The following is a 144,179-nucleotide window of genomic DNA, read 5'->3' as shown; positions in this document are numbered from 1 at the left end:
TGTTTAAATATCCGGGAGGGCGGGAGGCGTCCTGCCACTGGACCGCCAACCCTTTCTCCCTCCAAGATGGCGCCTTTACCCCGCGTCGTCAGCCCCTAATCGGCCACGCCGGGAAGGAAAGGTGAGAGGAGCGCGCCTCGGTGTAAAGCAAATCTTGCACTCGAGAAGCGCAACTATGCAGTGGTATTAAAAGCGCAACAATTAAAATATTTACAAGGTTTTAAAAGTTAGCACAATTACACCGCAAAGGGATAGAGAGTAGAGCCCCCGGCTTCCGCCTCAAGGGAGAGTAAACAAGTTCACAGAACGATGGGCACTACTGTTTAAATATCCGGGAGGGCGGGAGGCGTCCTGCCACTGGACCGCCAACCCTTTCTCCCTCCAAGATGGCGCCTTTACCCCGCGTCGTCAGCCCCTAATCGGCCACGCCGGGAAGGAAAGGTGAGAGGAGCGCGCCTCGGTGTAAAGCAAATCTTGCACTCGAGAAGCGCAATTATGCAGTGGTATTAAAAGCGCAACAATTAAAATATTTACAAGGTTTAAAAAGTTAGCACAATTACACCGCTAAGGGATAGAGAGTAGAGCCCCCGGCTTCCGCCTCAGGGGAGAGTAAACAAGTACACAGAACGATGGGCACTACTGTTTAAATATCCGGGAGGGCGGGAGGCGTCCTGCCACTGGACCGCCAACCCTTTCTCCCTCCAAGATGGCACCTTTACCCCGCGTCGTCAGCCCCTAATCGGCCACGCCGGGAAGGAAAGGTGAGAGGAGCGCGCCTCGATGTAAAGCAAATCTTGCACTCGGTAAGCGCAATTATGCAGTGGTATTAAAAGCGCAACAATTAAAATATTTACAAGGTTTTAAAAGTTAGCACAATTACACTGCAAAGGGATAGAGAGTAGAGCCCCCGGCTTCCGCCTCAGGGGAGAGTAAACAAGTACACAGAACGATGGGCACTACTGTTTAAATATCCGGGAGGGCGGGAGGCGTCCTGCCACTGGACCGCCAACCCTTTCTCCCTCCAAGATGGCGCCTTTACCCCGCGTCGTCAGCCCCTAATCGGCCACGCCGGGAAGGAAAGGTGAGAGGAGCGCGCCTCGGTGTAAAGCAAATCTTGCACTCGAGAAGCGCAATTATGCAGTGGTATTAAAAGCGCAACAATTAAAATATTTACAAGGTTTTAAAAGTTAGCACAATTACACCGCAAAGGGATAGAGAGTAGAGCCCCCGGCTTCCGCCTCAGGGGAGAGTAAACAAGTTCACAGAACGATGGGCACTACTGTTTAAATATCCGGGAGGGCGGGAGGCGTCCTGCCACTGGACCGCCAACCCTTTCTCCCTCCAAGATGGCGCCTTTACCCCGCGTCGTCAGCCCCTAATCGGCCACGCCGGTAAGGAAAGGTGAGAGGAGCGCGCCTCGGTGTAAAGCAAATCTTGCACTCGAGAAGCGCAATTATGCAGTGGTATTAAAAGCGCAACAATTAAAATATTTACAAGGTTTTAAAAGTTAGCACAATTACACCGCAAAGGGATAGAGAGTAGAGCCCCCGGCTTCCGCCTCAGGGGAGAGTAAACAAGTACACAGAACGATGGGCACAACTGTTTAAATATCCGGGAGGGCGGGAGGCGTCCTGCCACTGGACCGCCAACCCTTTCTCCCTCCAAGATGGCACCTTTACCCCGCGTCGTCAGCCCCTAATCGGCCACGCCGGGAAGGAAAGGTGAGAGGAGCGCGCCTCGGTGTAAAGCAAATCTTGCACTCGAGAAGCGCAATTATGCAGTGGTATTAAAAGCGCAACAATTAAAATATTTACAAGGTTTTAAAAGTTAGCACAATTACACCGCAAAGGGATAGAGAGTAGAGCCCCCGGCTTCCGCCTCAGGGGAGAGTAAACAAGTACACAGAACGATGGGCACTACTGTTTAAATATCCGGGAGGGCGGGAGGCGTCCTGCCACTTGACCGCCAACCCTTTCTCCCTCCAAGATGGCGCCTTTACCCCGCGTCGTCAGCCCCTAATCGGCCACGCCGGGAAGGAAAGGTGAGAGGAGCGCGCCTCGGTGTAAAGCAAATCTTGCACTCGAAGCGCAATTATGCAGTGGTATTAAAAGCGCAACAATTAAAATATTTACAAGGTTTTAAAAGTTAGCACAATTACACCGCAAAGGGATAGAGAGTAGAGCCCCCGGCTTCCGCCTCAGGGGAGAGTAAACAAGTACACAGAACGATGGGCACTACTGTTTAAATATCCGGGAGGGCGGGAGGCGTCCTGCCACTGGACCGCCAACCCTTTCTCCCTCCAAGATGGCGCCTTTACCCCGCGTCATGAGCCCCTAATCGGCCACGCCGGGAAGGAAAGGTGAGAGGAGCGCGCCTCGGTGTAAAGCAAATCTTGCACTCGAGAAGCGCAATTATGCAGTGGTATTAAAAGCGCAACAATTAAAATATTTACAAGGTTTTAAAAGTTAGCACAATTACACCGCAAAGGGATAGAGAGTAGAGCCCCCGGCTTCCGCCTCAGGGGAGAGTAAACAAGTACACAGAACGATGGGCACTACTGTTTAAATATCCGGGAGGGCGGGAGGCGTCCTGCCACTGGACCGCCAACCCTTTCTCCCTCCAAGATGGCGCCTTTACCCCGCGTCGTCAGCCCCTAATCGGCCACGCCGGGAAGGAAAGGTGAGAGGAGCGCGCCTCGGTGTAAAGCAAATCTTGCACTCGAGAAGCGCAATTATGCAGTGGTATTAAAAGCGCAACAATTAAAATATTTACAAGGTTTTAAAAGTTAGCACAATTACACCGCAAAGGGATAGAGAGTAGAGCCCCCGGCTTCCGCCTCAGGGGAGAGTAAACAAGTACACAGAACGATGGGCACTACTGTTTAAATATCCGGGAGGGCGGGAGGCGTCCTGCCACTGGACCGCCAACCCTTTCTCCCTCCAAGATGGCGCCTTTACCCCGCGTCGTCAGCCCCTAATCGGCCACGCCGGGAAGGAAAGGTGAGAGGAGCGCGCCTCGGTGTAAAGCAAATCTTGCACTCGAGAAGCGCAATTATGCAGTGGTATTAAAAGCGCAACAATTAAAATATTTACAAGGTTTTAAAAGTTAGCACAATTACACTGCAAAGGGATAGAGAGTAGAGCCCCCGGCTTCCGCCTCAGGGGAGAGTAAACAAGTACACAGAACGATGGGCACTACTGTTTAAATATCCGGGAGGGCGGGAGGCGTCCTGCCACTGGACCGCCAACCCTTTCTCCCTCCAAGATGGCGCCTTTACCCCGTGTCGTCAGCCCCTAATCGGCCACGCCGGGAAGGAAAGGTGAGAGGAGCGCGCCTCGGTGTAAAGCAAATCTTGCACTCGAGAAGCGCAATTATGCAGTGGTATTAAAAGCGCAACAATTAAAATATTTACAAGGTTTTAAAAGTTAGCACAATTACACCGCAAAGGGATAGAGAGTAGAGCCCCCGGCTTCCGCCTCAGGGGAGAGTAAACAAGTTCACAGAACGATGGGCACTACTGTTTAAATATCCGGGAGGGCGGGAGGCGTCCTGCCACTGGACCGCCAACCCTTTCTCCCTCCAAGATGGCGCCTTTACCCCGCGTCGTCAGCCCCTAATCGGCCACGCCGGGAAGGAAAGGTGAGAGGAGCGCGCCTCGGTGTAAAGCAAATCTTGCACTCGAGAAGCGCAATTATGCAGTGGTATTAAAAGCGCAACAATTAAAATATTTACAAGGTTTAAAAAGTTAGCACAATTACACCGCAAAGGGATAGAGAGTAGAGCCCCCGGCTTCCGCCTCAGGGGAGAGTAAACAAGTACACAGAACGATGGGCACTACTGTTTGAATATCCGGGAGGGCGGGAGGCGTCCTGCCACTGGACCGCCAACCCTTTCTCCCTCCAAGATGGCGCCTTTACCCCGCGTCGTCAGCCCCTAATCGGCCACGCCGGGAAGGAAAGGTGAGAGGAGCGCGCCTCGGTGTAAAGCAAATCTTGCACTCGAGAAGCGCAATTATGCAGTGGTATTAAAAGCGCAACAATTAAAATATTTACAAGGTTTTAAAAGTTAGCACAATTACACTGCAAAGGGATAGAGAGTAGAGCCCCCGGCTTCCGCCTCAGGGGAGAGTAAACAAGTACACAGAACGATGGGCACTACTGTTTAAATATCCGGGAGGGCGGGAGGCGTCCTGCCACTGGACCGCCAACCCTTTCTCCCTCCAAGATGGCGCCTTTACCCCGCGTCGTCAGCCCCTAATCGGCCACGCCGGGACGGAAAGGTGAGAGGAGCGCGCCTCGGTGTAAAGCAAATCTTGCACTCGAGAAGCGCAATTATGCAGTGGTATTAAAAGCGCAACAATTAAAATATTTACAAGGTTTTAAAAGTTAGCACAATTACACCGCAAAGGGATAGAGAGTAGAGCCCCCGGCTTCCGCCTCAGGGGAGAGTAAACAAGTTCACAGAACGATGGGCACTACTGTTTAAATATCCGGGAGGGCGGGAGGCGTCCTGCCACTGGACCGCCAACCCTTTCTCCCTCCAAGATGGCGCCTTTACCCCGCGTCGTCAGCCCCTAATCGGCCACGCCGGGAAGGAAAGGTGAGAGGAGCGCGCCTCGGTGTAAAGCAAATCTTGCACTCGAGAAGCGCAATTATGCAGTGGTATTAAAAGCGCAACAATTAAAATATTTACAAGGTTTAAAAAGTTAGCACAATTACACCGCAAAGGGATAGAGAGTAGAGCCCCCGGCTTCCGCCTCAGGGGAGAGTAAACAAGTACACAGAACGATGGGCACTACTGTTTAAATATCCGGGAGGGCGGGAGGCGTCCTGCCACTGGACCGCCAACCCTTTTTCCCTCCAAGATGGCGCCTTTACCCCGCGTCGTCAGCCCCTAATCGGCCACGCCGGGAAGGAAAGGTGAGAGGAGCGCGCCTCGGTGTAAAGCAAATCTTGCACTCGAGAAGCGCAATTATGCAGTGGTATTAAAAGCGCAACAATTAAAATATTTACAAGGTTTTAAAAGTTAGCACAATTACACCGCAAAGGGATAGAGAGTAGAGCCCCTGGCTTCCGCCTCAGGGGAGAGTAAACAAGTAGGGGCAGATATACAAATATGTCTCTTAATGCGGCACACCAACCAGCGCTGCTTTGCTTGAAAGGTGGAGAGCAGGGCAGCGCCATATCTAAATTGATAATGCACTGTTTCTCTAACCCTGCCCGCTGGCGCTCTTTGAGACTGCCTTGCACCATGCAAACACACTTGTACCAAAGTGGAAGCGTGTTTGCATTATGCCTGGCATAGGTTTTGTACTGGAAGGGTCTGCTTGCAGGAGAAAATACAATTCTTGGACTAACTTTAAATCTTTTCCCACATTGGATGTGTGCTGTACAGTTCAGCATACACGCAATGTTTGCAAAGTTTTGGGAAATAAAAATATTCCTCCTTTTTAACGCCTTTTGGTGCAAAGCCCTGTCTACTATTTTAAGTAGGATTTTGCATTAAAAACAAACGGGTGGTTGCATGGGAACGCCCATGTACCACCTTAACAATGGCTCGTTAAAGCAAGGTTGTGCAAAGGGCTATTTGCATTATTTTTTGGCAACTTTCTAGCGCAAAACACGTTTTGCACTGGAAATCAAATATTTTATCAAGATTTATCGCCAGTTTGTGACTACACTGGCTCAAAGCCTTAATACCTGGTTCCTAGCATACAATATTGCCGTTGCGTATCTTGCAAAGCACTCCAGACATCTTGATCTTGTTCATGAGTATAACAAGACACCTTCTCAAACTTCCCTATAGAGAATGCAGCAGGTCTTCAATGAGATCAGATCAGAGCCTGAATGGCTGTTTTAAAGTATTGGCCTGACAAATAGTATTGGTCTTCTGTGTGAAGTCCATTCTAATGCCATCCATGCTATTCTTGTCCCATGTTAAAAGACCACATGGGAATTAAAAACTGGGCACTGGACGGGCTGGAATCCTGTCTCAGTAATTTCTCAGAAGTGATCAAAAGAAATAGTTATTTCTCTAAACTTGTTCCTGTACCACAGCGAGCTCTCCGATAATCTGCCCTCAACTTCACACTCTTCTCTCTTTATCTTAAATTAATGTGTGACATCATCAAACAGTACAACATATTTTATCCTCCATGCGCTGATGATACCCAGCTCTGCTGGAAGGTTTCCTTTTGTGCTGATATCTCCTTATTGGGGCTTCAACCATGGATAATATACAGTCTTGGATGATCGCTCATGACCCCAAATTCATTCCTTAGACAACTAAGTTCCTCCTTATTTTGTCTCTATCTTCCTCCAAACTATTGATAAACAGCCTGAACTCCACTGATAGGTTTGACTCCTCTCCGACCATCACTGAAAGCTCCATATCTCTTAGATGCATTCTGGATAACCAACCAAATAATCCCATACACACACATCAACACTATATCCTGAAAAGTTAATCATCAGTTCAAATTAATCCAGGGATCAAAAGCTTTCTTCCTGAAGAAGACTTCCGGGTAGTTGTCCAAGTAAATTCCATCACTTCGGCCTCCTGAAACTTGTCAGGAAAATCTTCCCCTTCATACCAAAGGACTTGCAGAAAATGGTAACTTCTTCTTTAGTGCTCTCAGGGATAGACTATGGCAATGCTCTCTTTGTCAATATTAGAAAGAAATGTCTTAACAAAATGCAGATTTTGCAGCCCGCTTACTTCTAGGCATTCCTAAAAAATAAGAATCTGTCTCTGCCTATCTTTCCCTTCTCAACTGGCTTCCTATCAATAAACACATCAATTTTAAGGCCCTTTGCATTTGTCTTTAGGCAGTGCTTAATTTACGGTGCTTAGCACTGGCACTTAATTGTCAGCACCGAAGCTTGCCAGAAATGCTACCGCAGGGTGGCCTTGTCTGGCTAATGTACAGAAGACCACAACAACAGTTAATTATTAATTCAATATCCATTAAAAATTACTTTTACCTGCCGCCAAAGCCATTCTTATAGCTTTGGGGGCCTGTATTAGTCCCAGTTGTCACACTTGTAGGGGTGTGATGGTCTGTAGTTGTGTGGTTATTATAATTGGCAGCATGGTAGGGGCCTTGTGTGGGGCATGCTGCAGTGGCCTCATGACGAGAGCCGTGGCACTTACTTTTTCACAAATTAAGCACTGTCTTCAGGGCACTCCACGGAGAAGACCAGTTTTCTTCAGGCAAACCTTTTGCTGGTACACCCCCCCTAGATCACTTCTTTAAGCAACAGCTTTCAACTGACTGTGCCTAAGTTAAAAAAATCACAATGGGGAGGAAGAAGCTTTGTTGGCAGCACCTCTCCGCTTTGGAACTACCTGCCACTTGCACTGAAAAAGTAAACTGAACTACATTCTTTCAAGAAGGCCCTTAAGATGTGGCTTTTCAAACAGTATCCTCGCTAAGCCCTCTCTGATGCAGTCGGCATCCTACCATTTGAGTCCCACGCCTACAACACCCCCGGGTATTAGTCTGCACTTATAAATTTACATTTCATTTCATTACACGCTTTTGTATTCTTCAGATTAGACTACAGGAACACCATCCTTTCTGGCATTCCCAAAACTCAGTTCACCTCTTTCAAAGTTATCCTTCATGCAGCAGCCTCTCTGATCTCTGGGATTAACAGCTGTGATCACATTACTCATGTACTGCACTTTTTGTGATAGCTCTATGTTGAAGGCAGGCAGGCCTACATATAAACAAACATACTTAGCACAAAATAACTTTACACTCCCGTTACCTGGCCAAGAAGGTAATCGATCAGAGTGAAGGTGAGAAATTAAGAGGTATATGTAAGCATAAAGAAATTAATCAATTTATTAACACTGCTAGTAGGTCTGGCACTTTACCTGTCTGTCTTTTTGCTTTGTCAATGTTTGTTTTCTTGTCATGACTTTTCTAAAACTTAATTTCTAAGGAGCTGCCCTTGCGAATATAAAAAATAAACATTGGCTAAAATCAAAACTATTGTTTTGGTCTCACAAAGAACACTTTGCCATAGAAATGTTTGCCACTAAAGCGAACAACTTTGGGGCCGATTCCGATCCATTAAAAATATTCCCCGTACGAATCGTATCCGGATTTTTTTACGTACGAATCGTACAAGTCCAGTACGATTCGTATGTTAAAAAATCCATACGAATCGCATTGGAAAAATTCCCCGACACGTCCTCGGGTCGGAAAAAGTGTCCGACACATCCCCGGACATGTTTACATACGAATCGGGAAAATGTAGTCCGAGCGCGCAAGTACGATCCGTCCCGTCCGTCCGAATGCACAACCGTATGGAAAAAACACCGTACGGAGCGAACTCCCATAGCAACCATGGAGACGTCCATACATGTGCCCGCATACGCGCCGAACACCCCCCCAGCCCACCCCCCCAAGTACGCGCTGTACCCCAGCCCCCCCGTATGTACGCGCCATACCCCCACCCCCGTATGTACAGTGCGTACCCCCACCCCACCCCGTAGGTACGGTGCGTACCCCCACCCCCGTATGTACGGTGCATAACCCCACCCCACCCCGTAGGTACGGTGCATACCCCCACCCCCCGTATGTACGGTGCGTACCCCCACCTCCGTATGTACGGTGCATACCCCCACCCCACCCTGTAGGTACGGTGCGTACCCCCACCCCCGTATGTATGGTTCGTACCCCTCGTATGTATGGTGCGTACCCCCACCTCCCGTATGTACGGTGCGTACCCCCACCCCCGTAGGTACGGTTCGTACCCCCACCCCACCCCGTAGGTACGGAGCGTACCCCCACCCCCGTATGTACGGTGCGTACCCCTCGTATGTACGGTGCGTACCCCCACCCCCGTATGTACGGTGCGTACCCCCACCCCCCGAATGTACGGTGCGTACCCCCAGCGCTACGCGCTGGGGGTACGCAACGTACATACGGGGGGGTGGGGGTACGCACCGTACATACGAGGGGTACACACCGTACATACGGGGGTGGGGGTACGCTCCGTACCTATGGGGTGGGGGTACGCACCGTACCTACGGGGTGGGGTGGGGGTACGCACCGTACATACAGGGGGTAGGGGTACGCACCGTACATACTGGGGGTGGGGGTACGCACCGTACATACGAGGGGTACGCACCGTACATATGGGGGGTGGGGGTAGAGCGTGGACATGGGGGGGGGTGCTGGGGTGCGGCGCAGACATGGGGGGGCTGGGGGTACGGTGCGGACGTGTAGGGATGGTGGTACGGTGCATACCGGGCCCCCTTTTCGCCATGCATCGTGGCGTACTTAGCTTTTCCGGCACTTTTTGGGTCCCGTAAAAATATTGCCGTGCGAAGTGCTGTGGGTACGAATCGTACTTGCTGGTCCGTAAAACGCTGCCTGACTCCGTGTGAATGTCGCTTACGCGGTGTCCCGGATCGGAATTGCGGGTATATTTTAGCCGGTCGGTGTTTTTTACGATTCGTACGGAAATGGTGTTTCCGTACGAATCGTACTTGCATGTTTGTAAGGTATTTTTCCCGGGTACGAGTCAGACGGAGAAAACGCTCCGTCCGACGATTCGTACCCGGTTTTTCCAGGATCGGAATCGGCCCCTTTGTGTGGATGTGCTCTTTGAGCAAAAGGAGAATGCTAACACTCACAGTGAAGATAGCCAATGGTTGGAGTGGGCAGACTCATTGCCTCGTGCTGTATGCTGTAGTGGGTGGAATTAAAATGTGAATGACACAACAGACCAATGAATAAAAAAAGCTGGCTGAAAGACCCTACACGTAAGTATGTTATATTTGTAATTTTTCTAAAATCAAAAGGTCTTGTTAACACCAGACCTAAAAAAGAAGAAATCTACCTAACATATGTATGTATTCATTTCTGCAACTGCCAGGCACCAGGACCAATGTATGATATTATTATTATTATTATTATTATTATTATTTATTTTAATAGAGCGCGTAGTCACCCGTAAGTATCCCAGCGCTAAGATCAGTACAACTGGGGGGTCAGCGGGGGCAGGGAGGGAGACAGGTTAAGGGAAGAGGTGGGTTTTCAATTGCTTCCTGAACCGTAGTAAGTTGGGTTCAGTTCTCAGGTGGTGAGGTAGGGCATTCCAGAGGCGTGCGGTATGGACCGAGAAGCGTCTTCCTCCTGTTCGGGCCTTCTTCACTCTGGGAGTGACGATAAGATGTTCCTGGTCGGAGCGGAGGGCTCTAGGAGCTTTGTAAGGTTTGATGAATTTTTCCAGGCTTGGGGGGCCATTGTTTTGAAGCAGTCTATGTGCCAGGCAGAGGGCCTTGAACATCACACGTTCTCTCACCGGAAGCCAATGGAGATGCTTCAGAGCTGGTTTGGCCGAGGCTCTGGCAGGGGTGTTAGTGATGATCCGGGCAGCTGCATTTTGGACCCTTTGTAGTTTGTTCAGGGTTACCTCTGGGGCCCCTAAGTAGATGGAATTACTAAAGTCAAGCCTGGAGAGTATCAGGCCTTGAATCAACAGTTTCTGGGATTTGTGGGGGAGCAGGGGCAGGATCTTTCGAATTGACCTGAGCAGCCCAAAGCACATCCCGGCTACCTTTTTTGCTTGTGTTGCGAATGAGAGGTCCTTATCAAGCCAAACACCCAGGCCTTTTACCTCTGGTTTGGAGTCTGGGAGCGGGCCTAGACAGGGTGGCCAGATGTTTTGTAGTGGAGAGGGTCCCTTCTGACCAAGGAGGAGAATGTCAGTCTTTGAACCGTTAAGTTTCAGAGACGATCGGTTCATCCATCCTTGTATCTGTGTCAGACAGTTGTAACGGTCCGCAGGTTGTTGTCTGGGATGTGATAGGGACACCACTAACTGTGTATCGTCAGCATAGCTGACGATGCTCACTCCGAACGGAGTAACAACCTCCTCCAATGGGGACATGTAGATGTTAAATAATGTGGGGCTCAGGGAAGAGCCCTGAGGCACGCCACATTGGAGGGGAGTGTCGGAGGAGCGGGTGTTATTCTCCCAGATTTGAAAGGAGCGTTGACTCAGGAAGGACGATAGCCAGGACAGAGCAGTTCCTTCAACACCGACACTCCTGAGTCGTTGGAGAAGGAGCTGGTGATTGACGGTGTCGAAGGCCGCACTCAGGTCGAGGAGGATCACTGCCACTGATCCTCCTTCGTCTAAGAGTGCTCTGGCTTCCTCCACTGCCATGAGGAGGGCGATGTCGGTGCCCTGCTCGGGGCGGAATCCCGTCTGCGAACTTTTTAGGCGGTTGTTATTCTCCAGAAATTGTGAGAGTTTTCCGTTCACGAGCTTTTCCGCGATCTTGCTAGTTCCCGGGAGGAGGGAGATTGGTCTATAGTTTGCTAGGTCGGCAGAGTCAAGGGAGGGTTTTTTTAAAAGTGCCTTGACGACTGCCGCCTTCCAACTGGGGGGGACGACTCCTTGTTGGAGGGAGGCGTTAATAAGGTGGGTGAGGGGGGAGCGATCGTGGGTACTACCTTTTTGAGAATACGTAAGGGGGCAGGATCCCTGGGAGACCCGCTTTTGATGATATTCAGCGTATCTTCAACCTCTTCTGCCGTCACTTGTCCCCAGGAAGTAAGACATGGGGGGGTAGGACAGTTGTTGGCTTCTTTTTCCTCGCTTGAACTTGTGGATGGAATGGAGTCGAGGATTTTTTGGATTTTCTCCTTGAAGAAATTCGCTAAGTTGTAGCACTTTTCCTCATCAGCTTTGGGGTCCGGGGGGTCTCTCGGTCTCGGGTCCGGGATTTTGAGGAGTTCGTTTAAGATGGTGAAAGATTCCTTACTGGAACTAACGGAGTGTTCTATTCTTTCTTGGAAGAATAGACGTTTGGTGTTACGGAGGGCGGTTTTATAGTTTTGTAATGCGGTATGATAGGCTTCCTTCTTTTCGTTAGATTTATCCTTTCTCCAATCCAAAGGAGTAAACAACGCACAAGATTATTGTGCTACTGTCATACTGCAACAGGTACTTCATGTTCGGTATTGTAAAACCAGTGGAAGAAGACTGGTGCGCAAATTATCATAGTAAGTAACTAAGCAACAAATTTATAGAGCACACGAATGCTGAAGCGTATTGGCGCTAGGGTTTGCATAGAACGCGAGCGAGACCAGGAGGTGCTAAATCATTCTTGTGTAAGGAATAGCCAGGTTTTGAACATTTTCCTAAACAGGGGTCTTGTGGATTGAAGCCTAATATGGGTCGGGAGCTCATTCCCGAGCTTCGAGGTTCGTTATGCGAGGCATCTGCCTCCCCATCTTGTCTTATTGATTTTAGGAACCCGAACCAATGCTTTACTAGCCAATCTAAGATTCAAACGGGGGTGTACCACTGAAAGAGTTTCTGAAGGTCCAAAGACCCTCCACCATAGAGTGTTTTATGCACCAGGCATAGCACCTTAAACTCGATGCGTTGCCTGACTGGAAGCCAATGGAGCTACCTGATGCTGCTAGACATGTGGTGGTATTTAGGCATGTTGAAAAGAATTTGCGCTGCAGCGTTTTTCAGTGATTGCAGTTTTAGCAGTCGACGTTTGTCAATGCCTAAATAAAGTGTGTTACAATAGTCGATTTGAGAGAGAATTAGAGCGACTACAGCAGTTTTCCTGAGGTCTGAAGAAATTAAAGGCAGGATTTTACGCATAATTTTTAGTAGAATGAAGCAGGAGGATGTCACCAGGTTAATCTGCCCTGAAACGGTTAACTGGGCATCACACAGAAAGCCCAAGTTCCTAATTTTTGCCACTGGGTGCGGGTAAGCCACCGCCAGCCGCCAAGAATGATTCCAAATAGGAGGTCCATTTCCAAACTCCATGACCTCCGTTTTGTCCGTGTTTAATTTGAGGTAATTCTTATTCATCCATTCCATGATGTCCTCAAGACAAATGTGGAATCTCCCCACCACGGTAGCTACACTTGAGGAAATGGAAATAACAATCTGTGTGTCGTCGGCATATGATACCAGTGAAAAGCTGTGAGCCCTGATTAGTTTGGCCAGAGGCGTCACATATTTGTCGAATAAGGTTGGTGACAGTGCTGAGCCTTGGTGGACTCTACAGGGGAGGGTAAACCTCTCGGATGTAAAGTTGTCCCAGCACACACTCCGTTCTCTCGCAGTCAGGAACAAGGTGAGAAGGGTTAGAGCGGCCTCTTTAATTCCTATTGTCTTCAGCCGTTGCAGAAGTACCGTATGATTCACAGTATCAAACTTGGCTGATAGGTCAAGTAGGATTAGGACGGCTCTACCTCCACCATTAATCAGCAAACGAATTTCATCAGTGGCCATGATTAGCTCTGACTCTGTGGAGTGGCGTGGTCAAAAGCCATGTTCAGTGGAATCTAGGTGGTTATTGGTTTCAAGATAACCAGTTAAGTCTTGGTTAATGGCTTTCTCCAGAATTTTGGCCGCTAGGGGTAGACAGGAAATCAGATGGTAGTTCTTTACTTCAGATGGATCAAGGGAAGGTTTCTTTAGGATGGGTCTAATACAGACTTTCTTGTAGGAAGCTGGGACGTTTCCTGTCCCAAAGACATTGTTCAGAAGTGGGGTTAGTAGGGTACTAATCTTACCTGAGGCCAGATGTATTATGTCAGGGGGACAGGGATCTGTCGGGGACGCTGATTTTGTGGCTAGTAGCAGGTTGTTGACTGTGTCCACCGATAAAAGTGAGAAACTGGTCAACTGGCCATCACTAGAAGAGGAGGAAAGGTCCTACATAGATTGTAAGAAAGAGATAGTGCGGGCACCGTTCCTCCCGGCCAGTTTGTCATAAATCGTTTGAACTTTTGACGGGAAGAAGTTGGCCATTTTATCACAGAGAGCTTGATCGAGGCAAATTGATTCACCTGTTGCAACTTGGACAAGGTTAGAACTTTTGGCTTCCTTATATTCGGTTAGTACAAGGTTATAGGTAGCTTTACCCTGCTCACTGTATTCAGTCCTCAATGCACGCTTTGAGCATCAACACTTAGATTTTAGGAGTTTGAGCTCAGAGTTATACCAAGGGGCAGAGAGTTTGTTCCTTCGCTGTTTAACTATTCTTTCTGGGGCCAACTGGTTCATAGCTGACCTTATCCAATTGTCATAATTGTCAGCCGCCATATTGGTGTCTGTCGCTAGGACAGGCATACTGTTGTCAAGCCTCTCTATTAAGGCGCCTTTCCTAATTTTAAGCCACGATCTTACTTTGGTGGGGCAGGTTTTTTACCTGAGCGAGTTGATTATTCAGACCGAGTAGGTTGAAGAGAATTGCCATTTGATCAGTCCAGGTTAAAGGCAGTACTTTATTCACCATATTAGAAGGATAATTTGTGAAAATCCCATCCAGTGCATGATAAGCCTTATGTGTGGTCTCCAAGACTATCTGTGTCAGTCCAAAACCCTCCAGATTGTCTAGTAAAGTGGAAGTATCTGCATTCTTGTCACACTCTAAATGAGAATTAAAATCTCCCAGTATCATAAAAGTTGGGGAGTCCAGACAAGATTCCATAAAGGTCTGTAGACCTTGGATAAAAAAAGCATTTTGGACCTGGTTGTCTATAAAGAAGTAGCCAGGGGAAGGATACTGTGTTGCTCATTTTAATGTTAAAAGTCATGGCTTCTGCCCCTGGCAACACGATGGTCTCAAAGGTAGCTTTAAGCCCAAACCTGTATATAATAGCTATACCGCCACCCTTTTGCCTCAACCTGGTAGACTGGATAAGATATATCCAGCTAGCAACGCTGTAATCCAATCTGGTTCGGAAGCAGTGGTGGCCCTGGTTTCCGTGAGGAAGATCATATCTGGGTTTAATGTCTGCATCAAGCATTCAAAGTCGTACTTATGTTTAATCACTGATCTAGTATTGAGCAGGATAGCAGTTAATGATCTGCTGTTGGATTCAGGCTCGTTAGTTTTCCCTATTGAGATATAAGGTGAGGGAGCAGAACTTCCATGGCTTTGTTAGATAGGTTGTTATCCTTTTTTTAAAAAGCTATAGGCAAGGATAGTAGGAGGAAGGTTGATGGATGAGAATGAGTAATTACAGTGAGTGCAGTGCCCTGGGTCATAGTTCTTTTCCCCAACTCCAATAGTGGTGGTGCCACAAGATCACTGACATAATATCGACGACAACAATATCGACCTACCAGAATATCGTGTCAAGAATATCGATGTCCAGACTATCGACATCCTATCTACAACATAGTAAGTAGAAAAATATCAGGAAAAAAATATCGTTGTTTAAAATAGCAAAGTTAAATATATTGGGTTTTTTTTGTTTAAAAAATATTGTTAAATAAAAAAATACTATTAACTTAAAAATACATTATTTTAATATATTTGTAAATGTAAAAAATTAGAAACATTAAATTGAATTTTAAAAAAATGAACATACATATTTACATTTTAATATATATGTAATTTAAATTAATTAATAAATATTTTTTTTTATTTAATTATAACATATTAGAAATGTATCAAAAAATACAATTACATATATATATATATATATATATATACACTAACACCTGTGACATAAATATTTAAATTAAAAATATATATATATATATATATATTATATTTTAATATATAAATATTAATTACATTTTAAATAATTTAGTGCAATAGTAGGGGAAGTGTTGGATAGCGGGGAGGTAAAAATTACTATTCCCACTCCAGTGAGTGCAACAGTAGGGAAAGTGTTGGATAGGGGGTGGGTAAAAATTACTATTCCCACTCCAGTAAGTGCAACAGTAGGGAAAGTGTTGGATAGCGAGGGGTAAAAATTACTATTCCCACTCCAGTGAGTGCAACAGTAGGGAAAGTGTTGGATAGCGGGTAGGTAAAAATTACTATTCCCACTCCAGCGAGTGCAACAGTAGGGAAAGTGTTGGATAGCGGGTGGGTACAAATTACTATTCTCACTCCAGTGAGTGCAACAGTAGGGAAAGTGTTGGATAGCGGAGGGGAATAATTTACTATTTCCATTCCAGCAAATGAAACAGTAGGGAAAGTGTTGGATAGCAGAGGGGAATAGTTTAGTATTCCCACTCCAGCAAAATAATTACCATTAATTAACAAATAAATTAATTATTCAAAATAATTTACCTCCCACCATATTCCCCTATACACGACACCACCAATATTGTAAAACATGACAAAATTATTATAATGAATTGACAATTAATTAATTAACTAATAAAAATTAATAAGCAAATTAAAAAAAATCACTAATAAATTAGTTCACACAATTAACACTATAAAATAACTTTAAATAAATATTCTAGAAAAAAATTATACATTTATTAAAATTAAATTACTTCCAACCCTACTTCCCTATCAACGCACAACTAACTCTTAAAAAAGACACAATTAACATAATTATTAATTAATTAATAATTATGAATATCCAAATAATAAATAATAAATTAATAACCACACAATAGAACATATGAAAACCATAAATATTAATTAATAAAAAACATGAATTAATTATAATTACATTACTTTCTACCCACTCCCCTATAAACCCACAACACACTCCTAAAAAATAAGACAATTAACATATTTAACAATTAATTAATATTTTTTAATAACCAAGTAATAAATCATTAATATTAAATTAATTACCACAATTAACAATATAAATTATTAAATACATAAATATTAATTATTACAAATTATTAATTGATTAATAATAATTAAATTACTTCCCACCCTATTCCCCTATAAACCCACAACCCGCTATGGAACTAAAACGCAAAATTGAATTAAAAAATAATTAATAACTTCTAAAAATTAAGAATAAATGTATTATAATTAAATTACTTCCCACCCTATTCCCCTATAAACCCACAACCCGTTATGGAACTAAAATGCTAAATTTTGTTTAAAAATAACTTAACAAAATTTAACACATATATTAAAATACAAAAGCAATACTTACACAAACATATAGAACACATACATTTAAATTGAATACTAACATACATAACACTAACTAATATTTAAAAAAACAATATTACTTACCTTCAACTCAATATGCTTGTCGACGATATTCTGACTGTCGATATTCTGGCATGACGATATTTCAACATCGATATTCTAGTAGGTCGATAATTAAAACTCGAAATTTGGTCTGTTTACCGTTGCCACACTTACCCTTAATGAGTAGCAGTAACTGTATCCTAGTGTAAGTTTGGCTAGAAAAACGGGCAGGGGTCCTGGCACAAGGCGCAATCCGGGCACAGGTGGGCTTGCCTTTGGTGTGCCTATGTGTTTGAAGAGAACAATAATTCAGGGTTGGCCTCAATAGGTCCAGAGCAAAAAACCTGGGGGGGGGGCAATGCACAATCAATTTAAACTAGACAATTAGGGGCCGATTCCGATCCGGGTCGGAAGGGCACCGAACGCGATCCGGACGGAAAAACTACAAGCCGTACGTGTGTTTTCCGGCCGACTCATACAGCTGTACGAGCGAGCCAGTACGATGCAAGCTACATGAAATTCACCGACCGAGTCGTTCCCGGGTCCGAACCGCTCCGTACGTCTCGGTCATAAGCTAACCGTGGCGTGCAATGGATGCGATTCACGACCGAGCCAGTACGATGCACGCGTCGGACAGCCTGTGCGAGCCGGAGTGTCCGGCTCGCAAATCGTCCGGGTGGTTGCCTTTGGGGGTCCGTGTCGGACCCCCTGTCACCCGCAGCCCTACGACTCGGGCACAGCCCCAACACAGGCATGTACGGTGCGGATGGCACCGACGCGTACCCGCTGTAGGGGGCGCACTTTTCCACAACATACCCATTCAGTCAATGAGAGCCCATGTACGCGTCATACGCCCAGCTCCCATTGACTTCTATGGGAGTCCGACCAAACCGAGTCCTGCAGCATACGCCACATCGTATTCGCTTGGTCGGACTGCAGGACTCCGGCTCGGTCGGGAAACACTCCGGATCCGGCTCGGTTAGAGAGCTTTCCGTCCCGGATCGGAATCGGCCCCTCAATCGTTAAGGGAGAAAGATTGTAGGGAAACATATATGGTTTATTTTCCATTGGTTTGCATAGGTACTTCAAAGTATTTGTCAGGTGCTCACATAAGTGAAAAAGTGCATATTGAGTGAGGGTGAACTAAAAACATAACATCACATTGACAACAAAAAAGGAACTCCACATGAATATGTACAATGGAAGCGGTTCCTGTTGTAAGGGTCGACGGCGTTTTGATCTTTTAGTTCATTAAGATCATCTTCAGGACATATAGGTGCCGATTCGGATCCTGGAAAAATTTCCCCCGTCCGAATTGAATCTGGACTTTTTTCCGTCCGAATCGTACAAGTAGCGTACAAACTGCCAAGTACGATTCGCATGGGAAAAACTCCATACGAATCACATCGGGAAAATTTCCCCACACGTCCTCGGGTCGGAAATTGTGTCCAACACATCCCCGGACGATTTACCGTACGAATCGGAAAAATGAAGTCCGACCGCGCAAGTACGATCACTCCCCTCCTTACGATTAACAACTGTATGGAAATAACACCGTACGAACCGAACTCCCATAACAAGCATGGAGACACGTGCCCGCACACGCGCCGAACACCCCACCACAGACCCCGCATGTACACGCAAAACGCCCCCCGGCCGCGGATGCACGCAGTGTATGCATGGAGCGTACCCCCACCCATGTATGCATGGAGCGTACCAACTCCCCACCCGTGTATGTACGGACCGTACCCCCACCCCACCAGTGTATGTACGGACCGTACCCCCACCCCACCAGTGTATGTACGGACCGTACCCCCACCCGTGTATGTACGGACCGTACCCCCACCCGTGTATGCATGCAGCGTACCAACTCCCCACCCGTGTATGTACGGACCGTACCCCCACCCGTGTATGCATGCAGCGTACCAACTCCCCACCCGTGTATGTACGGACCGTACTCCCACCCCACCGGTGTATGTACGGACCGTACCCCCACCCGTGTATGCATGGAGCGTACCAACTCCCACCCGTGTATGTAAGGACCCTACACCCAGCCCCCCCTGTATGTACGGTGCGAAACACCACCACCGATGGACGGTGCGGACCAACACCCTGCCCGTGTTCATACGCACCCTACCCCAGGCCCACACACCAGCACCCTCACCCAACATTGGGCATGTACGAGTCGTACTAAGCCATAGCAAAGGACAGCACTGTACAACAACATGGCCCATGTACGCACCGTACAGCGGCCAAAAACACTCCTACTGAACCAGGACAAACCAAAAAAACACAAGGACAGTCAATCCAAGGCACACAACACCACAAAACATATCCAACAAGGCCAAATACATCCTATACACTGACCTGCAACTGACAAACAGATAAACAGAAGCCCAAACCACTACCACTCCTTATAACACACCCACCCAAAGTTCAAACACAGCCACACCCACAAATGGACTAATAAAAAGGCCCAACACACACAAACCATGATCCTTTGCAACAGATCCACTGCTGCCAGACCCCAGAGACAACGCACTGCACCATACTTCAACCATCAATACACCTTGCACTCCTTCACACAACCACCATCACAAACACACCCTCATCACATTCACACACACACACCTGCACACCCACAACCATCCATACCCACACCCATCCACCCCCCCACCCCCAAAAACATCCACACCCACACCCCACACCATGCCCACCAACAAGAATCCAAAGTTCACAAAGGACGAGCTGGAGTCCCTAGTCGACGAAATCATCAGAGTCGAGCCACAGCTCTTTGGAACATTGGTCAGACGGACCAGCATATCAGAAAAAACTGCCATGTGGGAGAGGATAGTCAATTCCGTGAATGCTGTTGGGGCCACCAGAAGGACCAGGCATGAGTGCCAAGCCAGGTGGTACGATCTGCGGAGGACGGTCCGCCGCAAAATGACAGACGAGCACAACCAGGCCAACATCACTGGAGGAGGGCCGGCCCGCAGACCGGTACACTACCATCCCTGGGAGGAGAAGGTGATGGCCACGCTGCCGCCGTTGGTAGTAGACGGACTAGAAGGAGTCCGAGAGCCTGGTGAGTACACAAACAACTCACCTCACATGGGGGGAACACCATATACAACCCAAATACCAATCATGCACGCAACCCCCCAAAGCCAGCACCGGACACAACCACACTCCAAAAACACACACATGCCACGAGCGCCTCCATGCCCCATGCCCCAAGCAAGGCCATGCCAAGTCACAGGCCACACAAAACACCAACACAAGACAGGATGTCCCTGATGCCGGGAGGGTGGGCCTCAAAACTAACATAGAGCAACTCTGAAGCACACAACAATGCCCTCAGCCCATATGGCTTAGGGCACAGCCATACCAACAGTGTGTCCCCACACAGTACTGTTTTGCCTGCTAATGGTGGGCGCGTTGCAGGACGACATGGGTATGAAGGCACAATTTGCACATAACAGCAGCCAATGAAGACGCAGCACACTGAAAGAGTGTCAGCACACACCGCCACAGCAGCAGCGCAGACTCAGACACTCCGCCCAATGGGTGCCCGCAGAGAAGAAACAAACCCACATGAACAAGCCAATGGCCTTTGCAAGACCTGCAAACTGTGTGTGCCCAGGAAGCTGGGCTGAGGTGACAGAAGGTGACACACAGAGGGAGGGAGAGGGGCAGAGAGAGGGACAGAGACAGAGGTGGACACAGGGAGACAGACAGAGGGAGGGAGGAGGCTGACAGAGGGAGGGAGAAGGGGAGACAGAGGGAGACGGACAGAGGGAGGAGGCTGACAGAGGGAGGGAGAAAGGGAGACGGACAGAGGGAGGAGGCTGATAGAGGGAGGGAGAAAGGGAGACAGAGGGAGACGGACAGAGGGAGGAGGCTGATAGAGGGGGGGATAAAGGGAGACGGACAGAGGGAGGAGGCTGATAGAGGGAGGGAGAAAGGGAGACAGAGGGAGACGGACAGAGGGAGGAGGCTGATAGAGGGAGGGAGAAAGGGAGGTAGAGGGAGATGGACAGAGGGAGGAGGCTGATAGAGGGAGGGAGAAAGGGAGATGGACAGAGGGAGGAGGCTGATAGAGGGAGGGAGAAAGGGAGACAGAGGGAGACGGACAGAGGGAGGAGGCTGATAGAGGGAGGGAGAAAGGGAGATAGAGGGAGACGGACAGAGGGAGGAGGCTGATAGAGGGAGGGAGAAAGGGAGACGGACAGAGGGAGGAGGCTGATAGAGGGAGGGAGAAAGGGAGACGGACAGAGGGAGGAGGCTGATAGAGGGAGGGAGAAAGAGAGACAGAGGGAGACGGACAGAGGGAGGAGGCTGATAGAGGGAGGGAGAAAGGGTGATGGACAGAGGGAGGAGGCTGACAGAGGGAGGGAGAAAGGGAGACAGAGGAAGACGGACAGTGGGAGGAGGCTGACAGAGGGAGGGAGAAAGGGAGACAGAGGGAGACCAAATCACCCTTGGGTGGTGTTGCCATGTCCGCTCGTCAGCAGGTGGACTGTGTGCATGTAGACAAGGTTTGGCAGTGCCTTAACCCCCCCTTCAACCTTTGATAAACACTAGGCCATGTGTCAATCTGTGCACGAGTACATCCGTGCTGCAGGCACAAACAGAACCTTACACCCAGTATACCTACCCACTGTGTTCGTCAGAACCCTGTCACAAATTGTTAAGTTACCTACCTGCATTCTCAAATAGCATGGAATAAACACCATTTGGCCACGTACAGTGCAACACGTAAGGCGGCTCTGCATGGCTTGCTACGCCCGCTTACTACACTGCTGACTGCGTTCCCAAAATATGCATCAACCAAGATTGTGTCACACATAGGTAAAGTGTCGAAAGCTGTGGCCAAGGGACATACCCATGCACAAGTGCACTGTGTGAGGAATGCTAGCCAAATCCAACCACCCAGAGGAACTGTGCCAAATCAAAAAAGAATGAAACATGGATGTCGCATGTAACACAATTAACACTGTCTCTCTCACACACAGGTCAACGTCATCGATCTCCCCCCAACACTGGGGGGGAAGACTCACAGGACCAGGCTCTGCGTGAAGAGGACCCCACCAGCAGCGACGACTCTCACCACTCCGTGGATGACCCAGACCAACCTGGCCCCTCTGGTGTCCAACCACCTGCAGCACCTGCGTCAGGCACAACTGTGCCAACCACCACCCCCATTCCTGCCACATCCCAGGAGACACCCAGGAACCCTGCCCGCACACAACAACACAGCCAGTCTGTCCAGGAGGGACAAGGTTCTCCGGGCACCCAGGAGGAGGCAGGCGACACCGCAAATGCCATCCCTCAGGGGTCCCGGAGACCCGATGTGCCCACAACGGCAGGCCAGGCGCAAGTGGGCAGGGGTGGTGGGAGTGGAGGACGGCGGAGGCGCGATCCTGCCCAGTTGGCTCAGGACCCGGCTATGGCACACGTCAGAACCATCCTGGACGCATACCGGCGTGACTCCAGAGGCATCGCCCAGGTAGTGGGGACCCTCAATGAGATGAAGACCCTGCAGGTTGAACATCATGCCAGGATGGAGGCAAGACTGGCAGAGCTCTTGGCGGTGCACAGGGACGTGAGCCAATCCCTCCGTCAGATCGCCCAAAGCTTGGCAAACCCTCCCTGTGCCACCAGGCGTAGAGCAGCACCAGACACAGGGAGGGAGGAGGAGGAGGATTCATCTGACGGAGCGTCCCTTTCATCGTCAAGGCAGGCGTTTGAGGGTCCCCGCAGTAAGGTGGGTCGTCCACGAAAAAGACCGTGAGAGTCAGCGGAACATCACCATCTCCCAGGTCACCTGGCCTGGCACCTGGCCCTCTGGCCCAACAGCAGCACAGCAGCAAAGGACATTCTCTACCACATGGCCTTGTTGGTCACTGTCTGACCAATGTTGACAAAGACTGTGGCACAGACTCTGATGACTGTCAATGGCAAGGACACCAACTCCCCCTGTGAACTTTGGATTCTACACTCCCGCCAAGCACCTCTTGTCACCCTCCCAAACACGTACCCCAGCACTAATAAAATTCATCACAATCACAAGATGATGCCGTCATTTTGCATTATTCAACACCATATGTGTGTTCTAAAGTCAAACCATGCCTGATTTCTGAATTAACTCCAAACATCCATACCCTGGGGTCTGAGTCTGGCACAGGACACACATGGGTCACAACGTACCATCCAAGACAGACATGGAGCACCATACTCACCAGTGATGGGCCCAACCAGCTGAGGGGGTGCCCGCACAACTGTGCCTACAGACCTATTTAGAAGAGCAACAGTCATGCGCAGAGGTCAGGGATCATGTGGAGTGTCCTGGGGTGGGAGTCCCAGGTATGTGTAGACACGTGGCAGAACCAATTCCTGCATGCTTGAGTCAGGTGGATGTGGAGAATGGTGGGCCAGCCAAGGTTGGATGCATGGAGATGGCACAATTGGGTGTTGGATCACAGTGCCACAAGGTTGTGTTGTGGTTGTGGGCTGCCTCTGAGTGTGTGCGTGGATTGAGAAGGTCATCCTGCAGCTGGCAGTGATCCACTCCCCCCATCTCTGTTGGACGTTGATGTGGCCTGGTCGCCGGATGTAGTAGCAGAGCTGTGCAGATGCACCCTGGATGTGGACAAGTATCATGGGATTTCTAACGCACAGGTCCGTAGAGTGCAGGGTAGGATTAGACACGGATGTCGTAATTGACCTGGGGGATGGTCTCCCTCTTGCCTTGAGGTGGATGGAACTGGGGATCTTGTGCATAATGCAGAGTGTGCTGCCGCATGAGGCACAGATGCTGCTGATCAGCATAGCACATGTCAGCAAGCAATCCATGATGAACACCAGCTCGTTTGCGTGGACACTGGGTGCCCTTGCAGCAGGGCCTGCAGCAGCATGCGCCATGTCAAGGAAACAATGCCACAAGTAGCACACAAAGACAAGGATCTCAGGAAGGAACCATGCAAAAGGTGTATGTCAAGGAAGGAATGTCTGGTTCAACATGGCACACATACACACAATGGATTCACATGCAGCACAGTGGCCGTCCTGGAGACTGACATGCCACAATACCTACACAGCCATGGACATCATGCACAATACAGAATCTAATCCCTGACAAACAGCTTGCATCTTGCTATTCTACACATAGACTCATATGCACCATCTCTGAGAACAATGCCAGACATGCCGCATGCACAGTGGCAACAGACCACCATTGACAGAGATGAGGCACCTTGGAGGCAGAGGGACACCTTTATTACTCATGTGTGTCGGAATGCTAATGCAACTCTGTCAACACATACACAGGTCATGTGGATGAACACGTGGGACCAACACTGGCACCCCCCTTACCACCACAGATGCTGGAAATCCATGGCACTGGCACACAAGTGACGGGTTACAGCTAAACACCCCCTGCTGCGCACGGAGAGCCTGCTATACACCATTGAGCCCCTAATGGGGAATTCACACACCATGTCAACCCGGTGCAACCCGTATGTTTCCGAGGCCAGTGTTACACACATTGATGGCTCCATCACAATCCCATTACAGATGACTGTCACCAAGTCTGACCATCAATTCAGGTGAATTCTGCTCCAGGTCATGTGCCCCATGGTGAATCTACATGTATGTAAAGTATCCAAACATGAACAGGAGCAGTGCACACACATTCAAAACAAATACCACTCCCAAAAAGCCGTGCTGCATCCCTTACCCAAAGGAGATTTTCGAACTTGTCCGTGCATGTAACGCTGATTCAGCACATGTTGCTGTGTTCATGAGGAATAGCAGGAGCACAACAATGCCACCAGCAGACAGCATGCGCAAGTACCTGTGGATGGGAGACACACCAGAAGTCAGCCAAAAGAAGCACATCCGCATGCATGTGCATGTACTCGACACGTATTAGGTTGTCAACATGCGAGGTGACAATGATGACTCTGGAAAAACATTCTTCTATTGCACCATCACTCGAGTGACACATCCAAACACACCTCTGACTCACTTGGAAGACATGCAGATGGACACACACATTGCAACACATGCCACACACAGCCAAATGCGTGCACACTCAGACACTGGAACTCACCACTAAGCAAAGAAGTCGCGTATGAGCCGACTCCGCATGTCCTCTACCGCCTCCTCCTCCTCCACATCACTTGCCTCGTGCCCAAGCCCTTCATCCTCCACGGGTGGATGGTCCTGCTCATCTGGATCCAGGATGAGTGGCACAGCTTTCTCCACTGCCATGTTGTGCAGCATGCAGCACACGAGGAATATCTTGCAGACCTTCACCGGTGCATATGGGAGTGCGCCACCGGTCTTGTGGAGGCAACGGAATCGGCTCTTCAGGAGGACAAACTTCCTCTCTATCACTCGCCTGATCCGCCCATGGGCGTTGTTGTAGCGGTGATCGGCAGCCGTGCTGGGGTTGCGGAGAGGCGTGATCAGCCATGGCATGTTGGGATAGCCAGCGTCCCCTACATGGAAACATCATGGACAAGAGTGGGTCAGGAGAAGCAGTAAGACAGGAAGATGACGTTAAATACAGGACTGCCAGAGTATACCCACCAACAATATATGCTCGTTCGTTGCGCAGCTGCAGCATCATTTCAGGCACCCTGCTACGCCTCATGATGTACGCATCGTGTGCTGATCCTGGAAAACGAGCACAGACATGTGAAATCACCATATTGGCAAGACACACCGCAAGGGCATTAATGGAGTGGTAATGCTTGCGGTTACGGAAGGCTACCTCCTGTGCCTGTGATGGTACCAAAGCCACATGTGTCCCATCTATGGACCCAATGACATGGGGCATCCCTCCCAGGGCATAGAACGCACGCTTGACAGCTGTCAACTGCTCAGGAGTTGGGAATTTAATGAACTCATCAAGGTGCTCCAACATGGCCTCTAAAAAATCATGCAGAACACGGCTGAACATGGTTTGGGACATCCCACCGACATGGGCAATGGTATGTTGAAAGGTACCCGTGGCCAAGAAATGTAGGGCTGCCATCACCTTCATCTTGGGTGTCAGTGCACCAGGATACCTGTGTAGCGGTTGGAGGTGTGCTGCCAGCCGTGTCGTCAAGTCCTCAATCAAACGTTGGGGGAAATGGTAGCGGCGTATGCAGTCATTTTCCCGCATGTCAGCCAAGTCCGGAATTGGTCGAAGGAGAGGCGGAGCCCTGCAGTGAATTAGAAGGGACAACGAAGAGTGAGTACAGTACACCACCAATGTCAATGTACAGAGCACATGCTCAACAGGCAATACACATATGCTACATACAGAATCAGGTCTGTGCAATATGCCCTGGACACGTATGCCAGGCATGTGACACTCCTACCAAGAGCCAGCTACAAACGTTGATTCTCAACCTCATTATGCCATGCCATGAAACTAGCTGTGGGCCAGTGTAAGTGAGCAGGCAGACGCATTACAGGAGTTACAGACATCCAAATATGTGCAGAAGAAGGATGTTTATTGTACAGACAGGTTGCGGAACACTAGAGGCACAGGTCACATGTCATAGAAAAAGGACAGACCACACACCTTGCCATGAAGGATTACATGTCAAGACTGATCACACATACATTGAGAGTATGCAGATATGTCCTTGTTTTGAAACTCCGTGTCGATGCATACATACACACCTTACGTCGGATTACACATGTGTGCTGGTGTGCGTAACAGTGTGCCATGCCCATCTACACACAGACACATGTTGGTTGCAGCAACAGCAGATGCATTTGACCAAACACCTACAGCAAACCTATGGGAACACATGACACACACATGACATAGCTACAGCGTGCAACGCAGGCATTCACTTGTCAGGGGTAACATTCCGTGTACCTGGCATCAGGGGACATTTGCGGGTGTCGGTGACTGTGCCATGCCAGTGACGCATGGCCCACCAAGTCAGTACTACATGCACACATGTCAAAGGAGTGAAGGGGATGTGTGGCACATAGGGCACCATCACACATGACATGTGTACACAGCCCATCATACTGTAATTAGCTTCACACCTCAGGAGTATAGTGCCACATCACAGCCTGACCCACCTGTGCCCGACACATGTAGTACTGCACAGACGATGCTTTGATGTCCAGCCTTGGCCATGTATGACAGCTCAATTCATTCCTGTGTGCCGCCTGTCACCACTGTCAGGTGTGAATCCCACCGTACATACGCTCCGAGGGCGTGTGTGGGGTCCCTATCACTATGGTGGTGCTGGCGTATGCGTACGCCATAGTGATATGGACCGTACACACGCGTGTGTACGTCCGGACTACTATGGGGGTGCTCGCATACGTGTATGCCATAGTAGTCCGGACCGTACACACGCGTGTGTACAGTCCCTATCACTATGGTGGTGCTGGCGTATGCGTACGCCATAGTGATAGGGACCGTACACACGTGTGTACGGTCCGGACTACTATGGGGGTGCTCGCGTACGTGTACGCCATAGTAGTCCGGACCGTACACACGCATGTATGGTCCCTATCACTATGGGGGTGCTCGCGTACGTGTACGCCATAGTAGTCCGGACCGTACACACGCGTGTACGGTCCCTATCACTATGGGGGTGCTCGCGTACGTGTACGCCATAGTAGTCCGGACCGTACACACGCGTGTACGGTCCCTATCACTATGGCGTACGCATACGCCAGCACCACCATAGTGATAGGGACCGTACACACGCGTGTACGGTCCGGACTACTATGGCGTACACGTACGCGAGCACCCCCATAGTGATAGGGACCGTACACGCGTGTGTACGGTCTGGACTACTATGGCGTACACGTACGCGAGCACCACCATAGTAGTCTGGACCGTACACACGCGTGTACGGTCCCTATCACTATGGCGTACGCATACGCCAGCACCACCATAGTGATAGGGACCGTACACAAGCGTGTACGGTCCGTTGCAATGCATTTGGGGTGCCCTAGGGCTGTGGGACGCACCGTACCTGTGTTGTGACATAGGATTGCCATAGGGGACACATGAGGGACAAGTATAGGGGCCTAAATGCATGCTGGTTGTCATGGAGACCGAGTTTCAGGTTTGAATTTTGCATCATGTGGCCAGCAGAAGTCGGTTGGAGACAATTTACTTTGTTGCAATGTGGTTGTTGACATTACATCATGCTCAATTTTAAAACCATGCATAGCCTGTCACTGGGGTAGTTTTAAATTGATTGGAGGACACGTAGGATGCAAATGTGACTGAGCCAATCACTCTGTACTCCTGTAAATGAAACAGGCCAGCAAGGAAGATATAAGGCAGCCAGGTCCCTTGAGAGAGCACTTGCCTGCACATCCCTTCATTCCACAACACTGCTGCTGCTTGTCATTCCTCTGGCACCATGTCCAGGTCTGTGGACAGGGCCCAGCCATTCACCATGGAGGAGAATATGGCGTTGCTGGATGTGATCCTCCCACAGTACACCATGCTGTATGGTCGACCAGGGGAGCAGGTGAGTGCAGACCCCACTAGCTTAAACTGTGCCCCTCATTTTTACTGTGACTTCTGGCATTGTGTCCAGGTGTGACAGACATGCAGGGTTCTTCATAGTGGTTCCCAGGGGGGGGGGGGGAGGGCTCATGTCTCCCATGCAGAGCATGCTGTAGTTCCTGTGTGCACAATGCTCTAGCATGGTGCCTACTGTGACGATCACTGCATGGTGCATACCGCTTTCGGACTGCCTAATCCTCCTGGAAATGTTGTTCCTACAGTCCTGATGTGAGTCTGTGCTCCCCCCAGGGTGACAGGTGCCAGGACCCACAGATGTGTTTCTGTTCAGTGTACCTGTGGTGAGAGTGTCCAAATGATGTGTCCGTCCCCTGGACATTGGTGTGTGTGTGTGAGTCCCCTGTCATGTGTGTGTGTGCATATGTGGAGTGTTGCACCCCAGCTGCATGTGGGATGGATACACCCTGGCCATTTGATGTGAGCAGGGAGCTGTGCTGGATGTCTGCCATGCTGAGACAGCCCCACATCTGTGACACCCCCAGTCTAGTGGCACATGTGCAGAGTGAGGTTTGTAGCGGCAGTTGCCAATGCCAGGTGATTGTTCAGTGCCTGTGTGTGTCTGTGTACTCCGCTGAGGTGGCGTAAGTGGGCTCGGGCATGTGACTGCTTAGGGGTACTGTTCAGATTCCTGTTGTTGCTTGGGATGCACAGTGTGAGCCTGCATCATTGATTGTGTTGCACCCCTCATGCCACCTGTGTACTTTCAATGGCACCTACTGCATTTGCCCATTCCCAGGAGGATGATGTCACTATGACAAAGGTGCAATGAGTTGGCTGCATACTGTGGCCAGTTCAAACATGCATGATTTGTAATATGTGTGTCTCTGTATCATTGATAAGGTGGATTGATGTATTGTCACTTTTGCATCCTCACAGGTAGGCGTCTGTGCCAAGGGGGAGATCTGGAAGCAAGCCGTCAGTGCCGTGAGGAGGACGGATGGTCGGAAGCGGCGCCTAGCCCAGGTGAGGAAACGCTGGCAGGACATCCGGTGCTGGACGCGGAGGATCGCACGGGTCCTGCTGGGGGACTCACCTGAGAGCCACAAAAACCGTGGGCGCCGCCGTCTGACCCACATCCATAAGCGTGTGCTGGCGGTGGTCTTCCCTGACTTGGATAGGCGCCTAGCGGAGAAGCAGCGGCAGGAAGGGGGTAGGTACATGTGTGTTTGTTGTGTGTGACCAGCTTTTGGAAGTGCGCAGTTGCATGGATACACTGCCAGGGTTTAAATGTGCAGTGCATATCCTGTTCCCCAAAGTAAAGCGGTGCTGTTCTTCCTCCCTTCCCCTCCTTGCCATGTGTTCCCTGGTCTGTGTGTAGTCACTCTTGCACAGGGTCATCTAGGCTGGCAGTAACTCCAAGTGCCCAATGCTTGCAGCATCATGTGTGGGGGTGGTGTGTAACAGGTTTTTGCACGTTGCCTGTGCCCTGGCCAGTTCAGTCATTGTGGGGTCCATGTTAGTTGGCACTGATGCTGAGTCCCGACATGGGAGTATGTGTTTCATGTGTACTGCCTTACTGCCTGCATGTCGAATTTTGTGCCCTCTGACATGATGTGTTTGAGTGTGAGATGTGCATAGTGCAGGGATGGTGGCTTGTGTTCCAGTCATATCCATCCAGGGCCATGGAGTAGTGTGGCCACTACAGTCCCCTGGGGCACCTTTTCCTAGGTATCATGTGTGTCATCAGACAATGTGGACATTCTCTGTGTCTTCAGCATAGTTTGGGCCCTGTGGCATAGTACCATGGCCTCATTTGTATTCACGTATACTGTGCTACATGTGTCCACTGTACAGGGTGACCTAAATTAGCTGGTGCATACTCACAGGGGCCAGTGCCTGTGTGTCTTGGTACAACTATCTGATGATGGTTGTTTGTCAGTGATATGTGTGGACAGGCGCACCAGGGGTAGTTTGTGTGCGATCAGGATTAATTGCAGGCCATGTGTTTTCATCCCAGTCTAAGAGGTGTAAGTACTTCCTCTGTCTCAATCACATTGTCTCAGGTAGGGGGGGGGGTTGGTGCGGGCAAGGCCTACATGTCCAAACCTGAAGTCTCCTTGCTCGGTCTGGCCAGTGTGTGATGTTTGTGTGGCCAAACACTCAAGGTGCAGTGCCCCAGTCATGTTGGCCATGGTTTTCAGTATTACCTTTGCAGCATGTCCCAAGAGTTGCTAGACATGGTTCCTGCTCATCCCTTTCTTGGCTACGCTGTGTGTCGCTGATGCTGTGCTAGATTGTCCCCAGAGCCTGGCTCCTCTGTACAATTTGATATCAAGTTATTTGCTATTGTGTCATGCTCTCCATATTTTAACAGTGGCATGGTGGGTCAACAAACGTTGTGTTGCAGGGACTACATATGTACCTTGCATTGTAGATGTTACTCTTGTAGCTTTTCAGGCTATGCACTGTGACCTATGTAGAGTTGACTCATGTGACATATGTATACAGGTGTCTGATTTCTCCTGTCTCTTCACCTTACCCACAGCATCGTCGGGGGACTACGAGGGAGACACTGGCATGGACCGTGAGGAGGGAGCGGGCACCAGTGCCAGCAGTGCAGAGTTGTCTGGCACATCGAGTGGCACGGAGGCCGACGGGAGTGCAGCGGAGGACCTGTCCAGTCAAACCACCACCGACTATGACGCAGACGGGTCCGAGGCTGAGCACTCCGAGGGGGCGGCGGCTGCTCCCACAGCTGACACCAGCACTCCATCGCTACCCGCCCCCTCCATTCTGCTCACCGGCCTCCCACTTGCTCGTGTCCCTTCCTGCCGTTCTAGGTCACCACGTGTCTCCTTCTTGCCAGGCACCGCACCCCCTGCCCCTGTCTCCACTGCTGCCACCAATGCCGAGTCTGTGGACATCCTGCGGCAGTTGCAGGTTGGTCAGACTGCGATGCTTAATGTCCTCCATGGCCACAGCCAAGTGCTCAACCAGATGGAGGCATACATGGAGGGCATTTCAGCTGCGCAGTCTGACCAACGCAACTTGCTGAGATCCATAGACTCGACACTGACTGCAGCATTGGGTCTCCTGCAGCGCTATGTCCCCCCCCTACCCCTGCAGCATCCACACTTCCCACTCCCATGCCTGTCTACAGCACACCCAGACGTAGCCATGAACGCACACCACCAGACACAGGCACCACACCACCAGGGAAGGCAAGCGTACACCTCCTGGCACGCACACACAGGGTGAAGTAGGCACACCCACTGGGTCGGGAGGGAAACGGAAGACACGCAGCCAGAGTGAGAGTCCACATTCCTCACGACCACCACCCTCCAAATCCACTCCCCTCAGCTCTCCTGGCCAGGATTCCACCAAAGACTCCTTCATGGCCGCTCTGTCCCTGAGCCCCACAGTGACACCACCCCGCAAGCTGTCAAAGGAGTCCCCGGTCAGGGTGGTTGAGTCCCCCCCTGTCAATACCCTCCCCGGGTAGCGCTGCGACCCATCCCTGCGACCCCCCCTCTTTGGGGCCTGTGGTTCCTTTGGATGCAAGGGAGACGCTGGGCGACCCGGCAGTAGTGTGCAGCGCCGTGCTCCAATCCACCTTTGGCGCTGCCCCACCCCCTATGTTGGAGTCATCCGTCCCTGCACCCACAACACCTACCCTTGCCCCTCCTGTCCCTGCGGTGCCTGGTCCTTCCCCCCCACATGATGCCCCCACCCCTGTGGATGACAAGGTAGCCTAAACTGTGCAGGCAAGCTAGGGGACACGCATCCCAATGTGTCCCCCACCTGGATTGGAACTATGGACTGCCCTATGGGACTTGTGCATTTTGAACTCTTCGTACAATTCATTTTACAACATTGCTGAATAAAGCTATTTTATTTTCCTTGGGACACTACTGCTTTTCTGACATTGCTGTTGGTGGTGCTGCTCCATGATTTGGGGTGGCGATAATGTGTTGGGTGTCTGGGATATGTTGTAGTGTGCTGTTCGTGGGGTGGACCCTGTTATCTGTGTGCCATCACACGGTATTTGCTATCAAACTTTGCTCATGTTAGCTGTTACTGCATGGTGACATTGTCCCAAGGTGTGTACCTTCCTCTGTGGACCCTGACATCTTCCCTGCAGGGTGTTGTGAAGACATTTGTGCAGTGCTGTGTCTACATTTGCTGGGTGTGTGACGGACCCCTTCAACTTTGGCCATGCATGCTGGCCAAGGTCTCCACCTGCATCATTTGTGTCATCCTTGGGGGTCACTGTACTTGTGAGTGGAGTATATTGACAGGACTTCATGTGTACATGTTCCCTTTTCCGCACTATGCATGTGTGTACTCCCAGCCTCGCACACATGTGTTTCGTGTTCTGCTGGGTCTTTGAGCACCTGACTGACAATTGTGGGCATTGTATCTGTGTGTACTCAACCCCTTCTTTCCATGGGCACAGCTGGGGGGACTCTGCACCCACCCCTCCTGTGTCTGGGCACTGCTGGGAGGACTCTGCACACACCCCTCCTGCGTCTGGGCACTGCTGGGAGGACTCTGCACACACCCCTCCTATGTCTGGGCACTGCTGGGAGGACTCTGCACACACCCCTCTTATGTCTGGGCACTGCTGGGAGTGATAGGCACCCACCCCTCCTATGTCTGGGCACTGCTGGGAGGACTCTGCACCCACCCCTCCTGTGTCTGGGCACTGCTGGGAGGACTCTGCACACACCCCTCCTGCGTCTGGGCACTGCTGGGAGGACTCTGCACACACCCCTCCTGTGTCTGGGCACTGCTGGGAGGACTCTGCCAACACCCCTCCTATGTCTGGGCACTGCTGGGGGGACTCTGCACCCACCCCTCCTGTGTCTGGGCACTGCTGGGAGGACTCTGCACCCACCCCTCCTGTGTCTGGGCACTGCTGGGAGGACTCTGCACACACCCCTCCTATGTCTGGGCACTGCTGGGAGTGATGGGCACACACCCCTCCTATGTCTGGGCATGTACGGTCGGGACATACACGGGTGTGGGTACGCTCCATTCATACACGGGTGTGGGTACGCTCCATTCATACACGGGTGTGGGTACGCTCCGTACATACACTGGTGGGGTGGGGGTACGGTCCGTACATACACGGGTGGGGAGTTGGTACGCTGCATGCATACACGGGTGGGGGTACGCTCCATTCATACACGGGTGTGGGTACGCTCCGTACATACACTGGTGGGGTGGGGGTACGGTCCGTACATACACAGGTGGGGTGGGGGTACGCTCCATTCATACACGGGTGGGGGTACGCTCCATTCATACACGGGTGTGGGTATGCTCCGTACATACACTGGTGGTGTGTGGGTACGCTCCATTCATACACGGGTGTGAGTACGCTCCGTACATACACTGGTGGTGTGTGGGTACGCTCCATTCATACACGGGTGTGGGTACGCTCCGTACATACACTGGTGGGGTGGGGGTACGCTCCATTCATACACAGGTGTGGGTACGCTCTGTACATACACTGGTGGGGTGGGAGTACGGTCCGTACATACACTGGTGGGGTGGGGGTACGCTCCATTCATACACGGGTGTGGGTACGGTCCGTACATACACGGGTGGGGGTACGGTCAGTACATACACGGGTGGGGAGTTGGTACGCTGCATGCATACACGGGTGGGGGTACGGTCCGTACATACACTGGTGGGGTGGGGGTACGGTCCGTACATACACGGGTGGGGAGTTGGTACGCAGCATGCATACACGGGTGGGGGTACGGTCCGTACATACACTGGTGGGGTGGGGGTACGGTCCGTACATACACTGGTGGGGTGGGAGTACGCTCCATTCATACACGGGTGGGAGTACGCTCCGTACATTCCCGTACCCACGGTTTGCAGGCCTGGGTACGTACCGTCCCCAGGCCTTAAGAGCGTGGGTACGGGCCGTACCACGCCCACCACTACGTCACCCTGACAATGGCGGTACGGCCTGTACCCACGTTCGAATGGCCTGGGTACGGGCCGTACCAGCATTGTTGGGGTGATGTGGGGGTGTGCGTGGTACGACCCGTACCAACGCTCTGAGGGCCTGGGTATGGTGCAGACCCCCAATGGGGTGCCGTAGGGGTACGCACCGTCCCCAGCCCTTCAGAGCGTGGGTACGGGTCGTACCACGCGTACCCCTACATCACCCCAACAATGTTGGTACGGCCCTTCCCCAGGCCTTTAGTATGTGGGTATGGGCCGTACCGCCATTGTTGGGGTGACGTAGTGGTGGGCGTGGTACGGCCCGTACCCACGCTCTTAAGGCCTGGGGACGGTACGTACCGGTATTGTTGTGTTGCCGGTTCGCGTCAACATCCACTTCCGTTGTGGCGGACGCTTGCGTTGCTGGACACGCCCCCACCCCCTCGCGGTGACCAGGTCCTACAGGTCAGGTATGTCCAGGGCATGTGTGATTTGTGACTTGTGTGGGGGTTATGTGTCCTGCCCCTGCCCCCCCCTTTGCCCCTGGGTGTTATTCTGACCTTCTGCGGCGTCTGTGTCGGTGCCTGTAGAGCAGGTGTACTGCTATGAGGGCTGGGATGACACGTAGGTTCGGGTCCATGGCTGTCCATCGCGTACAGGTGCTCCTTGTGCGCGTCGTCCTGATTTCCCGGCAGTTTTTGGCAGCCGAAAATATAATCCGTGCGGGGTGACGACGGTGCGGATCGTACTTCCTGGTTCGTGAACCGCAGCCTGCATGCGTCCCGACGTCACGTCGGAGCATTCCCGGATCACATTCGTATGTATATTTTCGTCGGTCGATGTTTTTTACGATTCGTACGGAAATGGTGTTTCCGTGGGAATCGTACTTCCATGTTTGTAATGTTTATTTCCCGGGTACGAGTCGGACGGAGAAAATGCTCCGACCGACGGTTCGTACCCGGTTTCTCCAGGATCCGAATCGGCACCATAGTGAGCAATCTGAAATCTCAATAGGGGGGAGTTGAACCTTAGTCACTTAAGCGGTGTCATTCAGCCTCATGCATGGGGATGTGATGTAGAGCTGTCGTGTAACATCTGAAGAGGCGACACGGCGGTGCTGCTTCCAGTCAGGCAGCGGGAGTTCTATTAGCGTACATTGAATCGAGTTGAGGTATTCAAATTGTCTGGATCAATGGGGTGATCTCCAAAAGGCGTCACGGTGATGCTACTACCACCTAGCGTGAGTTCTGTGGGCAGACTGAGATTCGGGTTTTGGATTGTCTCGCCCCGGAAGAGATCAAGGTTGGTTCCTACCATCCGCTGGGCATGGAACGTAGTCTGAGTTGAGGGAATTAAAGGTGCTTTCCTCGGGGTCAGTAAACAGTCCTCGTTGATTCCAGTACTGCACTCGGATAAATCCGCGCAAAAATCCTGGACGTGGATCAATTTGGCGTAGTGAGTGTGTGACAGGTTAAGTAGCTTGGCTGGTTCCGAAACTGATTCATGGAGTACGGGGCGATTAAAATACCATCCTGGTCAGCACGCTGCAGTCAATGCGCCCGTGGCGGCGGAGTAGCATTGACTGGTGGTGTGCCTTTGGCATGCCGGTGGTGCACCCAATGAGCCCGTCCGCTGCGCGGTCGCGTCAGCATGCTGTTTTTATCCCCCACTTGTGCGTAAACTACTAGCACACTGACCTTTCTGAGGGCGGGCCCGCTCTTACAGACGGGCACCACAGGTCAGGAGGGAAACAACACCAAGGCAGTCAGTAAGTCTGAGACTCCTTTGGTACAGTGCAAACTGTAAATGCAATTTTTTAAATAGTTAAAAAGAAAGCTCTACGCAGCGTAACAAACTACTGGCGGTTCCTGATTAATTCACGATTCTACATTGCTAATTGTTATTTTGTGTGCTTTGGCAAGATGATAACAGGCTGGAATCCTCCATGAGAGGCCCACTTTCACAGTAAACCCTCCCCCTGCCCCAGCAGCAAAGCATGGGATGCCAGCTCTCGGGCAAGGCAAGTATCCTTCCAAACTTCTTTTAAAAATTTGTACCCCTAAAACTGCCCCTAGGAATTTTGCGCCCGGGGCAACAGCCCCTGTGGCCCTGCTCATGCTACGCCACTGCCAGGCTCCCTTCCAGGAGTCCTGTGAGGACCTTGTAAGCATTGTCCATTTCTTATGCAGCAGTGGGTTTAGCTAAGTACCTCCCCCATGACACCTAGGTACCTCTCAGTGAGATCACTGTCACTGACTCTGTGACACGAAGACGATGACATGGAGACACAAACTCTGGTACGTGACACAGGGACAAATGAGACACAGACATGATGAAAGAGGGGCATGGATACAGATGCTGAAACAGGAAAAAACTGCAACAAACAAACAGTCCCTGGCACAAGGAGACACAACCTTGATGCAAGAAATCATTAAAACTAGGAAAGTGAAATGCAAACTCTTAGGTAGATTGGGCATGGACAGAGGGGCAAGAAGTCAATGATACTGGATCATGGACATACATATGCAGGGACAGGATGACTCAATTCCTGGTGTTGGGAGAGAAGGACACTAATAGTAGTGCTGAGTTAGAAACACACTGATACAGGACAGTGAGACACAGATACGGGGAGAGGGAGACACTTTCATGGGGACAGAGAGAGACAGACTTTGGGGACAATGAGACCTGCACATGAGCATGACACATGGAAACACAAAGACGGATACTTTGATGAGGTGATTCACAAACTCAAATATTAGTAAAGGAAACACTCAAACCAGGCTATGGAAACACATCAGTGATAATGGACAGAGAGATACCATCACTGACAATTGGACAGAGAAGTAAAAATACTAGTTTGTGAACAAGGAAGCACCATCTTTGAGACAGGAGGACACAAATATCAATATAGAAGCAGGGAGACACACCCACCAGCACTTGGACAATCACTGAGATAGGACCAGCCAGTGAAATGTGGACATTACGAGCCTGAGTCACAAAGGGACTTGCAGCTCGTAAAGTTACGAGTGTGGAGTCTCTGCACTCAAAGCGGATTCTCCGAACTCGTGGCGAAACTCCGCACTGACCACTGCAGTCTGAAGATTCCACCCTGAGTGCGGAGATTCTACTATGATGCGGAGACTCTGCACTCGCAACGTTATGAGTCGTAAGTTCCTTTGTGAATTAGGCCCTGAGTCAGTGAGACATGGACACTGCCAGAGAGGCACAGGTCTAAGGAGACACAAGCACAGAGCCAAGAAGATATGGAATCATTCCAGGTGCACAGAGATATGGGTATAAGGAGACATTGGGTATATATACGCAAGTACAGACTACTCTTAAACACTAATATTGAAAAAGGGAAAACACCAAATGATTGGGTATAAAGGACACACAGACACTGAAACAGGAAAAAACAAACATTTAAACTTGGGCAGGGAGGAAGACACAGACACTTGGACTAAGTGACAAACATACATTGGCAGGAATACATGAACCTCGACTCAGGATTCTGATATAGGGACTATAAATATCCAAATAAACTGATCCTGCTTATTGTATAAAGGGACAATAACAATCTTATAAGATCTATCCAATTAAATACATTTACAAATGAAAGATCATCTAGTTGTGGGTTTGTACAGCACTAGAAAGTCATGCTACTTTCTTACAGGACCTCTTACATGAATCTTGAAGCAATTGTCTGACAGTTCAGAGGTTAAGTTTGGCAATGACAAAGCATTCACCTAAAGCCAGGACTTACAACTAGCTTGAGGATCCTGCAGGCATGGAATTCACATGTACATCAAGATGAGGTGCTAAGCACAGGTATGAATTCTACACATTTACAGCAAGGAGTGGAGCAGTCACAAGTTTAATTTCAGTGGAGATTTGAATTCTCGTAGAGAGGGAGGAGCCTGAATTCCTGGAGACATGGGATTCTAACACAGATACAGAGGGCCCCATTAGTATGGCGGGCGGACTTTGTCCGCCCGCCATACCCTCGGAAAACGGGACCACCCGCCATAGTTGAGGCGGTCCCACCATACGAATTATGATGCATTCTGTATATTTTACATTGCGGCGGGCGGTGCTGCAAGCAGCACCCACCGCAATGTAAAAAATACATATTGTGCTTTTACATGCACAATGTGACAGGCACCGCTTGGTGCCTGCCACATTGTACATGCAAACGCCATGTGCACCACCCACCCCCCCCAACACCCTGAGGGTCCGCAACGGGCCCCCAACAGCAGGAACCGCCAGCCTTTCCATCGCGGCAATGCAGCCATGGAAAGACTTATCACAGCCTGCATCGTAATATGGATGGCGGTGTCTTCCAGACACCGCCACCATATTAAACCCGTTTTCCGCCGGTCGACGAGTCGAGTGGCGGAAAAGCGGCGGACGGTCTTTCAGTCTGCCGCAGACCCCCCAGCCATCATAATATGGCGGGGGGTCTTTGCAGTCAGGATGGCGGGCGGATCGCCCCTGTAGGGCCGGCGGTGACCACCGCTGGCCCGGCGGGGGCGATTTGGCCGCCATCGTAATCGGTCCCAGAGAGTCTAGAAGATGGAAAGATCTGAGCTTGGAGATGGTTTACGATGTACACGAATCCTGACAAAGGTCGACATGCAGAGACCACATAGGAGGTACTAAAAACGCAATTTACAGGTGCCTAAAAACATAGCTAATGCTAATGCTAAGACATTTATCATTATTTCACACAACAAGCAAGATACTTTGCTGCACTGGGCTGCGTGGAAGAGAGAGGGCAGGAATGTGCCATGTCTATCAAGATGTGGCACATTGCTGCTCTCTGACTGCGCTGGCACACAAGTTGCTGCCTAGTCCCAACGCAAGCCCCCTTGCACTGTGGAAACCTTCCTGCACAAAAACAATCCTCTGAGGCATTTTCCTCTTTCGATGCTGCTGAATGCAGCACACATAGGAAGAGGCACAAACAAGGAGAGATTAAGATATTTCTCCTTGCTACGCCTCCCTTGGAAAGGAGTAGCTCCGACGCATTCCTATGTTTACCAGTAGTGGTTAATCTAGGAATGCTTCAGAATCCATTGGTGGATGCGTCAGAAACCCCCGCTCCACCTAGGGAATGCCTCCCTGGGGCAGGGAAAGCAAGGCTGCGATTTGCACTGCCTTGCATTTCTCCAGCTTGACCAAGCTACGCAGGGCCACGCAAGGTAGCCTTGGATGGCTTGGTAAATCCCATTATAGGTTTTGCGTCGCCTTGCACTCTCTTATGTGGCGCATAGGCAACGCAAAACCCTTGATGAATATGACCCCAAGGACTTTGTGGCCATCTTTCTTGTCTCTGAGTTTACAAGTGAGAACTTATATACTGATCTAGCCCAATAAAAGTTTCTGCATTCAGAAGACAAAGAAATCTCATAACAGAAGGACCACTCAAAATAGCCTATTGTTCGCGGACTTGGGACAGTTTCCGCTATTTTCTGCAGGACTGTTTATCATTTCTGTGCACTTTACAGTTCATTACACTGAAGAGGAAGTGGCGGAAGCAGGAAGGTTCACCAGTTTCCTCTGTTTGACGTTGGCTTTTAAAGATACAGCTCCTTCCTTTTCAGTTGTGGTTGAAGGCCTCGAGTGTCGTTACGGATGCCTGGGGCAATTAGGATATTGCGCATAGCAAAATGCAGATCTGATTCAGGGTAAATCATTTATGTAAGATGCATCACAAACTGAATTTTCTCTGCAAGTTCACATAGAGCACCTCATAACAACTCTCTCAATGGTACTCATTTTCTCAAACTCAAAAGTATGAAAGGAAGCTTGTCTGGCATCTCTCCTAGACAGGTCTTTTTCTTTATATAGTGGCACTTTTCCTCCAAGATAGTATGTGAATTTTATTGCATACATTTCATCTAAACCACCTTTCACTATACCAATTTTATATACAAATTTATCTTAAAGTGCGCATGCCAGTGAGTGATTACGCCCATTGTAGTTTCATCTTATTAAAAACATCTAGAATGCAAGGTCTGGCCACTCATTCATTTTAAAATTCACCAAACTGTTCCAAAATGTGAACGCTCACTTTACTCTAAGTGACAAATGCAAAAAGAAATAGATGTGGCAGTAGCGAGCGAAATTATATGGAAGGATTGTCTAAATTGTGCAGCAAGAAACTGTAAAATATGCGGCATAATGTGGTACATTATGTGATGGTATCACTCTTTATTTTGTCATTTTTACACGTTAACACTATCTTGTCAAACGTTTCAACTCATTAGAACCAGTCTGATACTCAAATACAGCAATAAGCAACAGAAAGGGGACTAGGCAACCTTTGTGAAGGGCCTTACCCTGCGCAGCAACATGTGTTGCCACGTTTTTCATAACTTTTGATGCATTTGAGCTAGAAACCTTTTTTGCTAAATTTTACAGATTATGCAGAAAATGAAGAGTAATGTGGCTATTGAGGTAAATCCATAAATATGTGGAAAACGCTGCAAATGTGCATAATGCCAGTCGCCCTGGCAATAGTATACTATTTGTATGCAGCTGGGCACTTTATCAAGCGCTTTGCAGATGTGCACATATTCGCCTTTACAAGGTAGCGTGATCCCTGGCATGATTCCGTGCACTGCTACACATTCTAATTTTTCCAGAAATCTTCAAAACTCTGCTTCCCCCCTCAAAATTGATTGTAACGTTCCCCAGATCCCTGAATATTTTAGACTGGTTTGCATCTGCTAACAGCCATACTTTCTGTGTAATAGTCTTTCTCAATGTGTGTATGTTTTATTTGTATAGGGGAATCCTAGCCAAAAGACAGTGGAATGCTGTACAGGGTTAAAAGCAAAAATGCAGTGATTGGAGCGATAGCTGGGTTCTTGGAAAAGAAGTGATTAGGTGACTCAGTTTGTACACCCACACTGTATACATATATTTATTCATGCAGCCATTAATTGGTGCAGAACGCAGATGCTCAAAGCTGATATGCATTTACTTATTTGACGTATATAAAGGGAAGTGAGTGATTTTGAGTGTAGGAACAATGGCGCAACTTAAGGAGAGTACCATCCAAGGAGTACCCTGAGCAGTCTGTATTGGTAACGGTGCTGAAAGGTGAGGAGCATCACTATTCTCCCCAGATAATCGGCATATGCCAATTGGCTAAACAAGAAAATGCCCTCAGCACACTCCGAGTACGGAATGAAAGGAGAGGCGACTGCGTTTTCACGGACTACAACAAATCGGGATAGTGGATTTTGAATATTGGGACATATTGGGATCTCCGTGACTTTAACAGCACGAATGTCGCCTTTACGCTAGAACCCCCTTTTGCTGGTTGGAATTATCACCGTAAATAAAACTCAACTAAAGAAGAACATAGCCTTGATAAAGTCGCGGGTGTAATACCCTGTGCGACGAAACACGTGTTGGCAGTTGGATGAACAAAGGAATAAAAGAAAGAAAATCTCAAGAATCATCGTACTTTGTTCTACTTGATGCTTACAGCGTGCTAAATTAACCTATTTAACTGTTGTTTACGTGTGCTGGGGACATTTTCTTGTTTACTTATTTGACCTTGCAATCTGCATTTGGGACGGTCTGCAGTGGCTTTTAGACAGGTTGTTTATCCACGCCACGATGAGCATGACGGAATTTAAAGCTCTCCACAGCACTGGATCCCACTTTTCAGAGACCCGGATATCTGGCAAAACCATATGGAAATTAGGATTTTCTTTTTGGGGGAGTTTTATATAGCACAAACTAGACCTGAACATATCAGAGCGCTTTACATGAGCACCAGTTGCGTTACAGACCAACACATTCATTTTTTTGTTAGGCATGGGGAGATTGAGGGCCACATGCAGCAACCTAATAACCGGTCGCAAACGGGCAGATTCGCAGAATCTGCCCCTTTCCGACCGGTATTTTTACATTTGGGATGCATCATCCCAAATGCAAAAATCTGAATTTAAGTAATCGCAAAAAATTGTGATTTCTCAAATTGCGATGGCATTTAAGGAATCGCAAATTGCGATTCCTTAAATGCAATGCATTAACCTAAAAAAAATTGCGATTTCGCAAATAGGGATCGCAAATTGTCAAGTTGATGGTAATTTATGATTTCTTTGAAAAATGCACTAAAGTGCATTTTTAAAGGTCCCATGTTACACACACACATGCCCTTGGGGCTTTTGTGTGCGCAACATGTGGTAAGTTTCAGTTGTGCAACAGGGTATCCTTTTGGCACCCTTGCACCCTTGAAATTGCATGTGCAATTTGCGAGTACCTATTGGGTACTCGCAAATTGCGCATGCAATTCCCATTCATTCCTAGGCCCATATGAATGAATAGGAAGCCATTCCTTAATTGCGACTCGCAATTTGCGAGTCGCAATTAAGTAATGTGTAGGAATCGCAATTTTCTTTTGCAATTCCTACATGCATAGGCAATTACAATTGTATAATTGCGATTCCTTAAAAACCGCAAGTATAGATTCGCAATTGCCTATTTTGATGCATGTGCACCTAAGTGATTTGCCCAGAATGACAGGATTCTTGCTTTCCCCCACCTGCACCTTTTCTCCCATCACCTCTTGTACCTGACATAGGGCCTGATTTAGATTACGGCAGATGGCCTGCCATACCACCGTGGGAATGGAGTTGGCAGGGTATGCTCAGACGTGAATCCCTTGCTCACTTTGCCACTGGATTCAAGCAAGCCTGGCTGAAGACGGCTGAAATGCCAGAAACCGGTCCTAGGAAGCTTGTTTCCGGTCCAGGGAAGACATGGCTTGGCAGTTCGGGCTGGACTGTTGCAATGAGGCACAGGGTCAGACTGATTTGCATATGGCCATGTCTGAACTGGGGTGGCAGAGTGGGCTAAAGAATGGTGGTGGATTAAACCCAGATCAGTTGACTGGGGGTGAGTGCTTGCAATGTTCAACACTCCGTCCATCATTTCCTTTGGTTTTGCTTTGTTCGCCATAAGTTGGCAGGGTATGCTCAGACGTGAGTCCCTTGCTCACTTTGCCACTGGATTCAAGCAAGCCTGGCTGAAGACTGCTGAAATGCCAGAAACCGGTCCTAGGAAGCTTGTTTCCGGTCCAGGGAAGACATGGCTTGGCAGTTCGGGCTGGACTGTTCCCATGAGGCACAGGGTCAGACTGATTTGCATATGGCCATGTCTGAACTGGGGTGGCAGAGTGGGCTAAAGAATGGTGGTGGATTAAACCCAGATCAGTTGACTGGGGGTGAGTGCTTGCAATGTTCAACACTCCGTCCATCATTTCCTTTGGTTTTGCTTTGTTCGCCATAAGTTGGCAGGGTATGCTCAGACGTGAGTCCCTTGCTCACTTTGCCACTGGATTCAAGCAAGCCTGGCTGAAGACGGCTGAAATGCCAGAAACCGGTCCTAGGAAGCTTGTTTCCGGTCCAGGGAAGACATGGCTTGGCAGTTCGGGCTGGACTGTTCCCATGAGGCACAGGGTCAGACTGATTTGCATATGGCCATGTCTGAACTGGGGTGGCAGAGTGGGCTAAAGAATGGTGGTGGATTAAACCCAGATCAGTTGACTGGGGGTGAGTGCTTGCAATGTTCAACACTCCGTCCATCATTTCCTTTGGTTTTGCTTTGTTTGCCATAAGTTGGCAGGGTATGCTCAGACGTGAGTCCCTTGCTCACTTTGCCACTGGATTCAAGCAAGCCTGGCTGAAGACGGCTGAAATGCCAGAAACCGGTCCTAGGAAGCTTGTTTCCGGTCCAGGGAAGACATGGCTTGGCAGTTCGGGCTGGACTGTTCCCATGAGGCACAGGGTCAGACTGATTTGCATATGGCCATGTCTGAACTGGGGTGGCAGAGTGGGCTAAAGAATGGTGGTGGATTAAACCCAGATCAGTTGACTGGGGGTGAGTGCTTGCAATGTTCAACACTCCGTCCATCATTTCCTTTGGTTTTGCTTTGTTCGCCATAAGTTGGCAGGGTATGCTCAGAAGTGAGTCCCTTGCTCACTTTGCCACTGGATTCAAGCAAGCCTGGCTGAAGACGGCTGAAATGCCAGAAACCGGTCCTAGGAAGCTTGTTTCCGGTCCAGGGAAGACATGGCTTGGCAGTTCGGGCTGGACTGTTCCCATGAGGCACAGGGTCAGACTGATTTGCATATGGCCATGTCTGAACTGGGGTGGCAGAGTGGGCTAAAGAATGGTGGTGGATTAAACCCAGATCAGTTGACTGGGGGTGAGTGCTTGCAATGTTCAACACTCCGTCCATCATTTCCTTTGGTTTTGCAATGGAGTGAATTCCTCAGTCCACATGACAGACTGGCTACCTGACTCATTTGTAAATGACCGTCATATAGGTGGTCATCTATAAAAGCATTGACAGGAGCCTCCATCTCAGTGGCTCATGCCAATGCATTTTACTCTGTGCAACGGGGCTGCACCAGCAGGATGGAGCCCTGCAGTATTTTATTTTTACTTTACAACATGAAATTCCCAAAACAGGACTTTTTTTTCTGCAAAGAAAAAAAATAATGCTCCCCTCACTATGGGAGTCTTCTCCCATGTCGGGGATGAGCATTATTACAATTCTACTGTCTCTTACTGCCATGTTGTGCCTGGTGGTAAGAAACGGTAAAAAAGAATGGCTACATATCTGCCCATCTAAATTGGGCAGATGGACATGGAGTTATTTCTCTGATGGCCATTACTCCTTAGGGCCATTGGAGAAGTTTGGCTATGGCAGAGACAAAGTCTTTGCCGTGGCCAAACTTAAGGTCCGACCGAAATTAAACAAGGCAGGAGGACCACTATGTTGGCGGGGAGGGACCTCTGTCACCGCCGCAACGGAGTTCACTTCCCGCCAACATATAAATCAGGCTCATAGTCCTTTGTTTAGGTTCTCTGACTTCAACCTTTCTGCGTGATGCACAACCTTTTTCCTGACCGATGTGTCAAAACAATGGGTAGCACACTGTACCCGATTGGTAGATAGCTGGTTGAGCCAAATGCAGCCACCACACTCACAAAGCTCAACCACCAGAAAGGCTTTTCTCCTCCTTACCACATGACGTTACCAGGAGCAGATGTAATTAGGTCAATAAAAGGTAATCTGTCTTCAGGGGAAAAGGAGCCTGGCAGTAACCATTAATACTTACAGTCCTTAAATAGACAGGTTAAGAAGTAGCCAAAATGCATAAAAACAGCTTCAGTACATCTCAGTTCCCACTACAAGATGACGTCATGCATAGCCTGGCAGTAAACATTAACATTCTTTAATAGGATAGGTTAAGGAGTAACCATGATACACAAAAACAGCTTCAGTACACCTCAGTTCCAAATACAAGATAACATTACATAAGAATCATTGGTCTCCTCATGTAGGTTTCACCCAATAGCACCTACAAAATGTTAACTTGCTAATGCCCTCCTGGCTCAGAAAAAAGCCTTCTTCAAACAATTCCCAACACTTCTATTAGATAATTTCCACCTGCCGCCTCCTTCTTGCAGGTAACCTAATTTTCTGGCTAGAAACTGATTCAAGACTTTAAAAATATATTGGTATATGTGACAGCCTCAAGCCGGAAGTCCTCTCCAAACTCACAATAAAGGCCACTGTCTTTAAAATGCACCACATTGTGACTTACAGCTCAGCAACCTTTTACCAACATTGACTTACTGATCTAAGCATCCAATTAAGATGATACTACGATCATGCCATCATCAACTCAGTTAACAGAAAATTCACAAAACAAACCCACCCCCTTCCAATCCAGTAAGAAATAGACCTTAGGTGCTTTAAAAACCAGGTTGACCAAGTTGTGGTCAAACTCAGTACTCCACCTGCTCTCCCCATGGATGTATCAGCCATGTCCAAGGAAGAAGACCAATGTTCTCCCTTCCAGAAGGGCAGACTCTGGCCTAGCAACAACATGTGCCACACAGAAACCTTTAACAAACAGAAAGGAGAATGTTGCACCATAAAATCAGCTTCTAGCTAGCAAAACTCAAATAGGATTTGCTCCCTAGCACTTAAGAACCACACATCAAGGCAATCCACCTAGCAAAACAGAATACTTTTCTTGAAAATACCCCCAAGCATTAAATGGCCCAAGCAAACTTCTCAAAGAAGTTGAAAGAGTAAAAAAAATCCCAATACATCTTAAGCTACCCCTGAAAAACAAGTACTATGCCATATGTAGGGTATCCTACTTTGCAGAAATGCTGGGAATAACACCTGTCATTGGCCCCAACAAACCGTCCTGTTTCCTTTGACATTGTGGACCACAACATAAACATTGATTGTATCCAATCAATTGCACAATTTTGACCTTGCCTTGAATTAGTTCAGAATCTAAGGATTTTAACCCTGTTATAAGTGAAGTCCCTCAAGGTCCATCTCCCACCACACTTTTCCTCTCCCCTTTAATATGCCATACCAATCAGGGACGGTCTAGGATCAAACAATCACATGCAATATATTGTATTGGAGGGGCGAGGATGTGACAAAACGGATGGAGCGGTCAACCTCGCAGCTGGATAACCGGGTTCGAGTCTCAGCAGGGACGCTCAACATCCAGTGATTCTGAACAAATCACTTAATCTCCCCTTGCCTTACAAAAACAAATGTGTCCGTCTGTAACGCAACTGGTGCTCATATAATGCACTCTGATACCTTCGGGTCTAGTTTGCGCTATATGAAACTCCCCCCAAAAAAAAATATATTGCATCTACTAAATTACCTAACCACTACATCGTGTTAAGCAGGAGTGGAGTTCTAAAAAAAAAATTCTACAAGGACAATGTCGTGGTAGATGTTGTAGCGGATGCGATATTTTTGTCGGTCGATATTGTCAACATCGATATAGTGACATATAACCTGACACAGAATTATATCTGTGGCTAAAGGGACAAAATGACCAACTCAACATATTGACAGAAGAACTCAAAGCAACTGAAATATTGAGCCACAACTAACTGAGCAGCATCACAACCCATATAGTGGGCTTAGGACCCACATACCTCCTTTCACTTCACTGTGCCCACCACCAGATTCCTTGAGGGGGGGGGGGGTGACTGTCCCAATAAAAACCAAAGTTAGAAACCTAGGCCGAGTGTAGGGTAGTAAACTTAGTCTCAACACTCAAATAGGAGAGTAGTCAATTCTATAGACTTATTCGTAATGAAACACCTAAAAGAAATCTCATGTTTTATTCCAGTAGAAAGACACCCAATAGTGAAATCATGCCTGGACTATGGAAACACCCCACACACCGGTCTGCCTGTACAATATTCAAAAAGACACAAAACCGTTCAAAATGCAGCAGCATGTCTAACTTTTAGATGTCGAAAAAAACACCAGTAGCACCTAAAACCAGGTACCTCTACTAGTTACTGGTACTGACCAGGATTGCCTATAGAACACAATGCTTTACCTACAACAGCGAAGAAGGCGGTGCTCCAGCACAAAAACAACCCCAGAAAAAAACAAATGCTACCAATCGGAACACCCACTACGCTCTGAACAAGCCAACCTCTTGGTTATTCCCAGAGCCAAATATAAAAGAGAGACATGCAGATCTTGGTACCTGGCCAACACCATCGTATACTGCACCTGCCCTCATAGACATCACGGTGAAACTAATCCTCTCCCTACCAGTATCTCCTCTCCTTCTGCACAACTACAATGGCTTTGGATAACACAAACATCCACAATTCAAGATTAACCCCTTCGATGCTCATGACGGAACGGTTCCGTCATGAGCATCGGTTGGGCTGTGCTCATGACGGAACCGTTCCGTCATGAGGACAGCCCCTGGGGGAAGCGCTGGCGCTCCCCCCCTTGTGCATCGATCGTGCTCCCACTTACGGGGGTGGCAGCGGAAGAGCTTCCGCTGCCACCCCCGAGCCCCCCCACGCTTTCTGATGACGTCAGCGCGCACAGCGCGCGCCGGCGTCATCAGGAAGCGTTGGACGCGCTGGAATCCATTTCTTCCAGCGCGTCCAAGGCAGCAACAGGTAGGTTCCCTTGTCCGGTGGGGGCCGCGGGGGTGATTTCTTTTGTATTGAGGCATCGGGGGAGAGGAAAGAGTATTTCCTCTCCCCCGATGTCTCAATACAGGGCATTCCTGCTCCACGATCGCGCACAGCGTCGCGATCGTGGAGTAGGGATGCCCCACTAGACACCAGGGATTCGTTTCTTTGAATTTGGGAAGCGACCCCTTAGGCAAGGGTCGCTTCCTTGGGGTGCAACATTTTTCGAAGTCTTTTCTGCCCCCCCTGGGGGCAGATCGGTCCGCTTTCTGCCCGTTTCTGCCCCCAGGGGGGGCAGAAAAGCCCACTAGACACCAGGGATGTCGTTTATGTTATGTAGGAAGTGACCCCTTAGGCAAGGGTCGCTTCCTTGGGGGGCCAAATAATTCGAAGACTTTTCTGCCCCCCCTGGGGGCAGATCGGTCTTCTTTCTGCCCGTTTCTGCCCCCAGGGGGGCAGAAAAGCCCACTAGACACCAGGGATGTCTATTTCGTTATGTAGGAAGCGACCCCTTGGGCAAGGGTCGCTTCCTTGGGGGGCAAAATAATTCGAAGACTTTTCTGCCCCCCCTGGGGGCATATCGGTCTTCTTTCTGCCCGTTTATGCCCCCAGGGGGGGCAGAAAAGCCCACTAGACACCAGGGATGTCTTTTATGTTATGTAGGAAGTGACCCCTTGGGCAAGGGTCACTTCCTAGGGTGGCAAAATAATTAGAAGACTTTTCTGCCCCCCCTGGGGGCAGATCGGTCGTCTTTCTGCCCGTTTCTGCCCCCAGGGGGGGCAGAAAAGCCCACTAGACACCAGGGATGTCTTTTTCTTTATGTAGGAAGCGACCCCTTGGGCAAGGGTCGCTTCCTTTGCGGCCTAATTATTTAGAAGACTTTTCTGCCCCCCCTGGGGGCAGATTGGTCGTCTTTCTGTCCGTTTCTGCTCCTAGGGGGGGGGGCAGAAAAGCCCACTAGACACCAGGGATATAAATATTATTGTAGGAAGCGACCCCTTGGGCAAGGGTCGCTTCCTTGGGCCCCTAAATTTTTTGAAGACTTTTCTGCCCCCTCTGGGGGCAGATCGGTTTTATTTTTTTGCCGTTTCTGCTCCCATTGGGGGCAGAAAAGCCCACTAGACACCAGGGAATTAGTTCAATTAGAAATAGAAGTGACCCCTCGCTTCCAGGGTGCAATTTGTTATATGTATTTGGCTCACCCGCCCCGGGACTGAGTAGCCTTTTTTTTCCTGCTGTTTTCTGCCCCACCTGGCACACAACCCGATTGACCATTTGGGTAGTGACATGGCATGTTATAATGTTTATTGTTATATTTTTTGTGATTTCCAATTGTAATGTTTTTTTTTTGTTTACTTTTTTGTTCCAGGTGAAGGCTTTTCTTCTTTTCACGTTGACGTTTTGTTACTGGTGGTTCTGCTGTTTGTGTAGTTTGGTAAGAGACTGTTTTTTTGTACAATGTAAATGTGTTTGATTTCTCTGCCTGTTTTTTTTTTGCAAATGGTGTAATAATAGCAGTGTGTTTGGTTTTTGAGTGTCAAAAACTTTTTGCATTGGTGCTCGATGTGTATTTTGTTGTCTTGTGAGTAATTTGTTTTTTTTTCTTCTTTCTAGTTTGATATCGTTGGTCTTTGCTGTGTCACTGCAGAGTTTGTTTCTGGTGAGTGCAGCTGTCTCTTGTAATTGGATTGTATAGTTTTTGAGTACATTGATCTTTGTGATAAAAGGTACACATTTCTTTACTTACTTGGTTTGCACATTGTTGGTTGTTGTTGACTTGTTTGTGCAGTCTTCTATCTTAGTAAGTATAATGGCTAGCCGCAGGATGACTGCTCAGCAGGTTGTTGGTTTGCTGTTTGAGTCTTCCTCTGATATTGGGTCAGAGACTGACTCTGCTTCTGAGGGAGAGGAGGCAGGGGACGATTCTGGCAGTGAGTTTTCTCTCCGTATGGGGTCATCGGATGATGAAGATACTCTTAGTGCGGATGAAGTGCCTGTGTTAGAGGAGGAGACTGATGTGCCGATAGTGCGGCAAGAGGCATCTGGGCTGCAGCCTGCGGCTGCAAGGCTTCCCGTTGGTGTAGTGCGGCAAGAGACATCTGGGCTGCAGGCTGGGGCTGCAAGGCTTCCCGTTGGTGTAGTGCGGCAAGAGGCATCTGGGCTGCAGGCTGGGGCTGCAAGGCTTCCCGTTGGTGTAGTGCGGCAAGAGGCATCTGGGCTGCAGGCTGGGGCTGCAAGTCTTCCCGTTGAAAGTGATGACCTCTGGGTTGCCCCTGGCATGGTGCAGCCGGAATTTCCAGAGTTTACTGGTGTTCCAGGGTCTAGAGTGAATACTGAGAACTTTTTGCCTGTAAATTTTTTTCAGTTGTTTATGGACGATGTGTTTTTGGCAGAGATTGTTGAGCAGACTAATTTGTATGCCGAACAGTTTTTGAGGGACAACAGTGCCAGTCTTAAGCCACACTCTAGAGCTACCCGGTGGACTCCCACAAATGTTGAAGAGATGAAGAAGTTCTTGGGTTTAACTTTTTTGATGGGCTTGCTAAGGAAGCCATCATTGGCTTCATATTGGTCTAGCAGTCCCTTGATGGCAACGTCTATTTTTCCGGCAGTCATGAGTCGTGACAGGTATTTGCTTCTGCTTCGGATGATGCACTTTGTTGATAATGGTTTAGCGTTGCCACGAGATCACCCTGATTGTGACCGTCTTTTTAAGATTAGGCCTGTCCTTGATCACTTTGTTGATCGATTTTCTGAGATTTATGCCCCTGGTAGAGAAATTGCAGTGGATGAGTCTTTGGTGTTGTTCAAGGGCCGCTTGGTTTTTAGGCAATACATTCCTAGTAAGAGGGCACGCTATGGAATAAAGCTGTATATGCTGTGTGACAGTAGGACTGGATATGTCTCTAATTTCAGGGTGTACACCGGTAAGGAATCTAGGTTTACCCTCCCTGGTTGTCCGTCCACTTTTGGAGTGACTGAGAAAATTGTTTGGGAACTTGGTAGAGGATTTTTTAACAAAGGCCACCATTTATATGTAGATAACTTCTACACTGGTGTGCGGTTGTTCAGGGAATTGGCCAAAGTGGACACTTTTGCTTGTGGCAGAATCCGCTGTAACCGTAAAGGTTTTCCGAAAGAACTTGTTTGTCAAAAGCTTGTGCGGGGACAGTGCAGTGCGTTGCGTTGCCAGGAGCTTCTTGCTGTGAAGTTTACAGACAGGAGAGATGTCTACATGCTGACTTCCATCCATGATGAAAGCACTGCACCTGTGACTGTTTGGGGTCAGGTCGCTGAAGTGCGCAAACCTGTGTGCATTTTAGACTATAATAGGCACATGGGTGGTGTTGACAGAGTAGATCAGAGGTTGGAACCTTACGCTGCTCTTCGTAAGGCTTACATTTGGTACAAGAAGTTGGCTATCCATCTTTTCCACTTGGCAATGTTTAATGCTTTTGTTGTGTTCCAGGATTCTTGCCCTGAGTCAAAGATGAGTTTTGCTAAGTTTCAGGAGTCTGTAATAGGCAGCCTTGTTGTAGTGGAACAGGCAAGTGTTCCTAGAGTTGGATTGGTGGAGGATGTTGCTAGATTGAAAGAACGCCACTTTCCAGATCACATTCCTCCCACACCCGCAAAAGATTTTCCCAGTAGGAGATGTAGAGTCTGTTGGCGAAGAGGTTTGCGGAAGGAGAGTCGTATGTACTGCCCCGATTGTCCCTCTCATCCTGCACTGTGTCTCCCTGCTTGTTTCAGAGCGTACCACACGCGTAAAAATTTCTGGGAACATTCATGAGTGGTAAAGTGAACTGCCTGGTCTGTATTCTTTGGAAAATATGATTCTGTTTCAAGGTTGGTGTTAGTGCAATGTATTTAGTTGCTGATTTTCTGTTAGAAGATTTGTATCTATTTGCAATTTGTTTGTGTTTTTTTTTTTTTCTAAAAAAATCCAAAATGTGATGGCGGTGTGTGTAGGCTTGCGCTTGGCTGTTGGTGTGTGTGGACTGGCACTTGGTTGGTGGTGTGCGTGGAATGGTGCTTGGCTGACGGTGTGCGTGGACTGGCGGTGTGCATGGACTGGCGGTGTGCGTGGACTGGTGCGTGGCTGGTGGTGTGCGTGGAATGGTGCTTGGCTGGCGGTGTGCGTGGAATGGTGCTTGGCTGGCGGTGTGCGTGGAATGGTGCTTGGCTGACGGTGTGCATGGACTGGCGGTGTGCATGGACTGGCGGTGTGCGTGGACTGGTGCGTGGCTGATGGTGTGCGTGGAATGGTGCTTGGCTGGCGGTGTGCGTGGAATGGTGCTTGGCTGGCGGTGTGCGTGGAATGGTGCTTGGCTGGCGGTGTGCGTGGACTGGTACTTGGCTGGCGGTGTGTGTGGACTGGTGGTGTGTGCGGACTGGTGTTTGGCTGGTGGTGTCCGTGGACTGGAGCTTGGCTGGTGGTGTCCGTGGACTGGAGCTTGTCTGGTGGTGTGCGTGGACTGGAGCTTGGCTGGCGGTGTGCATGGAATGGTGCTTGGCTGGCGGTGTGCGTGGACTGGTACTTGGCTGGCGGTGTGCGTGGACTGGTGGTGTGTGCAGACTGGTGCTTGGCTGGTGGTGTCCGTGGACTGGAGCTTGGCTGGCGGTGTAGGTGGATTGGCGATTGGCTGCCGGTGTGCCTGGACTGGCGATTGGATGGCGGTGTGCCTGGACTGGCGCTTGGCTAGCGGTGTGCGTGGACTGGCGTTTGGCTAGCGGTGTGTGTCGACTGGTGCTTGGCTGGCTGTGTGTGAGTAGTGACTTTCTGCTGGTCACTACACACAATGCTAGCTGAGTGCCACTCCACGCAATCCTTCAGCCTGTGTAGTTGCTGTGTCTGGATTGTGGGCGTGTGAAAGTGATGGGCCCTTGAATGGCGCTGTGTGCTGGTGTGAGTTTTGTTATGTGATGGGCCCGCGGCTGGCGGTGTGAATGGTTTTGTCTGTCTCACACGTATGAAAGGTGTATGAATGGCCTGTAAAGAGGTTGGTGCCTTGTCGTGGCTTTACAGCTCACGAGCTGTGAGTCAATGGTTCAGTTTCTCGCCCTTTCAATTATTACCAGTGCATTTCAAGTTTTGTGAAATCACTTGCTAATACAATTTTATCTACTGAACCATCACTCACCCTCGTGCCAAATCCAACCAGTATGTGTGTGTGCTTGCGGGTTAGATGGCTGTGCAGTAATATTTGTCTTTCTGAAGCAGGGTGTACCTTGTCCCTTTTTGGTGATTTTTGTACTGTGTTGCTTTTGTACCTGGTGGTGCGAATGGTCTTGTTTGTATCACGTATGAAAGGTGTGTGAATGGCCTGTAAAGTGGTTGGTGCCTTGACGTGGCTTTACAGCTCACGAGCTGCGAGTCATTGGTTTGGTTTTTTGTGAATTTAATTATTGACAGTGCATTTCATTTTTGTGAAATCTCTTGTTAATAAAATTTAATACACTGAACCATGACTCGCCCTCGTGCCAAATCCAACCAGTATGTGTGTGTGTTTGAGGAATAGATGGTTGTGCAGGAATCTTTGTCTTTAGTTTCTCTGCCAAGGTACACTTTCCATGTAAGAATAACCCACCAACTGTAGATATTGTCGAAAACCCTTGGGAGTTCATGGTGATGTCTCTCTAGTGAATTGAAAAATATTTTTTATCCCCATTGTCCTGTAAACCTCAAACTGTCTGCCACATTTTCTTTGCAGTATTATTCCTAAATTCTCACGCTGTAGTAACAATAGTTAATCTGGTTTTCCAAGGGGGGTTACTTTGGTTTTTTGCCCAGGGCTCGGCGGCCATCTAGGGAAACCTTCCAAACCCACGCATTTCTGAAAACTAGACACCCGGCGGCTTCCAGGGAGGTATGGCTTGCGTGGATCCCCCAACGTTTCCTTACCCAGAATTCCCTGCAAACCTCAATTTTTGCTCAAAAAATCACTTTTTTCACACATTTTGGGGTGGGAAAGTAGTGGCATCACCGGGCTCACACAAATTTACCACCACCCAGCGTTCCCCCAGGTCTCCCGGTAAAAATGGTGCCTCACTTGTGTGGGAGGCCCAAGTACCCGCGGCAGGCAAGGGCCCAAAACGTAGTGAGGCGACATCAAAATGGCCTATCGCCAAACCACCTGGTTTTGCAAGGGGGGTCACTTTGGTTTTTGGCCCGGTGCGCGGCGGCCATCTAGGGAAACCTACCAAACCCACGCATTTCTGAAAACTAGACACCCGGCGGCTTCCAGGGACGTATGGCTTGCGTGGATCCCCCAACGTTTCCTTACCCAGAATCCCCTGTAAACCTCAATTTTTGCTCAAAAAATCACTTTTTTCACACATATTGGGGTGGGAAAGTAGTGGCATCACCGGGCTCACACAAATTTACCACCACCCAGCGTTCCCCCAGGTCTCCTGGTAAAAATGGTGCCTCACTTGTGTGGGAGGCCCAAGTACCCGCGGCAGGCAAGGGCCCAAAACGTAGTGAGGCGACATCAAAATGGCCTATCGCCAAACCACCTGGTTTTGCAAGGGGGGTCACTTTCGTTTTTGGCCCGGTGCGCGGCGGCCATCAAGGGAAACCTACCAAACCCACGCATTTCTGAAAACTAGACACCCGGCGGCTTCCAGGGAGGTATGGCTTGCGTGGATCCCCCAACGTTTCCTTACCCAGAATCCCCTGTAAACCTCAATTTTTGCTCAAAAAATCACTTTTTTCACACATTTTGGGGTGGGAAAGTAGTGGCATCACCGGGCTCACACAAATTTACCACCACCCAGCGTTCCCCCAGGTCTCACGGTAAAAATGGTGCCTCACTTGTGTGGGAGGCCCAAGTACCCGCGGCAGGCAAGGGCCCAAAACGTAGTGAGGCGACATCAAAATGGCCTATCGCCAAACCACCTGGTTTTGCAAGGGGGGTCACTTTGGTTTTTGGCCCGGTGCGCGGCGGCCATCTAGGGAAATCTACCAAACCCATGCATTTCTGAAAACTAGACACCCGGCGGCTTCCAGGGAGGTATGGCTTGCGTGGATCCCCCAACGTTTCCTTACCCAGAATCCCCTGCAAACCTCAATTTTTGCTCAAAAAATCACTTTTTTCACACATTTTGGGGTGGGAAAGTAGTGGCATCACCGGGCTCACACAAATTTACCACCACCCAGCGTTCCCCCAGGTCTCCCGGTAAAAATGGTGCCTCACTTGTGTGGGAGGCCCAAGTACCCGCGGCAGGCAAGGACAACAAACGTAGTGAGGCGACATCAAAATGGCCTATCGCCAAACCACCTGGTTTTGCAAGGGGGGTCACTTTGGTTTTTGGCCCGGTGCGCGGCGGCCATCTAGGGAAACCTACCAAACCCACGCATTTCTGAAAACTAGACACCCGGCGGCTTCCAGGGAGGTATGGCTTGCGTGGATCCCCCAACGTTTCCTTACCCAGAATCCCCTGCAAACCTCAATTTTTGCTCAAAAAATCACTTTTTTCACACATTTTGGGGTGGGAAAGTAGTGGCATCACCGGGCTCACACAAATTTACCACCACCCAGCGTTCCCCCAGGTCTCCCGGAAAAATGGTGCCTCACTTGTGTGGGAGGCCCAAGTACCCGCGGCAGGCAAGGACAACAAACGTAGTGAGGCGACATCAAAATGGCCTATCGCCAAACCACCTGGTTTTGCAAGGGGGGTCACTTTGGTTTTTGGCCCGGTGCATGGCGGTCATCTAGGGAAACCTAGCAATCCCATGCATTTCTGAAAACTAGACACCCGGCGGCTTCCAGGGAGGTATGGCTTGCGTGGATCCCCCAACGTTTCCTTACCCAGAATCCCCTGCAAACCTCAATTTTTGCCCAAAAAATCACTTTTTTCACACATTTTGGGGTGGGAAAGTAGTGGCATCACCGGGCTCACACAAATTTACCACCACCCAGCGTTCCCCCAAGTCTCCCGGTAAAAATAGTGCCTCACTTGTGTGGGAGGCCCAAGTACCCGCGGCAGGCAAGGACAACAAACGTAGTGAGGCGACATCAAAATGGCCTATCGCCAAACTACCTGGTTTTGCAAGGGGGGTCACTTTGGTTTTTGGCCCGGTGCGCGGCGGCCATCTAGGGAAACCTAGCAAACCCACGCATTTCTGAAAACTAGACACCCGGCGGCTTCCAGGGAGGTATGGCTTGCGTGGATCCCCCAACGTTTCCTTACCCAGAATCCCCTGCAAACCTCAATTTTTGCTCAAAAAATCACTTTTTTCACACATTTTGGGGTGGGAAAGTAGTGGCATCACCGGGCTCACACAAATTTACCACCACCCAGCGTTCCCCCAGGTCTCCCGGTAAAAATGGTGCCTCACTTGTGTGGGTGGCCCAAGTACCCGCAGCAGGCAAGGGCCCAAAACGTAGTGAGGCGACATCAAAATGGCCTATCGCCAAACCACCTGGTTTTGCAAGGGGGGTCACTTTGGTTTTTGGCCCGGTGCGCGGCGGCCATCTAGGGAAACCTACCAAACCCACGCATTTCTGAAAACTAGACACCCGGCGGCTTCCAGGGAGGTATGGCTTGCGTAGATCCCCCAACGTTTCCTTACCCAGAATCCCCTGCAAACCTCAATGTTTGCTCAAAAAATCACTTTTTTCACACATTTTGGGGTGGGAAAGTAGTGGCATCACTGGGCTCACACAAATTTACCACCACCCAGCGTTTCCCCAGGTCTCCCGGTAAAAATGGTGCCTCACTTGTGTGGGAGGCCCAAGTACCCGCGGCAGGCAAGGACAACAAACGTAGTGAGGCGACATCAAAATGGCCTATCGCCAAACCACCTGGTTTTGCAATGGGGGTCACTTTGGTTTTTGCCCGGTGCGCGGCGGCCATCTAGGGAAACCTAGCAAACCCACACATTTCTGAAAACTAGACACCCGGCGGCTTCCAGGGAGGTTTGGCTTGCGTGGATCCCCCAACGTTTCCTTACCCAGAATCCCCTGCAAACCTCAATTTTTGCTCAAAAAATCACTTTTTTCACACATTTTGGGGTGGGAAAGTAGTGGCATCACCGGGCTCACACAAATTTACCACCACCCAGCGTTCCCCCAGGTCTCCCGGTAAAAATGGTGCCTCACTTGTGTGGGAGGCCCAAGTACCCGCAGCAGGCAAGGACAACAAACGTAGTGAGGCGACATTTGGGATAGGCAATGTTGATGTCGCCTCACTACGTTTGTTGTCCTTGCCTACCGCGGGTACTTGGGCCTCCCACACAAGTGAGGCACCATTTTTACCGGGAGACCTGGGGGAACGCTGGGTGGTGGTAAATTTGTGTGAGCCCGGTGATGCCACTACTTTCCCACCCCAAAATGTGTGAAAAAAGTGATTTTTTGAGCAAAAATTGAGGTTTGCAGGGGTTTCTGGGTAAGGAAACGTTGGGGGATCCACGCAAGCCATACCTCCCTGGAAGCCGCCAGGTGTCTAGTTTTCAGAAATGCATGGGTTTGGTAGATTTCCCTAGATGGCCGCCGCGCACCGGGCCAAAAACCAAAGTTACCCCCCTTGCAAAACCAGGTGGTTTGGCGATAGGCCATTTTGATGTCGCCTCACTACGTTTTGGGCCCTTGCCTGCCGCGGGTACTTGGGCCTCCCACACAAGTGAGGCACCATTTTTACCGTGAGACCTGGGGGAACGCTGGGTGGTGGTAAATTTGTGTGAGCCCGGTGATGCCACTACTTTCCCACCCCAAAATGTGTGAAAAAAGTGATTTTTTGAGCAAAAATTGAGGTTTGCAGGGGATTCTGGGTAAGGAAACGTTGGGGGATCCACGCAAGCCATACCTCCCTGGAAGCCGCCGGGTGTCTAGTTTTCAGAAATGCGTGGGTTTGCTAGGTTTCCCTAGATGGCCGCCGCGCACCGGGCCAAAAACCAAAGTGACCCCCCTTGCAAAACCAGGTGGTTTGGCGATAGGCCATTTTGATGTCGCCTCACTACGTTTGTTGTCCTTGCCTGCCGCGGGTACTTGGGCCTCCCACACAAGTGAGGCACCATTTTTACCGGGAGACCTGGGGGAACGCTGGGTGGTGGTAAATTTGTGTGAGCCCGGTGATGCCACTACTTTCCCACCCCAAAATGTGTGAAAAAAGTGATTTTTTGAGCAAACATTGAGGTTTGCAGGGGATTCTGGGTAAGGAAACGTTGGGGGATCCACGCAAGCCATACCTCCCTGGAAGCCGCCGGGTGTCTAGTTTTCAGAAATGCGTGGGTTTGGTAGGTTTCCCTAGATGGCCGCCGCGCACCGGGCCAAAAACCAAAGTGACCCCCCTTGCAAAACAAGGTGGTTTGGCGATAGGCCATTTTGATGTCGCCTCACTACGTTTGTTGTCCTTGCCTGCCGCGGGTACTTGGGCCTCCCACACAAGTGAGGCACCATTTTTACCGGGAGACCTGGGGGAACGCTGGGTGGTGGTAAATTTGTGTGAGCCCGGTGATGCCACTACTTTCCCACCCCAAAATGTGTGAAAAAAGTGATTTTTTGAGCAAAAATTGAGGTTTGCAGGGGATTCTGGGTAAGGAACCGTTGGGGGATCCACGCAAGCCATACCTCCCTGGAAGCCGCCGGGTGTCTAGTTTTCAGAAATGCGTGGGTTTGGTAGGTTTCCCTAGATGGCCGCCGCGCACCGGGCCAAAAACAAAAGTGACCCCCCTTGCAAAACCAGGTGGTTTGGCGATAGGCCATTTTGATGTCGCCTCACTACGTTTGTTGTCCTTGCCTGCCGCGGGTACTTGGGCCTCCCACACAAGTGAGGCACCATTTTTACCGGGAGACCTGGGGGAACGCTGGGTGGTGGTAAATTTGTGTGAGCCCGGTGATGCCACTACTTTCCCACCCCAAAATGTGTGAAAAAAGTGATTTTTTGAGCAAAAATTGAGGTTTGCAGGGGATTCTGGGTAAGGAAACGTTGGGGGATCCACGCAAGCCATACCTCCCTGGAAGCCGCCGGGTGTCTAGTTTTCAGAAATGCGTGGGTTTGCTAGGTTTCCCTAGATGGCCGCCGCGCACCGGGCCAAAAACCAAAGTGACCCCCCTTGCAAAACCAGGTGGTTTGGCGATAGGCCATTTTGATGTCGCCTCACTACGTTTGTTGTCCTTGCCTGCCGCGGGTACTTGGGCCTCCCACACAAGTGAGGCACCATTTTTACCGGGAGACCTGGGGGAACGCTAGGTGGTGGTAAATTTGTGTGAGCCCGGTGATGCCACTACTTTCCCACCCCAAAATGTGTGAAAAAAGTGATTTTTTGAGCAAAAATTGAGGTTTGCAGAGGATTCTGGGTAAAGAAACGTTGGGGGATCCACGCAAGCCATACCTCCCTGGAAGCCGCCGGGTGTCTAGTTTTCAGAAATGCGTGGGTTTGCTAGGTTTCCCTAGATGGCCGCCGCGCACCGGGCCAAAAACCAAAGTGACCCCCCTTGCAAAACCAGGTGGTTTGGCGATAGGCCATTTTGATGTCGCCTCACTACGTTTTGGGCCCTTGCCTGCCGTGGGTACTTGGGCCTCCCACACAAGTGAGGCACCATTTTTACCGGGAGACCTGGGGGAATGCTGGGTGGTGGTAAATTTGTGTGAGCCCGGTGATGCCACTACTTTCCCACCCCAAAATGTGTGAAAAAAGTGATTTTTTTTAGCAAAAATTGAGGTTTGCAGGGGATTCTGGGTAAGGAAACGTTGGGGGATCCACGCAAGCCATACCTCCCTGGAAGCCGCCAGGTGTCTAGTTTTCAGAAATGCGTGGGTTTGGTAGGTTTCCCTAGATGGCCGCCGCGCACCGGGCCAAAAACCAAAGTGACCCCCCTTGCAAAACCAGGTGGTTTGGCGATAGGCCATTTTGATGTCGCCTCACTACGTTTTGGGCCCTTGCCTGCAGCGGGTACTTGGGCCTCCCACACAAGTGAGGCACCATTTTTACCGGGAGACCTGGGGGAATGCTGGGTGGTGGTAAATTTGTGTGAGCCCGGTGATGCCACTACTTTCCCACCCCAAAATGTGTGAAAAAAGTGATTTTTTTTAGCAAAAATTGAGGTTTGCAGGGGATTCTGGGTAAGGAAACGTTGGGGGATCCACGCAAGCCATACCTCCCTGGAAGCCGCCAGGTGTCTAGTTTTCAGAAATGCGTGGGTTTGGTAGGTTTCCCTAGATGGCCGCCGCGCACCGGGCCAAAAACCAAAGTGACCCCCCTTGCAAAACCAGGTGGTTTGGCGATAGGCCATTTTGATGTCGCCTCACTACGTTTTGGGCCCTTGCCTGCAGCGGGTACTTGGGCCTCCCACACAAGTGAGGCACCATTTTTACCGGGAGACCTGGGGGGAACGCTGGGTGGTGGTAAATTTGTGTGAGCCCGGTGATGCCACTACTTTCCCACCCCAAAATGTGTGAAAAAAGTGATTTTTTGAGCAAAAATTGAGGTTTGCAGGGGATTCTGGGTAAGGAAACGTTGGGGGATCCATGCAAGCCATACCTCCCTGGAAGCCGCCGGGTGTCTAGTTTTCAGAAATGCGTGGGTTTGCTAGGTTTCCCTAGATGGCCGCCGCGCACCGGGCCAAAAACCAAAGTGATCCCCCTTGCAAAACCAGGTGGTTTGGCGATAGGCCATTTTGATGTCGCCTCACTACGTTTTGGGCCCTTGCCTGCCGCGGGTACTTGGGCCTCCCACACAAGTGAGGCACCATTTTTACCGGGAGACCTGGGGGAACGCTGGGTGGTGGTAAATTTGTGTGAGCCCGGTGATGCCACTACTTTCCCACCCCAAAATGTGTGAAAAAAGTGATTTTTTGAGCAAAAATTGAGGTTTGCAGGGGATTCTGGGTAAGGAAACGTTGGGGGATCCACGCAAGCCATACCTCCCTGGAAGTCGCCGGGTGTCTAGTTTTCAGAAATGCGTGGGTTTGGTAGGTTTCCCTAGGTGCCGGCAGGGCTAGGGTTCAAAATCTACAGCTAGTCACTTTGCCAAAAAAAGGGTCATTTTTCACTGCAAAACCACGTTGCGTTTTGCGCCATTTCCTGTCGCGGGCACTAGGCCGACCCGCACAAGTGAGGTACCATTTTTCTCGTAGGACTTTGGGGAACGCGGGGTGGGTGGAAATTTGTGGATCCACGCAGATTCCAGAACTTTCCATCACAGAAATGTGGGGAAAATGTGTTTTTTTTGTCAATTTTTTATGTTTGCAAGGGATTCTGGGTAACAGACCATGGTGGGAGGCAGTCAAGTCACCCCATCCTGGATTCCCCCGGGTGTCTAGTTTTCAAAAATGTATAGGTTTGCTAGGTTTCCCTAGGTGCCGGCAGGGCTAGGGTTCAAAATCTACAGCTAGTTACTTTGCCAAAAAAAGGGTCATTTTTCACTGCAAAACCACGTTGCGTTTTGCGCCGTTTCCTGTCGCGGGCACTAGGCCGACCCGCACAAGTGAGGTACCATTTTTCTCGTAGGACTTTGGGGAACGCGGGGTGGGTGGAAATTTGTGGATCGACGCAGATTCCAGAACTTTCCATCACAGAAATGTGGGGAAAATGTGTTTTTTTTGTCAATTTTTTACGTTTGCAAGGGATTCTGGGTAACAGACCATGGTGGGAGGCAGTCAAGTCACCCCATCCTGGATTCCCCTGGGTGTCTAGTTTTCAAAAATGTATAGGTTTGCTAGGTTTCCCTAGGTGCCGGCAGGGCTAGGGTTCAAAATCTACAGCTAGTCACTTTGCCAAAAAAAGGGTCATTTTTCACTGCAAAACCACGTTGCGTTTTGCGCCGTTTCCTGTCGCGGGCACTAGGCCGACCCGCACAAGTGAGGTACCATTTTTCTCGTAGGACTTTGGGGAACGCGGGGTGGGTGGAAATTTGTGGATCCACGCAGATTCCAGAACTTTCCATCACAGAAATGTGGGGAAAATGTGTTTTTTTTGTCAATTTTTTACGTTTGCAAGGGATTCTGGGTAACAGACCATGGTGGGAGGCAGTCAAGTCACCCCATCCTGGATTCCCCTGGGTGTCTAGTTTTCAAAAATGTATAGGTTTGCTAGGTTTCCCTAGGTGCCGGCAGGGCTAGGGTTCAAACTCCACAGCTAGTCACTTTGCCAAAAAAAGGGTCATTTTTCACTGCAAAACCATGTTGCGTTTTGCGCCGTTTCCTGTCGCGGGCACTAGGCCGACCCGCACAAGTGAGGTACCATTTTTCTCGTAGGACTTTGGGGAACGCGGGGTGGGTGGAAATTTGTGGATCCACGCAGATTCCAGAACTTTCCATCACAGAAATGTGGGGAAAATGTGTTTTTTTTGTCAATTTTTTACGTTTGCAAGGGATTCTGGGTAACAGACCATGGTGGGAGGCAGTCAATTCACCCCATCCTGGATTCCCCTGGGTGTCTAGTTTTCAAAAATGTATAGGTTTGCTAGGTTTCCCTAGGTGCCGGCAGGGCTAGGGTTCAAAATCTACAGCTAGTCACTTTGCCAAAAAAGGGTCATTTTTCACTGCAAAACCATGATGCGTTTTGCGCCGTTTCCTGTCGCGGGCACCATGCCCACCCGCACAAGTGAGGTACCATTTTTCTCGTAGGACTTTGGGGAACGCGGGGTGGGTGGAAATTTGTGGATCCACGCAGATTCCAGAACTTTCCATCACAGAAATGTGGGGAAAATGTGTTTTTTTTGTCAATTTTTTACGTTTGCAAGGGATTCTGGGTAACAGACCATGGTGGGAGGCAGTCAAGTCACCCCATCCTGGATTCCCCTGTGTGTCTAGTTTTCAAAAATGTATAGGTTTGCTAGGTTTCCCTAGGTGCCGGCAGGGCTAGGGTTCAAAATCTACAGCTAGTCACTTTGCCAAAAAAAGGGTCATTTTTCAGTGCAAAACCACGTTGCGTTTTGCGCCGTTTCCTGTCGCGGGCACTAGGCCGACCCGCACAAGTGAGGTACCATTTTTCTCGTAGGACTTTGGGGAACGCGGGGTGGGTGGAAATTTGTGGATCGACGCAGATTCCAGAACTTTCAATCACAGAAATGTGGGGAAAATGTGTTTTTTTTGTCACTTTTTTACGTTTGCAAGGGATTCTGGGTAACAGACCATGGTGGGAGGCAGTCAAGTCACCCCATCCTGGATTCCCTTGGGTGTCTAGTTTTCAAAAATGTATAGGTTTGCTAGGTTTCCCTAGGTGCCGGCAGGGCTAGGGTTCAAAATCTACAGCTAGTCACTTTGCCAAAAAAAGGGTCATTTTTCACTGCAAAACCACGTTGCGTTTTGCGCCGTTTCCTGTCGCGGGCACTAGGCCGACCCGCACAAGTGAGGTACCATTTTTCTCGTAGGACTTTGGGGAACGCGGGGTGGGTGGAAATTTGTGGATCCACGCAGATTCCAGAACTTTCCATCACAGAAATGTGGGGAAAATGTGTTTTTTCTGTCAATTTTTTCCGTTTGCAAGGGATTCTGGGTAACAGACCATGGTGGGAGGCAGTCAAGTCACCCCATCCTGGATTCCCCTGGGTGTCTAGTTTTCAAAAATGTATAGGTTTGCTAGGTTTCCCTAGGTGCCGGCAGGGCTAGGGTTCAAAATCTACAGCTAGTCACTTTGCCAAAAAAAGGGTCATTTTTCACTGCAAAACCACGTTGCGTTTTGCGCCGTTTCCTGTCGCGGGCCCTAGGCCGACCCGCACAAGTGAGGTACCATTTTTCTCGTAGGACTTTGGGGAACGCGGGGTGGGTGGAAATTTGTGGATCCACGCAGATTCCAGAACTTTCCATCACAGAAATGTGGGGAAAATGTGTTTTTTTTGTCAATTTTTTCCGTTTGCAAGGGATTCTGGGTAACAGACCATGGTGGGAGGCAGTCAAGTCACCCCATCCTGGATTCCCCTGGGTGTCTAGTTTTCAAAAATGTATAGGTTTGCTAGGTTTCCCTAGGTGCCGGCAGGGCTAAGGTTCAAAAACTACAGCTAGACTCTTCGCAAATAAAGTGTAAATTTTCAGTGTGAAAATGTGGTGCGTTCACCCTAGGTTTTGAGCCACTTCCTGTCGTGGGCACTATGCCTACCCACACAAGTGAGGTACCATTTTTATCGGGAGACTTAGGGTAGTTCAGATTTGTAAAGCAACTGTTATTACCTATTGATTTTTGATGCATTTCTCCCTTCCAAATGAAAGACATTGTGTAAAAAAAAATCATTTTGAAAAATGACCAATAATTGTCATGCAAATATGAGTATTCCCAATTTCGAAAATGTACAAATATGCACTGTTTCTAAACTCTGTAATTTGTTCCCATTTCAGAAATACATAGGTGTCTTTCATACCGATTTTTCCATGTATACATTTCCCCACAATAATTGCTATATACCCGGAACAAAAAAAAAAAAACATTACAAAATGCTGCGCAGTTTTCTACTCTGGGTTCGTTGGGCTCTTGGTGAACCTACAAGTCCTATATGTCCCCACAACCAGGAAGGTCCACCGGATGTAACGGTACATTGCTGTCAAAGAGATGTCATAATTCGAAGAAGTTACAGGTGAAAACGTTGACTCAAAATGCTGCTTTTTTCAACAAATTTTTAATTTTTCCTATATTTACCTGTAAGTTTCTATAAAGAAACCTTGATGGATCTACACAAATGACCCCTTGCTGAATTCAGAATTTTGTCTACTTTTCAAAAATGTATAGCTTTCCAGGATCCATTATTGTTTTTGTACCCATTTCTACCGTTAACTGGAAGGAGGTTGAAAGCACAAAAAATAGCAAAAATAGGGTATGTCCCAGAAAAATGCCAAAACTGTGTACAAAATGTTGGTTTTCTAACAAAATTCTGTCATTCCCTAAAAGCTAGAGAAATGGTGATTTCAGCCCCACAAACCCTTTTTTGATACCATTTGCAGAGAAAAACCCAGAAGCTTTCATTTGCAGTCCGTTTTTCCAATTTTTCACAAAAAAAACAAAATTTTGCTGTATTTTGACTAATTTCTGGGAACCCTGTAGGAGAATCCACAAACCCTGGGTACCTTTAGAATCCCCAAGATGTTGGAAGAAAAGGACGCAAATTTGGCATGGATACCTAATGTGGTCAAAAAGTTACAGGGGCCTAAGCGCGCACTACCCCAAATAGCCCAAAAAAGGCTTAGCACAGGAGGGGAAAAGGCCTAGCAGCGAAGGGGTTAATGTATTACATACACATACTATGATGACTGTGACATACTGTGAAATAAGATGATGTGATAAATAGTAACTGTATGTTGTTGCTGACAGATGATCATGTAATCCAGACTGCAGGACACTAACGATGAATTCCTTATTTTCTTTATTTTCCATATTCCTGTTGCTGATGTCGAAGCATTCCGAATGTGAAGTGAAGACATTAACACCCAAAGCACTCTACTGAAGACACACCCTTCACAAGTGAGGGTGTCAATTAAGAGGAACCCTCTTAATTGCACGGAAACAATAGACCGAATTCCTAAAAAGCTCACAACTGACACCCTCCCCCCTTCCCTGGATGCACATCAGGGCTCCCTAGTCTTTCTTTTCCATTCTGTGAGTACATTAAAACCGCAATCTCTGGATCTTTCCTTCCCTGAAGACACTTTAAAACTCCTAATCTGTCTCTAACCTTCTTTCAGATAACGTTTGGTTCCCCAGTCTGCCTCTCCCTTTCCCTGTATAAACATTATGACTCACTAGTCTCTCTTTTCTTTGTGCATACACATTAAGACTCCCTAGTCTGTCTCTCCCAACCCCTGAAGATTCATTATGAATCTCTCTTCTGTCTGTTTTCCTTTATGAAGACATATTAAGACTCCACTGTCTGTCTCTTTTCTTTTTTAAAGATACGTTATGACTCCCTCGCCTGTCTCTTTTCTTTAGTGAAGACACAATAAGACCCGTAGTCTGTCTATTTCCTTTTTTGAAGACACTTTAAGAATCCCTAGTCTGTCCCTTACCTTTATTGAAGACACATTAAAAATCCCACCTGTCTCTTTTCTGAAGACTCATTAAGACTCTCCAGTCTGTCTATTCCCTTCCATGAAAACATATTAAGAATCCCTATTCTGTCTTTCCCCTTCCTTGAAGACACAATAAGGCTCCCTGGTTTGTCTCTTCACTTCTGTGAAGACCCATTAAGACTCTCTCCCTTTGTTGGAGACCTATTAAGACTGCGTAGTCTGTCTCTTCCCTTTGACGAAGACACATTATGACTCCCTAATCTGTTTCGCTCTATCCCTGAAGACACATTAAGTCTCCATAGTCTATCTCTTCCCATCTGTGAAGACACATTAAGACTGTCTCTGCCTTTGCTTGAAGACACATTAAGGCAAAAAGGTAAATTTACCATAAGGAAGCAGGTCACTCTCAAGCGGTGGAAACTGGTGTCCCCACTTGAGCGTGTAAGAGCCTCCTCCCTGGAGCTTTGACATGGTATAGAACATTGCTACTAAAGTCACCAGCACAGACACAGTCTACCTTGCCACAAAAGACTTGCAAAAACGAGTCTCTCTATGTTGGCATTTGCACTCTGTCTGGGCTGACATCACATCAATGCACAATGTTATTCCCTTTTTTCAATTTTTTAAATTGATTATGTGGGAGAACTTGGAAACTCCAACCAGGTGTAATAGGGGGTGCCTATGTCTAATGCAGGTTGTTTTTCCCCTTTTTCTCTCTCCTTGCTTCTGAATTAAGTGCAGACTAAAATCCATCAACCGCTCTAAAACATCATGAGATAAGGTTTAAAAAACTTTTAATTTCTGCTCAGAAATATCTACATAATATAGTGCCCAACCATAATCACTTCAACTGGCTTCTCATGAGTTATCCTAAACAGAAAGAAGGAACAAGGTGACACTCAGTTGCAAGACCAGCAAGCAAGCTTCTGCAAAGATGGATCCTATACAGATTAGATTTCAACTCTGCGCAGACGGTGGAAGGGAACTCTCCCCCCTATCTCAACTACATCGACTATCAGAAGGTATTCAACAGCATGGACAGAGAAACCCTTTGGAAACTCCTCCGCCACTACGTTGTGCCAGATAAACTCGTAAGAATCATCACAAACTCTCACGAGGAAATGACCTGCAAGATATTCCATGGAGGACAACTCATGGAAGCCATCCAAGTGGGGACTGGAGCCCAGCAGGGTTATTTTGCCTCGTCTTTTTTCTTCCCACTGGCCATAGACTGGAGCATGAAGACATCCACAGCAAGGAGAAGAAATGGGATCCAGTGGATACCATGGATGCAGCTCGATGACCGGGACTTTGCAGATGACCTGGCCCTACTTTCTTATACCCATCTGCAAATGCAAGAGAAAACCGACAAGGTGGCAGCCACATCACAGGGGAAAAACCTTAATCATGAAAGTTAACATGGCCAGCACAACTGCATTCGCTCTTGCAGGCAATGCAGTGGAAGAAAATGAGGCCTTCGCCTACCTGGGCAGTGTCATAGACAAGCAGGGCAGCACAGATGCCGACGTCAAGGCAAGAATCAGCAAAGCAAGGGGTGCCTTCATTCAGGTAAAGAAGATATGGAGCTCCAAGCACCTAATGCTGCTAACCATGATCAGGCTTTTTTCAACGCAAAATCGGTCCTTCTGCATGAAGCAGAAACTTGGAGGATAACAGTGATCACCACCAACAAAGTCCAGCCCTTCATCAACACGTGCCTGAGAGAAAATTATCCAAATCAGCTGGCCAAACACCATCAGCAACAATGACAGATGGCAGCAGACTTTTCAACTCCCTGCTCGTGAAAAAAAAACATTAAAAGAAGCTGTGGGCTGGTTAGGTCACACCTTCTGCAAGCTGCCTGGAAAGCCCTGACCTGGAACCCTCAAGGGAATAGGAAGAGAGAAAGACCAAGAAATACCTGGCGCCGAGGCCTCAAGGCTTACTGCAAGGAGATGGGTTACACCTGGAGTCAGATTGAAAGAAGAACACATGACAGAGATGGCTGGAGAGTCCTGGTTGATGGCCTGTACCCGGGGGGCAGGGTAGTAGGCACATGTAAGTGGCTTCTCATTCTGTCATAATATGAAAATAATTGTCTGGTGTGCCTTATCAGACTGGTGTAGTTTTAAATTATTCAGATTATGTACCCTGGAATGGGTGATAAAAGTTTGATATTGTTCAGGACCTTCTAGACATGTGCATTATATCTATTCTCAATTCCTACTGCACCACTCCCACTGGGGTGCAGAGTTGATGTCAGCTCCCCTTGAAATTATTTATTCTACGGCAGTTGTTGGACCTGGCCCTCTCTGCAATGTCACCCACAAACATTTTGCCTTCACCCCTTCCGTTTTGCTGAATTCAGTTTCTGTTGGCTTTAGGACTATGTGCACTTTAACACTGCTAACCAGTGCTAAAGTGCTTTTGTTCTCTCCCTAAAACATGGTAGAATTGCCCTACACTGATTGACACATTTAATTTACTTGTAAGTCCTTACTATATGGTACTACAAATGTCCAGAGCCTGTAAACTAAATGCTACTAGTCGGCCTGCAGTGCTCATTGTGCCTCCCACCAAAGTAGGCCTTTAAAATGTGCCTCAGGCCTGCCACTGCAGCTTGTATTGCAGTTTTAAACTGTCAATTTGACCTGGAAAAATAAACGTTTTGCCAGGTCTAAACCTTCCTTTCTAATACTTATAAGTCAACTCTAAGAAAGTCCCTAATGTTCTTAGGTAAGTGTGCATGGTATTTAAAAAGTAGGTCGTAAGGTAAAATTTTACATGTCCTAGTAGTGAAAAACTCCTAAATTCGTTTTTCACTACTGCATCTCTAATCTCTCCCATAGGCTAACACCTGATTACCTTATTTCAATTACTATGTACTAACTTTGGATTGGGAGCAAAGAGCAATATACTGTTTAGACAAAAATGAATTGCAATTTAAAATTATCTTTAATGGTAAAGTCAGTTTTTAAGTCACAATTCTGAATATCTTACTTTTAGAAAGTTGGCATTTTGTTGTCCCAACCATTTGTGCCTTCTGTCAGTGTCCTCTGCCACATTACTGTGAATGGCTCTGCTGTTGGGGCTTGTGCATTCCTCCGACAGTGACAAAAGGGGGATTAGATGTCGACAGGATGGGCCATCCTGGCAGGATGGCTGGAAATGGAGCTGTTCCCTGCCCTACTTACACTTCAAAGGGGCTTGCTTTCCAGCACACACAAAGGAACCTGACACTAATCTTTTTTCACCTCAGACTTCTTGGAGTCTTGACATGGGAAGGGAAGAACTTTCCAGAACCAGATATGGGAGTAGGACAGGGTGTCCCCCCTCATACAAAGGCTGGCTTCAGGTATAAATAAATAATCCTCTGAACTAATCTTCAGTACACTCCTGGAACTGTGGAAGATTCAGGACTACCCTGCTGCCAGAATGACTGCTCTGCTGCTGGAAGGACTGCATTGCTGCTTGAAGGACTGCCTCGCTGCTTGAAGGAGAGATGGACCATCTCCTTGAACCCAGGACCACCAGAAGTGGCTCAAAGAGCTAGTTGCTTGGCCTCTTGTGTGAGCTAAAGGAACACACCAAGCTCCTTAGGCCATCAACCCTGATGTTAGCCTCTGCTGGAGTGAGTACTAACTCCCCAAGTAGTGTCCCCCAGGTGCTACCTAGGTCCTAGATATTGGTGTTGGTCGTTGTTAGACCTGTCAGCCCTAGGGTGGTCTTACCCCGCATTTTTTTTCCCTTTCTGCATCCGTTTTTACCACCATTTTTTGTTGGACATAGGACTCTGGGCGCCTTACCGCTGCTGAACAGTGCTGAGGTGCAGGTGCTCTCTCCTAACAATATGGTTGCCATAGGCCCCTGCTACTGCGGAGTGGCCACTGTCCTTCTGCGCGCTAGTAGTTGGGATCAGGCTGTGACATAATGCTACTGTAACCCTGAGCGTCCCACCTCTTGTCACCAGAGAAGCCACCACAGAGTCCCCAGAGCCTTCTAGAATCTTCCCACGCCCCAGGCTGGTGCCAGAACTTGCCGCCATTTTGTAGGGTCACCTGACCTAGGGGTATAAAGGTAAAGGAGGGAAACCTGACAGTCAGTTGGAGCACTACTGGACCTGGGGACCCTCCGCTGAAGTATAGGCTGCTGAGCTAGGGAGAGGCTACACTACTGGGGCTGATTGACCTTAGGCCTGCTGCCACAAGATAGCTGAGTGATCCTGCTGACCTTACCCAGTGTGAGGGGAACCCAGGGTGCAAACTCCAGGTTGCCTGCATAGGACTACCATCTTTCCTCCCACTGCAACTAATTTCTGCAACTAAACCCTGCAACCAACTCCTGTAAACCCTTCCTGTCATCTGCTGCCAGCGCCAAGACTGGGAAGCACTGGGAACCCCTGAGGTAAGCGCTGTGCCAATTGAGCGCTGTCCTGCAAGAATCTGCTGCCTTCTGCTAGCGCTGTGCCAACTAAGCGCTGCCTTCCAAGAACTGGCCCTTTCCTACAAGCACTGTGCCCGGAGCCTGTCCCGATCTTCACCGAAGGGGCTCCGCTGCATGTGGGAGCCCCCAGATCAGCTCCCCTGCCTCAGAGAGCCCTGCGGAGATCGGGGTATCTAAATGTGCCCTAATAGCACATGTACTAATAATAAATAGTCTTCACTGTGATTATACTATACTGCTCATATTTACCCCCTGCACCCTGGGTTGAGTTAATTACATTTTGTTAAAACAAGTACACATAAAAAAATACCATGGCATAACCCATACATGCCGAAGAGCTGAGTATAATATTCTATTTATTATCATTGTTGAGGAATGGGAGTGGCAGCATGTCTCACACTGAACAGTGGTATAAATTGCATATTACACTCTGCGCATCTGTACATATACTATTTTTCATGTTGCTCAAGGTGTCATTAGGTGCCATAACCAAATATTAGGAGTACTGAAGAATAAGTGCGTGAAGGGGCTATCATTAACTGGCCTGATTCCACAATGTGGCTATGTTAGACATAGTATCCAGGCAATCCCGCCAATAAGCACCTAATTTGATCTGCAACCTTTTAAATGGTTTAAGAAGACCACTGAGAGCCTACTCTATCTCACCTGGCAGCATTTTATGAGGTCTTTGCAAAGTGCGAGCTTGCAAGAGTTCAAATTCCAAGAGAAGGTACCAACGCCACACTTACAAAACGGAAGTGCCACAGGTGAGAAAGCCTGCTAAAGATGAGTCCAGAACAGTGGGGGCACAAACAAAAACTGAACCCCTGCCAATGAAACAAAAGGTCTCCATGCTTCGGAGCTAGTTCTCCCTGTATCAAATACCTATACACACATACGTACAAAATGATAAATTAATAGCAAAAGTCCACACCCTGCCGGTACCTGATAAAAGTTGTGGTAACAAAGCATTCAGGCTCATCACGAGGTTAATCCAAAGTACTCAAACCCGGTGCCCACTCTGGAACATAAAGGAGCATCTCTGGAACTGGAGTATCCCAAGAAATGGGAAAGCAAAATGCCATAGTGAGGCAATGTTCTAATTCAATGGCAAAGTTGCCTTTATTTTCAGTGGGGTCTCTATATCTGTCTCCGGAAACAAGTCTCTATGTGCCATTGACCCTTGAGGGTCATTTGCTAACCTTTGTCAGTGACAGTCCTAATTCTAACTCGTCTCCCCTCTTGCTTACCATTGGCTGGCCTTATTGTCACTTTCATTTTCTTGCTTCTTATTCAGTGACTTACATCCATTTTTTGTTTTTTACCCTCCCCAGGCTCATAGTCTCTTTAAGATCATTTTAGTTTGCTAACCAATATCCTTTCACTGCTGACATTAAGTGATGTTTTTCTTTTTCATTAAGCACTCCATGAAAGCGCATGTGTTTTTCAGGGTGTTGCTTCCCCCCCCTTTAAATACCTCTGCTCTGTGTTGGTCAGCATCCCTCCCAGCTTGCCTATAAAACCATAACAACATGGATAGTTTTGCTGGAGTATGGTTGAAGTGCAAACTTAAGGTTTGTTTATGCTTTATCTCGTATAGTCCATGAAAACACAAGCTTTGGCACACAAATGCTTATATGGTGATACACTCACTCATCTGGGGTCTGGCGCAGACAGTGTTCTTAGCATGACACTTCTGCTGGCGGCCCAAAACTCTCCTACATGAGCTACTACCGAGGACCAAATGGCTTGATCCTGTGGAAAGTAAACTAGGCCTTGGCTTGTGTTTCCCTTTACATTCTGACGCTTACACCTTTTAAATTCTGTTCAGAGTTTTAACATTTGAAAAACAATCCATGCCATTTATACAGATCGCACATATTGAATTTAATGCACATACCATAGGATAAGTGTTTGGTTTTCCTCCAGTATATTGGCATCTATTTTTTTCTTTTACTTACTTTGTACAAACACTGGCAAAGCCGACAGCTCGGCACTCACATTGTAAAGGTGAGATCTATTGGCTTGGTCAACGCTGTCTTAAAAGACTTTACATTTGCCACAAGTGGGTGCCCTGAATGTATCAAGTGCGCACTCCATATCGGCCTTCCCGGACCTTTCGATCTGCCTCCTTCTTCCAACTTTCTGGTTCTTCCCAGATCATCAGGGAACCTCGTCTGGGCGCTGCTTCGTTTGCTGTGTAGTAACTAAGGGGCATATCAACAACAACCGGCGATAATTATCACTCAGCGCTCTTAGCGTGAGGATAATTATCGCCGGCTAGCGTGAATTTTTATCGCTGAGATAGCGTGCTATTAGCAACGCTTATCTCAATAGCGATAAAAATCTACACGCTAACAGGCTAACGTGAGATTATCGCTGGAAACCCAGCGATAATCACACGTTACCTTGTTGATAGGGACAGGCAAACTTAGCCATGATATCCTCCTTCCATAGGATATCATGGCTAAGTCAGAAAAATACCAGACGTAAAAAAGCAGCGTTAACCGCGGTTAGCGCTGCTTTTTTTGTCTCTAACAGGGTTAGCGACATTCTTGATAATAGGAGAAATGTCGCTTAGCGACATTTCTCCTATTATTTTACTCTGGAACGCCCCCTTTGCATCTCATTAGAGATGCAAGGGGAAGCGTAGAGTAAAAGGGTGCTAACATGCAAATTTGCGTGTTAGCACCCTGTTGTTGATAGGGCGCTAGTTTTATCTCTGCTTTTTTGGCTTTTAAAGCCAAAAAAGCAGAGATAAAGCCCTTGTTGATATGCCCCTAAAACCTGGAATTCTTTGCCTTCTGAAATTCGCATGCTACTGTTCAGGAAAAGTGTCAAAACATTACTGCTCTCTTAGTAATATTTTACTAATCACATTCCGCTCTTTTGTCTTTGCCTGTTTTCCCAGCGCCTGGACACCCTTGCGAGTAGCCGCTCTATCTCTAAAGTCTACTGAGATGGATGAAAAGTAAATAAAACGAAGCGAAAAGTCGTGCAACTCTTGCAGCCGAGGAGAAAGAGTCAGCTGCGAGGGAACAGCCTGTCTTCGCGGGAGATGCCAGTCGCTCTGCCCCGTGGGCATCCTTCGGAGCTGATTAGCCCAGGCTCTTCTGTGTTAAACAAATTAGCGAGGGGGCGTGCTTTGTTTTCGTGCCTCTGATTGCGCCCGGCAGGCCCATAAACTGTCAATTCACGGGGCTAATTAGCAGCAGTCTGGAGGTAATGACTCCCTCCGAAGGTATTTGGCATTTCCTCCCTTTTTGTTGAAAAACTGCAAGGAGAGCGTCAGGGCGCACTGGAACGGGCCCAGTGTTTCCGGGTCAATATTTACTTCTTGGCTCAATCAATCCTCATGTTCGTCTGGAATTATTTAATGTCTGTGGTTCACCCATAAACTGAGACCAGACAGCCTTTTAACTCGCACGTCGTTAAGTGGCCTCAAGCATTTGCAGAAGAGGTTCCCAGAGACCATTTTTATCCAGTCCAGGCCTTAAGGATCGATCTAGATAAATAACACCACTGCTGGGAATTGTAGTTCTGTGTTCTTCAAAAGTATGAGCCTACATGCCCTGGACCTCTATGGGCAGGAACTGGTTTCTTTCCACTTTCCATTACAAGTATATGCCTACAAGACCCAGAATGCAAAGTTCTGGTGACTAAAATCCTGGACTGGATAAAGATGCCTCTGATGGGGCCAGTTGGCATTGCTGCTAGTGTGTGCAGAATAGGGTGGCTTTGGGTAATTGATGCGGACTGGTCTGTGGCACTGCACAACAGGACAGTTCCCCCAGACTGATAGGACTTTGGAAAAGTCAGTTAATGCCAGAATAGTCCGACTCTCTTGATCACCTCTTCTGATCGCTGACGCTATTGCTCCAATTGTGCACTTTGGCCATTTCATGGAGGGAGAAGTTCTATACCTTTTGTCACAGGTAGTTTCCAAAGCAGCCAGGTTTCCCGATATCATATTTGACCCTTTTACTAAGACCTGCTTTTACCATTACACATGGTCTGCAAAACCCGAACATGATTAGTGTCGTTGGGTAACATTTCAGTACTGGATCAAAGTGCCAGACTTCACTTGGGGCAAGATAGAAGATGGTCTTGGCGAATTGTACTCTGTGGAGCCTGGAAACACATGTTTTTGGAAATCCCCAGCTACACTGTTTGATCTTTGGCAAATCACATATCTTCATATTTTTGATATCCTTTGTTTTGAAATTGAGAGAGGTTCTTTCACATGATGTGCTTTGTTAATCAGGAAATATATTGGCATTTATCCATGCGTGGTCAACCCGCCTGGGACTCTCAATCACTCATGTACGACTTAATAAAACAGACTCATTCACCTAACATAGGAAAAGATCCATTAAGTGCTACTGTTCTACTGGTAAAGCTAATTTACACAAGGATGTCCTAGGTGATGCTTCTATTTGCCACCTGCTCCGAGCATGTGGTAATGTAAGCATATGTTTGGGTGCAGGACTTGGGTAAACGGTGAGGGAGGGCTATTGGCTGAGGGAGGTGGAAAATGTTGACAGTCGGGGGCCACCTTCCTTAGATGGGAACGATAGAGGTCGGAAGCCAGGGACGTGGGCTGGGCTGAACTTGCAGCCCAATCCCAAAGTGATTTCACCAGATGTATTTTCCAGCAGAAAAAAATGGCTCCAGGAACACAAGATCATTTTTAATTGAGGGAAGAGGTATCACACGTGAGGATACCACTCTACTCAACTCACAAATAGGGCCTAAGTGGACAGGTACTACTGGGTACAATGCATACTCACATCTCTAAGCCTCCTACGCCTCTAGATGTGACAAATGATGCCCATCCACTCCTATCTTATTTTATTGGTGCTTGGTAATGCGCTGCTTGCTATTAGTATACCTCTTTTGCTTTGTTGGCGGTTGCAATTGCTGGTTGTGAGGTGGTTCTGGGCTGTATAGATGGTGTGTTGCAAGTTAGCTGTAGGATGTAGAGAAGGTGTATTGACACAAAGCTCTTGGTTGTCTGAAATGTGTGCTCCTGCCTGAGTTGTTGTAATGGTGCATGGATATGAAAGTTCCACAGACACATGCCCGAGGTTGTGAACAGTTAGTTTGTCTTAGATTTGATATAGTGGAGATGCTATAAACATTGTATGAATGATTTGTGTTTCTTTTCTGTTCAGGATAGTTGATTATGGTTTGGATCAAGGAGAGATACCAATGTCCAGTGGTGGATTCATGGGCACGAGGAGCCAGGTGCTTGCGATGTTTGTTGCTTGCTTGTTTGGTTGATTGCAGTGGTGGATTTGTGCTGTTATATTGCATGGAATAAGAGGCAGACCAAAGGTTATAGATGGAGCAAAGGGCGTGCTGGGGCAAAACAATGGAGTATGGATATGTGGGAGAGTTGTAGACTTACAGAAGGGATATTTATGCACTGTTAAAAGGGATATATTGAAAGCTGGTTGGCATTTAGCATTGTAATTGTTAATGTTCATACAGAGCAGGCTTGTTTAAGGCATGTAAGGTTAATCAGTGGAGAGCATGGTGTGAACGTTAAGTTGGCACATTGTAGGGGTGAGGTGTGGTCTGAATGTTGTGCTGAAATTGCACATTGCTAGTGGGTTGGCCTTGAGGATTGTAGTTGCTGCTTAGAAATACAAAATCGACATGAATGGAAGGCAGAGTACATGCATCTGGTCATTCCCCCATCCAAGCAAAGAGTATGTGCTGCTCGGCTATTTGAGTAGGTGGGTGATGAGGCAAAGAGTGCATCAGAGAGGAAAGCACCGAAAACAATAGTGGGGATGAGACCTCGGGAAGAAAAGAACTTGATGGTATATCAGGCATGTTTGTTGGTGTCGTTATTAATGCCACCATCAGTCTTCTAATGAAGTGCTGAGGAGGAGCGGACTAGCTGGTCTAGTGCATATTGCCTGCCATTGACTGCTTCTGAGTGATATGAGATACAGCCGAAAGGAATGGACATTGGGGATAGGAAGGAAGAATTGTGGCCTGATAGGATACAACAGATGAGAGACAAAAGATGACATCAGGAGGCACAAGATGAGCTCTGTGAACGTACTCTGCGTGCGCCCTTAATCAATAAAGTGCGCCTCCTGCTTGTTGTGTTGCTTAATGCATTGGAAAGCAACTTATTTCATTTTATTCTTAATTTGTTGGATACATGATCTAATAATATGATTTGTCACCAATAATTAACAACATAATGTTCTCACAAAATGGCACTCATTAATATACACTTTCTCGTAAGTGGATGGTTTATTAGATACGTTTCTCCATGCGTAGAAGGAGATCTTTGCCACCACAGCAGAAATCTTCTTGTGGCAATGTGCAAATATAAGGGGAAATTATTAAAATTGATTATTCTTTAAAGAAAAATAGAACTGATTAAATAATATGTTACAGCACATTAACTCATCAAATGAATTGTGTTTTCATTGATTAATACAATTTATTTAATATATAAATATTTCTTAAAAATTAATTTCCAAAATCCCACCCAATATGGCGCATTCCTGCCCTCTCCCTGTTACACAATGCAGCGTAGCAAGGTGTCTTGCTGCGTGGCATTTTGATAAATATACCCCTTGGTTTTTAAAGCACTTGAGGTCAATTTCTTATTGGATCAGAAGGGGGTGGGTTTGTTTTGTGTTTTTTCTGTTCACTGAGTTGAGCATGGCATGACCTTAGTATCTTCTCAATCCATGGATTAGACCAGTAAGTTAATGTTGGTAAAAGGTTGATGAGCTGTAAGTCACTCTGTGGTGCATTTTAAAGACAGTGGCCTTTATTGTGAGTTTAGAGAGGACTTCCGGCTTGAGGCTGTCACATATACCAATATATTTTTATAGTCTTGAATCAGTTTCTAGCCAGAAAATTAGGTTACCTGCAAGAAGGAGGCGGCAGGTGGAAATTATCTATTAGATGTGTTGGGAATTGTTTGAAGAAGGCTTTTTTCTAAGCCAGGAGGGCATTAGCAAGTTAAAATATTATTATGAGTGTTGATTTTGGAGAGGACTTCTAGCTTGTGGTTGTCACATATATTAATGCATTTTAGAGCACAGTCTTGAATCAGTTTCTAGCCAGAAATTGAGGTTGCCTGAAGAAAGGAGGCTGATAGAAGTGTTGGAAGCCGTTTCAGCTTTTTCGTAATGATCCAGGAAGGCATTAGCAAGTTCTAATGTTGTAGGTGCTACTGGGTGAAACCTACATGAGGACAACAATGAGTCTATGCATGACGTCATCTTGTAGTGGGAACTGAGATGTACTGAAGCTGTTTTTATGCATTTTGGCTACTTCTTAACCTGTCCATTTAAGGACAGTAAGTATTAATGGTTACTGCCAGGCTCCTTTTCCCCTGAAGACGGATTACCTTTTATTGACCTAATTACATCTGCTCCTGGTAATGCCACGTGGAAAGGAGGAGGAAAGCCTTTCTGGTGATTGAGCTTTGTGAGTATGGTGGCTGCATTTGACTCTACCAATTGGGTACAGTGTGTTACGCATAGCTCTGACACGCACACCCGTCAGGACACAGGCCATGCATCCCATTGAAAGGTTCAACTCAGAGTGCCTAAACAAAGTACTATGTCAGGTACAAGAAGTAAAGGAAGAAAAAAGGTGCAGGTAGGGGAAGGCAAGAATTCCAATTTCCATATGGTTTTGCCAGATATCTGGGTCTCTAAATAATGGGATCCAGTGCTGTGGGAGCTTTAAGGTGCACCCTGGTCATCAACAGCCTGTCTGAGAGCCACTGCAGGCCGTGCCAGATACAGATTGCATGGTCAAATAAGTAAATGCATCTCTGCATTTGAGCATCTGTGTTTTGCACTAATTAAAGGCTGCATGAATAAATATGTGTATACAGTGTGGTTATGTATACAAACTGAGTCACATAATCACTTCTGTTCCAAGAACACACCTAGCTCTCCAATGTCTGTTTTTTTGCTTTTGACCCTGTACAGCATTCCACTGCCTTTTAGTTGGGATTCATAAAAATGGTTTACTATTGCCAAAGCTGCTTGAACTGTGCAAATCTGCAGCTGCAATGTTTTCTACATAGTTATGGATTCGCCTCATGAGCCACATTTCCCATCATCTGTTGCATAATCTGCAGAAATTTAAAGAAATTTAACACAAAAAAATGTTTCTAGCTCCAGTGCATCAAAAGTTACTTAAAACGTGGTTACACAAGCTGCTGCTTAGTGGAAGGCCCTTCACAAAAGTTGACTGGTCACTTTCCTGTTGCTTATAGCTGTATTTGGATGTCAAATTAGTACTAATCAGTTGAAACATTTGCCAAGATTAACGAGAGAATAATGTCAAAATAAAAAGTGATACAATCACAAAATGAGCCACATTATGCCACATATTTTACCTTTCCTTGCCGCATACTTTAGACAACCCTTCAACTTAATTTAGTGTTCCCCTGGCTTATATTTCCCGTGGCCCTGACTACACTTACATCACTTAGAGTAAAGTGAGTGTTTCTTTTTGGAACAGTTTAGTGAATTTTAAAAGTTAATAAGTAGTGAGAGCTTGCCTTTTAGATGTTTTTAATAAGCTGAAACTACAAATATAGTTGAAATAAACCAATGGCAAGTGCACTTGAGATGAATTTGAAAATAAAATTGGTACAGTGAAAGGTGATTTAGATGAAATGTATGCAATTAAATCATATTATATCTTGGAGGAAAAGTGCCACTCTGTAAAGAACAAGACCAGTCGAGGGGAAATGAGGTGTGCCAGACAAGCTTCCTTTCACACTTTTGAGTTTGAAAAAATGAGTACCATCGAGCTGGTTTTTATGAGATGTATGTAAACTTGAAGAGACAACTGTTTGGGATGTACTTTACATAAGTGATTTACCCTGAATCATATCTGCATTTTGCGCAATATCGTAATTGCCCCAGCCAATAGGAATGACACTGCCTACTCCAAGCCTCCAATCACAACTGATTTGGAAAGGAAGCAGGCCTGCTGCCTCAAACACCCAGAATCCTGTGAGTCACTTGATGGGAGTGGGCATGTTGCCTTTGCTTGGGACATGCGTTAGAACTTAAATCAATTGAAGAAGGTGGGAGACGACTTAATATGATGCCCATGCTTATTGCCCAGTTCAGCAGGGTAAAAGTAGCCAGAGCTAGAAAAACCCCTTCAAGGTGACAACAAAGTCCACTGTGACCCTTATAATAAAGTAAACTGCAAGGCAGTGTCAATACATAAACAAAACATCTGCAGATTGTGTGTACAAGCTTGGCTGATGGACATGTGTGTCCCAGACAATGAAGACTACAAGGCGTGTGACTATCCTAGGAAAAGGAATTTCATTTGAGCCATGTGCAGGTGAAAAGATCTCTCCCCTGGCCCTGCCCATAGGCGTCCAATGAGAAAGGCATGCTTTCAAATAAAAGTATTGTTTTGCTCTTAGCACAGATTAAGTCTTGTTTGCCCAACAAGTTGTTTTGTAAGCAGTAAGGAATACAAAGATTGTAATGTCTGGTGTCCTGAGGTAGGCCTGGTTTAATCCCCCATTCTTGTAGAAACAGTGTATTGTTCCAATTTCATGGAGCACTCTGTGAACAAAGCCAGGACTTTCAAATGCCAGCTTGTCTGATGGGGGGAGTCCTCATTTGCAGTTGAAAGCGAATGATAAGGTCCAGGCACAGGTGCATGTACTAGCCACAGGCCTAGGATGGATAGCCAGTGAGGGACTCCCAGTACTGTAGTGGGTGAGAGTAGGAGCACCATTGCAGAGTTTGGCACCTTCTCCCTTGTCTGGTATATGTTCGTGTACAACCATCCTGCACCACATTTGATGGTTATTTTGGGTTACTAGATACTTATACTCTGCTGTGCTGGATAATAAGCATGGGGCTCATTTGGAGTTTTCTTCCATCGTCTTCAATTGACTTAAGGTCTAAAGCATGTCCAAAACAAAGGCAACATGCCCACTCCCATCAACCGACTCACAGGATATTGGGGGTTGGAGGCAACAGGCCTGCTTCCATTTTAAAACCATTAAAGACCCACAAGGTGCAGATATCAGTGTTATATGCTACCCTTAATTCTTCCATGAACATTGTATGCCTCTCAGTAAATAGGTAGCAGACCGGGTTTGCACCTTTTATGCATCTGTAGAAATAGGAAATAGGTACCAGGCAGGGATTGGACCTATTATGCATCTGTAGAAATATGTACCAGGCAGGGGTTGCACCGTTTATGCATCTGTAGAAATAGGTACCAGCCAGGGTTTGCACCTTTTATGCATCTGTAGAAATAGGTACCGGGCAGGGTTCGCACCTTTTATGCATGTGTAGAAATAGATACCAGGCAGGGTACGCACCTTTTATTCATGTGTAGAAATAGGTACCAGGCAGGGTTTGTGTTGCCATAGAGCTAGCTGTCACCCTTCCCCTGCATGCCCACCTGTGTTGCTCACTCCTCTCTCCTACCCAGTACGAGCCAATGTAAGCCAGTGTTGTGTGTCTGAATTCAAACAGTGGAACAGGGATGCTACTTTGTATTCACCCTCCCTGGCTCTGAATTCTGGGAGTGTGGACAGTAAAAAGCAACACCTCAACTAATATAGTGGCCAATGGCAGGAGACTGACAAATGATTTATCATCTCCTCATCTTGTGTCAAGCTCGAGACACCCTCTGACATAGAATTGAAATGCAGCACACTGGTCCTAAATACTGCCCCACACAGCTGCAGGATGGGCAAGATTCCCCTGCATGAGCTAGTGCTGCAGATCTGCTTACCAGAAGGAAAGCGAGACAGACCCAAATTATTTATGTACAAGTGTTTCAATGGAGTGCTGTCATATATTTACTAAACAATTAGACCCATAATGAATACCAGTCTTTTTTCTTTATTTTGCCATCATTAGTCATGTTTATCTTCCAGGCATAATTAGCACAGCATCATCATTCCATAACAGTCATTCTGCTGTAGGCGAGCCGCTGTCCTGCCTAGTGTCACCACTGGGGTCAGGATCCTACCCACTCACACTATCTACCAATCCTCAAGCATAGAGTGACAACACACCCAAAATTAGCATGGAATATGTAGGCAAAAGTGCCTCTTCAGCTGGGAAGCTGAAAGGCTGCGGCCCAAGGGATCAGAATATTCTATGCGGTGCTTGGCATCACAAGTGACATATGTCCAGTATTTGTAGAACTCATGCATAAAGGCATCTGCTGCCACCTGCATCACTTAGATGCTGTATTGTATCAATGTAATAATTTAAACTATTAAAAGACTCTTAAAGCTGAAGCATGATTGGAATTAGACTAAACAAAAAATATAAACAGTGCTATTTTTCTGCTCAAGGTGACTGGGTAGAGGTCAGCTTCAGGCCACATCCTCAATTCTTTACTTTTGAATAAGGTGATTGAGGTAAAAGGGCCATTTCGTGAACGATTCTGTCTGTATGTATCTGTAAAAAGCAATTAAAACGGAAAACTGGGAACCTTATTTATAATGCACCAATGTGTCTCCAAGGTAAGTGAGTCAAGTGGATTTAGTTAAATTGAGACCCACTGGTCAAAAGTTTCGAATGGTAGCAGGGCCAGGGCTGCTCAGACGTTCATCCTTCTGGGCATGTAAAATGCCTGCGACTCAGTTGGCAATAACACCTGTTAGTGAGAGTGCACGAGGCAATGCAGACAGTGGGGTCAGCTGTAAATGAAATTATTTATAATTGTCCTACTCGCTGTACCCTAAATAATCGTCAGTCAAGTTGCCTTGACACCCTGTTTAATTAGTTACTCAGGCCCCGTGTCAGCAGAGCCCCAGATGGCACAACACACGCTCGTGAGGAATGGGCATGTGCCCCAGATCTCCCGCCTGCAAACACAAAATAACAGTGGTGTCTGAGAAGGAAACCACATGTCCCCGGCGACCGGCTGGGATGAATGTCCCGGGCTTTAATGGGCATTCCATGCCCCCTGTGCAAACCATGGGCTTGTTTTCACGGTTGCGGTAACTCAGTGCCTCGAAATAACGCGCGGTACTATTTGTCCTTTCATTTAGATCTCCTCCCCCTCCCAGACCAACACGTGTTGTTTCTTTTCGCACGAGAGTGAGCGTGTTAGTAAACAAGTTGTCGTTTTATTACGTCACACTTATTTAAGGAGCAGGGGTGTTCATATGGGTTACTTGTAGGGTGACCGGGCGTCACAGATTTTACGGGTTTTACACCATCTGTCCTGGAAGATTTCAGTAAATTGAGCACATGCGCCGGTTTTCAGAGATGGGTGGCTGGAAACAGAGGGAGGCACGTGTTCCCTTGTTTCAATGCACGAGAGTTCAAGCTATTTACTTAACACAGATAATACGGTGTGTAAAAGTTGCATTCGATTACCCTTATTGCCTGCGTTTCTATGTTGGTGAACATCCTCTATTAGGCCAGTATGTGCCCCTCGGTCAATGCACATGTATTGTCCTACCTCGATATTTGTGGAATGTCCCAGTTTTTGATTTTCACAGTCTGCTCAACTATTACTTTCCCCCCTTCCTGCATGCCCGTCACAGTTTGAGCTAACCCGGTGACTGTTAAAGGGTGCTCCAAGGGGTTGACCATCACCCCAGGTTGGGTTTCATTCGGCTGAAGACAAACATGGCGCGACCCTCATTTGACAGACATACCGGCTGTCAGTCAACGTGTTCTGCACACCCGCCCTGTGTCCACATTAAGAGACATGATTGAAAACATGTTCTGACCTCGCCAGCTGCTGCTCAACTCAGCTGTTAGGACACTTGGTGCCAGGCTGGGCTGTCCTGCTCAAGCACCTGGTAGATGAGCTGTGGGAATGCAAGCTTCTACAGTTTCAAATCCTTAACGTGCTGCCCTAGACTTTCATCATTTCCAGGATGATACATGCAAGACGCCTCTTAATAGGGCGATGAAATGTTCTATTCAAAGCTCATTTGTGCAGTTCACGCTGTAGAGATGGGCGAGCCAGCAAATTAAAGGGAGAGTTCAGCCAGAGCTGGGCCAAGGTGGTCTTGCTTGGTTTTCAGAGCCATAACACGAGCCGAGCTATCAACATAGCATCAGTCGTGCAATAAACATCATGTAGAAATATAATGATTATCCCAAAATGTTTGTAAAGTGTCTTTTTTTCAAACGGATAGGCATTTCATTTTAGTAAATTTCATGGTATCACTCCATTGAGAGGCATTGATTAAAAGCGATCATTTCTAAACATGAACTTAAAAACATTCATGACCTCACCCCACCCCCCTGATGGCAATGCCATGAATGAACCAAGAGCAGTGCTTAATTTGTAAAATATTAAGTGCCAGGGCTCTGATCAGGAGGCCACTGCAGCTTGCACCACCCATCGCCCTGGTAATCGCTGCCAAAACAACTACTAACCATCTCTTTTGGATGTAAATGCGACAGTTCAGATTATTTCAGGTCCCCAAAGTTAAAGGAATGGCTGGGGAGTCAGGTATTAGTAATTTTTTAATGTATATTGCTTTCCTTAACAACTGAAATACTTCTCATCTCTAAATTACATGAGCAGCGCCACCTTGTGGCAGACTGCCCTAAGTGTGGTATTGACAATTAGGTGCCGGTGTTGAGCACCGGAAACCAATTAAGTGTCGGGGCTCAGCGCCGGAAAACTCCGGCTCAAATTAAGCACTGACCAAGAGGCAAGTCAATGATCGTGTGTACCCTATATGGGTTATTGGAGCAACATTATATAACCCATTCAAATATCTACAAGGGAAAGTTTTGTACAGACGACATCGTGGACTGATATATACCAAAGAGCTCTTGAAGGTGATGATAAAAGAAAAGTAGACAATGACAAAGGTGATTGTATAGGATCTCACACTTTTGTCAACAATGAGAGCCAGGAAATAACCCAGGTTTCACCTTGCACAAGCCAGCCAGTAGATGGGCATCTCTCTCTCTCTCATCATACATCTTTAATTGTTTGAGGACTCGCTAGAGACAAATTACAAAGCTGTGTTAAGGGATAGCAGACCAATTTTTTTTCATGTAGATATCACCTGTTTCTTCTGACTTAACAAAGAGACCAATTTCAGGATATTTTGGAAGAGTTTTAATGTCTTCAGTGAAGGGAAATGAATGGATTAATCAAACACAAAGGTCTGGAGGAGCCCTTAGAGTTTGCATGACACAAGTGAATTGTTGAACTCCGCTTTCAGAAAACTTTCACCAAGAGACCAACCCCACACCATTGGGACTTCTGCATTTTTCATTGCCCACTGTGTTAGAGGTGCCATCTCCTGAAAATACTCAGAGAATAATCTTTGAAGGATTATCACCATCAGCCATCTCCAAAACAAATAGCGGAGGGCTGGCGACACATCCTCTGTTGGACGCGTGGTGGGGTTGATTGGGTTGCTACATGAAGGCTCATCTCGTTATTAGGCTGTGGATGTACACGGAAGGACCTCGATCTGAGCAAGAGCCAGGCATGTGGCTCACGCTTTCAGTGGTTTGCGTCCCTCTAGCACTATTCCTGTCTACCAAAAGACGGGCAGGTGTGTACAAGAGCATTGAAGGTAAAATGTGAAACAAGTGCTCGAGGCAACTCGTCACATGACATTCAATGTTTCTGTGTAAGATGGGGTCCACGTTGAGCAGCGCGCTGCCTCGGTGCACACAACACTCAAGTTCAACTTTGTGTATACTTGTTTACTGTGTGGCTCAACCTTTCCTTGGTGGTCCTTGTATAAGGCCTGTAGTGTAGGGTCTTGAAATGTGCAGCATGTGCTCTGTGAGAGGTGGAGAAGACCAAGCAGTTGCGGAAAAAGATGGTGCCCTGAATTTATTCATGCGTTTTTATATAGCGCCTACTTTACTCGAGGGTGTCAGAGCGCTTTATAATAGAACCAGTTACATTACATAAGGACTTCAGAGTATTTACTTACATCGTCAAGGGTAGTAAGTGCTATATAAATGCAATTACAATACAATATAAGATATGAAACATATACATGCGTCTAAACACAAAAAGAAAATGTTACAATGGTGTGTGCGAAAGATGTGCAAGTTAAACTAACGGTGTAGATATAATCTGCCAATATTGGTGGGAAGTGAGCACAAAGAATATAGAAGAAGCATAATGCTGCTATAGAGCATAGCATTATGATTTCGAATGGCTGGTAAGTTAAAAAATACATCCCAAATGGATCCAAAGGCCCCGGCCACCAGCCCTGACCCATTGATCAGTCCACAGTCACCCAGGCCCCAGCCTCTCACCTTTCCCCCGGTACTCGCCTTGCTGGCCCACGATCTCGGTGACGTGCTCGGAGCTGTGCACTGGCAAGCTCTAAGCCATGTTGACGCTCTTCTTGCGGCTGCTGATGATGCCCATCTGCTCGGCCAGCAGCGAGTAGCTTAGGTGCGGGAAGGCGCCACCAGGGAAGAGGGGTGTTTATGATGGCTAGGACGGGGGCTAAGCAGTGGCGTAGCAAGGTCAGGTGGTACCCGGTGTGGAAAATTTCTTGTCACCCCCGGCTTGACAAAATGGCAAAAATATGTGTTCAAAACACATATTTTTGCCATTTTGTCACCCCCCTCAGTGATGACACCTGGGGAGGCCCGCACCCCCCTTCCTACGCCACTGGGGCTAAGATAAAGCCTGACACCCGCCTGAGGGAACTGGAGAGCAGCTTTCTGTTCAGCAATGACAATCCCCTGAATTTCCTCATCAGGCAGGCCATCCCCATGGACTTTGACCTAAAAATTCAGGCATGCTTGTAGGGTGCATTCTTACCATGAGATGACCTTTTGCCATTATTCATAGATAATGGAGGTTTATTATTCCCCAAAGTAATGGTACTCCTTTTAGTACCCTCGGAGGACTGAAAAACAGAGTGGACCCCTTGTGATTTGAACATGTGGTCATTGGGTCGAACACTGGTGCTTTGCATGGGTGTGTAGCATGATACTCTGTCTGTTTTGGACCCTACCTGAGGGCTCACTGGGATGACTATAGCTTTGGTTTCTCTGCTCTAGTTAGATTTAAAAAAGAAGGTTCCTAGACGGTTACTGTTTAGCCTATGTTAAACAACTAAAGGCTCAATCTGCCCCCTCACCCCCGTTCATTCCTTGAAAAAAAGAAGTAAACCACAAGGTAGCCAGGTCTGCAGGACTGTGGGAGGATGTGCCGTGCTCCTATGCCTGCTGAAGTACTTAGCCCTTTCATTTGTTGATCCTTTAGCAATACCTTGGTACCACCACTAGGTGGCACCCTGAGGATGCTGCGCTGCTTTGCCTTGCTGAAGCACACACCCTGCAGGCAGCTGCTCATCTAGTCAGACAATGAAGAAATGTCAACATTCGCACGCTGATACTTGGGCCACCACAAACTCTAGTGTTGCATTGTGGGAGTCACATTTTCCTTCAGTCTTTTTAAAAAGTGCATCGTGTCCTGAACATCGTATACAGAACTATCTCCCCAGTGAGTGTTTATTTTCTTGTGTTACCTCATATGGGACAATATTTCAGTATATAAAAATTTAGGACACACTATTCACGTCAGACGACATTCTGACAACCATATTTTTTGTACAGCGCCCCTGAGGTTCATCTACAGGTGTCTGCCAGGACCAAGGGTGCCTTTCGCTAGTCAGGTAATCGAGGGGAGGCATTAACTAGTACCCACCCAGGTGTACTAGTGGCAGGAGGCCCCGCGACAGAAGCCTTTAACAAGACGCGAATCGTCACAACATCGACTGCACAGATGACGTGAAGAGAAGCATCTGTGAGCATGCATCCAAAACACGGAAAGGTTACTTCTCCTGAGGGAGGGGGAGGGAGGGCAAACTGCATGAAAACAGGGTATAAAACATTTTAATGAGACCTTGAGGCCTTGTTTCGAGTGCAACACGAGTATAATCCCACTAGAAGAACTCTTCCCGTCCGGAGGTAGGAGGGGTGAGAGGCGGCCAGGAGACGAAGGAGCTTTCACACAACAGTGAGGGGAAGGCCCGGGGCAGAACCGGGAACCATTCACCACTGTAAACCACAGCCCTCGCGCCTCCTTTACCGGAAGCACCGCACCGCCACTACCAAAAGTCTGCCGACCTTGGTGCAGCAAACTAGGGTCCGAGCCTCGAGGTCGCGTCCACATCCTGTGATTCTGGGCAAATCACTTAATCTCCCCGTGCCTGAATGTGTAATGTAAATATGGTGCTCATGTAAAGCGCTCCAATACCTTCGGGTCGAGTTCGCGCTATATAAATATGCAAAAAAAAAAAAAAAGGAGGTGCCGGTAAAACCAAAAAGCCCCGCACCTTTTCCTTCTCCTTTAGTTTGAGAAAAATGTTCCTCGTTTTCTCAAAATACTAGTCCCTCATATTACCTTGGGACACTGGTGTTGATAGTGGGGCGTGAGAACACCAATCATTTTGCAAAAAATAAAGACGTGTATTCCCATTTATAGAAGGCGGAAAAAAAATACACGAACAATTCACAATAACTTGTGAACCCTGCGCGCAGGCTGCCCTCTGCACAAGCAGGTTGAATCTGACAAGCCCCCTCTGCCCAGTTTGCCACATTTGCTCCAGTTTAGTGTAATGGATTTTAATTCAACTAACCATGAGGGGTGGAGGAGCGACCCAATCATTTGACTCTCCAATTACATCTCAAGGTTGTACTTTTAGTCAATTAAAAGCCTCTAACTTCTGAGGGGACTGATTGCAGTTTAGTGATTTGGGGTGTAAGGCCTTCATTTTCCCGGCAGATTCTGCAGATATTTTAGCCGTACTGTTGGAATGGCCCAACTCTCATAATCTTCTATTGATTAACATCTATGCTAGGCCAGTGAACATTGCACAGGAATCGTCTACAATTGCGGAGCTAGTGACGGTCCTGGAAGCAATCCCGGAGGGCACCCCCTTTATAATTGGTGGCGATTTAAATTGCCAGTATGAGCCCCTCCCAGGTATATTGGAGGGGTTGACCTCGGAAGAAGATCTCCTGTGGTCCATCCCTCCCCCACAGGCCCCGGCTGCTAGAACATGCTCCCCCCTAGCCTTACAAATCACTTCCCTGTCCCTCCAATTTGGTCTCAGGGCCTGCAATGGAAGGTTCAAGTCAGACATCCCTTCCAGATGTACTTTTAATCGAAGGGGCAGTGAATCACGTTTAGATTATGTTATGGTTCACCTGTCTTTATGGACTCACATAAGGGATTTTAGTGTTTTAGCCAGGGAGGACAGCGACCACAATCGACCACAATGCCCTTCAACTAGTCTATGATCACCCTGGGTTGGAGGTTAGAGACATTCCAAGGACCAATGCGGAGAATTCCTTGGATCTCGCTAATAATAGGCGCAGAATAAGATGGGAGCACCTAGCCTCACACCATGGGAAGATACCTTTACTATACGCCCAGGTTGTTCCCATATTCGAAAAGCTTGAGGCACTTAAAATGGAAGAAACTTCCAAGAACATTTGTATGCAATTGGGGCAGATTCATGAGGATTTGATTAAACATCTTTCCAAATGTCTAACTCAAAACATAAATAGGCTTGGCAGGAAAATTTCCCTCCCCTCCTGGTTTAATAATGCTTGTCGGAAGGCAAAAACCAAACTTTTGCTCCTCATCAAAGAGGGAAAGGGTAAAGACGAAATCAGGGCAAGTAGAGTAGCCTATAAATCCCTGATCACTAATGCTAAAAGTGAATGGGAGCATGACAAATGGGCAAGATTGACTTCCTTCCTGGCCAATGGAGACTCACGCAAATTCTGGTGTTGTGTCAACTCTGGCCTGGAGGAGCTGACCCCGGCCACACTATCTAACATATCACCAAAGGTCTGGCAGGAACACTTCCAGTCTCTTTATAAACTACCGCAGGACGCCCCGACTAGTACCACCTCTATTTTACAGCAAGGAGGGACGGGGGAACTCTTCAAGGTGGGTGAGGTGTGCGCGGCTGTAGCCGGCCTGGCATCTGGAAAGGCACCAGGGTTGGATGGTATGCCTGGTGATTTATTTAAACAGGAGCCGGATGTTTGGGCGCCCTATTTTACGATCCTCTTTAATGCTATCCTTGAAGGCATGGCTATTCCGGGTACTTGGCTGGGCGCAGAGATTGTCCCAATCTTTAAGAAGGGCTCTCCTCTGCTCCCAGCCAACTACAGACCTATTAGCCTCATTGATGTCCCACAAAAGATCTTTGGTAGACTCATGTTAAATCGCCTCCAGGATTGGATCGAAACAAATGAGATCCTGAGCCCATATCAGGCAGGTTTCCAACGGGGCATCTCGACTACTGATCAAATCTTCCGCTTGCACCTCATCTACTGGAAGACGGTTCTCTCCGAGGGCGGCAGTCTATACACGGTTTTCGTGGATTTACGTGCCGCCTTCGATTTGGTCCCAAGGGACAAACTGTGGGCAGTCGTTTTGGACCTGGGGGTCCCGTCTGACATCCTAACGATTCTAAGGAGACTGCACCAGGGGAACTTCGCCAGGGTAAGGTGTGGCAGGGATGGTTCCCTCTCTGATGCTTTCCCCGTTGACAGGGGGGTCAGACAGGGGTGCGTTCTTGCACCTACCCTCTTCTGCCTCCTTGTCAACGGGGTCATAAGCTTTCTTCAAGAGCTGAGTAACATCGACACCCCTAAGCTTAACGCCAGCAGGGTTCCCGCAATTATGTTTGCGGATGATACCCTGCTGCTTTCTAAATCCCCCATGGGTTTGCAGAGGGTCTTGGACGGGTTCGCGTGTTTTTGTGCGGACCGGGGATTGGAGATCAATGCCGCTAAAACAAAATACATGATCTTCAATCCCCCCCCCCAGGACCCGAGCACCCCCCTTTATAGGGACATCAAGTTTAGAACGGGTGTACACATTTGAATACTTGGGGTTGGTATTAAATCAGTCCATGTCATGGGACCCTCACTTAACTAAGATGAATATGAAACTCTCCCAGCTTGTGGGGGGCATTGCAAGGATGGCGAAAGGATTAACGTATAGGCCATTCGCGCCCCGCTTGCAGATTTACAAAACCCAAGCCAGAGCATCAGCGACATATGGAGCTGAATTATGGGGCCATACTTTGGGACTGAAGCTCCAGACCACGGAAAACAATTTCCTCAGACAACTGACAGTCTTACCAATTAGCACCCGACTTTTGCCGCTAAGATTGGATCTGGGTTTAAGACCGATTTCAGAGGTCCTGGGTCTCAAACCCCTGACCTTCTGGTGTAAAATCTGGTCTTCCCCGGATCTTTTGAAATATAGAGCTGAGCTGGTGGAGATTCTGCGTTTGTGTAAAAGTATTCCAATCCCATGGCTCAGCTACATTAAACGCATCTGTGAAGCACTTGGCAGACCAGAATTGTGGTCTGATCCGGCATCGGCCTGCCCTAAGGTCTCCCGAAGGTTCATATCCAAAGTTTATTAGGAGTATCATCTGAGTCTGGCTATTACGAGCGCACGAGTGGGCTCACAAACAGCACATTTTTTAGGATTCAAAGACTTTTTCCGTCTCGAGCTCACTTATGATGATATGGGCCCGCCCTTAACGAGGAAACTCTTTATGCAATGGCGTTATAACACACTGCCCCTAAGGGCCTACACGGCTCGGTGGGCACACTCAAACCACACTGCTCAATGCCCCATATGTTCACTCCCTGAGGAAACGGATCTACACATTATATTTTTCTGCCCGGCCTACCGCAGAGCAAGGAACTACTGGCTCTGCCCCCTTCTGACTAACATGGGTTTTAGATATTTTGACCCCGCTTTTAGAATACTGAAATCAGACCTCTCCCCTCCAATAGTATTCGCGGTGGCAAAATTTTTAACTTCAATGTGGTTTACTCGCATGCGCTACCTCAAGTCTTTCCCACCGAGTCCAATACCCTGATGAGCTCAATTTATTGCTTATGAATTGTTTTTATTGTCTTTTATTTTGTCTAAGTAATGATGTATACTTGTACTCTTTTATGGCCCTGGTGGCCGAAATAAAGACTTGATGATTGCAGTTTACAGGAGAAAAAAACACCAGACTTGATGGTCTCTCCACTTTTTGCAGCACCTGGAAACCCTAGGGCTCATGTACCAGAGGCCGGCGCTGTCGGAGCATCGCTTTTTTTGACCCTATGGAGGAGCAGGCCTCGAGATCATGTCTATGCGGTGCCTCATAGAAAGGGATGGAGTACGGCACAGCAGCGCAAAGCATGGCCTTGCCTTACTCTGCACCAAGGAGGTGTTGCATGTCCTTCCCACGCAACACCAATGGATTTTGAGCTTATCCCAGATTTACAAAATCACGTAAAACTGGGGCAGCGTCAATAGCCTACGGGTAACTTGCAGAAATTACTTAATTTTTCCTCGTTTTTATCTCTTTCTAGGTGTGCTGCATTCTGCTGCACACATTGAAGGAGGAAAACACCTCCATTGATTGCTTTAGTGCCGGAAGGTGTCCCTTACGGCACAAAAACCTTTATTCCTACAATGCAGACACCCTTACACCAGGGTACAAGGGTGCCTGCATTGGCGCAAGGCAGCGCCAATAGCGACAGCGCAGTGGGAAAGGACTGGAATGCACCGTATATCACAAAAACAAGGCATTCCTGCCCTTTTCTTTTGACGCAGGGCATCGCAGCAAAGTGACTTACAGCGCTGCCCTGTGCCAAAAACTTGCAAATGAGGCCCCTTACTTCCAGCTCTGAAGCTTTCCAATAGTGGGTCCCAACTGCAGTTGCATCACTCATGGCATGTTAAAATGACATCATTGACGACCTCACTAAATAGATTTAAAAAACATTATTCAAATTACTAATGAGTACAGCACTCCCCCTAATTAAATGTAAAGAAAAAAAGGCAATTGGCTAGAGAATGAGCGCATGTGGAAGGTTAGGTACATATATCGAGAGTGATGTAAGGCCATGAGCATGATGGGGCCCAAGTTATAGTAAGTTGAGTAAACAGTATCTGGCGTACTTCAGTGTTTTTTGAGCGTTTTAATGCTAGATCTTGTCTCATTTCAACACTTAGAACGTCACTTTATGCTTTGTTTTTTGCCAGTGAATATACATTTATTATATATTCTTATTCTTATTATCATTTCAGTTATTATGGTATAGTTAGGATTGCCTTTCCATAGGAAGTGTGTTGCTAATAACTTTGACCCAGGTCTAAATTTGTAAAAAAAACATAAGTGCCAGGAGTCCGCCCCAACTTGCACCACTCATTGCCAATGACAGTACCAACAGAACTACTAAGCCTCACACTCCTACAAGTGTGACTATTGAGATTGTGCAATCTATAAGAATGGCCCGGGACAGGTATTGTTTTAAATGTATATTGAATTGATAAACAACAGTTGTTCTGCTTATCTCTCAATTGCACAAACAGTGCCACCATGAGGCAGCTGTCATAAGTGCCAGATACCACCGGCTCAAAATAAGCACTGCTTTGACCTCGTATGACAAATCTCCAGGAAACTTTCCAAAAAGGTGCTACTTATGGCTAGTTTGTGCATAAAAAGTTTTGGGGTGATCCGCCAAGCGAGGGGCAGAGAAAAAAAGAGGGTCCCAAAACACAAAATCCTCATACATTCTCCATAGATTTCTTTAAGACGGGCTACAGCAAAAATTGCGTAACATAATTACACCAACTTTGGCAGGAAGCTAGGTCTTGGTATGCAGATTGTGCTTTTTGTGATTTGGTGTAAATCCGTTCAGTAGTTTTTGAGAAATTAAGGGTAAATAATAAATATATGTTTCCGCAAGTATGCGGGTGTCCTGCCAGAGCGCGAAATCAAAAATGGACCCCTGTGATTGGTCGAGAGGTCTATTTGTTTCGTGAGCCTGCATACTCTCACGGGAGCCAGAGGCCCCTGCGAGTCATGTGAGATCAAGCACTCTGATTGGTTGGCTGTAGGAATTGTGCAAATGAAATTGTCACCATTACCGTTTTCAGTGAAAACCTGCAGATGTTGTGGAAAAGAAGTAGATGGACTATACAAGGGGGCAGCAAAAATGAAGGCTGTCCTCCTAGATTTAGAGAGAAGGGGGCAGATTTATGTTTCCTGGCGCATCCCTGCAAATCAGCAAGGATGCGCCAGGAATGATGCGTCACGCAAGTTTACCCTTGCGCCACACATGGAGCACCGCATTTACAATGCGGCGCATCATGGCGCAGGAATAAACAGATGCGTGACGCATCCGATGGCGTAAGGTTGGCGCAGTGCTTCAGTTGCGTCGCAAGCGCGACGCAACTCCAGCACTGTTCCAACCTACCCTATCCCTAACATGGTGCGTCAAGCCTTACGCCTGCTTCAAGCAGGCGCAGGGTTTTGGCGCATCAGCGTTGGGAAAGTGACTCAGTCAAATCTTATAGATTTGACTGAGTCACTTTTCAGGGGCGTTCCTGTGACGGAACGCCCCCCCCTCTGTCGACATGCCCACGTGAAACCTGACGCAGGTTTTACGTGGTGCAGGGCTTTACATCGTGACGCATCTCCATAGATGCGTCACGATGTAAATATGGCGCAACGTGGCGCAGGGTTTACACCGCCGCTGCGTCACAAAAGTGACGCAACGGCGGCGTAAAAGTGGCGCATCTCCAATATAGATCTGCCCCAAGGTCTCTAAGGGATAAAAATAAAAGTATAAATATTTTTTTAAATGTTTACGATCGCTCTGGATCGTGAATAATAAAAAGGAGTAGGTGAGTTCTCAATACAGTCTACTACTAGGAATGCATAGTGTGCCCCCTGCTATTGAGAGGAAGTGTGTAAGAGATAAGTTCTGTGATGAGTAGAAAGTTAATTATTTTTTTAAAACAAGTTTACGATTTAGCTAACTCTAGCGGGACAATGAAAAATAGGAAAGAGTAGATGATCTTTGAATCCACTCTAGTATATAGACTTGTTACTGTAGGAAGGAGTCTTACTGGAAACTGTGCTTATTAGAGTCTACTATTTATGGCCATCAGCTTGGGAAGTGGTGTGGGTAGAGAGTTAAGACTCTTCCCACACAGCTGTCATACAATATAGGCGTCTCAGCAGAGAGACAAGTACCTCCGCACACCCCACTACAGACTCCTGTCATCTGAGAAAGGCGTCTCAAAGGAGAGGTTAGTTCATCCACACACGCTACTACACACAGACATCATTTGAGAAAGAGGTGTGAATTGAGAGTCCAGTCCCTCTCCACCCACTACTATGCACCACCGTCATTTGAGAGAGTGGTCTCAAAAGAGAGGCCAGCCCATCCAAGCACACCCTACTATGCACACCAAATCATCTGAAAGAGAGGTCTCAAAAGAAACGAAGGAAAGGCCAGTCACTCCTCATACACCCTACTATGCACACCAATAATCTGATAGAGAGGTCTCAAATGAGAGGCCAGTCCACGCACATACCTTACTAAACACACCTGCTGTGAAAGAGATGTCTCAAAGGAGAGGCTACTCCATGCACACACCCTGCTAGGCACACCTGTTATTTGAGAGCGAGATCTGAAAGGGGAGACCTGTCATTCCTCACTCACTGCTACACATACCCAAAATTTGAGAGAAATGTCTCAAAGGAGAGGACAGTCTCTCCCCATACACCCTAATACGCACACCAATCAGCTGAGAGAGAGAGATCTCCAAGGAGAGATCAGTCCATCCACACACCCTACTACGCACACCCGTCATAGTGAAAACAAATACTATGCAATATTGCAAAAACTGATCACTCTCCTTCTGTATTATAATTACGACTTTAATATAAAACAAATGCAAAGGCTATGAAAAGTATGATTTTAGAATATCAATGAACTTGCTGGGATGATGTCTCAATATGGAAATGTTACAAGAACTGAGGAGATGGAGACAATCTCAACCCAAATATTGTTGTATTACTCTGTTTGAAACTCAGACATAACGTTTTAAAACATTTTGCCAAATGTGCACCCTTTTAGCACATGTTACAATACAAAGGACATTCCCTTTCAAAATAATGTCCTCACACAGGGTATATTTTTCAGATATTCTAGCATACATACATTCAAAAATAATTAATTTACTTGAAAAGAACCCTAGAAATTCATTGAAAAAAACAAATTTTGAAGTAAAGTTATAGGTAGGTGTAATAAAACCTTTTTTAATTGTTTTTTAAAAAACAGAAAAAACACAGGTTAAAGTAACGCTAAATTTAGGTGAATTTCTCAGTGACAGCATTAACATTTTGAAGTAAAAAACAACACATTAATCCAGCAGCTATAGTTAGCAGCACTAACTATAACTTGCGCCCTCACCATGCAGTGCTTCTGACCTCCCTTATGACATTACTCATTACATGTTCTATGACATCATTTATGACATCACTGATGACATCAGATCACAGATATTAAACCTCAACAGGAAGCATTTACAAATATAAACATAGCAGGTGCCCTAGTTGAAGCTCCACTTCTGTAAGGGCAAATCATCCTAACTTCTTGCACTTGGCATTAAAAAACAATCTGAAATCCTTGATGTAGGTGAATGTCCCATTGATTTATTAGAGCACAATCTCTTCTGTAGTGACTTTCCAAGACGAGTGGGTTCTTTCTTGTCATCTCCTAGTCTGACAGCAGAGTCCATGGTTCTGCCTTTTAATTACTGCTGAGTATGCAAATGCGCGAAATAACCTACAAGCTCCACCTGTTTGGTCCCGCCTCTTCCACGTTAGTAGTATGCTACTTCCCACCATTTTTAAGGCTAATGGACAGCTCAACTAGCCAAGGGGACCCGATCGCATTTCCCTCGGATTTTGATGGCGCATTCTTGATGCAGAGGAATATGAGGATATCTCTGCCAAACAAAGAAGCACTGATTTCATATAATTAAAAAGTAGTACCCTTGTTTGGTAGAGATTCAAATCTCTGTCCGAAGTCTCGTCATCTTCTCTATACAGGGATTCATTTTGTCACTGATTTCTGTATGAAAACACTCCGGGACCAATCACATTGCCAAAATTAATTACATGTATACATGGTCACAGGAGACATTTCCTTGTGGCCCTTCATGCAGCTGTACTGTAGGGCAGTGGTTCTTGACCTGCACTCCGAAGACACTTGTGGGTTCCGCCAGGCCTACTCATGTGGTGCACAATGGTGTCACAAAATAAAAAACTAATAAAATGAATACATTCAAATTAATAAAGTATACCCAAATAAAAAAGCAGATTTAAAAATGGGAAAGATTTTCCTCTATTTGATTGTAAATTAAACAAAGTATTTCAATACGTGGGCATTTGTTTGGTGTACACTTGTTTTGTATCTTTGTATATTATTTTGAAGTTCAAATCATAAAAATCACAGTACTCCGAGCATACTTTTTGCCTTTTTGGCCGTCCAAATGTGCCTACCCGCCATTTCTGTATTTTACATTTTTCCCCAGTGTCCCCAAAGTTTTGTGGTGCTCACCAGCTACTACATGCCCAATTGCCTTACTTTCAGGACCTCAAATGGTCCAACATTTCACCACCTGCTCACTCTGTCACTTCCCCCAGATTCTCACTGTAGCCAGTATTCTTTGCCTCACTACCTTACAACTCCTGTATGGCATGCTGCCCTTCCCCATCTGCCCTCCACCCTTTCAACTATCTGCCAATGCTTTGCCCCTCAGGCTCTCCAAACCCATGCTAGGGCCCAGGCATCTACCACCTTTTTAAACACATTGCCAAGTTCTCTGCGCTGTGTCCCATGGCAGGTTTACCTCTTTTTACATAACCACCGTACCCCCTCTCTCACGAACAGTTTACTGCTGACTGTCTTCCTGCTGATATGGGGCGTTGCCATATGCTAAGCCCAGCATGATCTTCACAATCTTTAACGTCCACTTTTCTTCTCCACAGTCATTAGTCGCATCATGCCCACACCTCTCTCTCTCTTGCTCCATGCAGCCTTTTGTCCCATCTCCATCCACTTCTCAATCACTATCCCCATTTGTCTTCTGCGTTTTGCCCCGTCCACCCTTAACAGTCCATTGCTTTCACCCTGGGCAAACAGCCTTCAACTACTTGAACTTCACCCCCTCCAACATAGGTACAGCCTCTGGCTGCCCACCGTTCTAGCCACCCTGGCCAATTCTCCATGCCTGTCATTGGATTTCCTCCATGTGTGGGCCATAGCACTTCTCCTTTTCTCTCTTGCTTTTTGGACACACCCACTCCCATAATGCATTCCCCCAACACTCTTTACCAGTGAGTTGTACATCACAATGACTTCACGTGGAAGGCAGTGCTCGGGATCTCGCTGGTCCTGCTTCTCTCCTCCTCCTTGCTAGCCCCGCTATGTAATACTGGGAATTTACCTGGGGACCATACATTGAGCACCAAAACCGTTTTACAGGGAGGCACCCGTGAGCTAGCAGATCTGGTCCTTGGAGAAAATTTAGGCCATGCATGAGGAGTGCTCGATAAGAAAAGTCATTTTGCAATACAATTCAAGTCAATTAATCTTTATTTCAGTTTTAAAAAAGCATAAAAGATATACATAAACAAATTACACTTCACAATAAAAATATTTCATAACCTTTCAAAAAGGTGCCGCTAGACCAATGCATACATTTTTAGAATCATATTTCTAATATAAGACCTTTGTTAATCCTTAAAAGATAAATGTCATTAAAATTTTAAAAATGTAAAAAAGAGTATAAAAAGCATTGAGGAGTTACAACAGATTTCATTATGGGATACCAGAGACTAAACATTTTGCATCTGGCATCCTTGAAGTAGGCTTCCCGGTCTAATACTATAAAAACTTTAAAATACTAATAATACAAAACAAAATACATATACCAAATATAATGTTCCAACTGATTTCTTTCCTTTTTAGTACAGTACATCTAATATAATAATACTAATAGTATTCTACATGTACTAAGTAAAGTACAAATGCAAAAACCAGTATGGCATTGGAATATTAAACTAATATTTCAAAACTTCCTTTTTTCTTATTAACCTTACACAAAACAGGTACCTACTAACACTGAAAACCACAGTTTGAGATGTGTCAGTTTTCAGTATTCTTTCTGCCTCGTAGCAGGATCTTGTACCCAATAACTGGCAAATGGGTTTGATCCATTTTATTCTATATTTTGTATAGGCTGGGCAGAAGAACAATAGATGTACATCATTTTCTTTTGCACCTGTGTGACATAATACACAACACTCAGAACTTTCATCCCCTTGTTCCCGGTCCCATTTTGATGTATTCGAATTTGTCTGTAATACACCGTATCGGAATTTCAAATATAAGGATTTTGCTAACTGTGGCTGCACCTCGTCCAAAAACGGCTTGAAACTCCAAGTTGGTTTCATTGAGAGGAACCATATTGTTAGAGTACCTGTGGCTGAACTATGAGAGAAGCTATCTTGAATATAAGCCCAAAAAGTTAACTTAAGAACTTTCTTTGAAGCCTTAGACAGTCCAGCAGGTTCCTCCCAAATATATTTAAGTCCTAATTTGTGAAACCAACCGTAAACATGCTTCAGCCATGGCAAGCCCGTACCATTTTTTAGCCTTAGAATTTCCTCTAGCCTTTCCTTATAGTGGATGAGTTCTACTGTTGACCACAGTCGCACCCAGAACAATAATACTCATAGAACTGCATGGTAGTCTGTACGGCATATATTTAGGTCCATTACAATAGGTTTTAGCGGTGTGCGCATTGGAAGGCATTATAATTTTCTAAAAAACGTATTTTCTCCCACCACAAACATATAACTACTTGAAGGTCCCCATAGTTCTGCCCCATATAGGGATGCCGAATGTGCCCTGTACTTATATACCTCAAGGGCAGGGGATACCGCTTTAGACAAACTGCTCTCGTGTTTCTTTACTATTGGTAGAGCGTTATGGAGTAAAATATTCTTACTTTTCTTCAATTGCGGTTTCCAAGTCATTTTGGTATCCAAAGTAATACCTAGATAATTAAAACTATGCACATACTCTAGCTTTTGATTTTTGATAGTTAGGTTCTTTTTGAAAGACTTATGTGGATTAATTGCCATATATTTTGTTTTACTAGAGTTTATTTCCAGACCCATAGCCTCACAGTATACCCCAAAAGTGTCTATTAAACATTGTAAACCTTTGGGGGTTTGGGAAATTATAATGGTATCATCCGCAAATAAAAGCGCGGGTACTGGCACCACCCTTAGGTTGGGAGAATCATGTTCGCAGCCCAATAAATATTCAGGAATATCATTTACATGTAATGAAAATAGGGTGGGTGCCAGCACACATCCCTGCCTTACGCCCCTGCTTACCTGAATTTGTTCAGTAAGCTCGCCCCTTGGACCCCATCTAACCCTTGCAAAATTGTCTTTGTGCAATCTTATTATTTTCAAGAGTATTTCACCCGGTACTCCTTGATTTTTTAGATTTCCAAAGGAGATTTCGAGGGATGAGGTCAGAGGCAGCCTTCAAGTCAACAAAGGCGATGTAAAGAAGGCCCTTCTTAAATACTGTGTATTTCCAACTCATACAGAGGAATCTAAAGACCTGGTCAATTGTGCTGGCTTTGGCTCTAAAACCAGCCTGATATTTTGATAAAGTGTTATTCTCCTCAATCCAATCATTTAGTTTTTTTAAATTTGCGGAGCATATATTTTCTGTAAAACATCTATTAAACTAATCGATCGATAATGGACTAGATGTCCCTCACGAGTCAAATGCAAAAGCATTGAAACCCTTTCATGAAGTGTTTGTATTTGACTCGTGAGGGACATCTAGTAACAACGAGTGGAACTGAAGCTTGATGTAATAATAATTTCAATGCTTTTGCATTTGACTCTTGAGGGACATCTAGTCACGACTAGTTGAACTGCAGCTCTTTGTAGAATTATTTTGATATTGGACACTATAATATTCACTGCCCACTGCTAATCTCCTCCCATAATGCTTTGCAGGGCCTTTGGTTGGGATTGTATTTTTGCCAATAACTGTGCTTGGGGTGGTCCTAAGAGGATGGGACCACCACCGAATCGTTCAAGAAGATGTGCTTTTTGTTTTCAAGGCATCTGTTTGGTTCTCCCCCTAGGTTAGGGAGGATCCGAAAATCATCACCTCTCCCACTGCTTGCTAATTTATCATTTTCACTTTTGTGAAATTACTATATGCATTTTAGCATATAAAGACAGAAATACTTATTTTATCATAACTTGCACTGTGCAAGAAGCTGTTTGCAATTATTGTTCAGTGCAGACAAGCACACAGTGCTATCAGCTACGCACTACGCAGTTTGAGGAGTAGCTGAGCGTAGTACAAAGTGTACTTCACGTAGTTATGTGTAGTACTACACCCAGGGTTAGTCAGAAGGCAATCGACCATTGCAAGCTCGAAGTCCATGTTCCGAGACAAGTCTTAATAGCTGCGCAACAGCACATGTGCAGGGAATTACCGGACTACTTTCCAACATGGGAATATTATTAGCCATGTCTTCTTCCTCAAAGGCATTTTCAAGTCCTGCCACAGGCTGGAATTTACGATTAAAATCACCCCCCACAATTACCATTGCCCTTGGGTTAATTGAACATAAAAATTGGTCTAACTGTTCAATAACCACAGATTAATTGCTCGCTAAGCTAGGTCGGTTATAGATATTTACTATATACAGTTTGTTTTTTTCATGTTTTAGGATCTTTACTCCCACTATGTCCTGGGTTACAAAATCCACCTGACTTATATCAATACCTAGGGTAACTTTTACCCAAATAGCGAGTCCTCCTGAGGGCCTCCCTGTAGCCGAAGGAGTAGCACCAACACTATATGTTTTAAATCCTACTTTGTGGGGCGTTTCCAAAGCCCATGTTTCTTGTAGTAAAATAATTTCACTTTGCCCGATGTATTCCTGCCACACTACATCCCCTTGATTGCTTTTCAGCCTGCAATATTCCAGGATGTCAATCTTATCTCTGTTTGACATTCCTCCCTGCTTTGCTTGTTAAATACTCCTTCCATTTCACTTATAACTCCTTGAACTTCCTGACAATCATCAGCAAAATTGGAACTATAGTTACAATTGAGAATATCCCTTCCATTATTCTGCAGTGGATAAGTAGCCTCAGCTATTACCTCATTCTCATCAGACAAAAATGCTAGCGGTGCGTCTAAGATATCACATGCTGTAACGTTCCAGTCATTTAAAATACATATTTGATCATGATGGCTGGTCCTCTTATAAAGTCTTCCTACATCCTCATTTAAGGTGCCTGAGTCAATACCTACCTTGACATCATCTTCAACAAATTTGACAACTTGACCATTGGCAAAAGAAGTAGATGCAGAAACTTGTACACTATCCACAGAACCCACTTCATGTTGTAATATGGGTAGTTGTCAGTCTTGGGCATCTAAATCTGACAAGTTCTGAAACCTATTAAACATTGAAATTGGAGTAGGTTTGTTTACAAGAGGCCCAATCAGAGGTTTATAGAAGTATCCCAAAGGGAGTGCGCAGATACTAGTATTTGAGCTACAAGTTGACTCACTGTAATTTAGTAGATAGCGAACCATCTTTGGCCTGTGGAAATTAATCACAATGCAGTCGCCGTTAATACACTTAGACGATTGGCCGACCCATCTCACTCTACGAACCATTAAAATCTCCTTTGTATCCGAAGGGTGGAACCTTTTATGTTTTTTCAGCCAATCTGTAGCTTTACTACGTAAGTCAACCCACGTCTCTCTCTGATCCTCCCTAACGGCAGGAACACCAGCCAAGATTAAAACATAAGGGCATGAGGCAGGGGGTAAGCTCAACACATCTACATTAGGTTTCAAACGATTACTAGTTAAATCAACTCTTGTGTCCTTGTTTGAGGTTCTCGGTACAATTCCTGGAGCTAAACGTTCAGTATTATTTTTTTGTGTACTTACACATTTCAGCCCTTTAAATACATCTTGCATTCTACCTTCCGTACCATTGTGAGTAGGATTTATCATATGATTTTCTTTGGTTTTACCATCTGGATTTACAGATAGACTACTATCCACCATTACTCTTAAATCTTTTCTTTCTATTCCATTCAGTTGTTTGCCCACATTATCACTACATAAGTTTTTTATAGCAGTATCCACTTGATTCAGTTTTTCCCATAAAAGGGCAAAATTCTTTCCAACCATATCATGGACACGGGCTAACACTACACCTAATACAGAGTAATCAGCAGTGGCAGAAGTTTCAGTCATAGCATCCACACTATTAGCATCTCTTGGTACAGTGCGTAATGGGACCACATCCGTATGAGTGCCAACAGAATTACTTTTCGATGAATCAAGTTTTGCATTATTAACACGGTTGATCACCTGAGATCCCTTTGCATTCTTGGCCTTTTGTACACCAACCCCCCGTTTCTGTTTTGCTGGTGGTTCTGCCACCTTCCTTGCGCCCGGATTATTAGAAACCCGTGTCCTGGTAGCTCTACAGGATACTTCTAGTGCAACAGGTGGTGGAGAATTTAAATCTGGCACAGAATGGGTAAGCGGCCCATTTATAGGAGTTGTTGGCAGGCATGTATGTTCAGAATCTCCCGGATTACCCAGTGATAATCGTCTCTGGAGAATAAAAGGGTCTTGGGAAAGACACCGTTCAGTTATTTCTATTTCATGCGTCAATAGTGACTCTGCCCTAACTAGAAATGCGTTAAGAGTACCCACAACTCCCTTTCTCTTGTCCATGTTGGATTACAGGGACTAATTACCAAGGAAGAAGCTCACAGACACCCAAGTTTATATGCTACGTCACAGACAATGTACCACCTTCACACACAAGTTTGTTGTCAAATCAATGTCCAAAAATAGATCCGGATTTCAGGAGGACGGCCCAGCCCAGCCTCATCCGGACTCTGACTCTGCGGGAGCCCGCGACCGCTTATGAAGTGCCTCCTGGCGCTTCCTAGTGATGCAGATGGTCATGCGTCACGTCAGCAGTGCTGGGTGGTGTAGTTCTCTCTTGTCGCATGGATGTAGGAGCGGGCGGGAGCAGTGAAACCCAGGCGTTGCGGTCTCTCCTTGACCGAGCAGACAGCAGGTGAGCAAGGCAGCGTGTGGAATAAAGAGTTAGCGGGACCCCATTTTGCAATACACAATCAGAAGGAGATAACGGCATGGAAGGATTAAGAAAACATTCCAAAAAAGTGGAAATGGGACAAGGTATCCCGTTTTCATCAAAGCGGAAAATCAAAATAAATAACTTGATCGAATTGATTTGACCTCCATACATTTTCAATTCAAATACACATTTACGAACCCGTTTGTTTTTAAACCATTGAAAAAAGTATGCTTCTGGTGGTCCTCTAAGGTATTCCCAATTTGAAGTCACCTGGGGTAAACTAAACCTTTTTTAGCTCCTGTTTTCAACAAGCATTGGTAAGCCAATCGTCGGGGTTTAATGTGCAACATCAGCATATTAGAGCTAGACACAAGGGAAGAAGCGAGAGGGAATAGACAGAGAGGGCTATATTTGTATATAATTTCCTCTTGTAGTTAAATGCAAGCATGTAAATGGAGATACAATTATATGCCTACAGATGAATCCTCTACTGGGCTGAGCCAAAACATGATTCACAAAGCCACATTCCAATAGCTAAAATATCGGAATAAAATAAAGTGGTGGACCCCAAGCACACATTTGAATATTGTTAATAACAGGTATGATTGTCAGCAACGCTGTCAAAACCTAGGCCTAAAAAAGCAGGTAGAGAATCAAATACATTTTGAGCACTCCAGGGGAGAAGTACAGTTTAACCTCTGAGGGCTGCTTGTCTTATCCAGAAGGTGATTTGGGTTAGGGGTACGCCTTGATGGTTGTCTGCAGTTATTTACATGAAATAATGATGCCCATTGCAAGTGCATACAATAGCAGTGAAGCTTCAGCTGTTACCCAGCCCCTGGCGACCATGCTACTCAGCAAAGAATTAAGCAGTGACGGCTCCACCGCTAAGGCAGAGGAGCGTCGCCCCACTGCTCTCGGAGCAGTGAAAAAGCAAAAATAAAATGACAATGACAGAAGTTATTTCTGTTATTATCATTTTATTTTAGAATCAGCCAGGTTGGACGGAGTGGGGCTGGGCACCCAGGACGTCTGGGAGGAGGAGTGGTTGCTGCACTCCATAGTGTGCATGACTGCTTGGCGGCGGCTGGCCAAACAGTCATATACACTTTGCATGTTCCTCACCAGGCCACAATGCACAGCAGAGGAACATGCCCAGGCTCCCATTCCCCTTCTGAGCGCCGAACAACTGTGCTCAGACCAATCACAATGCTGCATTGCAGAGTTCTGAAAAGGATATGAGACCAGTTCTAAATCTAAGAAGTCTCAACGATTGGGTAGAGTACCACCACTTCAAAATGGAAGGTCTTCACCTAATAAGAGATATTCTTCAACCCGGGGATTGGCTAACAAGATTAGATTTAAAAGATGCCTATTTAACAATACCTATTTGCAAAAATCACCAGAAATACCTCAGTTTCAGATTGGGTGGAAGACTGTGGGAGTTTGTATGCCTACCCTTCGGTCTCTCTTCGGCCCCTTGGTGTTTCGCCAAGGTCCTCAGGCCAGTGGCAGCTTATTTAAGGGAACGAGGGGTACGTCTAATTATCTATCTAGAAGACATACTCTTAATGGATTAGGTCAAATCAAGAGTCGTAGATCACACTACTTTGGCAACAAAATTTGAGAGGATCTAGGTTTTGTGGTAAACAGACAAAAGTCCTGCTTAATTCCAAACCAGGTTACTCAATTCCTAGGCTTCATGATAGACACTGTCCAAGGTCAACTCAAACTCCCAAGAGAAAAATTAAAATGTATAAAAAAAGGAATTAAGGAATTTACTATGCTTAGGGAAGATCTCCCTTTGAATGCTGGCAAGGGTAATAGGCTTGCTCTCCTCTACGATTCAAGCCATTTTTCCTGGTCCTTTGAACTATCGGGCGCTTCAACATCTGAAGAGCAAACACCTAAGAGATGGCTTGAACTATTCGCAATAAATATTTCTCACTCACGAAGCGAGGGAAGAAATAATCTGTTGGTTAAAAAATATAGAAGCTTGGAATGGGAGAGCAATTTTTGGGTCTCTCCCAGACCTCGTGATAGAGTCAGATGCACGTTTGTCAGGATGGGGTGCAAACTGTGGCTCAGTTTCTACTGGTGGTCTCTGGAAAGAGGAAGAAAGGAGTTTACATATAAACTGCTTGGAGCTTTTAGCAGGCTCCTTTGCTATAAAAAGTTTTGCGAAGAACTCTGCAAGATTTTCCATTCTTTTAAGGATGGACAATGCCTCAGCCGTAAAATATGTCAACAAGCTTGAGGGTCCCAAATCGAAGGACTTAGCAGACTTGGCCAAAGTATTTTGGGATTATTGTCTCAAACAGAATATTGTAGTTCAGGCAGAACACATCCCTGGTTTGAACAACTTAGAAGCAGACTGGTTTTCAAGGAACCACAGGGATTCAAGCAATTGGCATGTGAACAGGGAAGTTTTTCTAGGTCTGATGGACCTTTTGGGCCCTTGCCAAGTAGATCTCTTTGCAGACAGATAAAATACCCAACTTCAAACTTACTTCAGTTGTGATCCGGACCCGGATTCCGCAGGGGTGGATGCTTTCAGACAAGATTGGAGTCTTCTGAAAGGTTATGCTTTCCCTCCTTTTTCGATGATTACTCGAGTAGCTGCAATGGTCCACAAATGGAAAGTTTCTCTGGTTCTTGTAACCCCCCTTTGAAAGTCTCAAGTATGGTACCCTATGTTGTTAGAAATGCTAGTGGATTACCCGGTATTACTGCCGGTATTCCCAGAAATTCTTCTAGGTCCTTCGGGAGAACTCCACGATCTCGTTTTAGATGGGGATTTGACAATGATGGCTTGGAAAATTTCAGGAATTTATGGGAAGTGCCAGGAGTTTCTGAACAGGCATCAAACCTCATTAAATAATCTTGGGCACCAGGGGCACGTAAAATCTATTGATTGGCTTGGCAGAAATGGGTTTGCTGGTGTGTTGAGATGAACTTTGATCCCATTTCAGTGGATGTAGTGGAGGTAGCTAACTATCTTTCAGAACTGTTTGGGAAAGGTCTAGCTTACAGAACTATCAATGTTCACCGTTCTTCTAATGCTGCCGGTCATGTTTTGGTTCATGGTTATTCTGTAGGTCAAAATGTTCTTATTAAAAGACTGTTAAGAAGTATTAGGATTTCTAAACCTCCAATTTCAAGGTACAATTCCCTGTGGGATGTTTCTAAAGTTTTGAAATTTATTGATAGCTTGGGTTCTAACAACTCTCTATCTCTTAAACTACTTTCCTTCAAACTGACATCCCATCTCTGTTTAGTCTCTTTCAGAAGCGTCTCTGATGTTAAAGCTTTCGAAATTTCTAAGAGTTTTTTCTCCAGAAGGAATATGTTTCCACTTAAACAACAGAACCAAAACTAATTCTCAAACAATTTTCTATCCTTATTTTGATGATTATGTCAATTTATGTGTTGTCAGATGTGTTAAAGAGTATGAATTGAAAACCTCTCCATTAAGATCTAACGTTAAACAGTTACTGATTTCTTTCAGGAAACCTCACAAAGGTGTTTCAGCTTCGACTATAGCAAGATGGGTTAAAAAAGTTATGAGATTGTCTAATGTTGATGTTAGCATGTTTGGCGCACACTCTGTCCGTGGTGCCTCCGCTTCTCAAGCCTTTTTACAAGGAGGATCTTTGAATGATATTCTTAAATGTGCTGATTGGTCAAATGATATGGTTTTTCGAAAGTTTTATTTTAGACCTATTGAAAATGCTGCTTCATTGTAAAAAATTTTAGAACAGGGTATTCAAAAATTAGGAAGTAGTGGCGCTCTGCAGATAAACGTAGGTGCAGTGAGCTTCAATATCTGTATGGTGCAAAGCAGGGAGGGGAGACCCCTGAAACCCCTCGAATTGTGTAGGACAAATAAAATTTGACCTAAAACCAAGCAAAAGAACAATCCTGTGCACACATACAATTCATTAAATCAAAATTGACATGAGTAAATACAATTTAACAAAAGAAACATCCATATATAAATTAGTAATTCTGTTTAATATGCGTATCCAGCCGACACGTGTTTCATCGTGGGACGTGTAAACCACGACTCTTCAGGGCTGGAAAGAATACAAAACATTTCATGCTAAGACATGTGCCTCAAGCCAGACAATTGCAAAATATATTGCACAATACAAACGTAGGATACCACGCCAGTGCGGAGAAAAAAAGAAGAAAACACCACTGCTCCAAGAGGGTACTGAAGTGATGATAAGACAAAGGTATAGAATAAGCCTGCACCACCAATCGGTGAAAAGTCACAAAGAAAGGGAAGGAAGGGAAAAAGAAACCAAATCTTCAACAATGCACCAAAATATGATGAAAGGTGCAAAGGCTATGTACCCTGTGAGTACAAATTCTACAAAAATAAAATAACACGTCCATACCTGAAGCTAATGCCAAAATGACAGTAGATACTGTAAAATAAAACAGTACAAACAAATAGTAAAACACATGTGTGTTCCTAGGTGCCAGGACAATGAAAAAAAGGCATGTCTAAAAAAACAGTAAACGAGAATATCTTACCCCTCCACCGGTGATAATTCCAACCCGGTAGGGAACGCAAAAATGTGAGCGATGGGTCAGTAGATCTGAGCAAATAAGTATAGTCTCTGTACGAATAAAAAATAATAATTCCGATGTAGATTGCACGTAAAAACGTAAATAATACGTCGGTCAGAATACAAATAAATGAAAAATGATTCGTACCTCCAAAATTAAGCAAAAGCAAGGATCAAAGATGACTTCCTGCCGCCAGTCACGTAAAAATCAGTTGTACAGACAAAGTATCCTTAAAGAGTAATTCCAGCTCGTATGTGTCAGGCAACGTCTTTGCTAGAAAATGTCTATGCAAACAAGTGTCTAAAATAAAAACAAAAGCAGGAGACAAAGTTAGGTAACGTTAATGTCTCCCACTATGTTTAATCTAAGATAAAGAAGATGCCCAGTCAGCATCTGTGCCGCACGCACCAGAAACGAACAAGATTAGAAATTAACTCGGTACTTACATGTAGAAAGAAGTGTCAAAGCATCCTGGCGGCATCCATTCCGTATGTGAGTGAATCCGAGACTCGTGACCCGGAAGTGCTTATATTGCAGGAAGCGCCCAAACACTAGAGCGTAGAAATCAGTATACCGTGTAGCACCGGAAGAAGACGGACCGTAGTGCACTGTAGCCCATCGAATCCGACGTGCCGGAAAACAAGCAAATAAAACTACTCACAATTTATTAATGAGGATAACCCTCACAATATTTGCATAATCCAGGCACCACGCACAATGCGTAACAAGCTATTCTTTAACCGCAAAATGTCAAGAGAAAACTATCACGAAATACCACAACTGCAAAACGCGAGTGGTACAAAGTAATCCCCTAAAAGAGACACGGTTCTCTAACCTCAGTTTGAGTTTCTAATGGTCAAACAAGGGAAAAACCAAACTCAGAGCATACGGTGTAAAAAAAATTTCCATTATGCTCATCAGAAAATTGTAAATCTCAACCTGGAACCAATCAAGTATACGATGAAAATGTCTAATTCAATCCCCTAAATAGAGGATAGAAAAGAGAGAGGTTAAAAGAGAGAGGCAGAAGAAAGAGAGAAAGAGGTAGGACAGTAAATACCAGTGGCATCCCCGTCCTACATGTATCACTAATTGTATATCAATATTACAAAGATAAACTGAAAAACGAAACATATGGCATGTAGCGCATTCAATCACACATGACTGGACGGACAGTTGTCAAACATTACACCAGTCAATGACAAGATATGCTTACAGTAAAAAAAAATTTACAGGATAAAACACCAGTGCCAAACTATAGGCACTAAAAGAGTTACACAACACAAAAGAGAGTATGTACTGAAGCACAGAGCACTTAAGACGTCATCGTTCTCAATTGTAATAATGTAGTAGATAGGTCAATCGCAAGATATAGTAGAATTAAGAGAGTAAGAGAGTACATAACTTACAGCAACATTTACAAAAACTCAAACTTTACAAGCCAATAGGCAGGCCGGAAAAAGGCAAGTATATCGAGGTGGGGACATGACAAATTTTGAATACAGTTGATGTCACGAAAACCAAATAACAGAAATAAAAATAGCTAGATGGCATTAATCAACCCACATGTATATTGCATTTTGAGACCCAGCTAATATTATGTTACAACATCCAAATGTGTACAGGGCAAGAGAGCAACACACAGTATTGTAAACTAGCAAACTAGCAAAAGGAGCAACATCACATTACATCATTGACGGAATGGCTAGAGACCCGAGACAAAGTCATTGTGTGTTCGTCTCAACCCAAGAAATACTGCATTTCTGAGTCATAATTAAGCCCATGCTCAACCGTCTGTAGGCGCATTATCCACATAGCCTCACACTGTCTTAGGCAAAGTTCTCTGTTGCCCCCTCGCACCCCTACATCAATAGTTTCTATCCCAAAGAATTGGAAACCTTTCCGGCTATTTTGTGTAGAGCAGCTAGCAGTGTGTAGAGCTACTGGGTATCTGGCATCTACTTGGTGAATCGCCCTGGTGTGTTCACCAATTCTCTCCTTAAGTGCCCTGATGGTGCTACCCACATATTGTTTCCCGCAATTGCACTCTATAATATATACCACAAATTTGGTGGTGCAATTGATGTTGGATTTGATAGTGTATAGGTTACCATTATGTCCAGAAAAAGATAAAGTCTTATGTTTCGCCCATCTGCACACTCCACAGCAGCCACATTTGTGAAAGCCCATAGTCAGAGGTGTAAACCAAGACTGTTTCTTTTGAACTTTTGGAACAGTAGGACTAAGTCTACTACGTAGATTGTAGCCTCGTCTGTATGTAATCTGTGGGTAATTGGTCAGGAATTCACAAAGAGAGGTGTCTGTTTGGAGAATACCCCAGTGTTTGTTGAGGCTCTTCCTCATAATGTGACTTAATGCATTGTACTCAGTTATCATGCGTATGTTGCGCTCTGTAGTAGCCTTATTGGTGATTTTAGGTAGTAGGGTATTAGCGCGTTTCACCCTGGCTATTCTGTTTTCTGATTTCTTAAGAATTGAAGGTGAATAGCCCCGTTTCTGAAATCTCTGTTTCATATCCTTAATACAATTTGCAAATTCCAACTCATCACACATGTGTTTTACTATTTGTTTGTACTGTTTTATTTTACAGTATCTACTGTCATTTTGGCATTAGCTTCAGGTATGGACGTGTTATTTTATTTTTGTAGAATTTGTACTCACAGGGTACATAGCCTTTGCACCTTTCATCATATTTTGGTGCATTGTTGAAGATTTGGTTTCTTTTTCCCTTCCTTCCCTTTCTTTGTGACTTTTCACCGATTGGTGGTGCAGGCTTATTCTATACCTTTGTCTTATCATCACTTCAGTACCCTCTTGGAGCAGTGGTGTTTTCTTCTTTTCTTCTCCGCACTGGCGTGGTATCCTACGTTTGTATTGTGCAATATATTTTGCAATTGTCTGGCTTGAGGCACATGTCTTAGCATGAAATGTTTTGTATTCTTTCCAGCCCTGAAGAGTCGTGGTTTACACGTCCCACGATGAAACACGTGTCGGCTGGATACGCATATTAAACAGAATTACTAATTTATATATGGATGTTTCTTTTGTTAAATTGTATTTACTCATGTCAATTTTGATAAAATGCTGCTTCATGTCTATTGAAAATGCTTTAAACTTGCTATAAGATTAGCCTCCGGTCTTGCCATAAAATGTAGATTTTCCCCAACTTTGTTGACCAGAAAATCTGGATTTTATTAAAGACACGGAGGCTAATATTATTCCCTCCCTATTCCCATCCCTTTACTTACTTGTCTTTTTCTTACCTTTTAGGTCGTGTACAACAATAATTTGGAAGGGCTTTTAAGTTGGATTCTTTCCTATTCTCTAATGTTGACAAGATTTTCTCTCCATTTCAAGGGAATTTTATGGATTGGGACAGTTCTTGTTCTTGTTTTATTAATATATTTATTTATGTTTCGTACTTAAAAAAGAAGGAAGAGTTATTAGGGTTCTGACCTTTTATTAGGTTGGAATTCTTCTTTGTGTTTCAACGTTCTAAGTTCTTTAAAGTGGCTGTGGTATGCTAAATAAAAGAAGATAGCAATAATATTAGCCTCCGTGTCTTTAATAAAATCCAGATTTTCTGGTCAACAAAGTTGGGGAAAATCTACATTTCACTATACCAAGAAGTAGGAAAAAGACAGAAAGAAAGCGGGGGAGAGGCACTCTACTAAAGGTAGGTGAGACCCTACTTTAGAAAAAGCAGGCAGGAGACCCTCATCTAAGGTAGGGTGGGTGAATCTTTGCTCAAATATGAGGGGGGCAGGACTCTAGTTTTGTTGTGATACAACAGACATAGACTCAGGACTGCCAAAGGTGAAGGCGGCTATTAATAATTTTTTTGCACCCTATAGTAAATTGTTTACAATTCTTCTCGCAGAACCAAAAGTCTTGCCCGCCTATGGATGCGGCTACGAGTGTCCTCCTCTAAAGGTCGTTTGACAGCTCTGTTTGCCTGGCTTAATGTGTAAGTGAATGAACACACATTTTATTTATACAGCTCACTGGTAGTAAACAATGATTTTCAGACTCTTGTTGGAGTGTGTGACTGAGTAACAGGATGCATACGATCTAAGTTACTAAGGCGACGCAGCAGAGTGCTTGTTCAATAGCCCTGGGAGCGCTGGCCTGCACGCAGTGTTTCTTTTAGGCCACGAGGTGATAAGCCTGCGAGAAATTCTGTTTATATGAGCCAAGGCAGAGGAAATTGGAAAGGAACTGTGGATTGGAGACACTGCTTGTTTAAATCAAGAAGAGTCTATAATAATGTACAGATGCCTCCTCCCAGCAAACAATCCGTGTTTATTCTTCATGCAAGAAATATAAAGGGCCCTTTAAGGCTTTTTTGGGTCAGTGCATCACAGACCCAAGGCGCAGGAGGGACCAGCCGGTTCCATGCTGCAGGCATCACTCAACGCGTTTACCTCGGCTGACAGTACTGTGTTTGCTAACTGGTCACAGGACTGCAGACAATGGGCCCTAATGGCATGACTTTGTAAAAGCGCAAATGATATTTATTCTAGGCACACACAGTACAATGTGTACTGCCAGGATTTTTGCAGACTCTAGAAGTCAACATCAATGAGGTGGCCGGCGTGTGGCAGCTGGAGATATGGGCTATGGATGAATCTGGCACACATACGGAAAGCGCTTCGACGCCTCGTCAGGGATAGTAAGCACTATCTAGATACAATTATAATATGCTTGAAATACAGGATATTTACTTGGAGTTCAAAAACATAACTTTCATTGATCATGCATGTGACCCCTTATTTATAGTTTTCAGACGCATACTTTTTAACATGTACTAGCCCAGGGTCCACTGCAATTCCTGGAGCTGGACAGGGTGTTGGAATGAGGAGGCGTGGCATGGGCACAGGAGGGCCCTGGTCTATTTCTAACCAGGAATAGTATATATGATTAAATACATGATAGACCGTGCATCGGAAAAGCTAACAGATCTATCCTTGGTGAACTGATGCAAATTCAAATAAATACCACAAAACTAAAAACACAAAAATATAGAAAATTTGTCTCATGCTTGCAACGCAAAATCAGATGAAAAAAAAAAATCTGCGTATACCTTGTTGAGTACTGAACAGGGGCCTCGTAGCAGGCAGGTGTACTTAGAACTGGCAATATGATTCTGATTGGCACAAAGAAAAGGTGCTATTGCCTTTGAAATACTGGCATTATTTAAACATACAAGGCATGTATGGCATTGTTTAAAAATAGAAGGCATGTATGGCATTGTTTAAACATACAAGGATGGCTATGAAAAATGTATTAAAAAAAGGAAAAGGGGTAAAGAATGGAAAGAAGAACGCATTGGCAAAGGGAAGTAATGGTCGCGACAATAAAGCGCAACTGTTTTGCACCACAAGTGCATATTTGTTCAGGCAAAATGCCACCACTCACAGTGTAAGAGGGCCAGTGACAAGTGGGATGGCTCATTGTCCTTCCCGTATGGTGTGGTGGCTAGAAGCAAGAAGGGAATTACAGCTGAACAGCCAAGTGAATGAAGAGGGCTGACCTAAAACTACTCAAAATATGTTCACATAGATACATTTTTTTGTTTACGATTTGTTTTATTACAGTAGACATTAAGGCTTTAAACCTGCCTCCGGGCTAGACTTAAAAATGGGAACAGAATTTTTTTTTTTTTAAAGTGCAATGTAAGGCCTTTTGCTGTTCCCCAAATGTGCCACTGAAGGCTTGGTATTGATATGTTGCTTGAAAGCAATTGCACACTAACTAATGCTGAGCGTAGATTAAACACAAAGTTTGGCAAAGCTGAAAGGTCTCGCCTTTGTGACCTACTGGCTTTGTCAATCATTTTTAGCTATGTTGCACAGCTTCTCGGATTCTGTGCAGCATGGGTAAATAAAAAAGCCTATAGTGTTGTTTCATAAGGTGCCTGCACCATGCATGTGTGCACCTACAAAATTACTCAACGGCTTTTCCCATCCAACTGGGATCTGCAAAAAAGCGTGTTGGGGAAAGAAACTCAGATGGGCGCAGGGTTGTATTGGGATCAAAAATCGGCCCGGGCACACCAAAAAAAAGTGGCCCACATTTGCGTATTTTCTTTCTGAAAAACACTGCTTCAGCGAAGTTTTATGAAAAGAAAGGGAGTGGGGGGAGTGTTTTATTTACTTCACTTAGATTTTAAACAATGCACAGGTTAGTTTACACTGCTGAGCCACACATGAATGAAAGCGAGACCACTTCTTCTCAGGCCCCCTTCCCCCGCTCAATCAGCATACATTAATGGGCCGACCCAGCGAGAGAAGAGAGTGATACCTCCACCCATCTGCCTCTAGAAAGGCCACGCAGGCACCCACTGGGCCGCTGGCGGCCTCCTAACTGCACAGACAGCACCCAGGCTGTCCAAAAAAGCAGCCCACAGCTAGAACTTGGCTACCGGACCTTCGGTCATTTCCCGAGTGCCCGTGTTACCAATCCGACCCTGGATGGGCGTGCAGAAGCAACAAGGAGTGCAAAGTGGATGGAGGTACCGAAGAAACACAGGGGTAGTTCGGGCTGAAAAAACATGTTGGTCCGGAAGCAACACTGAGGGTGAAGGTGGGGGGAAGCAAAAGTGGGGGAGAAAACCAAATAGGAAAGAGAGGGAGAGAGAATTTGGAGATGAGAGGAGATGGAAGCACATGAGCGAGAAAGCAACACGGGTGGTGGAGCACAAAAGGGCAGGCGCATCAGGGGGGCATGGGGAAGAAGCTCACGGGTGAGAGCGAGAGCAGGGTTGAGACAGGAAAAGAAACACACTAAAAAGCATTGGCATAGGCAATAGAACTCGCCTTTGGGACCCTATAAGTGGTTAGTCATGCAGCGACGGTAGGAAAGAACTGGGGCAGTGCGCTCCAGTACTCTACTCATGGAGGGTAGGGAAGAGGTAGACTAGCTTGTGAGCAGAAGCACAGATTCACATTGAGGGTACTGATGCAGTATGTTGGGGCTCGCGTACATGGTAAGAGGGAGAGGAACATTATGGAACACCTATGCTGCCGGACAAACAAGCATTAGCAAAGCCAACAGGCTCGTTGGTACACACTGACGTACACTAACTCGCACGCAAGAATTGTTTTTCCAATGCTTGTGTCTAGCTACCAGCTGAGCCTCCGATCAAAGGCTGCGTCTAAGAGGAACTGGCCAGCCGCAGCCATTTTGGCAATTAAGTGACACTTCGCTGGGAATGTAAACGCTCAGTGGTATCAAAAATAAGGTCACGTTTCAGGGTGGTAAAACTGTTAATATTACATTGGACTATGGTGATTTCCTAAAGCGATAAGGAGGTTTTTCGTTGCTTCACCGTGTTACTATTAATGAAAAAAATGGAATTTGGTCAGACAATAAAAAGTGCCAAGAGGCGAAGTAATCAGCGAGCAGCACTGCATTATACAACACGCTTTAACTTAGCATTGGCGCGCGTACTAAATCCTGTGTAAAAATAACGTATAATAACGTACAACTCTTTACTAATAAAAAGCGGCTGCTTTTTCAGAGAAAGGTGGGAGTCTCTGCATTGATTTACAAGGACATTTCCCAGCTTCAAGGAGATATGAATCTGTGTGAGTACCAGGGAGACTGGTAGTGGCTAATACTCCCTCTCGAGACCCCACGAGGCAGGGGACTCGTGCTTCTATTTTCTGGTTCTTCTACTACAACACAAATAATTCAATGCTGATTAATGGTGCATTTTAATGGCACAGGTGGTGCCCAGCAAACGTCCCGTCCCTCCCAGCCCGCTCTCTTCCCAGCTGGCACACTGGACTCCGGTGCCTGCCACTGTGTCCTCTGTTTACCCAAGCTTCCGCCCTCTGATCGCTTTAATTAGCTGTGGCCGCGCGCAGCGTTGCTGCCTAATTGTTTCAATGGGCAGCCTTTGACTGGTTACAATTTAAAGCACCCAGATTACGCTCCTATTAAGCAAATGTTTTTCCTGTGTGCCACTGGAGAAGGGTGGGGGCTTAGATCAGAGCACAGCGTTTAGTGGATTGTAAAGCATCCATCTCTGTCACCGCGCCAGAGAGCTTCACTTTCATCCCTTAATAAGAGGCAGTGTATAATGCTGGCGAGATAGGAAAGCAGATAAAAGCGCGGCGCGCAAAGTGAAAGCGACATGTCCGAGCAAAAGTAACATGATCCACAACAGATGGCCGCTGCTCGCTCCCGACAGCTGTAGGCCGTGGGAGTGAACATTTACAGAAAAGGTGGGACATTCACCCGCTTTTGTCCAATTGTGTGCTTTCATTTTTGAAAGCCACACGCAAAGGCCAATAGAATGTGTGGAAAATAAAAAGCCACACGCACAAGTTTAGCGAATGTCTGGAGTGTTTCCAAAGGCCCTCTCCTAGGGCAGCGCATGCGCGCTGTGCTGGGCTCGACCTAAAAAGCTGGAAAACAAATGCACTTGGGTAGAGTGCTTAAACAAAAAGAAAACAAAGTAGCGCCTGAGAAAGTGAGCAGTGTAAGGACGCAGTAATGCGTCCATGTTCCAGGAGAGGGACAAAATCAAGAAGAGGATCGAAAGTTTGCACGCTAAAGAATGAGAATCACACAAATGAGTGAAAATGAAGCCAATCAATGGAAAGCAAAGGATAGTCTCTAAACCCACTGAAAGCTAACACTATATGTCATAACGCTGGGTTATAGGCAGTGGCGTATTGCAAAATAGTCAAGACCCCTAACAGCATAAGATGAGGCACCCCGAATTGCCTATATTTTACAGACATTCATTGGCCTGCAGCTGAGTGGGGCTCCCTGAAGGGTTGGAGTCTCCCTGCACCGCAGGGGCTGCAGGGGCCCGTGTTACACCCCTTCTGGTAGTTAAGACCTAAAAAGGCAACAAACCCCTATAACTGTTATGATGCTGGTAGCAGAACACATTTGGGAAAAGCATAGAAGTGACCCTGTGGCCTTTTAGGCATCAGGGTGTACCTAGTATGATACAGAAGTCAACTGGTCACACTCCAGAAAGAAACTACACCGAAAATTGAGTCAAAAGTATGATCTTGGGAGCCAGTTATACTGAGGGGCCTTGGGTTTCTTTAGTATATGAGAGTTTTGGGGAACTTTTCTGGCAGACAGGAAATCAATGTTTTATTATATTATGACACTTTTAAATAATGAGAACAGCTCATTTTTAGAGCTTTGCAAATGTTAAATACATGGTCACACTTTTTTTTATATTTAGCTAATTCTGTTACACTAATTGGCAGTCAATACCTTCAGAGTCAAGTCAAAATTTTCAAAAAGAGGTATGATAGAAAAAACATGCAAAACCACCTTTTTGTCAGAGATTACCACACAAAACGTGCGATGCTGGAAAAAATATTTCACCGAAACATATTTGCTGAGAACTCCTCCTACGCAAATTTTACAAAGATGACAAACTTAGTTACGTGCAAACTCCAATTTCATGAAGTTTCAAACTTTATCACCACGGATGACCTTTGCAGACAAAATTATGGCTCTTAGGGGCATATGTATCAAACGATTTTGTATTCGCAAACGCTGCGAATCGCAAAAAAACAGCATTTGCGAATACAAAATCGCAAAACGCGATGTATGTGCCATTTTTGCAATGCATTATTAAGGAATCGCTAATTTTGCGATTCCTTAATGTTGCGTAAGCATTTAGGGAATCGCAAATTGCGATTCCTTAAATGCTATGTAACACGCACCCAAGTTGTGCGATTTCTCCTTAAGAAATCGCAAATTGGAGGAGCCTAGCGCTTGACCAAGATGGCCGCGTGAGCTCAGAGCTCCCGAGACCCTCGCGCCCTCCGTCGACTATCCTGTCTTTAATCCTGTCGGTATGCATGGCATCGTGTGGATGACCTGTCAGGGAGGCGATTGATGCTACCCGCGGTCGGATCGCCCACCGGGAACCGGACTTATGCCTGGCGGAAGATTGCGGCCTATCTCCGGGGGATGCCAGGGGCTAGAGTTGGCAGGATGCCCGACTCCTAGTTGAACAACAACGGCCAGGCGAGGTGTGAACTGTCGGACGGAGGTCCCCGTCCTTTCACTTTCGCTTTCTCTCCCTTTGTCAGCCCTGCCCCTGGAGAGCTCTTGGTGGCTTTATTACCCTATGGACGCTCTGCAGGCTACTCTGGCGGCCCACTGCAGAACTGATCACTCCTGATTCCTTTCGTTGAGAGGGACCCGTCTTATCTGAACCGACCTGCCTGGTGTCAACCATGTCGGGCAAAGCAGAGGTGGATCGGCTGAAGGCTAAGTCTACCAGGCGGGGAGCCTATACCCAAGTCAATAGCATGGACCGCTATGCTCTGCAGAAGGGATCACCGAGTGGGTCGAGCCAGTCGCTGGATACCCAGAAGGCGGCCTCGCCTTTGGCCCCGGAGCTCTCATTACAGGATGTCATGGGCGCGCTCGAAGGGATGCAGACTTCGATTGGGAGACAGTTTGATGCCCTGGCGCATAAGGTGGACGCCATCTTGGTGGATGTCAACCTGATCCGTGCGGACTTGGGCAAAACGAATGAACGGGTTAAGAACCTGGACCTCAAGAGGGATCTGAAGTATGCCATGCTCTTCCCTGCCAGATTACGTGTGGTGCACGAAGATCGGACATTCTTCTTTGACTCTCCTGTTATGGCCGATGAATGGCTGGACGCTTTGCCCCGACGACGGACGGGGGCGGACACTGCCGAGGATGGAGACAGTGGCCGGGATGGGCAGGGCTGATTTCTCGAAGCCGGTCTGACTCGATTTGGCTATATTTGAAGACTTGAATAGAGTGCAGTAAATGCGGAGGGTTGCGGGAGGACGAGGGGTGCTCTTTTCCTCCCTTAGGGTACTTTTTGTAGATTTTGGGTTTTTGTAGGGCGACAGGCACACTGCAAGTTGGGGGGGCTTTGTAAGCTGCAGCAGGGGTGCAGGGTGGGGGGGGTTTCTGGGATTTTGGGTTTGTTGTTGGGGGGTTTATTTCTGCAAGGCATGGTGATTATTTCCAGGACTGTTCCATGGTGGCTCTTCGGGTGTGGGGTGGGCCTCTTTACGTTTGAGGATGGGGGGTAGGGGTTTAAGTGTTATAAGCTGGAATGTTAATGGTTTGGGGGATCGCATTAAGCGTGGGATTGTTTTGCAATTCTTGAAACGGTCAATGCCGGATGTTGCCCTGCTGCAGGAGACGCATCTTATAGGTAATACGTGCTATGCTCTGAATAGGAAGGGTTATAAATTCATAGCACATTCGGGATTCTCTTCCGGGTCCAGGGGTGTGGGCATCCTAGTCAGAGCCTCGCTGCCATTTGAGGTGGACTCCACCATTGTTGATGATAGGGGGAGGTTTGTGGCGGTGGCGGGGCGGTGGGAAGGAAGAACTTTGGTTTTGGTTTCGGTTTATGTCCCGCCGGCCCTGCAGGCCTCCACGTTCACAGATCTGGGTAGGGCCTTGCTGGATCTCCCGGGGGGTATGCTTGTGGTGGGAGGAGATTTCAACGCTGTTGGCTCCGGTCAGCTGGATAGACACCCGCCCAGAGACACAGGGGGGGCTCAGAAGTGGCTTCCAGACTTCCTAGACACGCTTGGCCTGATAGACTGCTGGAGGCTCCGGCACCCCACACAGAGCCAATACACGTTCCACTCCGGGGCACATGGTAGCCTTTCCAGGATTGATTACCTACTCACTCTGGCTGCGCATGCCTCATTGGTCTCCGAGGCGAGGCACATGGCGCGTGGTATATCGGACCATTCGCCAGTATGGATCCGGCTGGATCTGGGTCGGGAGGGAGGAGGAAGGGTGGCCCCTATCAACCCGTGGTATTTCCGAGACCCCAAGATGCGCAGCGCGCTAGTAAAGAAAGTAGATAATTTCTTCAAGGACAATCAGGGATCCGTGGACTCGGCAGTGTCGCTGTGGGAAGCATTTAAGACCGTGCTCCGAGGGGAAGCCCTCTCCCTTGTAGTAGCTGCCAAGCGGCGGAGAGATGGCGAGGTTCTGCAGGTTGAGGAGGAGATCGCGGCTCTGGAGGGAGCGCTAGAGGAGGAGGTTACAGAGGCCTCACTGCATGAGCTTTGCTTGAAGCAAACTGAGTATAAGGACCTGGTGACGAACGCCGCTAAGACCCTCAGTAGGGAACAGCAGGGCCGTTTGTATGATGTAGGTGACAAGGCAGGGAAGCTCCTGGCTTGGCTGGACAGAAAAGAACGGGTCAATAGAGTTGTGCCAGAGTTGACGGGAGAGAGGGGAGAGGCGATTGTGGAACCTGAGAGGATTGTAAAGTGTTTCTCGGACTATTTCTCTAGGGTTTATGCTTCAGTGTCGGACAGGCCGCCCGAGGACTCGTGTGACCTCCTCCGTGATATCGAGTTGCCCTGCCTCTCCGATATAGATAGGGACGATCTAGATGGTGACATAACGGTTGACGAGGTGGCGGGGGCCATCCGCGCGTTAAACTCGGGCAAGGCCTCGGGACCGAACGGCTTGCCGGTCGATCTGTACAAGCTGTTTCCGGATAGGGTCGCCCCTCACCTGCGCGCCATGTTCGTGGAGGCGCGGGGGAGTGGGACCCTCCCGTTGGACCAGCGACTGGCGACGATTGTGGTTATACACAAAGAGGGCAAACCCCGAGATAAGTGCGCCTCATATAGGCCTATCTCACTCCTTAACGCAGAGCCGAAAATTCTGGCCAAAATCCTGGCGACCCGATTGATTAGGGTACTCGGTGACTTGGTCCACCCGGATCAATCCGGCTTCATCCCGCACCGAAACACAGCGTTAAATCTTCGGCGCCTCCATGGCGTAATCGCCAGGGCGGGCACGCTGCGTGAACCAGCTATTGTGGCGTCTCTCGACACCACGATGGCCTTTGACACGGTGGAATGGGCATATTTGTGGGCCGTGCTGACCAAGTTCGGCTTTGGCCACGGTTTTGTGAGCTGGGTGAGGTTGCTGTATGAGGGGCCTCTTGCGAGTGTGGTGGTGAATGGTCGGGCGTCGACTCCGTTTCAGCTTGGGAGGGGTACTCGGCAGGGTTGTCCCTTGTCGCCTTTGTTGTTCGCCCTCGCCCTTGAGCCGCTGGCTGCGTGGATACGTTGGCACCCGGATATACGGGGCCTTAGATGGTCGCCTGAACACGAGGACCGTATTTCGCTCTATGCTGATGATATCCTGCTGTATCTTGCCTCACCCAAGAAATCACTTATAGTGGTCTGTGACGTACTCACATCATTTGGTAGGAACTCGGGTCTCGTTATCAACTGGAGTAAATCGTATTTGTATGTTCTTAGTGGCGAGGTACCACCGATCCCTAGAACATGCTCGATACAGGTCGCTCAGCGGGGCTTCGTGTACTTGGGGATCTTTATCTCCATGGACCCTGCTGTGCGATATGAGAAGAACCTGCTCCCCCCGCTGGCACGCCTGAGGCGGGATGTTGAAGGCTGGCGGAGGCTGCCGCTCTCCCTCGTTGGGCCTGCGGCCCTGTTCAAAATGATGTCTCTTCCCCGCTTCCTCTACGCCCTGCAGAATACTTTGGACTGGGTACCGGCAAAATACTTTCGGGAGGTCGAAGGCCTCCAACGAACGTTGCTGTGGGATGGGCGGCCGCGAATAGCTATTGCAAAGTTGACGCTTCCATGGTACGACGGGGGCATTGCGCTCCCAGACATCCGACGGTACTATTGGGCCACCCAGCTGAGCGCGATTAATCACGGGTTGTATGGCCCTGCCCTCAGCCCTGGGTATGCCATGGACAGGTGGCTGCTGCGTGGTGGTAACTACTACAGGGCGTTGTACTCGCGGTCCCTAGACTCGTCCCTCACGGGGCCCACTGGTGTGGCAGTGCGTGTGTGGAAGATGGCAACTGACTCGCTGGGCTGGAAGGGTAGGCTCACCCTCGCTACCCCGCTGTTTGAATCGGAGATGCTGGGAAGGCTTTGGCACACAAAAGGTTTTGATAAATGGGACCTGATCGGCATCTCCAGGGTGGGAGATGTGCTGAATAAGGGGAAGGTAAAGTCCTTTGAAGAGTTGCAGATGGAGTATGAGCTGGGGCCTTCCGAGTGTTTCCGATATATTCAGGTGCGTCACGCCCTCCGATCAGTCCTCGTAGAGGGTGAGAAGGTGCCTGAGTCCTCTCCTTTGGAGGACCGGGTCCTTGATGGCCATATGCCCGAAAGCACGATCTCGCTCATCTATAAGAAACTGATCAACGTCCGGGCGGACATGCTTCTGGGGCTGAGGGACCAGTGGACTAGGGATGGCCTCGAGTTGGATGATGAGGATTGGCAGTCTGCTGTTTCCTCTCCTAAGGAGGTTGCGATCCCGTCGCGTCAAAGGCTGGTGCAGCTTAAAATACTGCATCGAGTGTATGTGACGGGGCCAAGGCTGGTTCACATGGGATTCTCGGAGGACGGCCTATGTAGGAGGGGATGTGGTATGGTGGGTACTTTCCTGCATATCATTTGGGAATGTGGTGTCATTACGGAATTCTGGAGGAGAGTCCATGCAGTGATGGGGGAGGTGACGGGCATTGCTATGCAGCCGGAAGCGCGGTGTTGCCTCCTGAATGTCTGGGGGCCCACTGACCACGATGCGGCATAGACCCAATGGGTGACTCTGGGCAACATGGTCGCTAAGAGAGATATCGCGCGACTGTGGGGCTCCGCGGGGCCCCCCACATTGACCGCGTGGAAAGAAAATATGGACTGGAGTATGCTAAGGGAGAAGACGGTATATTGCGCTAGAGGCCGCCCCCGGAAGTGGCACGCCATCTGGGGGCGGTGGAATCAATACAGGGGGGGAATATGTGTTGCCCCGGATCTGGATCCTCCCGAGGAACAGCTTTCCTCCTGACCTTCTTTCCAGCTCAGTATGGTTAATGGACCCTTTTTTGGCCTCTGCTCTCCCCCCTTCTTCCTCTTTACACTGTACTGTAACTGGTAGATGAGTGGGGTCCGGCCTCCCCTGGGGGGCTTTCACCATGGGCTTTCAGTGTTCTTGCCTTGCTGGGGTTTGTTGTGTGTTTTGTGTTTACTTAAAATTGAACCTTTGCACTTCTCCTGTCACGCTACTGGGGACGCATCTCTGTTTCTATATATCGATGCTGCCGAACCTCCGGGTTGTCGGCTGAATAGCTGTGTCCTCACTTTTGAAAATAAAGGTTTTTAAAAAAAAAAAAAAAAGAAATCGCAAATTACCACCAACTTCAAGTTGGTGGTAATTTGCGATTTCTTTGAAAAATGCACTTTTTGGCATTTTTCAAAGTGCCATGTGGCGCACATACATGCCCTTAGGGCATGTATGTGCGCCAAATGCGCACACATGCTCATTTCAGGGGTGCATCAGGGTGTCATCATGACACCCTTGCACCTTTGAAATTATTCTCAATTTGCGATTAGCAAATTGCGAATCGCAATTTGAGAATTACTTCCCTTTCATTCCTATGGGCCTCCTGGCCCATAGGAATGAATGGGAAGGTATTCCTTAATTGCGATTTCGCAATTTGCTAATCGCAATTAAGGATTATTTAGAATTCGCAAAATATGTGCGAATTTTTAAATACATCCCGTTTTGCAATTCTCAAATAGCGATTCTCAAAAAATCGCTATTAGAGAATCGCAAATACGGTTTTTGATACATATGCCCCTTAGTAACCTTAATATTATGATGGGTATTTGAAGGTGATAACTCTTCCTTGGGAAATGCCAGTGAACTTTTATTATTTTATGCTTCTTTTAGCTATGCATTTTTTGGGCTGCCAGTGGCTTCTTTGAAGCTTTTCTGGTCTTGAACGTTCGTGAAGTGCAGGGAGTTTTTTTGCATTATGATCTTTGAAGTTCAAGAAAAAGTTTATTGAAAGTAATCGTAAGATCTTACAAACAATACTTCGTAAATACAGTTATTCATAAATATACAAATCCAAAAAGAAACCAGAAAAAAAAGAAACTGTAATGAAGAATAATAATGCTATATAATATTACTAATAAAGATTCATAAAATACAATGATAAAATAAACAATAGTGTATGAAAACAAAAGGAAGTCACTGAGGCTTGGGGACTTCTTGTAATGCAAGAGCAGGTGAGAAAGATTTCTGCGCTGCGTCATTTTGTGTAAGAGGATATTAAAGGCGTACTCGTTTTGGAGCAAGAGAAATAGGGTGGACAAGGGCTGTATCAAGACGATGATTATAACACACTGAATACCACCATGCTAAATAAGATAATTTAGAGGAGTCTTTCCATGTTTTTGAAATCTGTTGAAAAGCTACTGCTATTAATAAATCAATAAGTAATACCTGTGCCATTTCTTTGTTCCAATCTGGTAATAGGATACCCCAAAAAATATTTGCAAAAGAGAGAGGAGCTGAAGTGTGGAAAATAGTGTTAATTTGGCTCCAGACTTGTTCCCAAAAACGAAATACATGTGCACAGGTAAAAAGCATGTGTTTGAGATCTGCATCAATCTGGGAACATGTCCAGCAAACATTGGAAGTTGTGTTATGAATTTTATGTAAGCGAATAGGGGCGAGAAACAGTCAGTTATAGACAATAAAAGTGTTTGTGTTGTGCTGGCTGCTCTAGAAGATTTCCTAAGTTTTGTCCAAATTTTGTTCCACATAGAAATAGGCCAATCCGTTCCAAGGTCTTCTTCCCACAAAGCCTCCACTTTGGTTACTGGAGCTGACATTAAACGGTTATTGTAGGAAGGTGGATATCTGACTATGGTTACCCCCAAATTTTTGCCTAGTGTCTAGCTGGTTTTTCGACTTAGTTGGCCTGAGATCCTGCCATTCAGGCTCTCAGGCTATCTGCTCTCTCTGTAAAATGGACTCCATGTACCCTAGGTACATACCCAATTGGTTGGATCACCCTGTCAGCCCCTGTACCAGTGTACACTAGGTACCCAGGGCATTGGTGTATCCAAGGCCTGCCAGGGGCTGAAGCATGTATTATGCCACCCCAGGCTTGGCCTAACAATCTGACACAACTGGCTGATCACTCAGCTGGGGTAAGTTGGTGTAATCACCTCTTACTTAGGTGTAGTATACCTATACCTAAACTTAAATGGGACACCTGGTAACCTATAAGTCACTCCTATGGCAGGCCTTAACAATCCTGACGGCAGAGTGCTTGGTTCCATGTGAGATGGTGCTCTGGCATGAGCTGAGCCTGTCTGCAGTGGTCGGAACAACTTCCTTCTACTGTTTCCAGATATCGTCATACCATATACTCTTAAGTGCATTATGAACCTCGCGGTTAAATGCTATCTTTGGTTTGGCTTTATCAAAACATGTCGAGTAAGGTGTCATACGAATTGGAATACTAACCCCTCGCCAATTCTGGCGACGGGGTTAGCATTCCACCCTTCTAGAGGGACACGACATGTACAGTACCTGAAACCCGGGTAAAATCAGACATAGCCTCAGCTCCACAAAATGGATGCTGCCACCACAGACACAAGTCTGCCCTCCTGCTGCTGGGAGTCCTTCCAGCTTGGGAGGTGTGGACAAAGGGTTTCCTGCCAGGGGGGTGCGTGCACCACCCCAGACAGGATTTTGTGTATTGGTCAGGTAGGGCTTGAAAGAAACCAGACATGCCTGTGGCTCACAAGGAGCCTCGGTGCATATGCCAGTTCAAACCGGTCCTGGGGCACACCAGTCCCGGGCCTGGGGCGAGCTGGACAAAGGATTGGGGGTGTAACCACCCCCCTTCCTGGTCCCACCCATAGGGAGGGACCTAGCAGGTAGTCCGGCCCCTAGAATCCGCTTAAAGGTAGGAGCTGTGTCCTAAGACTTCAGACATCCTGGAATCAACTTGAAACTAAGAAGAAGACGGGAACTTCGACATTCTGCTGCACAGAAGACTGAAGAAAATCTCCCCTGTGGTCAGGGAGTGACCACCTTGCTAACGCAAGCACCATCCAGCGAATCAACGTCTGCTTTGCCGCCGCCTCCCGCCGGAGCCCGAGCCCAGAGACTGACAAGACCTAGACCTCCAGACCTCTCACCGCCCGATCCACAGTCCCTGAAAAGAGGAGACCCGTGGAGGCACCGAGACACGTGGAGCCAGCCATCTTGGAACGACTACGACAAGCTGACCAGTGCAACAACCGAGGCTCCCTCCAAGTTGTGCTTTGGGTCCTGAGAAGCCCAACCCTCGAGCAGCATCTGCACCAAAGGTGAGCCCTCCAGCATCTCCACGATCTGCGTGGGGCCCTTCTGCATTTTGCCACTCGACGCGCCTAACCGGTTGCTGGCCCGCTGGCTAGTGGCCATCTTGGCGACGAAATCTACGACAAACACCGCTGGTCTGGTTGCTCCAGACTGGCCCTTGCTCCCCTCCAAAGGAGCAATCCCTCTGACCTTGCTGGTCAGAACCAACAGCTGATTTCCGAATCCTCCTGCAATTGCTTTTGCCAAGGCTTGTTTGCTTCGATCCAGTCGCCGACACCGCCGACAGCGAGAGCCTGCGTGGGACAGCTCGTGAGCCGACTCCTGGACGTCGTCGACCTTCAGGGACCACGTGGCTGCGGAGACAAGCTACCCCTCATCACCTGTTTGCACCCGACATCGCCTGGTACCCACCTGGTGCCACGCTGGTCACTGGCTAGTGACTGTGAACACTGTCCCCTCTGCTTACAGGTCTTCAACATCTCCGATCCACTCTTGGATCCACTGCATCTCTTCCCGACCGACCGCCTGCAGCACTTTTGTCTACAGGCCCCACGGAACAGATAGAAGAAACCCGACGCACTTCGAGGCCTATGCACCCGCTTCCTGTGGGTGAGGTAAAGCTGGCACACCTGTGCCCAAGTGTAGTATTACATCTCTAGTGCCTGTGTTCCAAATCTTAAGTTCCTAGGTCATCCGGAAGATTCCTTTTGCAGTAACTTTGTACTTTTTACGCACCCATTGAAACCTATGGGAGCACGCGTGTGACTATTTGCTCTGCACACGCCACCCGTGGACCTCCTGGTCACTAACTGACGTTAGCTCCTTGTAGGCCCAGCGATTCTAGAGGCCCTAGGCCTTTTCCCTTTTCTGTTCGTGGTACTTATACCACTATTTTAGTATATGGTTCGAGTGGCCACCAGGGCCTATCCATATAAAGTGCAACTTCTGTGTATTCTGTGATAATCTTGTTTGACGATTTGTGCTCCTGTGCTCATAAAGAGACTAGGGGTTACTTTGAGAAATAAATACATATATATTTTGAATATATATCTGTGTGGTGTCCTTTCATTGGTATAAAAGGGGGTTACTATTGGTAAAACAGCTTGCTTAACACGCTTCACGAGTTTAGCCTCAAAGACTGCTTAGCCTACGCTACCACTAGGGCAGCTAGTCCGAAAAGGTTGACTTACAACCACACCATAAGGGTTGCTTGGCATGGTACAAGGTGATCACTTTAACTAGTGAGCATCATATACCAGGCCAACTTCTCACATTGGTGAGCAGCGGTTGGATTTGAGCTTGCTGTGTTTTACCATTGTAATCTCTTGGTTACCAATTGAAAGATCACATAGGTACCTGTAGGTACATATAAAACAAGATTAGATATACATAAGTTCTACTGAACTTAGTTGTTGTAGAGCAAAGGGAGTAGCACACCCTGACTACAACTACTAGATAGGTTTAGTAGGTAAACCCAAGTGTAGGTAGATTGCAACACATCCACCCACACTTAAGAGCAATGGCCGGGGCAGAGGGGTCCACTGTACCCATCTCTGTCGAGAGTGACCCCCAGAGGGCACCAACCAGCTTTGCTACCCTTAATCAGAATGAGCTCAGGCATTTGGCAACTCTTAGAGGCCTTAAACAGCCCAAGAACCCAAACTCTGCTGAGCTCAGAGAGCTCTTACAGAATGATGAGAATCAGAGAGCACTCAAGAAAGCTTCCCAGTTAGCCCCCTTAGGGACAGGAACAGGAGGCCCCCCTTCTGAAGATGCCACTGAAGTACCCCTTCCCAATAGTCACCCCTTAGATGGGATGCCTACCACAGAGGAAGAAAGTGATGGGGATACAGATGTGAGTGGGGATGAAGGGAGAACTAGCCCAGTGCCAAGTGTTATACTTGGCCCAGCTAAACTAAGGCTATTGGGGACTGACAGTGGGTTCACCCCATTGGATCTCCCCAGTGGACTTAACACAGGGCTTGGAAGGCAAAGGAATCGCTCAGGTGACTCCAATGCTTCCCATGGCTCTAGAGGCTCTCAAGGTCACTCCAGAAGGAGACTGACCACCCCTCAGAGGAGGGAACATGAGGCCAGAATGCAGGAAGCCCAGCTGAGGATCAGGAAGCAGGAGCTAGAAGTAGCCCTGATGGAAGAAAAACTGAGCAAGGCTAGGCAGCATAGAGAGAGTGGGTCTATACCCACTGGTGGCAGCAATGTCCCTAGGGACAAAGATAGGGTCTTTGACAATAGGAACCTGTCCAAGATTGTGCCCCCCTACAAAAGTGGGGATGACATCCACAAATGGATGACTGCTCTTGAGAGAGCCTGCAAAGTGCAGCAGGTTCCTGAAGACCAGTGGGCAGCAATCTTATGGCTCTCCTTTGAGGGGAGAGGCAGAGATAGACTCCTCACTGTTAGAGAAGAGGATGTCAGAAATTACAGAGTCCTGAAGAGTGTCCTAGTTGATGGGTTAGGCTTAACCACTGAACAGTACAGGTTAATGTTCAGAGACACCCAGAAGACACAGACTCAGGACTGGTCTGAATATGTGGAATGTGCCACTAAGGCTTTGGAGGGTTGGTTGCTGGGAAGTAAGGTGTCTGATTATACAGGATTGTACAATTTGATGATGAGAGAGCAGATTTTAAGTAATTGTCAAAACCAGCTTCTCCATCAACACCTGGTAGACTCAGATTTGACCTCTCCCCAAGAATTGGGAAAGAGGGCAGATAAATGGGTCAGGACCAGGATCAGGCCTAAAAACCAGGGTGGTGACCAAAAGAAAGATACCACCAAGCCTCAAGAGAAGGGTGGGGATAAAGAAAAAGAGAAACCTTCCTCAGGGCCCCAAAACTCCACACAGGGTGGTGGGTCCCAAGCTCCCTCCTCTACCACAGCTAAAAAGCCCTACTGCCATGAGTGTAAAACTCCTGGGCATTGGAAAACTGACAGCGGTTGCCCAAGGGCTAAAAACAAAACTGTTCCTCCAATTACTCCTGTCACACCACCTATTACTGTCAGCAGTAATCCCCCAGGTGGTGGGAGTGCCCCCAGAAATCTGGGTGGGTTTACTTGGGGAACACAGGGGGACCCTGGCTTAGCCAATTCCCCTACAGCAACCACTCTTGTCTGTGATGGTGGCATGGGATTTGCCAACTTCACTGCCTGTCCCAACACTTTGGGTAGGTACAGACAGGAGCCCTACATCAATGGTACAAAAGCTGAGGCCTACAGAGACACTGGGGCTAGCATCACAATGGTGGCCCATTGGCTAGTTCCCTCTGAGCAGCTTTTGCCCGGTTTCTCCTACCAGGTGACTAACATTGATGGCAAACAGAACAGTCATCCCATGGCAGAGGTATGTCTCAGCTGGGGAGGGGTCACTGGCCCTAAAAGGGTAGCAGTGTCCCCAACCTTGCCTGTAGACTGCTTACTGGGGAATGACTTAGAACTCTCAGCTTGGGCTGGAGTTGAACAAGACACCCATTTTAAAATGGTAGGCCTTTCACAAAAGGGTAGGGGGGTTGTGCCATTCACAACCCCTGTCCAAATAGATTTCCTCCCTGAAAAGGTTGGAAGGGCAGTGGTAGCCACAGCCCAGGCACAGACAGACTTCCCTGTAGGGACTGGCAGAGCTGTGACAGTCACAGCTCAAACACAAACTGAGTGCCCCCCTGAAAAGGTTGGCAAGGCTGTAATGGTCTCAGCCTATACTCAGACTGACATAGGTGTAGTGAAGCCTGAAACAATGGATCACTCCACACAAACTGAGAGTAGTGGGGAGGAAGAAAAGTCTCCCTCTCCCCAGACATTAGGAAAAGGTCAGCCTCCTCAGGGATCTGACCTCACCCCTTGTGAAGGAACTGCCCCAGAGGTAGCCAGGCCTGGCCTGGCAGAGCCTCTGATGTCAGTGGCCCCTTCCAAGGTGGGATCCAGTCTGGTGCAGGTAGCCTGCCTCTCTCTACCCTGCCTCAGTCAGCCCAGGGCTGCAGAGGTCAGGGAGGCCAGTGGACCCCCAGAGGGCCCCTGTCCACAAGAACCCCCCCATCAAAAGAATGAGGATTGCCTGGCTAGTAGCCCTAGTCAGGTGATGGGTAAAAACATTCCTGAGGGATCTCCTTTACAGGTAGTTAGGGACCTCCCCCAGGGGGATTCTGTTGGGCACAGGCAAACATGGGACCTTAGGGCCCCAAACCTGACCTGTCCCTCCAGTAAGCCCACAAAAGGGACCCAGCCTCCAGCTTTAGGTAGCCAGAGGCTGACCCTGAGAGCACAGTGCAACTCAGTTAAAGGAAGAAAGGCATCCATGGTGGAGGATGATTGGAGGAAGCTGAGGCCTCACTTTGAGGACACTCACTTCAGTACTCCATCTCAACACCAGCCTTTTACTTTGCCAAGACACACCACAGGTAGAGATTCCCTATGGTGGAGACCCTCTGATACCCTTAGGGTGAGGGATTGCTTAGTGGACCATGAGACAGGGGGTAACCATGCCAGTGCTGGTTCCTCCTTATATGGCCACTTGGGCAATATAGGCTTACCTGGTCAAGGTCAGCCTTATCTCCCTTCGTTTGGGGGGGGGTTGTGTAGGAAGGTGGATATCTGACTATGGTTACCCCCAAATTTTTGCCTAGTGTCTAGCTGGTTTTTCGACTTAGTTGGCCTGAGATCCTGCCATTCAGGCTCTCAGGCTATCTGCTCTCTCTGTAAAATGGACTCCATGTACCCTAGGTACATACCCAATTGGTTGGATCACCCTGTCAGCCCCTGTACCAGTGTACACTAGGTACCCAGGGCATTGGTGTATCCAAGGCCTGCCAGGGGCTGAAGCATGTATTATGCCACCCCAGGCTTGGCCTAACAATCTGACACAACTGGCTGATCACTCAGCTGGGGTAAGTTGGTGTAATCACCTCTTACTTAGGTGTAGTATACCTATACCTAAACTTAAATGGGACACCTGGTAACCTATAAGTCACTCCTATGGCAGGCCTTAACAATCCTGAAGGCAGAGTGCTTGGTTCCATGTGAGATGGTGCTCTGGCATGAGCTGAGCCTGTCTGCAGTGGTCGGAACAACTTCCTTCTACTGTTTCCAGATATCGTCATACCATATACTCTTAAGTGCATTATGAACCTCGCGGTTAAATGCTATCTTTGGTTTGGCTTTATCAAAACATGTCGAGTAAGGTGTCATACGAATTGGAATACTAACCCCTCGCCAATTCTGGCGACGGGGTTAGCATTCCACCCTTCTAGAGGGACACGACATGTACAGTACCTGAAACCCGGGTAAAATCAGACATAGCCTCAGCTCCACAAAATGGATGCTGCCACCACAGACACAAGTCTGCCCTCCTGCTGCTGGGAGTCCTTCCAGCTTGGGAGGTGTGGACAAAGGGTTTCCTGCCAGGGGGGTGCGTGCACCACCCCAGACAGGATTTTGTGTATTGGTCAGGTAGGGCTTGAAAGAAACCAGACATGCCTGTGGCTCACAAGGAGCCTCGGTGCATATGCCAGTTCAAACCGGTCCTGGGGCACACCAGTCCCGGGCCTGGGGCGAGCTGGACAAAGGATTGGGGGTGTAACCACCCCCCTTCCTGGTCCCACCCATAGGGAGGGACCTAGCAGGTAGTCCGGCCCCTAGAATCCGCTTAAAGGTAGGAGCTGTGTCCTAAGACTTCAGACATCCTGGAATCAACTTGAAACTAAGAAGAAGACGGGAACTTCGACATTCTGCTGCACAGAAGACTGAAGAAAATCTCCCCTGTGGTCAGGGAGTGACCACCTTGCTAACGCAAGCACCATCCAGCGAATCAACGTCTGCTTTGCCGCCGCCTCCCGCCGGAGCCCGAGCCCAGAGACTGACAAGACCTAGACCTCCAGACCTCTCACCGCCCGATCCACAGTCCCTGAAAAGAGGAGACCCGTGGAGGCACCGAGACACGTGGAGCCAGCCATCTTGGAACGACTACGACAAGCTGACCAGTGCAACAACCGAGGCTCCCTCCAAGTTGTGCTTTGGGTCCTGAGAAGCCCAACCCTCGAGCAGCATCTGCACCAAAGGTGAGCCCTCCAGCATCTCCACGATCTGCGTGGGGCCCTTCTGCATTTTGCCACTCGACGCGCCTAACCGGTTGCTGGCCCGCTGGCTAGTGGCCATCTTGGCGACGAAATCTACGACAAACACCGCTGGTCTGGTTGCTCCAGACTGGCCCTTGCTCCCCTCCAAAGGAGCAATCCCTCTGACCTTGCTGGTCAGAACCAACAGCTGATTTCCGAATCCTCCTGCAATTGCTTTTGCCAAGGCTTGTTTGCTTCGATCCAGTCGCCGACACCGCCGACAGCGAGAGCCTGCGTGGGACAGCTCGTGAGCCGACTCCTGGACGTCGTCGACCTTCAGGGACCACGTGGCTGCGGAGACAAGCTACCCCTCATCACCTGTTTGCACCCGACATCGCCTGGTACCCACCTGGTGCCACGCTGGTCACTGGCTAGTGACTGTGAACACTGTCCCCTCTGCTTACAGGTCTTCAACATCTCCGATCCACTCTTGGATCCACTGCATCTCTTCCCGACCGACCGCCTGCAGCACTTTTGTCTACAGGCCCCACGGAACAGATAGAAGAAACCCGACGCACTTCGAGGCCTATGCACCCGCTTCCTGTGGGTGAGGTAAAGCTGGCACACCTGTGCCCAAGTGTAGTATTACATCTCTAGTGCCTGTGTTCCAAATCTTAAGTTCCTAGGTCATCCGGAAGATTCCTTTTGCAGTAACTTTGTACTTTTTACGCACCCATTGAAACCTATGGGAGCACGCGTGTGACTATTTGCTCTGCACACGCCACCCGTGGACCTCCTGGTCACTAACTGACGTTAGCTCCTTGTAGGCCCAGCGATTCTAGAGGCCCTAGGCCTTTTCCCTTTTCTGTTCGTGGTACTTATACCACTATTTTAGTATATGGTTCGAGTGGCCACCAGGGCCTATCCATATAAAGTGCAACTTCTGTGTATTCTGTGATAATCTTGTTTGACGATTTGTGCTCCTGTGCTCATAAAGAGACTAGGGGTTACTTTGAGAAATAAATACATATATATTTTGAATATATATCTGTGTGGTGTCCTTTCATTGGTATAAAAGGGGGTTACTATTGGTAAAACAGCTTGCTTAACACGCTTCACGAGTTTAGCCTCAAAGACTGCTTAGCCTACGCTACCACTAGGGCAGCTAGTCCGAAAAGGTTGACTTACAACCACACCATAAGGGTTGCTTGGCATGGTACAAGGTGATCACTTTAACTAGTGAGCATCATATACCAGGCCAACTTCTCACAGTTATATATAGTAGAAGCTTTGGGGTGTACAAATAAAAGGGTGTGCCAAGGGAAAAGGGGGGTTGGGAAGGTTCAGTGGGTGAGGTTTTAAGTGTATTGTATACGTCAATTATTACACTTTGAAAGAGTAGAAATTTAGATTTAAAGGATATAGGTAAATGGTAGTGTGTTTGTAATTGTGTAAATTGAATAGGTGAGTCTTGTTCGAAAAGTTGATGTACCCAGATTAGGCCCTTGTTTCTCCAGGTTTTCCAATATATGGGTTTTCTGTTAAGAAGAATGTGTTTATTATGCCAGATAGTGGAATTAAAAAAGGTATCTGCATTGTGCGCGGTGGAGTGGGATGCATTGGATAATAATTTACAAGAATGTATAATGATGGGAGTAGAGATTGTTTGTGGTTTACGAGTAAAGGAAAGGTATTCCTGAAATGAAAAAGGAGTTAAGAAGGAAGATTCTATGTCTACCCAAAGGGGGCTGCCTTCATTCTGGTTTGTGATCCAATTCGATAGTTGTCTTAACTGAAAAGCTTTATGATAATTAAGAAAATGGGGAAAATTAACACAACCTTCAGATTTTGGTCTTGTTAACTTATGTAGCGCCATTTGAGGTTTTTTAGCATTCCATAAAAAGGAAATGAGAATGGAATTTATTTTTTGAAAGGATTTAGACGGAATGGACACTGGTATATTAGATAGAATATATAGAACTATAATTGTGCCCAGGCGACCCCACCAAGAAAGATAAAGGGGGTGCCATCTTGCAGTGAGTTCTTTAAGTTAGGCAGCACATTTGTCCATGTTCAGGGATATGGAGGTTTTTATAGAGGGAGAGAACCAAATACCAAGGTATTTTATATGTTTAGAATTCCAGTTAAAGTGAGAAGCTTTGAAATCATCTTTAAAGGTGTATTTGGTATGGGGAAGTATCTCACATTTTCCCTTATTTAGTTTGTACCCGGAGACTAGTCCATAGGCATCTACTTCTTCCAAAAAAGCTGTGAGTGAGGATTGTGGTTGAGAGAGAAAAACTAAAATGTCATCAGCGTATGCTGCTAATTTAATTTGTTGAGGATCTGAAGTGAAGCCTGTAATTATGGGATTCTGGCGGATTCGTGACAAAAGGGCTCCAATGCTAAATTAAATAGAAAGGGGGATGGGGGGCAACCTTGACGTACACCTCAATTAAGCTGGAAGTAAGGAGAAATAAGGCCATTTGTGGAGATTCCAGCTTTGGGTTCTGAATAAAGTAGGGCAATCAAAGAAGTTAGTTTTGGTCCGAAACCGAACCATTTCAGAGCATGAAAAATAAATGGCCAATACACTCTATCAAAGGCTTTTTCCGCATCTAATGCGATAGCTGCCAAGGAGTCCGGGTAATGTCGAAGATTTGGATAAAATATTTTTAAAAAAGACGTGTATTATCAGTAATGTTACGTCCTTTTACGAAACCGGACTGTTCTTTACCGAGGAGCAGGGGGAGATGAGATTCTAATCTGAGGGCTAGGGCTTTTGAACATTTTTTGTAATCTACATTAACTAAAGATATAGGCCTATAATTCTTACAAAGAAGTCGATTCTTGTCTGTCTTTGGAATTAGGCAAATCAAGGCTACGGGAAAAGAACCCGTGGAATTGGAGGATGTGATAAAGGACGAAATAAGAGTAAGCAAATGCGGAATTAGAAAGTGGGCAAAATGCAAATAGAATTCAACTGTGAATCCATCGGTACCCGGAGCCTTGTCTTTTTTAAGAAGTTTTAAAGCATTCAGCAGTTCTGTGTGCAAGAGGTCCGCTTCTAGGGGAGCTAAGTCAAGCTGGGGATGGGTGTGTTGCTGAATTCTGGAGAAATAATGAGAAAGATCTGTATCTGAGGGTGTATTTTCCGGTGTGTAAAGAGATTTGTAAAAATGTACGAAGTCTTGAGAATTTCAGGGTCTTTGAGCTTTGGTACTTGGTTGTCATCTAGAATGGAGTCAATATTAAGTTTGTGTTGTTTGATCTTTAAGTAATTGGCTAAAAGTTTGCCAGATTTATTTTGACCCCCATAATATTTCGCTGTAGATTTTAATAAATAAAGGGAAGCTTGTTGAGTAGTGGACTCATTAAAGGCAATTTTTTCATTAATAAGGCTTTTAAGGGCTTCTCTCGAATTAGAAGTGTGAAAGGAGTGTTCAAGCTGTTTAATTCTAGCTAAAAGAGTGTTGTGTGATATGCGAGAAGCTTTACGTTTATTTGATACATATCTTATAATGAAATCTCGGGCAGTAGCCTTAAAAGCATCCCACACTGTGTGAAAGGGGACATCATTTGTAAGATTGGTAGAAAAAAAATCCAGAGAAAAAGATGTATAGGACGAGTTAAAGCTAGAATCAAGGAGTTGCGAGTTATTGAAGCGCCATTTTTTGGATGTTGTAGATTTGTTTGGAAGGTCCAATTGAATGAGAACAGGTGCATGATCTGAAATAAGAATGGGACCTATGTCTGCCGCATGGAGAGATTGAGATAAGTTTTGTGAAATAAAAATATGATCTATTCGAGACTGTGTGTGATGAGGAGGGGAGAAAAAGGAATATTCTCTTGTGGACGGATTCCATAGTCTCCAGGAGTCTAGTAGATTTCTTTGTTGAATCATTTGAGTGAAAACTTTATGTGCTGCGTTTGAATGAAAGGGAGATGTAGAATTCCTGTCCATGCACGGGTCCATCACCTGATTACAGTCGCCTGCAAGAATTAAGTTCTCTGATGGATTATTAAGCAACAACTGGGATATACGGGACCAGAACGTAACATCACCACTAGTAGGAGCGTATTTGCTAAGTAGGGACAAAGGAACCTTCCCTACCAGGAGATTGATAAGAATCCATCTACCTTCAGTGTCTGATTCTTGAGAAACAAGCTTGACATTTAATGCTTTATGACAGAGTTACTACCCCGTTTCTCTTACCATCTCCTGGTGAAAAAAACACATCACCTACCCAGCTCCTCCTGAGTTTAAGTGATTTGTTTTCAGTAAGGTGGGATTCTTGTAGAAACACAATGCTCGCATTTAGTTTGGAAAGGAGGGTTAAAACTCTGTCTTTTGATTGGGGAGTGCAAGCCTCTAACATTCCAAGTAATAATGTTCAAAGACATGTATAAGTTAAAATTAAGAGAAGAAAAAGTAAACCGGCAAAATGCTTTACATTATGAACAAGAATACATATGAAAAATACATCAAGAAGGACTGTATGAAATATTGGAAAGAAACATTTACAAAGTACAATAATATTAATGATCAAAACCAGACAAAAGGAGTAAACAGGGCATAGCAGAGAAAGAAAAAGGAGTAGGAATAAAGATGCAAGAAGAAATGGAATGGAAGATTAGTACACAAGAAAAAGGCTTAGGAAAACACAGCATATAATCTAAGGTGAGTACCATGAAAAACAATAAAGATAAAAAAAACATACATACAGAAAGGTCAAAACACTGAAGAAGGAGGGGGGTAGGACAACATAGAAAGGATGACACGTCCAGACTCCATGGGGTAGGGGAGGGGAGACATTGGGATGTAGACAACATGTAGACATACTCGATGGATAGATTGAAATAGAGCCTGTAAAAAGAAAAGGAATGATTAGTATTGGTGAACGAATCCTAACTGCAAATTGAAACTTGAAGTAAAAGGTAACAACCTAAAGCCTAAATTATTGAATTAAGACAGGCTAACCAAATAATTCTTAAAAAGAGAACTATGGAGTTTGCATTAAAAATAATACATCCATTTAAATAAGTGCAAAAGTATGAAGAGCATAAAAAAAATAATTTGAAACGTGTATTAGAAGTGTCCATCTGATCCAGGCAGTGCACATTAAAGAAGCTTCGTAACTTGAGTGGATCCTCGTAGGTCCTGGTACTGTTGTTATGAGTGACCTTGAACAAACATGAATGTAAAAGACCAAATCTAGCTCCAATAGAACGTAGTGCAGGCCTCATAGCAAGAAATTCACTTCGACGATCTGCTGTTGATTTAGCATAATCCTGTGGAAAGAAAATCTGGGTACCTGAGAATAATACCCGTTTCATGAGCTTGGCCACCTGCAGAACTTTAAGAAAATCAGTATATTCAAGAAAATACAATATGCAACCTCTGGGTTTCTTCATATTTGAGGTTGATGAACTCATTGGACCCAAACGATGAGCTCTTTGGATATTTAAGATGGTACCATCAGGTAAGGTAAGAACTAATGGCAAGAACTTTCGTAAGAAAGAGTTGGGGTCTGGGCCTTCTGAACCCTCTGCCAATCCATAAATACGAAGGTTGTTTCTTCGATTTCTATTCTCCAAATTTTCGACTTGGTTTTGGAGACTTGTAACTTGCGATTGGAGAGCCATTATAGTAGCAACAGAGGAGTTAAGCGTCTCAATGGATTGCTCGGCTATAGTGACTCTGTCCTCTAAATTCTTCCAACCATCTGTAAGAACCTGGATTTTAGAGTTTGTTTCCTCTACAAATGGTCTCAAAGCTCGAATTTCCTCCAAAATAAGATCCATGGAAACAGAAGAAGATTGCTTTGGTGGAGATGGAGGGTTTGTTTTTAAACGCTTTGGTGTAGTCCAAATACCCGCTGATGAACCATTTGTTACGACTGAAGCCACCATTTTAGGGGAGGAACTCAGTAATGGTTCCATTTGGGCGGAGTAGGTACGAAATTTGGTGCGTACCAAAAGCGTGCGTTTAGAAGTCAGTTTCACAGAAAAATCTTTTTTCAATCTGCCCATAGAAGAAGGTGAGAATAATGCCTGAAATGATGTCAAGAGAAGGGCACCAAAACCCACCAATTAGAAATAGATATTAAACAATCTGATCAAATGCGCTGAGGTAATAGTGGATTAGCATGACTCAGAACACTAAAATTGGCCACATTCGTATAGTACATAAGATATAGCTAATTGCTAAAACAAACATTTGAAATATGTACTATAGAGACAAAATATAAGAAAATAAGCGGTATAGAACAAACGTTTTATAAGAGTGACCAAAACCTAACAAAAATCCAATACATATCTAATTAATTCAAAGTGTATATGTGGTAGCAAAACCACAAAGCACTATAGAAGATTGTCAAGTTTGTTAAAGCACATTGCAGGAAGACTGAAGCACTTACATTGTATTATAAATTCCGTTCCTTTGTGTTTGTACACATATTTACGTGCTGTTAATTATTAACGCTCCACTCCACAAGCAAATGTTGAACTAAACGTCACAGGAATAAGATATGCATGCTATTAATTAAAACGCCCTCACCGGTGGATTTGGTGAAGAATATTATGCGCCTGAGGAGCTCATGGGATCAATAAAAGTAGCCTTGTAAGTCAGTATTGAACAGGGCTGAAGCAATGCCAAAATTGTTAAAGCCTGAAGTAGATATGCAGTTTTACTGGGAGAGTCACTTCATGTTCAGGACGAGTCTTGTCAGTGGAGGAGAAATACCTGGAGCAGGTCGCACAGCAACGGTTCCTCACAGAACACGATCAATGTTAAAATGGCGGCCGCTCAGTCAGTAGCAGAAATATGAGGAAATACGAAGCCAAAATGCGTCCTGAAAATGCGGAAAAGCGTATCACCTTATGCCCGACAGGTTCCGACAGGCATACGCTCAAGTTGGTGCAAACATGTCGCACGTCACGGAAGAAATGCCGTCTGTCTCCCCGTCGCCCTCACGGGAGCTACAGGAACGCCGTCATCTTCTATGCGCGCTATTCACGCCCCCTTGCATTATGATCTTAACTGCATCATGTGAGTAGAAAACCTCAGAGTCACCCTGTCAGCTGAAAGAACTTACACACTTGGAGTTGCCTGCTGGGACAACAGACCATTCTTCTGTTATAGATAAATTTGAAGGTTCAGAATGGGGCTTTCCTTGTTTGCATTCTGTTTTGTTTCCACCCAAACTATGCTCGACTGGCACCAGACCAAAATATCTTAGTATTCTTAACCAAGTGGGTAGCAAAGGTGCCGGTGTCCTGATGCGAGAAAGTAACTAGGGCCCCCTAATTCCCTGCAACAAGGAGGGAAAATGGATGGAGGCACCGAAGAAACACAGGGGTAGTTGGGGCTGAAACAACATGTCGGTCCGGAAGCAACACCGAGGGTGAAGGTGGGGGGAAAGCAAAAGTGGGGGAGAAAACCAAATGGGAAAGAAAGGGAGAGAGAATTTGGAGACGAGAAGAGATGGAAGCACATGAGCGAGAAAGCAACACAGGTGGTGGAGCTCAAAAGGACAGGGGCATCAGGGGACGTGGGGAAGAAGCTCACGGGTGAGAGAGAGAGCAGGCTTGAGACAGGAAAAGAAACACACTAAAAAGCTGGCAAACAAATGCACTTGGGAAGAGTGCTTAAACAAAAAGAAATCAAAGTAGCGCCTGAAAAGGTGAGTAGTGTAAGGACGCAATTATGCGTCCATGCTCCAGGAGAGAGACAAATTGAAGAAGAGGATCGAAAGTTCGCACGCTAAAGAATAAGAAGCAAACAAATGAGTGCAATGAAGCCAATCAATGGAAAGCAAAGGATAGTCTCTAAGCCCACTGTCAGCTAATACTATATCTCATAAAGCTGTTTGATAGGCAGTGGCGTATCGCAAAATAGTCAAGACCCCAAACAGCATATGATGAGGCGCTCCAAAAACTCCTATTTTTCACAGACATTCATTGGCCTGCAGCTGAGTGGGGCCCCATGAACGGTTAGAGTTCCCCTGGCACCGTAGGGGCTGCAGGGGCCCGTGTTAAACCTCTGCTGGTAGTTAAGACCTAAAAAGGCAACAAACCCCTATCACTGCTATGATGCTGGAAGCAGAACACTTTTGGGAAAAGCATAGAAGTGACCCTGCGGCCTTTAGGCGTCAGGGTGTACCTAGTACGATACAGATGTCAACTGGTCACACTCCAGAAAGAAACTACACCGAAAATTGAGCCAAAAGTATGATCTTGGAAGCCAGTTGTACTGAGGGGCCATGGGTTTTCTTTAGTATAGGGGAGCTTTCTGGTACTTTTTTGGCAGACAGAAAATCAAAGTTTTATTATATTATGAATGTTAGATCTGGGGGTCTCTAGTTGGCAGAGGTAGGTACCACTGTCCAAATAGGGACCCTTGCTTCTAGTCAGGGTAAGGGGGATACACTCTTTAGTTAACCCCTGCTCACCCCCTTGGTAGCTTGGCACGAGCAGACAGGCTTATCAAAGGCAATGTGTAAAGTATTTGTATCAACACTCACAGTAACACAGTGAAAACACCACAAATGGACTCCACACCAGTTTAGAAAAATAAAAGTATTTAATCTAAACTAAACAAGATCATAACGACAAAAATCCAACATACACAGTTCAAGAATATGATTTTTAAAGAGTTCTAGGGTTTGCGTCAAAATAATCCACAGTTGCGTCACGTGTAGCCCAAAGTACCTGTAGATGCGACAAAAGTTCCAAATGGAAGCTACAGCGTTGAAGAACAAGCGATGCGTCACTTCTGAGACCCTGGGGAGGCGATGCGACAGCCTCGCTGCACGCAGCGGACATGTTTCGACGAATCCGGTCTGTATGGGGAGGGAGGCGATACCTTGTATGGATTCCAGTGCGCAGGTTCGGTAGGAAGCGTCTCGCACCGGCACGATGCGGCGATCTTCGGGGCGGCGACAATCTCAGGTGCGGCGGCGATGCGCGGCGCAGCGTCGATCCTCTCCTCTCGTGGCCCCTGGATGCGATGGCTCTGCGACAATGTTCGCAGCGACGTGATGCGGTCCGCAAGCAAGCGGTGCGACGATCTCACCCAGCGACGACAGGCTCAGCGACGATACTCGCAGCGACAGGAATCTTCCCGCACCGGGGCGATGAGCTCCGCAAGCAAACGATACGTCGGCTCTTGCAGCGGCAACAGGCGCTGCGGCGATCTTCGTGGCAACGGGAATTTTCTCGCACTGTCGACGATGAGCTCCGCAAGCGAACGATGCATGAAACTTGCAAATCTTTTTCTTTTCTTCTTGTCCAGCCCCCCAAACAGCAGGCACCACTTCCAGAGGCCCCACAATTGGATGAAGCACTCTAGGAAGGGCAGAACTCACTCAGCAGAGTTCAGGGGGAAAGCTGGGGGTGAAGTCCTTTTGTTCCTGGGACTTCTTAACATGAGGCCAGCTCTCCTCAGGCCCTTGGAGATCTCTTCAAGCAAGGGGACACAGCAACAGCAAAGTCCTTCCCCTCTCCTTGGCAGCAAAGCAACTGCAGGTTAGCCCACAAACACACAGCAGGACAGTCCTTCCTCTTCAGTCTTCCAGCTTTCTCCTTGGCAGAGGTTCCTTCTTGATTCCAGGATGATCTAATTTTCTGAAGTCTGGGTAGCCCTTTTTATACCAATATTCCCTTTGTTCTCTGAGGTCAGAGGGGCATTGGCCTAGTCAGAACCAGTTCTGGTCAGTCCTGGAGCACTTTGTTTACATGACTTCTTCTTTCCTTTGAGAGAGAGGGGCAGGGTCGTCAGCCGCCCAGCAGGAGGTGGAGCCAGCATTGTGGAAGGTAGGCACAGCCGTATTCAGGCCCAGGTGCTATCCCCTCCCACCAATCAAGAAGCAGATGGAGCTATTCAGCCTAGGGATGACTCACTCAGCCTCTGGGAGCCACCCCAGCCCTTGTCACTCACAAACCAGACAGTCAATTCACAAACAGGCCAAGGCACACAGAAAGGTCAGACAAGAAAACAGCCACTTTCTAAAAGTGCTGTTTTTAAACACAGGATTTAAAAACCATCCTTCCTAAAAGATGTGTTATTGAATTCTGAGGTCAGGGATACCAGAGTTTTATTTTCTATCTTGCTCCTATGGGACGATATACAGGTAACCATTATACGCAGCATTCCCCATTATAGCCTATGGGCAAGATAGCCTTACAATTGTGAAAAACGAAAATGGCTGTAATTCACTACCAGAACATGTCACACACACAAGTACATGCTCTACCTTTCATATACACTGCACCCTGCCCAGGGGGGTACCTAGGGCCTTCTATAGGGGTGTCCAATGTGTACAGAAAGGGAAGGGTTAGGCCTGGACAGTGTGGACACTGTTCAGAGCAGCATGGCAGTTAGCAACTGCACCCAGGCACCGTGGTGGCAGGCCTGAGACACCATTTTAGGGCTACTCATGTGGGTGGCACAATCAGTGCTGCAGGCCCACTAGCAGCATTTGAATCACCAGCCCTGGCACACTTGGTGTACTTTACTAGGGACTTCCTGGTAACACAAATATGCCAATCATGGACAACCAATTACAATAACAATTTATATAGAGAGCATATGCACTTTAGCACTGATCAGCAGTGGTAAAGTGCCCAGAGTCCTATTGCCAACAACGACGGGTCAGGAAAAATAAAGGAGGAAGAAGCAAAAAGTTTGGGGATAACCCTGCAAAAAGGGCCATTTCCAACAATGACATTTTTAAATAATGAGAACAGCCCATGTGAATGATAAATACATGTTCAAACTTTTTTTATTTTTAGCTCAATCTGTTTCACTAACTGGTAGTTAATGCCTGTAAAAGTTTTCAAGGTTACCTTTGTAATCAGCTTCCCCATTCTCAAGAAGCTGGTAAAGTGTAAAAAGAACTCTGGGAGGCAAGTCAAAGGTAAAGGTAAGGTAGAAAAAACATGCAAAACCACCTTTTTGTCAGAGATTACCTCACAAAACGGGCGATGCTGGAAAACAATATTTCACCGAAACATTTTTGCTGAAAACTCCTTCTAGGCAAATTTGACAAAGATGACAACTTTTGTTAAGTGCAAACTCCAATTTCCTGAAGTTTCAAAGTTTATCACCACGGATGACCTTTGCAGACAAAAAATTATGGCTCTTAGTAACCTTAATATTATCTTGTGTATTTGAACGTGATAGCTCTTCCTTGGAAAAGGCCAGTGAACTTTTATTATTTTAGTCTTCTTTTAGCTATGCATTTGTTTTTGCTGCTAGTGGCTTTTTCGAAGCTTTTCTGGACTTTAATGTTCATGAAGTGCAGGGAGTGTTTTTTGCATTATGATCTTAATTGTGTCATGCGAGTTGAAAACCTCAGAGTCATCCTGGTCAGCTGAAAGAACTTACACGCTTGGAGTTGCCTTCTGGGACAACAGACCATTTTTCTTTTATAGATATAT

The sequence above is a fragment of the Triturus cristatus genome, chromosome 9 (assembly GCF_964204655.1).
Source record: "Triturus cristatus chromosome 9, aTriCri1.1, whole genome shotgun sequence".
Lineage (NCBI taxonomy): Eukaryota > Metazoa > Chordata > Amphibia > Caudata > Salamandridae > Triturus > Triturus cristatus.
This window is presented reverse-complemented; position numbering follows the sequence as displayed.